We start from the raw sequence: 144,179 nt of genomic DNA, 5'->3' as shown, positions 1-144,179 counted from the left end.
AGGCTAAGACCCCCCTTCATAATTTTTGCATTATCATTTAAAAGGGATAGGCATTTTATGTTTTTTCATTGCCTGCATAAATCAAAGACAAAGAACTCCAAGGTCTACATCGATATGAAGATCAATGAAGAAGAAGAAGCTGATAAAGACCAAGTGAAGACGGCCTTTTATGAGGCCAACTTTACTGGTCTCTCTAAAGAACCATAAAATCTTGATCCTCATCTTTGACTACCCCATAGCATGGGCTTTACATATGCCTTTGTTTATAAGTTGGAGGTAACATACTACTTTCGAACCCGTAGTGTGGTACCTAAGTAACTGACCACCACTAGGTAACGGGATATTTATTGAGGGGGGAACTTAATACATATTCAAAATTATCCTTAATACAACTTGAGGTTAATTAGCTCACTAATCACTATTTATTAATCATGATTATGATTAAGCTCTTGTCCTTGCTACTTAATCCTCCATAGTTTAATTCATTCTTGCTCACATTTATGCTTTACACCATGATCTCCAACAATCATGGGGTTCATCATGGGCATCAAATGTAAGGCCTCAAAATGTTATAAAAAAAAGCCCCAAACTGCCTTTGCAATAGGGTGCAATATCATGGCCTACTCAGAGGCCAGTTGGGGCTTTTTGTCCATTTCGAGAATTTTTAATTCGGTGTCTAAACTCTCATTTTGACACAACCACCATGAATTTCATTTTGATTATGTCATTGTACCTCAAAATCACCATAAATTTCATGTCATTGGACCTCACAAAGTGCAAAGAAAATGGTCATTAGACCTCACTAACAAGCCGCAATATCGCAACCTATTTGTGAGGTCCAATGACCTTTCTTTGCAATTCTTGCCTTTAAAAAAGCATTCAAATTTTGCTTTAAAAAATCATTCTGATCATCCAGATGGAAAAATAAATAATTCAAACAAATTCTTCAAATTATTAGAAATTTGTATCATCTCAAAATGATTTAAAAAAAGGCCCAAATTGGCCCTTCCAACAAGCTACATATCCAGATGGCAAAACAAATCATTCAAACAAAGTTTTTAAATTATTAAAAATTGTTATCTCAAAACAATAAAAAAGGCCCGACTAGCCCTTTGAATAGGCTATGATATTGCAACCTATTGGAGAGGCCAGTTGGGCCTTTTTTGTGTGCTGAAAAGCCCCATCCCTATCAAAGGCCATTGCCTAAGAGTATGTATACTTTAGCATACGCCACAAAGGGACAACCCATTAGAATTCTCTTAACATGATCAAAGAGATGTCCATGGAGGCAATGATATCCATGAATGTTTATGAATGAGGGCAATACACTCATCAAAATTATGGGAGATCACCACATCGTAATGATCAAAGTGACAAACCCATTAGAATTCTCTCAACATGATCAAAGATATGTCCTTAGAGGCGATGATATCCATGAAGGTTTATAAATGAGGGTAGCACATGCATCAAAATTATAGGAGATCACCACATCGTAATCGTGTTTTGTATGGTGCCTTTTATAATAGAGAAATATAAAAATTCTACATGGCCAATTTTTGAGTGCCACCTCTCATTCAACGTTATCTTGTTAAATCTCTGTGAGATGTGCTTGTTGTAGTTGCCTACTACTGTAGTACACTATTCATACTATAGATAGATAAGAAACATGGAACAAAGATGAGTCTTTCATAAGTAGGCATCCTAGCCAATGAAGAGAAAGATGAGTTTTAGGGAGCCAAGGATAAGGTGGTGTTTACCAAATTCAAGTGAGAGAAAACTTCTAATGAAGACTTTGAAGAATGGGTCAACAAATAAATTTGTACTTTGAGATCAACCCAAGAAGCAAGCGAGCCAAAGTGTACTTCGCCACCTTGCACTTGGAAGGGTATGCTCACATCTGGTGGAGACATCTCCTTGTAAGAGGTTATGCTATTACCTCTTGGAAAGCATTCAAGAGAGATGGGAGACACTTTCATATCCCAATAGCATACCGATAACTTGGTGAGTGAATGGGATGCTATTACCTCGGAAAGCTTTCAAGAATGAGATGGAAATGCTTCATATCCCAATTACATACTAATAACTTGGTGAGTGAATGGGATGACTTGGAGTAAACCACGAGTGTCAAGGAGTATGTCCACAAGTTCTTGGAGCTCATGTTGCATGTGGAAGGCCATGCTTTTGGCGGAGATTTATGAGAGAAATATAAGTTCAAAGACTATGGAAATACTTCTTCAATGAGAAGATATTCACATTAAGCGCCATGGAATCCTACCATTCCAAAACACCCTATGGTGTATGGAAGGCGTAAAAGATCACATTTCATATTTGGAACCAATCCACAAAAGAGTGTGTCATTTGGTGACATCAAGACCACAAAAAAAAAAAAGAGCATGGTTATGAGGGCAGATAGAATTAATGATGTAGAACAAGGGTCTATGCTTCAAATATGGGGAGAATCACTTTAAAGTTTGCAAAGAAAAGAAGATGTCTTTGAGCATGATTCTGACCGAATCAAAGTTTGCAAAGCAAAGAAGATGTCTTTGAGCATGCTTATAACCGAATCAAACCATGAGAATGTGGTTAAAGAATCTAAATTTTATGATGATTACTATAAAATGATGGAAGAGGAAGAAGATCATGAGCCTAAGGGTGAGTTCCCCTTTTATCCGAGTGGTTCATGCAGGAACCAAGCTATGATGATGGTCTTTCTATTATGCATGGATTTAGTTGAAAATGATGTCACATTTTGTGCCTTGTTATATGATGCATTTTCCTTATTATATCAATGGAAGGGTGGCACATGTGCTTGTGGATAGTGGGAGTACACATAGCTTTGTGCCTTGTTATATATGATGCATTTTATGGATGCAAAGATGCAAGAACATTACATCTAAAAGAAGTATCAATGGAAGGGTGGCACATGTGATTGTGGATAGCGAGAGTACACATAGCTTTGTGAATATAAAGTCATTTCAAAAGCTGAAAATGTATCCCATTGGTCTTTCTCACGTGACCCAAGTTCATGTGGCTAATAGTGATCAAATGAAGTGTACTATGGTGTGTCCGAACGCAAAGCTCACGCTTTCAAAAGATTACACTTGCATGGCTAATTTGTTGGCACACTTGAGTTGGGATCGGTTGATATTGTATTTTTATAGCAAGGCCTTATGAGCTTTATGCACTTGGATATTGAAAACAAATGGTGTGCAAAAGGTTACCTTGATCAATGCCACCACCAACTCAAGAAGGAGCTCAAGAAAGAGGTGCGTTTGTATGCATTACAGCTTTGTGTTGATGTTGAAATTGAGGGCGAAATAGTAGAGCATGAAGGCATGAAGGCATGAAGGCATGAAGGAGGGTCTCCTTGAAGGTTATAAAGATGTGGATCATCTTTATAACCTTCAAGGAGTAGAGCATGAAGGCATGAAGGAGGGTCTCCTTGAAGGTTATAAAGATGTGTTTAATATGCCTAAATGGTAAATTATAAAGATGTGTTTAATATGCCTAAATGTTTACCAGTAGAGATGTGGATCATGTGATAGAGCTTGAATCGAAATCAAAATAAACCTCCATCCTGATGACTTTCAAAGGTGGAGAGAGATGAGGTGGCAGAGAGATGAGGTGGCAAAGAAAGTGAAGGAGCTTATGGACATTGGATGGGTTAAACTAAGTCAATCACCATTTGCTTCACCCGTTCTATTGGTGTGAAGAAGAAAGATGGATCACTTAGAATGTGCATTGACTATAGAGATCTTAACAAAGTCACTATATCAAGAATCGATATCCATAATACCTCGCATAGATTCTCAAAGATACAAGTGTGTTCATAAAGATTGATTTGAGATCGGGGTATCATCAAATGTGCATGAAAGATAGGGATAGGATCACTTTTAGGACGGAAAGGTGTCTCTACCATTTCTTGGTGATGCCATTTGGATTTTGTAATGCATCCATAACATTCCAAGTGTGGATGAACATGATGATACCATTTGGATTGTGCAATGCACAAGTGTTAATGAACAAGATACTGTATGTGGAACCTGAAGATTATAGCTGCCTATCGATACTTAGTGCAGTTACAGCTACATTGGTGAAAAAAAAGGAGGAGCCCCTCCGTGACAAGATGAAGAATACAGGAGCCCTTAAAAGCACTTAGGTTTAGAACTCTCTTAGGCCAGCTTGCATGTATTTATGTCATGTTGTTTTTAGGAAACAACCTATAATGCTGATATAATAACTTTTTTTGAATAAATTTATCTTTTAATTATATTAATTATAAATGTTATTCACCTTGTTAATTTTACATGGTTTATTGTTTTAGAAAAATAGTATATAAGGCTGATGTAATATTTTTTCTAGAATCACATGTAATGCTATGCAAAGATGAGGTAAGAGAAACAAAGAGGGAGGGGGAGAGAGAGAAAAAGTAAGGCGAGGTGAGAGAGAGACAGAGGGAGAAAGGGAGGGAGGGAGCTCGGAGGCAAGGTTGAAGATGAGGTGAGAGCGAGAAAGGGATATATACACACACACACACACACACACACACACACACACACACACACACATATGTATGTATGTATGTATGTATGTATGTATGCATAAATACATATATATAATGGCATGCTAGCACATGCAAAGGAATAATAAAAGTAAACATAGAGAGAGAGAGAGAGAGAGAGAGAGAGAGAGAGAGAGAGAGAGAGAGAGAGAGAGAGAGAGCTGGGAGGCAAGGTTGAAGATGAGGTGAGAGCGAGAAAGGGATTTATATATATATATATATATACACACACACACACACACACACACACACACACACACACACACACAGACACACACATGTATGTATGTATGTATGCATAAATACATATATATAATGGCATGCTAGCGCATGCAAAGGAATAATAAAAGCAAACATAGAGAGAGAGAGAGAGAGAGAGAGAGAGAGAGAGAGAGAGAGAGAGAGAGAGAGAGAGAGAGTGGGAGAGGAAGAGGCAGAAAGAGGCAAAGAGAGGGATGGAGAGAGAGTGAGAGGGAGGGTGGGAGAGGGAAGGAAGGAGAGAGAGTGAGAGGAAGGGTGGGACAGAGGGAAAGGGAGGAGAGAGGGAAGAGGGTGGGAGAGAGGGAGAGGGAGAAGGGGGGGGAGAGAGAGAGAGAGAGAGGAAAGGGAGGAGCTAAGCTAGGCTGGAGGGAAGAACGTGGACTTGGCTGTGAGAGGTGGTGGTGGAGGTAGTGGGAGGAGATGGGAGGAGGTAGTGGTGGAGGGACTAGAAAGAGAGAATGTCCACATTTTTAAGAAAGAAGGGTTTCCAGCAAAAAGCTCCCTCCCAAGCTTCCCAAAAAAACACACTCATTTGATCGAAAGGGATATAAATGCAAGTATTATTAAGAGAGAATGTCCACATTTTTAAGAGAGAAGGATTGCCAGCACAAGCTCCCCCAAAAAATACACTCATTTGATTGAACCTTGAGGAAAGGGATATTATTGCATGATAAATTTAGTGGGTGGAGGGATCATTAAATTTTCTCGCAAAGCATCTTCATCTAAAAAGCTAGATAAGGCTAAAGACAAATTACAAGATTATTCAGACACTTTAGATGATGCCTATCATTATCATGAAGAGGGTAGACACAAATTCTATTCTAGCCCGCAAGAGGATAGTTTTATTAAAAGAAGCCATAGAGGAACTAAAGGAGACCTATGAGATTGACTCAATTAAATAGGCTCAATTGATTGGTTGTAGTCACTTAATTAAGTAGCAATTGGTGTTATTGGCTTAGTTGAGTCCTTTGTAAGTCACATCAGGTGAGCAAGTGCAAGGCAAAAAACTAGTAGAAATATGCAAAAATGGTAAAATTTACTCTCTGAAATGTTGAATTGTGATCATAGTGTTGATATGCAACATAGCACTTAAGAAGATCTAACATGGCTAAATTCTAGTACCCGTGTTGTCAAAGAACGACAAGCCCTCCAAAATAGGCTCGTAGTTATGGCATCTCTATCTCCTACAATGAATAATGCTTGAATGCTTTTGCAAGAAGGAGCTTCACCATATGCTCAAGCTTAATGGTTTTCCTAATTGGAAAGAAATGAGCTTGCTTGCTAAACCTATCCACAATCATACATATAGTATTATTCCCTTAGTGTTGTACGAAGCAAATCTATAATGAAGTCCATTGCAATACTTTCCCATAACTGTGGGAATAGGAAAGGATTGAAGCAAGTTGGGAGCCTTTTGCCTATTAAACTTCACTTTTTGGCAAGTGAAACATGCAAATACATAGGCTTCAATATCCTTGTGCGTGCCTAGTCAAAAGAAGTACCACTAGATAATGCATGTGCAATAGGCAAAATGTCTCTATATCATGCATAAGGAGGAGGATGGCACTCTTCTATTACCTTTTTCTACATGTTAGACACACCACATGCAGATATCTTTCATAAGATAACCCTCTTTGATCACATAAGAGACATGTGCATGGACCAACACCATCAAATCAATTGATATTTGCCTAAAATCAACATCATGCATGGCAAATAAGTCCCCATGGAGCCTTCCTAGATAATGCATCTGCCACCACATTCTTCGTTCCTAGTGGAGTGTGCACAATCTGAAAATGGAACATAGAGAGGAAGTTTGTGATGCCCAATGAAAGGTTGTCATCATGCAAATGACAACTCTCAGGCCATGGCATGTCCCTCTTGATCGAGGACAACCCCAATTCAACCCCATGGCATGTGCAATGGTGCCAGGGTAGCCTCGAACTGATCTCAAGAGTAAGATGCCGAAAGGGCAATCCACCGGGAGTCATATGAGGCGAGAGGGACCACCTAAGTAGCGTCGGCCATCACTGGTGCACCCCTCTCTCTTCGGTCGAGAGGACGCTGATGGTCTGGAAGGTGAAGAGCTGCATCCCCAGTAGTCGAGGCAGGATCCTTCATTGCGTGTGGGTGATATGCAGGAGGAACAGGCTAGATGGCCCATCTAATAGCACATCCGAAGCCCAGACCGTAACCGGGGGAGCCATCAAGGCGAGGCGATTCAAGAAGGCTCTTTGTGGAGCACTCGGACTCCTATCGTCAGGAACTCAATGACCTATATAAAAAAAAGGGGACGGTACCCTTGAGGGGGAAGGCTCGAAAACTAGAATATGACTGGGAATCTAGCGGTCCCTAGTTAACTACTTGTTATCATAGAGTTGAGAAACGATGCATACACAAACGAAAAATCAACAAAAACATCTATGCATGGCAATTTTTTTAAGATAAAAAACATGAGGCATTGAAAAATGGCCACCACTTGAAATATGTGCTTCTTCTCCTACAATGCATGTGTAGGAACTCAATCAGACACCACGATGCAATCTCCATGCACAAAAAACCCTTTCTACACCTTCTACAGTCAAGAAAGCATGAAGATCAAAGAATTTGGGAAATGAAGGATCTACAATTCTACGTGGAGAGAAAATGATTAAATTTCAAGATTGAAGTCGTAGCTTCAACAAGCAGTCTTCACTAGGAAATATAACCTGTCTAGAGCATGAAAGCACATTGAACGTAGGAATGGAAGCCTCAAGAGGTGTCATACCCTCAAGCTCTACTAATCCAATGCTTAGACCTCTGTAATCCAATCACTTGTGAGGGAGAAGGTAACAAGCTTCCTCTCTTCTCACTCATTCTCTCTCTCTCTCAAATCACATCTCATATCTAACTATTCACAAGCAAGAATCGAGCAAGCTTCCTCTCTTCTCACTCATTCTCTCTCTCTCTCAAAACATACCTCATATCTAGCTATTTAGAAGCAAGAATCAAGCAAGCTTGCGTCAAGCACACATATACTCTCAAGCACTACTCCACAAGACTTCTAGCTCATGAGTGACTGGCAACATGTACGAATTAACAAGAGATTAAGACAAACAAGGAGATTGGAGCTCTCAAGATTAAACCAAATGTAGATTGTCTTCCAAGAAAAAGTGTCTTTGTACACTTCCATAAATCTCTTATATACGAGTGGGATTTTCTCAACCACCTACACTTATGGGGTGCCTATATCTAGTGTCCTTTCCTGGTGTTCATCTAAAAAGAATCTCATCACTTGGCACAACATCCACGCTCCCCTCTTGGTGGCTCTTAAGTGCTCGGGGTTTTGTCCACTAATCTTTCCGTTTGCCCTCAAGGTATGCCTTTAACAGTGGGCGTGTCCATCCCCGGAAGATCTGAGACGTTGCCTCCACTAGCCTGTGCTCTATAGACTACAATGGAGTAGAGAGTCAATTGGTTGTACAGGAGAAGTTTTGCAAAGGCAAAGTTTACTAACGTGGTCAGGGGGCAGATCGTAGTAGTCCTCCTCCTCACAAACCTTTTCATCATTAGTTTGGTTCCTTTCTGTCTGAGGGAGTTTTCAATGTGGCATGCTGGGCCGAAGATTGTGAGATGTAGAGCGTGAGGATCAGCACAGGAGAGTAGACCGAGTAATTGAGCATTAGATTACTAGTAATTTTTAGTAAGATGTGATTTTGTTATGACTTTACCTCGGTAAGGATTGGTTCTTGCAAGGATACCAAACCTTGGAAGATGAGAATGACAATGTAACTGTCCATTAAGGTCCGCACCTGCTTGTTGTTGCTCATCATCTCAACCCCTGATAACGATAGAGGGAATTCAATAGATACATCTTGGTAAAAGGCCATGAGTGTTGTGGGCAGTTGACATGAACCCAATGAATTGATTGTAAAATATTAAATACCAAGAATTAAATAAAATAAACAATTGCTCTACACAAGATTAAGTCCAATATTTCCTTACACAAGAGTGAGGCCACTCTTTCTTTTGGTGTATTTAAATATATTGCTTGAAAATAACTAGTGGGGCTCAAAATAGTGTCTTTTTACAAATTTATCGACTTTTCCAAAAATAACTTATTTTATTGAACATGTAAGTTAATCTACTTCAAAAATAGATGTAAATCTAAAACCATATAAATATGTACATGTCTTGAAAAATCAAATATAATGTACAAAGGAACTTTCACATGTCCCAAATAACATATACATCATCAATAAATATGGATGGCACCCAGAATGAATTAATAGCCCTTGATAAAACTAAGGGGTATTTAAATGCCGCAGCACGTGAACCTCCAAGGTCTTCACACACAAAACGAGATTCTTCATTGTCATTATTCACATTGAGTGCAATATTAGGCAATCTATTTTGATTGTGTTTCTAGGAGAGGCCAAAGTGGGCAATAATGAGCACATACAAAAGTGGAGGATGAGATTAACACTTTCCAAATTCAAAAACTATAAAATCAAAAAATATCTTGATTTGGGAGAGTGATTTTGAGTACTAAACCAAGGAAAATTTTGGTTTTGATGCACAAGTGTTAAGCAACACCCCAATGGTAGAGTAGAACTCTCAATGGATCTAGAGTAGAACTCTCAATGGATCTATAAATTGATCGTAGTCAGCACTAATTACCCTATCATAATAGATGTGATTTTTTACTAATAGAGTAGAGAATGATTTGACAATTAAAGATTCAATGATTGTTGTTTGTGCTCAATAAATCAATGTACACATCCTCTATAACATATGTATTAAACCCATAAGCTAAGAACTAGCAAGAATAATGCAGCAAAATTATAAGATTTATACCCTTCTAGGCTAGAATTTTACTCCCAATAAGTGTTGCTCTCTTTTAATGCCTTTGATTTGATCAATAATTCCCTCCTTTGATGTGTTGCAGTTCTTTGAGTTGATGTACCAACTCTAAAGTGGGCCTTCTTAAAGAGAATGAACCAAAAACCTTTGATTCTTGATGATTTTGGAGCTTGGTAAAGGAGGGGAAAAAATATTTGAAAGCTAATTAAGAAAAATTACTTATTTTGTAATCTAAGCTATCCTAGGGTGCATAACTACTTAAGGAATGATGGGTGGCTCTGATACTACCAACTTGAGATTTGAATCTAGAGTTGATAAGGGTGTGAGAAAATGAATTAGAATCAACATCTTAGCATGCTAGAAAGCAAGAAAGAGATTACCACTAATGATAATAATAACAAAAATGAAGCATAATGACAGGCAAGAGATCTAGCTCAAAAGCTCATATATTTGATCCATTTGATAGAGTGCCTTTTTATAGGCTTGAGTATCCCTTCGTAGCCATTAAACATGTCCCACAAGCTTAGTTAAGCATCCCTAATCTTTTTTAGATGTGAGCACCGTCTCTCTTGAAGGGAGCACCCATTTCATATGTAGATTCTTCTTCTGATTTATCCTCACCCTGGTTCAATGGATTGGTTTTGGAACACAATGTCTCCTCCTCTTAAAAAGGGAATCAATACTTATATTTTTGTTGGTTATGGAAAATCCTTTAGGGTTTAACAAGATGTAGGTCAATCAATGTCAACTAGAAACCCAATCAATGTCAACTAGAAACCCAATCTACACTTCAAGAATTTGGAGCATGGTCTTCTAAGTGTGTTGTTTACTAAGCCTCTTGTTTTTAACCTAATGTGATGGGCCCACTCTCAGTGCCTTGATTTGACTTTCACTCACACTAGTAGATGAGGTGCCAGACCCTACGTCTTCATCTTTGATAAATCTTGGCCACTAGTAGGTTCCCATAGTTCTTTCCAATCATGTGATGAGAGAAAATTTTCTTTTTAGAACACTCATAAATAAGAAGTAGGATCTCACATAGCATAAAACTTTAAAACTCAAATTACACAATTACAAAGATAGAAAATAATATTGTATTATTGAAGTGATACTGTAAGATTCCTCCCTCCGGCTTTTGAGGTGTGCAGGTATAAAAACCTCCCCTTCTGATCTTATAATTATTCCCCTCTCTGAAATAAAAGAAAGATCCTGTTTTGGCCTAGAGAGAGAAAATATCTAGAGAGAGGTAATTCAAAATTGAGATTTTTTTTGATATAAAAATCCTCCTAGTGTCTAAAATGGTTTCCCCTGGAACAGATATTCAAAAAGAAAGTTCCAATGTGCAATTGGAATAAATTGAAATCAGGTAAAAAGGACCTTCTTAGCCTAAGGGTCTAGATTTTTTGAAATTTTTGAATTAAGGTTCCTATGGACCAATTAGATTAATCCAAATGTAGGGAGGAGATAAATTGAATAATAAAAGGAAATCCCCCAAAAATGAGTAAATACTCAGATAAGATGAAGAGTTGACTAAGGACAAGGTTATTAGTTAAAAAAGAAGAGATATAAGAAATGATGCATTTTTGACACCTCAGTGTGGGGCCTCATGAAGGAGGCGCCTATTTCACATGTGTGGTTGAGTTATAAACTCACAAATAATGAGATATTTTCATCTCTCCTCTCTCCTGTTCAACTAGATCCAAAAAGTAAGCTAAACTGACCTAAAAATGGTCAAAAATTGACCAAATTGATATGGAAAATTCTAGAATCAGTTTGCTTGGTTAGAGGCTCACTTTTTCCTATAAATAAAGCCTCCCCCTTTGTAAATGGTTCATAGTGTTTTATGCACTATTACTTTACTCCTCCTCCCCCCAGAGCAAAAAATAGTGAATTTATTGATAATTCATTAGTTTTTGACCATTTCCTCTTCAAAAGAATTGGTGGCCACTCTTGTTGCAAACAAGAGTAGATCCCTCAAACCATCAAGCCAAAGGAAAGCTCACAAAAATTCATGTAAGCTAGAAATCCTACTTTTTCTTTATTCCATTTAATGGTTTTCTAATTTTTGTTTTCTTTAAAATGAAAAATGATGCTATGCCTTGTTGGAAAGGCTTTCCCCCTCTCGTCATTCTTGAATTCAGTCTTTCTTTATCCTAGATGTGTAATCAAATTGTTAGAATTAAACTTTTCATATTGTTTCTCTTTAAAAAGTAGAATTTGATTAGTTTAGAATGCTTTAAACCATTTGGGATAATTTCTAAGTAACTTGAGAATGAAAAAAAATGAAAAATGATCAGCCATACAAAGGAGGCTATGGCAAAATTTTCTAAAACTTTGTGAAATAAGTTTTATCTTTTATTATTCAAAAAGAGTAATCCCCACCGCTTGTGTATTCTAAAAGTGTTATTTTTATTCTATGCATAGAAAAATGCATATTATAAATATTGATTTTCATTAGAATTAATTTCTATGCATAGAAGGATGCATATTGGGAATATTTTGATTATAAAAGTGTTACTTTCATCAAAATAGATTTTTATGCATAAATAGATGCATAAAAGAACTTTTTTAATTATAAAAGTGTTACATTCATTAAAATTAAATTTATGCATAAATAGATGCATAAAAGAATTTTTTTATTATAAAAGCGTTACTTTCATCAAATTTTGATTTTATGCATAGAAAGATGCATAAAGAAATTTATTTTTATTTCAAAAGAGTTATTCTCATCAATTTTGATTTTATGCATAGAAAGATGCATAAAGAAATTAATTTTTATTTCAAAAGAGTTATTCTCATCAATTTTGATTTTATGCATAGAAAGATGCATAAAGAAATTTATTTTTATTTCGAAAGTGTTATTCTCCTTAAAATTGAATTTATGCATAAATAGATGTATAAACGGATTTTTATAAAAGTGTTATTTTCCACTGAAGTTGTTCTTACGCATAAATAGATGCGTAAAGAATCTTTATATCAAAAATAAGAATTCTCTTACATTCTATAAATAGATGTGATAAGATGTGATATGAATCAAATAGATGAGAATGAATAGAGGATGGATGTGATGAGAATAGAAGTGATAAGAATGAGAGGTAAATAGATGTGATGAGAATAGAAGTGATGAGAATGAGAGGTAAATAGATGTGATATGAATCAAATAGATGAGAATGAATAGAGGATGGATGTGATGAGAATAGAAGTGATGAGAATGAGAGGTAAATAGATGTGATGAGATGGGATGCAAATCAGATAGATGGGAAAGAATGGATGGATGGATGTGATGGATGGGAAAGAATGGATGGATGGATGGATGTGATGAGAATAGAAGTGATGAGAATAGAAGTGATGAGAATAAGAGGTAAATAGTTGTGATGATATGTGATGAGAATCAGATAGAGGGGAATGAATGGATGGATGGATGCGATGAGAATAGGAGTGACGAGAATGTGATGTGAATAGATGTAATGCGAACCAAATAGATAGGAAAGAATGGATGGATGTGATGTGAATAGATGTGATGAGATGTAATGCGAATCAAATAGATGGGAAAGAATGGATGGATGTGATGAGAATAGAAGTGATGAGAATGAAAGGTAAATAGATGTGATGATATGTGATGCGAATCAGATAAATGTGAATGAATAAATGAGATGTGATGTCATGTGAATCAGGATGTAAATGAATGATATAGGATGTGAATGAATGTGATAACATGTGAATCGGGATGTGAATGAACGATAAGGGACGTGAATGAATGTGTTAGCATGTGAATCGGGATGTGAATGCATGAGATGTGATGTGAAATGAATGTGATAAGATGCGATGTAAACTGGATAGATGTTAATGTAAGTGAAGTGATGAGATGTATGGGTAGATGCAAGTAGATAAATGAGGAAATAAGTGATGAGTTAGAAAAAGATGTGATTAGATGAGAATGGGAATACTTATGAAATGAATGTGGATTGATGTGATTAGATGAGATTAAATGAGTTAGAAAAAGATGTGATTAGATGAGAATGGGAATACTTATGAAATGAATGTGGATTGATGTGTGGGTAATGTGGATTGATGTGGATGGATGAGTGGATAATGTGGATTGATGTGGATGGATGTATGGATGATATGGATTGATGTGTGGATAATGTGGATTGATGTGGATGGATGTATGGATGATGTGGATTGACGTGTGGATTGATGTGGATGGATGTATGGAAGATGTGGATGGATGTGTGGATGATGTGGATTGATGTGGATGATGTGGATGGATGTATGGATGATATGGATTGGTGTGTGGGTAATGTGGATTGACGTGAATGGATGTATGGATTATGTGGATTGATGTGTGGATAATGTGGATTGATGTGGATGGATGTATGGATGATGTGGATTGACGTGTGGATTGATGTGGATGGATGTATGGAAGATGTGGATAGATGTGTGGATAATGTGGATTGATGTGGATGGATGTATGGATGATGTGCATTAACATGTGGATTGCTGTGGATGGATGTATGGAAGATGTGGATGGATGTGTGGATAATGTGGATTGATGTGGATGCTATGGATGGATGTATGGATGATATGGATTGATGTGTGGGTAATGTGGATTGACGTGAATGGATGTATGGATGATGTGGATTGATGTGTGGATAATGTGGATTGATGTGGATAGATGTATGGATGATGTAGATTGATGTGTGGATGATGTGAATTGACGTGTGGATTGATGTGGATGGATTTATGGAAGATGTGGATGGATGTGTGGATAATGTGGATTGATGTGGATGGATGTATGGATGATGTGGATTGATGTATAGATGATGTGGATGGATGTATGGATGATGTGGATTGATGTGTGGATGATGCGATTGGATGTGATTTAATGTGGGAATGATATGATGTGATAGGGATCGATGAAAAAAAAATGTGGGAAGATGAGAAAAGATGGGGACTAATGTGAAAGGATGCGGAGTGATGAGAAAAAATGAAAATATTGTTGGAACTGTATTTGTATGTGAAATCTATTTTTAAATGACTGTTTTATGTCAAGAATGCTGGGGAAGCATTTTGACCGTCTTGTGAATGAGGTCGTGGAGACCTATCTGTTAAAGTTGCAACTGCTGATGGAGAGTCAACGGAGGACGTCTCGCGTAGTAAGGTCGACGAGGTCTTGACCAGCCTCGGTTTGATTTAAATGGTGAGCTTCCGGTACAGTGGATGAGGGACCAAGGAAGCGGCCTATGAGTGAAGTGCTAGGTGACCTGCGAACGAAGGATCCTAGAGGGTGCTGACCATACGGTGCTCGGGCTCTGGGTCGGGCTTTGGGTCGCCGAAGATACCCACACGTACGTCGGGTCAGATATTGGAACAAGGAGTAAGAGTTGTTTTCTGAATTCGGGCATGGATCTGGTTGGTTGACCTTGCTGGTCCTCAACGAATGAGTTCATGGCTCTTTTATATGGATCCGTTGGTTGATCTTGCTGATCTTCAATGGAGATTCCATTTTGATATGTGAATATATTGCCGGTTACTATGAGCTAGGAACTATCGAAAAGACCCCTGAGTGAACAGGTGGTGAGCGTTCTAGTTGCCAATGATGCCATAGGTACACCGATGAAGGAATGATTGGAAATAAGGATTCAATCGGAGATTTTGAGGACTGTGATCAGTGACACAATGGTTTCATTAAATGATTGTTTTAAAGATAGCTGATGTTGAGAAAAAGGCAATTTCATATTGGGTGTGTAAGTGGTGTGACTAGTTTTAAGTTTGCATGAATAACTGGCTAGGGGTCCTGGGAACTCTTTTCCCTGGTACCCGGGGGACAAAATCTAACCAAATTCTTATTTGGATCCCATCACTACAATGGTTAAGCGACCACAATGATCTGGTTGGTTGACCTTGCTGGTCCTCAACGGATGAGTTCATGGCTCTTTTATATGGATCCGTTGGTCGATCTTGCTGATCTTCAATGGAGATTCCATTTTGATATGTGAATATATTGCCGGTTACTATGAGCTAGGAACTATCGAAAAGACCCCTGAGTGAACAGGTGGTGAGCGTTCTAGTTGCCAATGATGCCATAGGTACACCGATGAAGGAATGATTGGAAATAAGGATTCAACCAGAGATTTTGAGGACTGTGATCAGTGACACAATGGTTTCATTAAATGATTGTTTTAAAGATAGCTGATGCTGAGAAAAAGGCAATTTCATATTGGGTGTGTAAGTGGTGTGACTAGTTTTAAGTTTGCATGAATAACCGGCTAGGGGTCCTGGGAACTCTTTTCCCTGGTACCCGGGGGACAAAACCTAACCAAATTCTTATTTGGATCCCATCACTACAATGGTTAGGTGGTTGGCTAACCCACGGGACTGGATGGGGTTAGGCTGGACTAATGGATCCCTAAAATGAGACTCAATTCTGTTATGGTACGATAGATGAAGTAAATCCCGGATAAAAATTGTTCTATGGAAAAGAATCAACGGTTACAGTGTCTCTCGATGAGGAAAAAAGCATTGGTCTCTATGATCCAAGTGCAGTCTTTTCCTTGATCTGACTTTGATACTACGGGTTCAGTCAGATCAGTTCAGTTAGTTAAGGCTTTTGACTACGTTAGAGAAAAACTTATCCTGGAGGAATCGCCCTTGCTTTTTGGGCAAGGGAAGTTTTTTCAAGTTCGGTTTTGGAAGAACCGATGGATTAGTCTCTTGTCCGGATATCCATGGGGGCGAGGCCCCGAGTGTGAGACCCTACCGCACGTAAGAAGTGCTACTTCCGCTAGAATCCCTGAATTCATTGCGTGGTGGGGATAGGGACCTCACAGCTGGTATCAGAGCGAATTTGGCTAATGAGGATCAACCGAGAAGCTAAAAATGTCAAAATTTTATCAAGAAGCAGTAAAAGGCTATAATTGTTTGAAAAAATTTATACGAATTGATATTCAAACTGAAATTTGTAAATTGGTAATTGGATCTTCAGATGGAAGTACCGCAATTGTATGGGTTCCCTGACTTGCTTGAGGCCTAGACATGATGGTATTTACCTTTTAGTTCCAAGGATCGTGACTACCCGTATATACCGAGGATATAACTGCAGCTCTTTATTTTGCTGGCAGTATATAATACGAGTAAATCTAAGACTTAATATTATAAGCATTAATACTATCCAGATGATGAATTCGAATGTGGTTGATATGATTTTAAATTCTGGTTGAGAACTGATAAGTTGATTTGGATTCTGATTGAAAAATGAAGATTCCTGAATTTTGGTTGAAATGTAATAAACAAAGCAAAACCACAATGAGGATGAATGGGACGAGTCCCTGTGATGATGTTCATAACTCGAATGATGTTAATGACATCAGCAAATCAATATAAGATTAGTGGATTGTACTGTGGTGACAGATTTGCTACTGTTGATACTTAAGGGATGTCAAATAAAAAATCTGTATAATTGAAAATTTTCATGAAGGACTGTTCAGATAGAAAATTCGGTCTAATGGACCATTATTGTGATAAGGACACTTGACCCAGTGGATCAAGTTAAGGGATGTCAAATTAAAAATCTGTATAATTGAAAATTTCCATGAAAATTTCCAATGAAGGACTGTTCAGATAGAAAATTCGGTCTAATGGACCATTATTGTGATAAGGACACTTGACCCAGTGGATCAAGTTAAGGGATGTCAAATTAAAAATCTGTATAATTGAAAATTTCCATGAAGGACTGTGCAGATAGAAAATTCGGTCTAATGGACCATTATTGTGATAAGGATTTGAATGATACAATCTGAGTGAATTATTATCTGATGATGAGTTTTATATAAGGGATCTTTATCCCAAGATTCTGTTAGGTTCACCAGACTATAAGGAACCCCAGAATTAGTTGGATCTTAAGGAAAAAAGTTCTCCTCTAATTTTACGAGATGAGGACATCTCACGTTTTTTAAGTGGGGTAGGATGTAAGATTCCTCCCTCCAGCTTTTGAGGTGTGCAGGTGTAAAAACCTCTCCTTCTGATCTTATAATCATTCCCCTCTCTGAAATAAAAGAAGGATCCTGTTTTACCCTGTTTGGGTCTAGAGAGAGAAAATATCTAGAGAGAGGTAATTCAAAATTGAGATATTTTTGGATATAAAAATCCTCCTAGTATCTAAAATGGTTTCCCCCTAAACAAATATTCAAAAAGAAATTTCCAATGTGCAATTGGAATAAATTGAAATTAGCTAAAAAGGACCTTCTTAGCCTAAGGGTCCAGATTTTTTGAAATTTTTGAATTAAGGTTCCTATGGATCAATTAGATTAATCCAAATATAGGGAGGAGATAAATTGAAGAATAAAAGGAAATCTCCCAAAAATGAGTAAATACTCACATAAGATGAAGAGTTGACTAAGGACAAGACTATTAGTTAAAAAAGAGGATATTTAGAAGAAATGATGCATTTTTGACATCTCAGTGTGAGGGAATTCCCCTCATGAAGGAGGCACCTATTTCACATGTGTGGTTGAGTTTTAAACTCACAAATAATGAGATATTTTTATCTCTCCTCTCTCCTGCTTCAACTAGATCCAAAAAGTAAGCTAAACTGACCTAAAAATGGTCAAAAATTGACCAAACTGATCTGAAAAATTCTAGAATCAGTTTGCTTGGTTAGAGGCTCACTTTTTCCTATAAATGAAGCCCTTCCCCTTTGTAAATGGTTAATAGTGTTTTATGCACTATTACTCTACTTCTCCCCAAAGCCAAAAACAATGAATTTATTGATAATTCATTAGTTTTTGACCATTTTCTCTTTAAAAAAATTGGTGCCCACTCTTGTTACAAACAAGAGTAGATCCCTCAGACCATCAAGCCAAAGGAAAGCTCACAAAAATTCATGTAAGCTAGAAATCCTACTTTTTCTTTATTCCATTTAATGGTTTTCTAATTTTTGTTTTCTTTAAAATGAAAAATGATGCTATTCCTTGTTGAAAAGGCTTTCCCCCTCTTTTCATTCTTGAATTCAGCCTTTCTTTATCTTAGATGTGTAATCAAATTGTTAGAATTAAACTTTTCATATTGTTTCTCTTTAAAAAGTGGAATTTGATTAGTTTAGAATGCTTTAAACCATTTGGGATAATTTCTAAGTAACTTGAGAATGAAAAAAAATGAAAAATGATCAGCCATACAAAGGAGGTTATGACAAAATTTTCTTAAACTTTGTGAAATAAGTTTTATCTTTTATTATTCAAAAAGAGTAATCCCCACCGCTTGTGTATTCTAAAAGTGTTATTTTTATTCTATGCATAGAAAAATACATATTATAAATATTGATTTTTATTAGAATTAATTTCTATGTATAGAAGGATGCATATTGGGAATATTTTGATTATAAAAGTGTTACTTTCATCAAAATAGATTTTTATGCATAAATAGATGCATAAAAGAATTTTTTTATTATAAAAGTGTTACTTTCATTAAAATTAAATTTATGCATAAAAGAATTTTTTATTATAAAAGCCTTACTTTCATCAGATTTTGATTTTATGCATAGAAAGATGCATAAAGAAATTTATTTTTATTTCAAAAGAGTTATTCTCATCAATTTTGATTTTATGCATAGAAAGATGCATAAAGAAATTTATTTTTATTTCAAAAGAGTTATTCTCATCAATTTTGATTTTATGCATAGAAAGATGCATAAAGAAATTTATTTTTATTTCAAAAGAGTTATTCTCATCAATTTTGATTTTAGAAAAAATGCATAAAAGATTTATTTTTATTTCAAAAGTGTTATTCTCCTTAAAATTTAATTTATGCATAAACGGATTTTTATAAAAGTGTTATTTCCCACTGAAGTTGTTCTTATGCATAAATAGATGCGTAAAGAATCTTTATATCAAAAATAAGAATTCTCTTACGTTCTATAAATAGATGTGATAAGATGTGATATGAATCGGATAGATGAGAATGAACAGAGGATGGTTGTGATGAGAATGGAAATGAGAATGAGAGGTAAATAGATGTGATGAGATGGGATGCGAATCAGATAGATGGGAAAGAATGGATGGATGGATGTGATGAGAATAGAAGTGATGAGAATGAGAGGTAAATAGATGTGATGATATGTGATGCAAATCAGATAAATGGGAATGAATGGATGGATGGATGTGATGAGAATAGAAGTGATAAGAATGAGAGGTAAATAGATGTGATGATATGTGATGCAAATCAGATAAATGGGAATGAATGGATGGATGGATGGATGTGATGAGAATAGAAGTGATAAGAATGAGAGGTAAATAGATGTGATGATATGTGATGCAAATCAGATAAATGGGAATGAATGGATGGATGCGATGAGAATAGGAGTGACGAGAATGTGATGTGAATAGATGTGATGAGATGTAATGCGAATCAAATAGATGGGAAAGAATGGATGGATGGATGTGATGAGAATGAAAGGTAAATAGATGTGATGATATATGATGCGAATCAGATAAATGTGAATGAATAAATGAGATGTGATATCATGTGAATCAGGATGTAAATGAATGATATAGGATGTGAATGAATGTCATAACATGTGAATCGGGATGTGAATGAACGATAAGGGACGTGAATGAATGTGTTAGCATGTGAATCAGGATGTGAATGCATGAGATGTGATGTGAAATGGATGTGATAAGATGCGATGTAAACTGGATAGATGTAAACAGCAAAACAGGCTTGGGATATTCTAGCTAGTTTGTATGCAGGTCATAACGAGGCAAAAATCTCTTACCTGCATAAAGAGTTAGAATTGAAGATTATGCAGGAAGATGATGACATGAATGTTTTTCTTGCTGAGATTAAAGATCTCAAGGAACAATTGATTTCTGCAGGTGAGATTATTCCTGATCATTCTCTTGTGCAAACTGTTCTTTATGCTTTACCTAAGTCATATCAGACTTTTGCTTCCACGTGGAGACTTGTTACTGAGAGGACAGACCTGATGTCAAATATGATACTTTAGTCAACAAGCTCTTGCAACAAGAAGCGCAGTCCATGCAAAATAGGGCTAGGCAGCGTGCAGTTGATCAGGCATTTGTTGCTGCCCCAGCAGAGAAGAAGTGGCAAGGCAGTCCCTTCCACTGTTTCTTCTCCTATTAGTAGGTCTGCAACTTCTTCTCCTTCCACAATTAGCAACAATAGGTCTGAGAAGGCTCTTGATAAAGGCAAGAAAAAGATCAGGTGTAACTATTGTAAGATAATTGATCATGTCATTTAGAATTGCCCTAAGCTAAAGGCTAAGGAGGCAAAGAAGAAAGAGTCAAATGTAGCCACAATAGCGGATGCTTCTACAAATGCAGATTCTGCAAATGTTGTGTAGGATACAGAATGGGCGTTTAGCGTATTGCCAGCATGACCCATCTGTACATGATGCATGTTTGGCAGTTTCTGTTGACTCTGATGTATGGTATTTTGATAGTGGTGCTACAAAGCACATTACCTTGCATCGTGATATGTTCACTTGTCTTGAGGTTGTCTCTAATGGGAATACTGTCACATGTGCCAATAATGCTTCTTACCCAGTGAAGGGCATTGGTAAAATTATGCGTACTGCTGCAAATGGTAGCACTTTCACACTTTCAGATGCTTTGTATGTGCCAGGGATAAAGAAGAATTTATTGTCTGTCTCTGTGCTTGCTAGACTTGGACTTGTAGTCAAATTTGTGGATGACAGATGTACTGTTCATGATTTGACTTCTGGTGATACGATTATTGCATCTGGCACCTTGTTTCGTGGGTTGTATAGGCTCAATTGTTATGATAAGTGTGTGCAAGATTCAGCAAATGCAGTTCCTGGGATGAAAAGGCAGTTTCAGATGCAAAACTATGGCATGCTCGTTTTGGTCATCTCAACTTTGCTAGTTTGCTGCGTTTGCAAAAATTTGATATGGTTGCTTCATTGTCCCCTCTTGAGGCACTATTAAAACATGTTTGTGAAGGCTATATTTTGGGCAAAATGCAGCGTTCTACGTTTCCAAAGGATGGTTCTGTGCAGGCCACTCGCAAATTGCAACTTGTACATAGTGATGTATGTGGGCCTATGTAAACTCCGGCATTTGGTAAACACTTATACTTCGTGACTTTCATTGATGATTACTCAAGGCATGCATGGGTATATCCACTGAAGGCAAAGTCCGAAGTGTTTGTGCTTCAAACAGTTTTTGTTTATGGTTGAAAATGTATCCAATTGTATTGTGGGCACCCTCCATTCTGATCGAGGGGGGGGGAGTACATGTCTAAAGAGTTTGATGCATTTCTGGCTAGTCGTGGGATAAAACACCAATGTGCAGTGCATGTGGGGAGGAGGACATAACCCCAAAAGAGCCAAAAGCTATACATGATGCAGAAGCATCCACCTCAAAGGCCACCACTCAAACCACAACACCCACATGTACAACACAGGATACAAAAATCCAAATTCAATCTCGTCACATATGCAAACATAATGAAAACTTGTCGATCCAAAGTAAGTTAGAAGATGAAACAAGTTCTAGTACGTCGCTAAGTGAGGATGAACCAAGTTCAGACTCTTCACTAATCCATCACCAACTCTGCTGCTATCACCAGCCCTCTGCCGGTTTCAGCTCCTCTTACTTCGAGCTAATAAGCATTGTTGAAGTGGTTGGGAAAAGTGTAGCAGAATAACTATGTGTCCTCTAGCAAAAATAATGAGGATAATGAGAGGTTGTTTGTTATGCAACATGTTGTTAATGCTGTGTCTGGAAATGATGTAGCAGCATGTAAGGACAATCAATGTATGGTATGTTGATTTAGGTGCTTCGAACCACATGACAAGTCATGGTGAGTGGTTCAAGGAAATGAAGAGTCTTAAAAGACTAGGTTTTGTTGAAACAGGGGATGACATTGCTCATCCGATTACCCATGTTGGAGATGTGCCATTGTCTATGTGCAGGATGGTAAGGTGAAGTACCTTGCAGATGTACATGTTTCAAACATTATAAAGAATTTGGTTTCAGTTAGTCAGATGATTGAGTAGGGTTTGCAGGTCTGGTTTAACCCTGATGGTTGTTATGTAGAAGACTTTGAAGATAAGTGTAGGTTGGTTGCAAAAGGCAACAAAGTGGGTAGAATGTTTACATTAAATGTAAATATACTTGAAGTGAGTGCTGCAATGTTTGCAAATGGTTTAAGAGTTGTCGCAGATACAGACATTTGGCATAAGAGAATTGGGCATGTAAATGTGCAAAGAATAAAGTCTATATGCAGGCTAAAGAAATTGGATAAGGCTACCTAAGTTTAAGGTTAAAGGTATGTAGAAAGTATATGAAGCATGTCAATTTGGAAAGCAAACAAAGCATGTATTTCCACATGACAAAAATGTGAGCAAGAATGTACTAGATGTTGTGCATTCAGATGTATGGGGTACTACAAAGACTATGTCTATGGGTGGCTATAGGTACTACGTAACATTCATTGATGACCACACGAGGAAAGTGTGGGTGTATTTCATGAAGGAGAAGAGTGAAGTGCACTCATTTTTAGAATTTTAGAGTGATGGGGTTGAAAAACAGACAGGAAAGCATGTGAAGTGCCTAAGGTTAGATGGAGGGGAAGAATACTTCTCCAATGAGTTCTCTAAATTCTTACGAAAGAATGGCATTCAGAGACAATTTACATGTAGATACACTTTGCATCAAAATGGAGTTGCTGAGCAGAAAGATAGGCACATTGCAGAGATAGCATGAGCATTGATATAGTAGAGAAGAATATGCCGCATAGCTATTGGGCTAAGGCTATGTCTACAAGAGTTTATATCATGAACATGACTCCTACTGCAACCATACATGATGTAACGCCAGAGGAGAAGTTTACTGGCTAGAAACCTAATTTGTCTCACTTGAAAGTTTTTGGATGTATTGCATATGTGCATGTGCCAGATGAGTTGCGTAACTAAGCTAAATCCAAAGGTAGAAAAATGTGTGTTTATTAGGTATTCCCTTGAGCAAAAGGGATATAGATGCTATAATCCTGCTACATGTGAATTGAGGGTAAGAAGAGATGTTATATTTGATAAGATAAGTAGCTGGTATGTTGCTGAAAAAGATGATGTTGGGGTTGATATAAGTGAAAATGTGGTTGCATAGAATGCAAGTCAGCAATCACAATCATTGAGTGAACCAGGAGATTCCTCATCCAACGGTTCTATTGATAGACCATGGAGTGGAAGGCGTATCATAATACCAGTCCTGGAAATGTAGTTGGTACATCACATAAAGGCAAAGAGAAAGTGGTTGAACCCCTTGGTATGCCTGATATTTCTGCATGGCATTCTCTTGTTGAGAGTCTAGTGGCTCAGAGATGAGCCTTGATGAGGAGCTTGGGATTCTAACAATGAGGACACCTGGTGTGAAGAAGGCTATGGAAGCCATGAATGCAAAGTTACAAAGATCTGGAAGAGTCAAAAACCCTGTGCAAAGGTTGACTTATGATGGTTATGTGGCACATCATTATGCTTATATGGCAAAAGTTGTGCACGTTGTAGCACCCGCATGTTTTGATGATGCTATTGGAAATGTGTGTTGGGAGAAAGCTATGGATGAGAAGATGGATGCATTGTATGAAAATGAGACTTGGGATTTGGTGCCATTGCCTAATGCTAAAGGCAAGAAAGCTATTGGTTGTAAGTAGGTGTATAAGGTGAAACATAATAGTGATGGTAGCATAAGCAGGTACAGGGCTAGATTGGTAGCCAAAGGATATGTGCAGACACATGGGATTGATTATGAGGAGACATTTACCCCAGTTGTTTGCAAAGATGGTAACTGTGATAATTGTGATTATGGTGGCTGCAGAGCTAAAGGCTGGTTTTTACATCAGATGGATGTTAAAAATGCGTTCTTGCATGACTTGCAAGAAGAAGTGTATATGGATCAGCAACCTAGTTTTGAGGATACGTGTTACCTGGAGTATGTATGTAAGCTTTGTAGGCTTTGTATGGGCTGAAGCAAGCTCCATAAGCATGGCATGACAAGATTGTTGAGTATCTTGTCACTATTGGTTTTCATATGGTAGATGTAGATCACTCTTTGTATGTGCGCAAGAGTGATAAGGGTATTTTGATCATCATCACTATCTATGTAGATGATCTTATTGTTGGAAGTGACAACTTGGATGAGATTGAGCATGTGAAAAGTCTTCTCAAAAGGAAGTTAGAGATGAAGGATTTTGGATATCTACGCTACTTTTTGGGAATTGAGGTCATTTGCACACCTAAGGGTATTTGGCTGTCATAGAGATAGTATGTATTATACAGACATGCTGTCCAAGTATGGGATGACTGATTGTAAGTCAATCTCGATGCCATTAGACTAAAATGGCAAGCTTAGTGCTGCAGATGCAGGTTATGTGTTGGAGGATCTCACTATGTACAGGAAGATTGTGGAGAGTTTGATCTATGTCACGATCAGCAAGCCACAGATTTGAGTTACACTGTTGGCTTAGAGAGCAAGTTTATGCAAGTTTCGAGCAAACCACATCTTGATAGTGTGCGACACACAATTCAGTATTTGAGGGCCACTATTGATTATGCATTGTTTTATGTAGCAGGTGTACCATTGGAGCTATATGGGTACACAATGCAGATTGGGCAGGTAGCATCTCAGATAGGAGATCTACTAGTGGATTTATGTTTTCATTGGGGAGTGCTGCTATGACATGGAGTAGCAAGAAGCAACCCATAGTTGCCTTACTGAGCATAGAGGAGTTGCCATGGCAGTGTGTGAGATAGCTTGGTTACGCAAGCTACTTTGCTGATTTGGGGTTGCATGTGGAGAGAAAGGTTGTCATATGTTGTGACAATCTTAGCAGTATTATACAGTTGGCCAGGAATCCAGTTTTCCATGTGCGGATGAAAAACATTGAGGTACATTGCCACTTTATCAGGGAGAGTCTTGGCAGGCGACATCGACTTGGCCTACGTCAACACACAGGATCAGGTTGCTGACATCTTCACACGAAGGACTTAGGAGTTGAGAAGCTCTACAAATTTCGAGATATGCTTGGAGTTCATGAGTTGGAGTTGAGCTTTGAGGGGGAGTGTTGAGATGTCAAGCTCAACATGAGCTGACACTCATGAGGCGCCTGCATGACCGTTTGACATTTACATCACTGGTGGCGGGTTTGGTAGTTGGCACGGAAATATCTTCGTGAGAGATTCTACAGCTAGACTACACCGACTAGTCCACACCTACCTTCTACAGCTGGACTACACCGACTAGTCCACACCTACCCACCCACACCTACCCACTCCACTTAGTGTGTTCACATTATGGACCGTGTATATATACTCTATTATGTGTGTTAATCATTTTATCTTCTTTGTAGACCTCTTTTGTTGTGTGAAGAAGAAGAAGAATTTTTAGCCTCTCACCTTGTGTGTTCTCTTCTAGGGTTTGTGTGAGTGTGAGTGTGTGCTTGAAAGACCTTAAGATCTCTTCTCCTCTGCATCTTTTCATTTACCCACTTGATCCCTTGACCCAACAACCACCTAAATTTTCAGGTCTAACTTCTTTGATCAAATATGTTTATGAGGGCAATCTTAGCAATGATCTACAGAAAAATGGATGTAGGTTTTAATTCTATGTTGCAAAACAAAAGGGTAACTCCACTGACGTGCCCTTATAGTGTTAGAAAAGCAAGGCAACAATTGAATAATAATGTCCTTGGACTCATTGGTGAGCCTAAACACATAGTTCACTCACATGTATTCAAACATTGTGCTAAAGAGGTGACCTTTGATCTGAATTCAAACAACAATTTTATCTTGGATGTGTGCAAATTGCAAGTTGCAATGGTGAAGTTATATGATATGCCTGTTCAAGAATGTGGTGGCACATTGAAATTTGTACTAAAACTTGATGAGAGTGAAATTGTAAAGAATCCGTATGACGTGATGGGGCCCATGGGGTTGCTACCCCCCCACTCACAAAGTTTCACCCCTATTAGACACTAATTGGGCATGTTGGTGTTGCCACCCGTTCTTTTTTACATAGTGTCTGAGGGACCCCCTATGCAAAAAAGAGCAAGTTTAGGTAAGTCATCACACCCATCCCCAAGGTCCGATGGGGGTGAAACTTTGCGAGTGGCTCCATGGGTCTGTTCCCCCCTTCCACTTGCAAAGTTTCACCCCTAATCCCCACTCGCAAAGTTTCACCCCCAACCCGCCACCAAGAGGAAGATACAAAATATATAGGGAAAATTGGAAAGCTAACTCATAATATATATTGGTAGAAGATACAAACTCAGAGAGAAGGATACAAACTAAGAGAAAGATACAAAATGAAGGGCCCTAGATACAAACTCAGAGAGAAGGATACAAACTAAGAGAAAGATACAAAATGAAGGGCCCTAGATACAACAAAAGAGAGGGAGGAGGCTCTAATATCAATTTGTAAACTCTTTAGCTCTGAGCGTCTCCAAGATGCTCACATGCTCGTATTGGGCCAGGGTCTACCGTGGGGGCCTCCCTTCTTGCAATCACCTTCTTTCTCCACTCATAAGTTACACAAACTCAATGTGGCCCTTGCGCATCTAACCCTGCGCATAGTAATGGCCTACACAACTACCATGCTATGGGCATTAAAGGAGAATCCATAATCAGCAATCACATTGCACATAAGGTGTAATTTATTGCACCATAGAATTTAGTAGTCCACCTCCTCCTCATTGCCCTCCTCAAAAATGACTGTAGAAACATCACCCAATCTCAAAATATTTGGCAAAGAATCATGATTTTCCCCATCACGTAGTGTGATGATCAAAAGGGGTGGGGGGTAATGCTCCTCGCTCTGGTCTCAACACCTACTCCAACCAAGGATTGGCCTACTCTCGCATCTTGCCCAGTGAGTAGTCACATTTGTTATTGCTTACATTAGTTATCCCCCTTGTCAACATGGGGCTTCTCACCTAAGAATTAGCGAAGCCTTTCCCCCAAAATGGGGGACTCTATTCACATCCACCACATAAGCCGCAGATTGGGGCCCTCACCACCTTTTTAGCCGGAGCATCCCCCTCAACTAATAGAGGGCTGAGGTCTATGATTTTGCTACATCAAACAACAACCCTATTTCCTATTATTGCATGCATACCCTTACACCTAGGCCCTCTCATTCTACCCATCTGGGTGGATCCGTATCTTCCAACATCCAAAACCCTGCCTATATCAGCCCATCACTTTGCAACAAGCCCATAGAGGCACACATGTCTGCCTCTGCTTCATGACGAGCGCCTACCATGCCCATCTCTCTAGTTGCATCATCAACCGCTGCCCGAGCCCATTACCCCATGCCCATAGCTGCACATTTTGTGGCATTTTTCAACACGAACACACAACACATGCCCCTTGGTTTTGGGTCATCCTTTATAATGATCCCCTCCATGGGGATCTGCTAACCCCACAAGCCCACAATCCACCAATGGGTCCTCTCTCCTCTAAACAAATGGCGCTATCTGCAAACTGAACCAACCTTGTTGCTCCTTTACATTATGTTATACCATTTTTTAATTCTACATTTACAACCAATGGTTTTGCTACATTATGTTAAACCAATGGTTTTTGTATTTGTCCTGACAATCCTAATATCTCTAAGGGAAGGAAGAGGCAGCACTAGAGGTCAAATGTGCATTGCACCAATCCACTACCTATTGTGCATCTCGAAAGTGCTCACTTCACACAATAGAGTTGGTGACGTTTGAGGGTGTGTTTGACACATTCACCTGTACAATCATGCTCCCCCTTTCCATGTCATGAATTGAAGAAGCCCCAAATCACTTGGTAACATATCATGTAATGCCAAGAATATAGCCAATAAAACTGACAAGCACTCTTGAACTGTGCCCCACATCCATTTGAACATATCCACCACCCTATCCATGAGACCCCATGCTCACTCAAAAAATTATCATGATGATGAAAGCAATGCTGCACAAAGTGGGCGCTATGAGAGTAAACATCACTAATGTAAAAGAGATACTCTCTAATAATTACTCGCTCCTCGGGGGTTCTCGTCGCTATGCCATCCACCACTACTGCCGATAACTAATATGCACTATGATGGCCACCTAATGAAGCACACAAGAATGGGAAATGTTAGATTCATAGAGAACAACAATATAAAATAACTAGAACTTAAATTAAAAATGAGGTAATGTCTCAAACAATACTTGCTTAGAAAAGTAGTAATCTGACTGAATCTCCTGCGGTGGTGTAAACATATAGTTCTCTGTGAAGTTAACCACAGAGACAAATACACCAACAATAGGAAACTATTGTAGACTGGCACAAAACTGACAGTCTTGCCACTTAGAATAGTGAGCATGATGTACATAGTAGATGAAAAATATATATGTGCTCATGAACGCACCGCGTGCAGAATGGTGCTCCACTAGCTATAATCTCCTTGATTGCCCATGTTTCACATACTCAAACTATCATCATGCACCACCTAAGCAACACCGAGGAATTCTCCTCACACAAGTGAAGCATGGCCAAGCTACCACACAAGGTACATGTCCCCCTGACACAAGCCATCCCATGGTAGATGGCACCCTCTACCATGGGCATAGTATTGAGTGAATAAAATCCCTTGGGCCATAAGGTACCACCTCTCAATGCCCAGACAAGCCACGAAAGACATTATACAAAATCTAAAATCCAACATGGTACCTACAAAGACATGTGTCATGTTACCTCTAGCAGTGCACAAACTAAGGCTTACAAGCCTTAAATGAATGCTGGCTTTGATGGGGGTGATCTCAAGGTGTGAAGATCTGAACTCAAAGTATAACTCTGTCCATGTTGTCATCTCAAGAAAGTAATCCCCATGCACTATATGTACTCCCCCACGACAAACCCTACGTCACAATGCCTTCTTGTACTTTGGTGATGCATGACAATACTCCTCCCAAAATCTCTCTATCATCATCCCCCCTCGTCTCAGGGTCTCATAAACAATTGCATCTAGGTGCATGACCACTACTAGTCCATAGAGCACCCTCATCCCACTCTCCATGCTTTTTCTCCTCATCACAAATCCTACATGAAGTGCCTGACGAACGAATTTGAAGTATGCAAGAAGTGGTGCAATGTATACCTCGTAGTACACTACTAGAAAAAATTGTTGTAAGCACCCGTCTAGTAGCCAATCCATCTGAATACATCTTACGCTTCAGTGTGCTATAAGACAGTCAGAGGCTTAGAAGCACCAACCCTCCTCGAATGTGGGCTGCAAATTGTGGAAGCGGTACACTGTGCCATGTGCAAGTGCCATAGTAGCGCATCTAGCACTCTAGACTGTGATGCCACACATTGAGGTCAACAAAGTACTTGTTTGAAGATAGCATTGGCATGGTTTCGTGCACCAGACCTAGAAAGGGATTTCCCATGAGAAGAAGCCTCATTAGTGACACGGGAGTTGAAGTGGCTAGCACATGGTCAACAATATCATCACCATCGCCGAAGTGAGGAGTAGCTGCACACAGGAAGCCCATGTGCACCACTTCGAGGAGGAGTGCCATCAAGCTCATAGGCCGCACTAGATGGAGGAGTGTCAAGCTCATGACTATCACCCAAGAGAGGTGAGGTAAACTCAAGGGCTGTGCCGCCCAAGGGTGGAGAGGCACTGGGTAGAGAAGTGACAAGCTCATGGGAGGTACCCGAGAAAGGAGTTGCAAGCTTGAAGGGTGCACCCAGAGACCCAATGGAGGAGTGGCTAGCTCATGGTGGGCGATACCAAAGAGAGAAGTCCCAAACTTGAAGGGTGTGCCAAAAGGTGGAGAGACACTGAAGATAGGAGTGTCCACCTCATGGGGACGCCTAAGGGTGGAGTGGAAACCACATGGATAGCATGTAAGGGAGGAGTGGCAAAGGGCTCAAAATAGTGTAGAGAAAGAATTGTGGGAGAATGAGAAGGAGAGGGACGTGGAGAGGGGTAAATGGGAAAGAGATGGAGAATGGGTGGGGGGAGGAGATGATGCCTCATCAATCGAGCTTGTCATGCGTTGCAATGCTCGAGCCCTTGCTTTGCGCTCACAATCTCTTCTCCTCTGATCCTCCATGAGAACCCTTGCTTGCTCCTCATGAATAAGATGGATCAGGGCGATCCCTTTGCCTATTACTTTTTCTACTCCGATGACTTTGTGAACCCATACTAAGAGGTAGGCAAAAAAAGATAAAGCATAAAATTAAAGATAATTAAGATTAAATTAATACTGGAACAGGATAAACATATGCTTGGAATGGAGCCAACTCCAAACTTGGTGAAGCTCCAAAAAATGGGGGTGACTCAAAAAAATAGGCTATATATACATACTAAGCCACGTAGCATTTCATTGGTTAAATTAGATTCTGGATAAAATCTAGATTTTCACCACTTTATCTAATCTTTTTAAAGATAATGATAAATTTTTTTTAAAAAATAATAAAAATATATTAAAAGATAATGATAAAAGTTAGAAATGATAAATTAATTAGGTATTTTAAATAAAAAATATTTATTTATTTAATAAATAAAATTTATTTAGTTAATAAATAATTTATTAAACTTTTTAGACCTAATATATATATTTCAAGTTTTCTCAAAAAATTAAAAATATTTATGTATTTATTTAATAATAAGTATTTAATTAATTATATCATAATATTTACTTAATTAAAAATAAATCATAAGTTATTTTTAAGTAATATTATTTATTTAGTAAATAATATTTATTTATTAAATAAATTTTATATATATTTATTTTAAATTTTTTTATTAAAAATAAAATTTAATAATGAATATTTTTTTAGAAACAAAAAACCAAGAAAATGATGATGATTTGGGGGACACTTTGCCACGTGGTAAATATTTGCTAACACGAGACTTTCATGCGGGCATTCCTCATGCTCAAAGGTGAGGTGGCAATGCACGTGTTAGTGACATGTATACATGTGATATGGCATGCTATGTAAGCTTTAGGGAGTCAACCTTGTTGACCAAGTTGAGGTGGCATGATTGTTGAAATTAGAGCAATGTGATGAGCTACAGTGGATCAAATACTAGAATCAACATCATTAACAAAGTGATTAGCAAATAATTAAGATGTAATTAATGAGTAATTAGCAAATAACTTAATGTAGGCATGGATAATCAAAAACCAGCAAATTCTCATTAGGCCAATGTCTCAATTTATAGAGTTTACATCCAAACATCTAATCCCACTGATTTGTCCTTGATTCACTCCACCTCTTTTGCTTGATTCTCTCCACCTCTCCCAGAATATCTCCACACTTCCTAAGTCTTCTCATGCTACCCTTTATTCTCTCCCAGTAGATTCTTCTCACCTTTTCACAGGTTCTCTCACATTTACACATTCTCTTTTACAGCCTCTAACAAAGGGCTTGTTCCCACACACACCCTATTCACTTGTATATTTCAACAATGATGAGATGGCAAGATGCTTATGTGGCCTCTCCTCCATATGATGTGGCATGTACATGTAGGACTAAGACTATATTACCATAGCTTAATTGCTTAACAAACAGCATACTCTTTGGGTTTGGTGAAATACCAAACTTAATAGGCATTCTTTTGCTAAAAAAGACTTTAGCTAGACAATGAGGAAAATTTTGATTAAGATGGCTGAAAAATGGGCTTCTCTTAATCAAATTCACTCAATTTGTTTTGTTAAATTCATCATGATGACAACTACTTTGATCGTCAAAAAATTAGAGTATAATGAGGGTCGTATTAAATTTATATAATTAATTAATTAAACTGTGGCAGGTCCTCGAATAGACTGAGTGAATTTTCTACAAAAGATCGAAAGAAATTCAACCGTTAAAATTGTAAATTGACCATATAGCCAAATTCTAGACATATTTGTCTAGCTTCTCACCATTGGATCTTTAATGAACGAGCTTCATATTTGCCAAGATCTTGAATATAAAATCACATGTTGCTTTAGAGTATTAAGCAAAGAAAAAACAATTTTAAAAATTAGTTAGACACCTAATTTTTTTCCATTAAATCAAGTTAAGCTCCATGCAATGTGTTCTTTTCATGTACTAACATGGATGATCATTGGACTTTGGATGCGTAAGTACTAAGCATTTTATGTATGATATATACTGTAGTAAAGAAAGTTGGACAATGCAAATACCAAAACTTCCATGCAATGAAATATTTCCTAAAAAAACTTGGATTTTTTTATCAAAAGGTGCCATTTGAATACCGTATACGTATAATGTGCCCCAAGACCATGCCACCAAATTCTAAACTTAACCACCATGAGAGATTGGACCTTTAAGTTATGGAGATGCCTGTTTTCAGGCTACCTTTGGGAAGTCCAACTGTCAAAAGTGGCACCCCTTATCTTGCAACCACCCCACCACATCTCTGGTACTTAAAATGCACTCTCTTGTAGCTGAACGGTGAGAATGCAAATATATACTGTAGTAAAGAAAGTTGGACAATGTAAATATCAAAACTTCCATGAACTGAAACATTCCCTTAAAAAACTTGTATTTTCGATCAGGGGTGCCATTTGAATATGCCCTATGTGTATAGTGTGCCCCAAACACCATGCCACTAAATTCCAAACGTAACCATGAGAGATTGGATCTTAAGTTATGGAGATGCATGTTTTCAGGCTACCTTTAGGGCACCCAACTGTCAAAAGTGGTGCCCCTTATCTTGCAAAGCCACCTCTCCACATCCCTGGTACTTAAAATGTGTTCTCTTGTAGAGCTGAACGGTGAAAATCCTTGATTACATCTAATTGTACCCTTCTACTTCTAATTAAATTGTCTATTACATTCCTTTCTCTAGAAATATCTCGTCGCACATTGCATTCTTGGTCATTATGTCTTTGTGTCTTATATTGGTCCCTTGAATAATCAATTTTTATGCTAATAAATTTCACCGTAGCTTCTATATTTCTAATTGGCTATTTTTTAAAATATTATTCTTTATCTAGAAATAGTACATCATGCTTTGCATGTTAAATTTAACAGTCTTCTCTCTGATTAAGGTGTGCTAAATGTGAAACATTGCTCGATACCAATTGTCTATTTTTCTCCATTCAACCATCTCTTGTTTATAAACACAACTAAGTCTGAAAGTCTTTAAGCTCATTAGATCTCTCTCTCTATCTCTCTCTCTCTCTCTCTCACACACACACACACACACACACACACAAGCACACACATAACAAACATCCATTAGTGCTAATATGATAATATACTACTTATCTATTCATAAATTTGGAATACACATATACACACTTAGATAAAAGGTTACCACCCACAAATTAATGTCAATATTAAAACCTATAAAGGTTAATATATTCTTGTCTCAAACAAAAAAGGTTTTATAAAACTCTTGTATATGAAACTAAGTCAGTCTATCCTACTACTTAATGTAATGATGGGTCAAGTACATAAACTCTTACAAGTATATGAAACTGAGAAAGTCTATCCTACTACTTAACGTAATGATGGGCCAAGAACATAAACTCTTGTATATGAAACTGATGGGTCAAGTACATAAACTCTTACAAGTATATGAAACTGAGAAAGTCTATCCTACTACTTAATGTAATGATGGGTCAAGTACATAAACTCTTACAAGTATATGAAACTGAGAAAGTCTATCCTACTACTTAACGTAATGATGGGCCAAGAACCTAAACTCTTGTATATGAAACTGAGAAAGTTTATCCTACTACTTAAAGTATGAAACTAAGAAAGTCTATCCTACTACTTAACGTAATGATGAGCCAAGTATATAAATTTGACTAAAGAAGTTTGCATCCTAATACAAAGTGCAAAAAGCCAAAATAGAGAAGTATGTATAGCATCTCACGTATTAATGATGTAGCTTGTGACTCGAATCTGGTTATTATAGCTTTAGCGTGATTCAATTGCCTTTAAGATTTAACATCGTGATGCATAACAGGGCATCTTGATCCTTTAACACTAGTTTGCTAACATGACATAAACATGTCTTTGGATATTTTTGTCCTGCTAAATGGCCACGTTTGAATATTTTTTCCAAACAATCAATAAATACTTTTCATATGCTATCTACATCAAGGCATTTTTTATGCCCCAAATTTCATCAGAAAAATGCTCCATGGAAAAATTATGGATTTTGGAATGACTAGTACAAAATTTATTGACAATCTAAATTATTGAAGTTAAAAACAACACTAAAAAGCTACAAATTTAGATTTTTAAAAAAGCACATTTTACAAGGTCTTAATTCATGTGATTCATGAACTATGAATATAAATCATTTGCACATAATCAAAACACTCTATATAAGCTAATTTTTTATAAAAATTATGGACATATCTAGTTTTAAAAGGTTTATTTCTCTCTTTTCTTATTGTCAAACATGCAAAATTGACTTGCATTCCATGAATTTTATCTTGTGATTGATATCTTCATTTTGAGGCTTCTATATATGCATAAGTTTCTATTTGAATATTAATCATAACTTTAATTTTTTTGGCTCTTAGATAGGAAGAATATGAATGTTTTGCTACCCATTGTGAGATACATTTAAATGTGCATTACCGTAATCCTAATTAGGAGAGGTATAATTTCATAGTAGTAGAAATCTTGTTCCAAATACCCCTTTTTTGGGTTATGCATGTCCGTTAATGATTATACATAACATTTTCAATCTATAATTACACATATGAAACAAGATTAGTGTCACTTTTATGTGATATTAGCATTTTCCACTACCCACAATCATTCCTCAATCTTTTTGAACTATATTAGGGATGTTCTATATGCCTATTTATATGTAAGAGTTCACTAACATCATTTAAAACAAGATTCCAAGGTTCAATGTTGATTTTAGTGTAAAGAATGTAGGTTTTACAAGTGTTTGCCTTTGGTTGGAGCTTACACAATTAAATTTTCAATTTTAAATAACCATCAAAGGCTTTTAGTGTTCCAAATTCACCCCATATTTATCTCCTATGATATATGCCCACCCAAAATAAATATTATCAATGATGGAATATTTTTTTGACAAAGATTTATGATGGAATTATGTTACAAGCAAAAACTGCAGGTGTGAAAACTGCGACGACCACTCCAATTATTTAGACAAATTGGACATCTTTTCATGTCCTCTTGTGTTCACATATATTTTTCCCATGTCCTTTGACACATGTATAGTACATATCTTCAAGGGTGTGTAGTCTGGATGGAGGCTTGAAATATCAAATTATGTTTCTATAACCCTCAAAAAAGACATTTTTATTTCCTATTGAGCTACCAAACTAGTGTTAAGACATTAACTTGTACCCTACACCCTTTGTTGCACATGATCGAGCCTTCATCCCTTTCCCACAAAAGATACTGCATGAACTCATACTACATGTCCCTTAGATCTATCCGAGCATTGCTAGCAATGAAAGTTTTGGAGAATGTTTCCATGTTCTCTCTCAACGTCCTTGTACCATCCGAACTCATTCCACGGATCTGGCTCCATAGGTAGTTTGAATATCTTATTTATATAGCCTGGTTGCACACATTAGGAATTTTTTGGACCCAAAGAGGGCCTCTTGGATTAACTTTTGATTAGGAATGAACCAATAGGAAGAGGGCTGGGTGCACATTTTTGACTTCTTTGACCCTAGGGGGCCTAGGCTTTGGTTTGCTAATGGGGCCCAATTACTACTCTTGTCCCCCTACCTCTTGGGCCTAAACTTAGAGGTCCCCCCCACCTAGAATCGCGCACATGAAAAACCCTAAAAAGTGAAAATTTTTAATTTTTTTCCCAAAAGTGTGTTTTCCCTCTCAAACTCCCCCAACATACTCTAGGTTTGGAAAGCTCATTTTGAACCTCTTTCTTCCTCTTCTAAGCTCTCCATTGTTGCAGAAAGTCCATACCTCTCAAGCTCTCCCTCCTTGTCAAGCTCCCTCAGTCTCAAGCTCCCTCTCCCTCTTTCTTCCTTTTCTAAGCTCTCCATTGCTGCAAAAACTCCATCCCTCTCAAGCTCCCTCCCTCTCAATCTCCCTCTCTCTCTCTCTCTCTCTCTCTCTCTCAAGCTCCCTCCCTCCCTCCCTCTCTCTCTCTCTCTCTCAAGCTCCCTCCCTCTCCATTGCTGCAGAAACTCTATCCCTCTTTAGTCTACTCTAGGTTGAGGAAGCCTATTCTCAAACTCTAACCCTCTTTTAAGCTTTCCATTGCTGCACTGAAAACCCTGAACTTTCTCTCCTCTCCACTCTTTTGTTGTAAAACAAGTTTTTCTTTTCCCTTCTTCTCTTTTCTTACCACCATGGCCTCTTCCAGTAATGTGAGAAGACCTAGGGAGAAGGTGGAAGAGCTTATGCTGCATAACACAAGAGATGAGAATGGAGTTTGGGCTCCAACAAGATTCAGGGTTGGGGCCTGGGTCTACATGCAGCCAAGCTCTAAGGGACCACATCGAGTGCATCAACTGGGAAATATGCTACATCATTGGAAGGGGTGGCTACAAGGCTTCAAGCATACTAAGAAGGAAGGACTGGTTGCCATAGTGCAACATGTGTATACCCTTGGAGACCTGTACATTCAAGGCCAACAACCAAGGTTTCCTTCAAATTGTCAGTGTAACAACATGCTAATATTGGATTTTTTGTTTCAAATTTTCTTAAGATTCTCCATTTTCTTATGTCTCTCTGTAGATATTTTTCCCTCTAATTATGTTGAGGAACAACCACTCCAAAGCCTCACTGGAGTTTTCTATGCTATGCATGCATCCATTGGAGAGGCAATGTTTGTATCTCAAAGCCCAAGTGATCTTGTACAGAACAATATCTTTTTCTTTTCTCACTCATATTTTGTAGATAAAAAACTAGGTTTATTTGGCAAGCTAGAAGAGATCCCTAACCCCCCTCTTAACAATCCCGAATGGCCTAAACCTGATGCTTGGACCATCTTATGCTTAAAGTTTAAGATGGTAAGTGATATCAAGACATCACTCAAGTTTTCAAAGGCATCTAGGTCAGTAGGGCTAAATTGGTTTTGTCCTTTACATGTTTTTGTGCACATGTTCAATTCCATGCCAATGCACCAAACAAAAATAATGTATATTTGTAAGGAGGTATGGTCTGACCTCATTCAAGGATTACTAGGAGAGGGTTGGGAGGTTAATGAGGGATCACATCAAGGTGATGTGTACAAGTGCAATGTAGTAGATTCTACAGTGTCTTTCAGGTTCTTGAAGGCACGCTCTATTTTGTACATGCGTCTACACTACGAAAGATGGATGCAAAAGCACGGGACATAGATCCCACTTCAAGCCTCAGAAGAAGAAATTATGCCTATTGAGGTAGCTGTGATGATGCAAAATGGATGGATTGAGCGAGTGGCAGCAAGCAAGCATTGGAACAGCCTAATAGACCTGCGTCAACACTTTAGCATCATGGGCTTTGATAATGTGGAAGATTCAAGTTTCAATTTGATGAGAAGAAAGGTATATTTGATTCCACTGCATGTTTAGAGTTAACCCTTACACTTTCTGGTTATTGTGCCACTTTCTATATTTTTACAGATTGGGAAGCGTAAGGAGGGGACAACCATGGTCTCAGAATCATGGGAAATGGGGGACCTTGAATTTTCAGCAGCAGCAAGGTGCATAGCCCTACCAACACATAGTAGGCATGTGGAAGCGCTTGAAGATGAACTGAGTATATGGAAAAATAGCCTCTGTTTTGATGCACGTGAGGGGAAAGAGTTTCAGGAGATCGAGGTGAAGGCAATGACAAGCTTTCAAGTCAACAAGGAGATGGAGATCAACATGAAGTAAATGTCACAAGAGGGGCAAAAAACGAAGACATTATAACAATTTTAGATTAGATGACATGCTTGTAATTTTGTAGCAGGCTCTTTTTTAACCAATCTTTATTTAATTGAAGTCTTAATATTTTTTGCAAACTGTAATTTTTTTGTCTAGCCGTCTAGTGTGAAAAGGCCAAACTTTAAATTTTAACTATAAATAGCGAAAAGTGCTACCTTCTTTCTCATTTTCACGTGATAGAAACCAAGCACGAGCTCACACTATCTCTTTGCATTCACATGGCTACCCACTTTAACAACTTCTGTGAGTTCCTCTCCACCACCCCGTGGGCGGCCCGAGCGAGCTCTTTGTCATGTTCTCTCGTGAAGTCGACTTTGAAAAGTCGCTCGCCCTTGCGTCCCAACATTATGAGATGCAGATTGCATACATGGAGCAATACTTGGCTCCCCACTCCATCTCCTTTCCCCATTGCCCCAATGATCGATGGGTGCCCGTTGAGCTGCTTAAGTACATTCAACAATATGCCCATCCCTACATCCAGCGCCTTGAACGCTTCATCGACAGCTGCATCCCCGCAAGAGCTTACTGTACCTTCAATAATTGATGGGTGCCCGTTGAGCTGCTTAAGTACATTCAACAATATGCCCGCCCCTACATCCAGTGCCTTGAACACTTCATCGACATCTGCATCCCCGCAGGAGCTTACTGTACCTTCAATAAGCAGGAGGTGAAGAGGTTGGGGAAGGGTAATTTAGGAACTAGGTTCCTCTCGTGGCTCGCCACTTTTTCATTCCTCATCAGCAATGAGGATTTATATGAGGAGGTAGAGATGCATTGAAGTTGGCAGGGTATTTGAGGGATGACAAGGAAGTGAAGGCAGTAGAAATGAGTGCTGGTGTAGAAGAGCAGCTTGTATCAGAGCACTTTCCAGAGGGTGCACAATCTGTAGCTGAATAGCCCACTGTAGTAGAAGATGCAGGGCCATCTTCCACACACGAGGAGAGCAAGGTGCTGCCAGAGCTTGAGATCAATCTCTTGAGAACCATTGTGGTGGAAGGTGAAGAATACTTATTTTTATCATCAGATAACAATTCATTCAGAATGTATCATTCATATCTTTAACACAATAATGGTCCTTTAGACCGAAAAATTTCTTTCTGAACATTCCTCCACGGGAATTTAAGTCAAGCAAGTCCTCAATTTGTCATCCAATTAACTTGATCCACCGGGTCAAGTGTTAACAGTAGCAATCTGACAGCACAATCCACTAATCTCATAGTGATTTGCTGAAGTCATTATCATTTTTCCAGTTTTACGAACATTATCACAGGGACTTGTCCTATTCATTCTCATTGTGGTTTTTGCTCAGCTTAACGCTTTTTAACCAAAATTCAGGAATCATTCTTTTCCAATCAGAATCCAAATCAACTCATCAATTCTCAACCAGAATTTTAAAATCATATCAACCACATTCCAATTCATCATCTGGATACTATTTTAGCTTATAATTTCTAGGTCTTAGATTTACTCGTATATACTGATAGTAAAGAGCTGCAGTTATACCCTCGGTATATACGGGTAGTCACGGTCCTTGGAACTATAAAGTAAATACCATCCAATCTAGGCCTCAAGCAAGTCAAGGATTCCCTGCAATTGCGGTACTTCCATCTGAAGACCCAATTATTAACTTATGAATTTCAGTCTGAATACCAATTTGTAAGAATTTCATCACACAATTCCAACCTTTTACTCTGTTACTTCATAAATTTTTGACATTTTTGGCTTCTCAGTTGATCCTCATTAGCCAATTTGCTCTGATACTAGCTGAAAGATCCCTGCCCCCTCATGGATTCGGGGGTGCTAGCAGCGGAAGTAGCACTCCTTGTGCGGTGCAAGGTTCTCTCACTCGGGGCCTCACCCACGCATATCCGGACAAGAGACTATTCCCTCGGTTCTTCTAAAATCGAACCCAGAAAAAACTTCCCTTGCCCGGAAAGCACGGGCGATTCCTCCAGGATATTTTTACTCTAACGTAGTCAAGGTCATTACTAACCAAACCGATCCGACCGAACCTATAAAGACGCTCGGTCATATCAAGGAAGAAACTTGCACTTGGATCATAGAGATCAACGCTTTTTTCCCCATCGAGAGGCACAGCCGTTGATTCTTATCCATAGAACAATTACTATCCGGGATTTACTTCATCTATCGTATTATAACAGAATTGAGTCTCATTTTACGGATCCATAGTCCAGCCTAACCCCATCCAGCAGTCCCATGGGTTAGCCAACCACCCAACCACTGTAGTGATGGGATCCAATTTAAAATTTGGTTAGGTTTTGTCCCAAGTACTAGAGAAAAGAGTTCCCAGGTCCCCTAGCCGGATATTCATGCAAATTTAACACCAGTCATGCCACTTACATACCCAATTATGAAATTGCCTTTTTCACGGATTTAGCCATCTTTAAAACAATCATTTAATGAAACCATAGTATCACTGATCACAATTCTCCAAAATATCCGGTTGAATCCTAATTTCCAATCATTCCTTCATCGGTGTACCTATAGCATCAATGGGAACCATAACGCTCACCACCTGTCTACTCAGGGCCTTTTCAATAGTTCCTAGCTCATAGTACCCGGCAATATATTCACTTATAAAAATCAAGATGGAATCTCTGTTGAAGATCAGGAAGATCAACCAACAGATCCATATAAAAAAAAGCCATGGACTCATCCGTTGAGGACCAGCAAGGTCAATCAACCAGATCCATGCCCGGTTTCAGAAAATAACTCTTACTCCTTGTTCCAATATCTTCCACGACGCACGTGTGGGTATCTTCGACGACCCAGAGCCCGAGCACCGTATGGTCAGCACCCTGTAGGATCCTTCGCAGGTTACCTAGCGCTTCACTCATAGGCCGCTTTCTTGGTTCCTCATCCACCATACCGAAAGCTCACCATTTAAATCGAACCGAGGCTGGTCAAGACCTCGGTCGACCTTGCTATGCGAGATGTCCTCCGTTGACTCGCCGCCAGCTGTTACAACTTTATCAGTTAGGTCTCCACGACCTTATTCACAAGACGGTCAAAATGCTTCCCTAGCATTCTTCACATAAAACAATCATTTACAAACAGGTCACAAATACAGTTTCTATAATGAACTCTCGTCTTTTCACATTATCCCTCATCATCAGTCCCCACATTACTTATTCCACATTCAATTCATATGTATACCCATTCTCATCCAATCACATCAGATTCATTCACATCACATATCATTCACATAACGTCGTGATTCACATGTCACACATCTCATCCATTCACTCATATCGACGTCACATACACATTCGCATTCATTATTCCACCTCCACATTCGTATATCCACATCCATAACCACATCTATACATCCACATCCACATCTGCATTCATACATCCACATCCATATCCACATCCATACATCCACATCTACATTCATACATCCACATCCATACATCCATTTCCACATCCACATTCATACATCCACATCCATATCTACATCCATTTTCATATCCACATTCATACATCCATATCCACATCCACATCCACATCCATACATCCACATCCACATCTACATCCATATATCCACATCCATACATCCACATCCACATCCATACATCCACATCCATACATCCACATCCACATTCATACATCCACATCCACATCCACATCCACATCTACATCTATACATCCATTTTCACATCCACATTCATACATCCACATCCACATCCACATCCACATCCATACATCCATATCCACATCCACATTCATACATCCACATCCACATCCACATCCACATTCATACATCCACATCCATACATCCATTTTCACATCTACATCCACATCCACATCCCCATCCATACATTCATACATCCATACATTCATATCCACATCCACATTCATACATCCACAACCACATCCATACATCCATATCCACATCCACATCCACATCCACATCCACATCCATACATCCACATCCACATCTACATCCATACATCCACTTCCACATCCACATTCATACATCCACATCCACATCCATGTCTACATCCACATCCATACATCCACATCCACATTCATACATCCACATCCACATCCACATCCACATCCATATCCACATCCACATTCATACATCAGATTGATACCGATAATAGGACTTTTTCTAAATTTCAGCCAATTGCTTGGCCTAATTAAAGATTCTTTTTCTGACAACTAGTTCAGTATTCCTTCTCAATTCCTCAATTGAATTATATTCAATATTCTTCTTTTGAATAAAAGAATTCAGGTGATTTGTAGAAATCAATTCTACCCATATTTCCTCTTATGGTAAAATAATCATAAATCGAATTTATACTAAAAAATTCCTCTTCTTCCCATTTAATTTATAGGATCCCAATTACCATGGGAATTCCTCTTTTCCCATCAAATATTTCTTATAAAATAAATTCATTTAAAATATCCATTATTTTAATATTTCTAGGATCCCAATTACCATGGGAATTCCTCTTTTCCCATCAAATATTTCTTATAAAATAAATTCATTTAAAATATCCATTATTTCAATATGCTAGAAATTTCTCTTTGTCCATCTCAATGATGGAATTCCAAATGCAATAGGAATTCCTCTTTTAACATTTAATTATTTCTCATCGATAAATAAATTTATCTAAAAATTTATTTTTGAAATTAAATGAATTATCCCATAATTCCAATATGATAGGAAATTTTCTTTTCCCATCCAATCATGGAATTCCAATTGTAATGGGAATTTCTCTTTTAACATTTAATTATTTCTCATAGATAAATAAATTTATCTAAAAATTTATTTTTGAAATTAAATAAATTATCGCATAATTCTAATATGATAGGAAATTCTCTTTTCCCATCCAATCATGGAATTCAAAATGCAATGGGAATTCCTCTTTTAACATTTAATTATTTCTCATAGATAAATAAATTTATCTAAAAATTTATTTTTAAAATTAAATAAATTATCCCATAATTACAATATGATAGGAAATTCTCTTTTCCCATCCAATCATGGAATTCCAAATGTAATGGGAATTCCTCTTTTAACATTTAATTATTTCTCATAGATAAATAAATTTATCTAAAAATTTATTTTTAAAATTTAATGAATTATCCCATAATTCCAATATGATAGGAAATTCTCTTTTCCCATCCAATCATGGAATTCCAAATGTAATGGGAATTCCTCTTTTAACATTTAATTATTTCTCATAGATAAATAAATTTCTCTAAAAATTTATTTTTGAAATTAAATGAATTATCCCATAATTCCAATATGATAGAAAATTCTCTTTTCCCATCCAATCATGGAATTCCAAATGTAATGGGAATTCCTCTTTTAACATTTAATTATTTCACATAGATAAATAAATTTATCTAAAAATTCATTAATTATGCATAAACCTAAAAATCAATATTTCTATGATTACAATGAGAATCAATCAGTTTATCTGTAATTTTTACAAAAATTTCGCCATAGCTCCGCTGCTGCTATTACTGATAAATCTCAAATTATTCTAAAAGAATGAACTTTAACATTATGGATATGATTAGAATGATTCCTAATTGGATTATTAACCCGTTATGGATTGAATCATAAATTTTCATGAAATAACTAACTTAAAAGCATAAAAAAGCCATTAATTTGGCCTCCAATTAAATAAGCATAGAATTTATTCTTGGATTAGGGAAAAGCTTCATGAGAAGCTTCATTTGGATTGAGAATAGGTCATGGGAATGACCATTCTTTGAGTGAGAGAGAGAAATTACATAAAACCCTTTAAAATTAAGCATAAATAAAAATTTATGTATTTTCTTACTTCCATTCGTCAATTAAATTCAATAGCATTTAAAAGCCATTCCAATTAAGCTTCTCAAGCTTGAGAGGGGTTGAGAAGAGAGAAACATTGAGAAATTATAGAAAAAGATCAAAATTCACCCTTTACCTTACAAACTACTTGATTCTTTGATCACGGTAGAGGCTCCCAACCAATCAATTGGTTTGGTATGTTGATGGAGCCACCAATGGAGATTGAAGAAAGAGGGAAGCTCCAATTTCTTCAATTTGGAGAGAATTTTAGAGAATAGTAAAAATTATCATTATTTCAGCATAATACTGGCATAGTATAGTTCTCATATTTTTTTACAAAGGGCTAAGGATATATTTATAGGAGAGGGAGGCCTCTAACCAAGTCCAACTAGTTTCTAGAATTTTCCAGGTTCAGTTTGGTTGAATTTGGACAAGATTTGGATCTAGTTTGGTTCCCTTTTGATTTGGTTTGATCCAAGAAGAGAGAGGAGAAATAAAAATATCCCATTATTTTTTAGTTTAAAACTCATTCAAGCATGTGAAGTAGGCGCCTCCTTGAAGGGACTCCCCTTCCTTACACATGTGTCAAAATGGAATCATTATATCCAAAATATCTCATTTTTTTAGTAATACTCATAGTTTTTTACTAATAAACCTTGTACATAGTCAACTCTTCATCTTATGTGGGTATTTACTCATTTTTGGGTATTTTTCTTTTACAAATTGGATTTATCTCCTTCCCACACATGGATTGATCTTATTGGTCCATAGGAACCTTAATTGGACCATAATCCAAAAATTTCTGAAAATCTAGACCCTTAGGCTAAGGTCCTTTATACCCATTTCCAATTAATTCCGATTACACATTGGAAAGTTCTTTTTGAATTTCTGTTTCAGGGGAATTCATTTTAGACACTAGGAGGATTTTTATATCCAAAAATATCTCAATTTTGGACTACCTCCCGCTAGACATTTTCTCTCTCTAGGTCAAAACAGGGTAAAACAGAATCTTTCTTTTATTTCAGAGAGGGGAATAATTATAAGATCAGAAGGGGAGGTTCTTACACTTGCACACCTCAAAAAGCTGGAGGGAGGAATCTTACATCCTACCCCACTTAAAAAACGCGAGATGTCCTCATCTCGCAAACTAGAGGACAACTCTTTCCCTTAAGATCTAATTGATTCTAGGGTTCCTTATATTCTCGTCAACCCAACAGAATCCTAGGATAAAGATCCCTTATATAGAACTCATCATCAGATAACAATTCATTCAGAATGTATCATTCAGAACGTATCATTCAGATCTTTAACGCAATAATGGTCCTTTAGACCGAAAATTTTCTCTCTGAACATTCCTCCAACGGGAATTTAAGTCAAGCAAGTCGTCAATTTGTCATCTAATTAACTTGATCCACCGGGTCAAGTGTTAACAGTAGCAATCCGACAGCACAATCCACTAATCTCATAGTTATTTGCTGAAGTCATTATCATCATTCCAGTTACAAACATTATCACAAGGACTTGTCATATTCATCCTCATTGTGGTTTCTGCTCAGCTTAACGCTTTTTAACCAAAATTCAAGAATCATCTTTTTCCAATTAGAATCCAAATCAACTCATCAATTCTTAACCAGAATTTTAAAATCATATCAACCACATTCGAATTCATCATACATCCATATCCACATCCACATTCATACATCTACATCCACATCCACATTCACATCCATACATCCACATCCACATCTACATCCATACATCCATTTTCACATCCATATTCATACATCCACATCCACATCCACATCCATACATCCATATATCCATATCCACATCCACATTCATACATCCACATCCACATCCATACATCCACATCCATACATCCACATCCACATTCATACATCCACATCCACATTCATACATCCACATCCACATCCACATCTACATCCATACATCCACATCCACATCTACATCCATACATCCATTTTCACATCCACATTCATACATCCACATCCACATCCATACATCCATATCCACATCCACATCCACATCCATACATCCATATCCACATCCACATTCATACATCCACATCCACATCCACATCCACATCTATACATCCACATCCACATCCACATCCACATCCATACATCCACATCCACATCCACATCCACATTTATGCATCCACATCCACATCCACATGCATACATCCACATCCACATCCACATTTATACATCCACATCCACATCCACATCCACATCCACATCCATACATCCACATCCACATCTACATACATACATCCACTTTCACATCCACATTCATACATCCATATCCACATCCAATCATGGAATTCCAATTGTAATGGGAATTCCTCTTTCAACATTTAATTATTTCTCATAGATAAATAAATTTATCTGAAAATTTATTTTTGAAATTAAATGAATTATCGCATAATTTCAATATGATAGGAAATTCTCTTTTCCCATCCAATCATGGAATTCCAAATGTAATGGGAATTCCTCTTTTAACATTTAATTATTTCTCATAGATAATAAATTTATCTAAAAATTTATTTTTGAAATTAAATGAATTATTCCATAATTACAATATGATAGGAAATTCTCTTTTCCCATCCAATCATGGAATTCCAAATGTAATGGGAATTCCTCTTTCAACATTTAATTATTTCTCATAGATAAATAAATTTATCTAAAAATCCATTTTTAAAATTTAATGAATTATCCCATAATTCCAATATGATAGGAAATTCTCTTTTTCCATCCAATCATGGAATTCCAAATGTAATGGGAATTTCTCTTTTAACATTTAATTATTTCTCATAGATAAATAAATTTATGTAAAAATTTATTTTTAAAATTAAATGAATTATCCCCCATGATTCCAATATGATAGGAAATTCTCTTTTCCCATCCAATCATGGAATTCCAAATGTAATGGGAATTCCTCTTTTAAAATTTAATTATTTCTCATAGATAAATAAATTTATTTAAAAATTCATTAATTTTGCATAAACCTAAAAATTAATATTTCTATGATTACAATGAGAATCAATCAGTTTATCTAGGATGATAATTCCTAGAATATGGTAGGAAGTCCTCTTTTCATACTTTGAATGAAAATATTTTATGTGTAATTTTTATAAAAATTTCACCATAGCTCCGCTTGCTGCTATTACTCATAAATCTCAATTTATTATAAAGAATGAACTTTAACATTATGGATATGATAAGAATGATCCCTAATTGGATTATTAACCCATTTTGGATTGAATCATAAATTTTCATGAAATAACTAACTTAAAAGCATAAAAAAGCCATTAATTTGGCCTCCAATTAAACAAACATAGAATTTATTCTTGGATTAGGGAAAAGCTTCATGAGAAGCTTCATTTGGATTGAGAATAGGTCATGGGAATGACCATTCTTTGAGTGAGAGAGAGAAATTACATAAAACCCATTAAAATTAAGCATAAATAAAAATTTATGTATTTTCTTACTACCATTCATCAATTAACTTCAATAGCATTAAAAAGCCATTCCAATTAAGCTTCTTAAGCTTGAGAGGGGTTGAGAAGAGAGAAACATTGAGAAATTATAGAAAAAGATCAAAATTCACCCTTTACCTTACAAACTACTTGATTCTTTGATCACTGTAGAGGCCCCCAACCAATCAATTGGTTTGGTATGTTGATGGAGCCACCAATGGAGATTGAAGAAAGAGGGAAGCTCCAATTTCTTCAATTTGGAGAGAATTTTAGAGAATAGTAAAAATTATCATTATTTCAGTATAATACTGGCATAGTATAGTTCTCATATTTTTTTACAAAGGGCTAAGGATATATTTATAGGAGAGGAAGGCCTCTAACCACGTCCAACTAATTTCTAGAATTTTCCAGGTTTAGTTTGGTTGAATTTGGACAAGATTTGGATCTAGTTTGGTTCCCTTTTGATTTGGTTTGATCCAAGAGAGAGGAGAGATAAAAATATCACATTATCTTTTAGTTTAAAACTCATTCAAGCATGTGAAGTAGGTGCCTCCTTGAAGGGACTCCCCTTCACACATGTGTCAATCCCATAACTAATGAGGCTGTGCAACACCATTAGGTGCATACAGGCCCATAAGCCATAATGTTTCATCCATAAACTCCACTTCCACAACAATGAATCACCCTCTGATATCCTGCATAACCAATGATGGCTTAAATTGAGATTTCACTGCAATCATGACCCCTGATTGTGTAGTGGGGTGCCCACTATAAAACACATGGAATTGATTGTAATCATATACTTGTCCACCCATAGAATGCTGTTTATGCTCCACTGTACAAAACATATCCCATTGACCTTGAAACATAGAATGCCACATGGGATAGTTGTTGGACGGTGAACACACAATATTACATAGGATCCTCAAGCCTTCTCTCTCCATCTATACCCATACTCTTTGTAGCAAAACATCCACATGTTCCTTCTCATCTAAAGTACAGGCATCACTAGGTGATGTATCCTGTCTCCACTTGAAATCTGGATACTTCTTGTCCTAGGCAAGACCATAGCCCCTTTTTTATCAAATAGAAGAGGAAAATTTACCTGATTTTCTTTCGTAACTCGAGGTCTCAGATTATACTACTGAGAGTGTGATACCCTGCCTTGGTTATCTTTCTCTCAAGTCCATCTTGATGTTATGGCCCACCCTAACCCCCCTTGAAACACATCCAACCAAGAGATTACCTGGTGAACCACAACTCGTCCCTCCTCTCACCTTACATCACTCAAACACACTCACTAGCATGCATTAGAGAGAGAGATTAGCAAGAGGATTAGTAAGAGCAAGACTCTATTGCACAATGGAAGAGTCTCCTTGTATTATGAGAGAAATTCACTTATATACATGGCCATAAGTGTTCACACTCACTTAAACTATGGCCGGTCGAGAACTTTAGGCTCATAAGAAGCCTAATGTTATTACAATGACTACTCTCATAATATATCCATGAAGTACATCACTTAGGACTTCATCCTACATGCTACCACACACTCTTGAAGAGCGGGAATAGCCATAAATACTTTGTCACACCATTACGCGGGCCCATCCAAGTTGTAGATACCATTGCTTGATGTAAGATAATGATGGTAGCTCTTATTAACCCTAGGAATGGGTTAACATTCCTCCCCCCTTCTTAATGCCAATCGTGTCCTCGTGATCACGTTGAAGACCTTTGGGTGGGGAGAATTGACAACGTTGTAGATGGCTTTGATGTTGATTGGACGTTCAATGGTTGTTGTTTCTCCATAAGTAATAAGAAAAGCTATTTAGTGAATTAAAATTTTTTTAGTGGGAATTCCTAACGAGCTGGGTGGGTGGGGTTTTTTGCGAGTGGTTGCATGTTTATATCTTTGTGAGCATGTTTTTTTTTAAGTTTTTTGCTCACTTTGTTTTTGGCAATCATAAGCAAGGTTACATGTGATTTGTGTTAGTGGGGATGCTAAGAGATGTTAATAATGGGAGAGAAGAGAGGGAAGAATCTGAAGGAACGTAGACATAATCATCAGAACGAGATGGTGATTCTCAATTCCTCATTTGATTCATTGAAGTAACATTCATCATTTGAATAAATAGGCCTTCGATGATGTGCCTTTGTGTGGCAGGATTCTTGTCAAATGTTGTTTATTAGGACTTGTTCCTGCATGCTTCTTCCCATGTGATTTTTATGTTTTTATGTATATTTAAGTGCTCTTAGGAAGCAAACATACATGAAGTACAAGAAATTGAACTGCTCTGTGTTGAAGTAACCACTTGTTGGCAAGGATTGAAAGAATTACGTCGACTTGCGAGGCTAATATATAGATATCTTTATATATATATATTTAAGTGCTCTTAGGAAGCAAACATACATGAAGTACAAGAAATTGAACTGCTCTGTGTTGAAGTAACCACTTGTTGGCAAGGATTGAAAGAATTACGTCGACTTGCGAGGCTAATATATAGATATCTTCACTAAGGATTGAAGATCATTAATTTGTGAAGATGGTAGTGTCATTTGGAGAGGTTTGTAATTTGAAGGAAAATTCCAGGTACCATTGACTAGGCTTTCACCTATGTAAGTGTTGAATGCAGGAGAGTGGTTAAGTGACTTGCTTGGTGTTTCTAGGGTTTCCATACTTGTCAAACTTTAGGTGAAGCTGTTGGGGTTGAAGTCGGTGGTGAGGCTTTCTTCATGTTGTTCAATTTTGGCAACCATATGATGGTATTACCTTCATAATATCCTTGTTGTTGAAGCATGTGCACAGGCACCCATCTTTGATGAACATTATAAATTGGTGGCTGATGCTTTTGGTGCTGAGGCTTCCTTCTTTGTGCAAGCTTAGTGGACTTTATAATGCGCTTCGAAATCCAAGCGTTGGTATTTAGTACCCTTGTGATTGTAGTAATCTTTTGGGTACCCACACTTGCTAAGATGTTATAGTTTGCTAAGGAACTCGCATAGGCTTTTGTGAACAGTGTTGTGGAGTACTTTTCTTTTTCCTTAGCCTCTCAGTGCTGTGTTGAGAAAAAGGCTTTGATCGTCGAGGCACCCAAATTTGATTGGCACCTTTGTAGTAGCCTTGAGCAATAAGTAGCTGCTTCTCCATCCACATTTTCATACCATTAAGATACCTTGATTTTTGTTGTCTTGCTGGATTTTTCTTTTTGGTTGAAGTGGAAGGTTGTGATCCCTCCTTCACATTAGTTGGCGGCGCTGACGCTGAAGGTTTAAGACTCTTGGGAATTTTTTATGATGATAAGGCTAGAGTCTCTTATGGAGTGGCTGTCGATGATGAGGCTTTCGAGCATGCAGTTGTCTCCTTTGGTAAGGTTTGTCCATGAAGAGGCATAGGCTCTAGGGATTTTCCTTTGAATTTCTTGTTAGAGATAGATGGTTGCATGAGGGAAACTTCTTCACATGAATAGCTGTTTATTGCAAGGTTTTGGCATTGAACTTCGTTTAGTGAGGATGGGGTTGAAGAAGTAGATGCTTTATTGGAGTCGGTCGTTGACGCAGATGGTAGGTCATTGTGTAGAGGGCTTTCGTGAAAGAGGATTGTAACTTTTTGCGTTCCATATCATAGAATTCTATTAGGATTGGATCATCTTCCTTGTAGTATGGTACTGTCAACTTTGTGTCATTGACCATCATGATGACCTTATCGCTGGCAAAGCACAGTGGTGTTTGGGTAGCAATAGTCCATTTATGCCCCAAGATCAAATATACTTCCAATGCATACTCAACCACAAAAAACTTGCAAGTAAGGGGGTTAGTTTCAATATACATTTTATATTCAAAATACCCCAAACATGGCATGTTCAAGTCTTGTGTAAAGGGAATTCTTTCAAGATGAGCCATAAGTGTTGGTTGACTTAACAAATCCCATAACTCGAGAGTCATGAGTTTGTGTTCACGTGTTGGATAAAGCTATGCTTAAGCTATGGTGATTTTATTGGAAAGTTCCAATCTAGCTAGAATCCTATGGATCTTTTCAGTAAGATATGTTGGAAGTTCCAGCTCCTCCAAGGTCTCTTCCTCCCGTAATAGCAATTTCACAATGCCTGCACGAGTGTTCAAGGTGATTGTTTGCATGGATTCACAAGTGAATACAATGAGTCACATATCTAAGTTCTACCAAAGGAAGACATCATACTCAAAGGGATCTGTGGTAACATGGAATCTAAATTCCACATCTCCACCGATTGTTTGAGTTTTATAGCTAAAGTAACTTGGAACTTCAATTTTTCTCCATTGGCACCTCTTGCAAGACCATTGTCTTTAAGGGTGATTTTAGGTTATCCCACCCAAGTGTCTATTGTCAAGATGTTATGACTAGCTCGAGGGCTAGCTCAAGGGCTAACCAACGCGTGCTTGCAATTAACATCATTGCTTGTAGGGAAGTCTGCGACCATATCATGATAGAATCTTCAAGAGAAACCATGGATGTTTCAGTTTTTATTTCAGCTTCAGAGATCCCATTTCGATACTTTCATCCTCTTTTTGGCTCTCAGCTTTTCTAAGAGTACCCAACGTGTATAATGGTACACTCGGTCCTCTGAAAATTCTAATTGAGGTCTGTTTGGAAACTTGTGAATCCATATAGTCCCGTTCTATGAAGCTCTTTATATCTTGGTGTAGCTTATGTTTAGCTCTTAAAGGTGCAAGTGTTGATGTTGTGTTGGCTTCACCATGAGAGAAGAGCATTCCTCCAAATGAGGTTTTGAGAGTCTGCTTTAATTTCATAAGGATTCATCGAATTTAATTTTGTAAGGGATTCATCAAATTCCTCACGTGCTTTCTCAACCGCATAATTCGTGCAATCTGTCTCTAATGACTCTTCTGTAGAGAGTATGTCTTCCTCTTGAAAGGGGAAGTGGTACCCCTCTCGGTTTTGTATTTTGGTTGCTTTTTTAGGATTGGCATTATTAGGCTCAATCACAACTGGTGATCCTGTAAGACACTCAACCATGCTAAGCATGCTCTCTTGAGCTTGCTTTTTGTGTTTCGCATATGTCATGTGATCATGATTTTCAATTTGGGGTGGTTGGGCGGGTTTTAGTTTCTGGATTCAAAAGCGAGCATGCCATAGCTCTACATCACATGTGGTAGTGACTGAAAAACCATTATGTGCCAATCTATTATACCTATCCAACATGTCAAGACAGATCAGTGAAGATGATGGAAACCTACAACGTGTATGAAAACTTATAGAGTGTAGAGTATAAAAATGATACTACTTAGCACGAATGTAAAAATTCATAATAATGTTGTGACGATATTGTTGAAATTGTTGAAGATGAACTTAAAGATACAATGTCAAAGATGACGAGGGCCCTGTCTACACACCAAATGCTACCACTATTGTGTAGAAAATACAAAATCGAACAAAAACAGTTCAAACTGACACTCCCTTAGGATTCCTATGAAAACCTTACTACTATTGTGCAAAAAAATTAAAATCAAATAAAAACATTTTGAACTCACACTCCCCCCAAGACACCTACGAAAAACTTATACTAATGTAAACGAGCCCCGAAACACGTCCGAAATGTGCAAAAATTTTGTTAACATAGTTAACAACCTTGTTAACGTAGTAAACAACACATTATATAGTATATCTTCTCCACCTAAGAGGACAGATCAATTTGAAACAATCAAAAGAGAAACTCGAGGAGAAGATGACAAGGGGGTGAAAGCCAAGAGAACCTACTCTCTAATATCTATTGTGGGAGTGGAGATCAATGTAGCAGCACATACATAGATGTAGCATACAAGGAGAGATAGATAGAAAGCACAACACCTAGAGTAGATTGATGAGAATGAGTGAAATATAAGTGAAGTGACATGATACTCATAAGAGTGCATACATATGCTTGGGGAAAAAAACCTCCTAAAGAGAGAAAAAGTACCCCATCCTATTGTTATCCTACATCCACACATCACTATCATATAAATGGCTACATTTTTCATTGTGGCCTTAAGTATAAATCCAAGAAGCATAAATCATAATTAAATTATAAAAGTCATGTTTTCTCAAACACAATAGTGTGTTTTATTCACTAGGGGATTGCTAATCCTATTTTCTAAAACATAACAATGTGTTGTATTCAATTGTGGGGCTAATCATGTAAATTGTATTTGAGTTATAGTTTGCAAAAAGTGGGGCTTAGTAGGAGTGTATGCTCAGTAGTTTGCAAAGAGTGGGGCTTAGTAAGAGTGTATGCTTGGGTTTGTTTAAGATATAAAAGGAATTACAACCAAGCACTATGAGATAGATTCTGCACTTAAAATGAAAACAAAATCGGATTCTCCTTATGGGAAACTAGGAGATTACTCTATGTCAAGACATATACTTATGACCTCTCTCTCTCTCTCTCTCTCTCTCTCTCTCTATCCACACTAATTCCTTCAAGAACCACAGGTGTAGCTCGGAGTACCCTCATCCAATATATAGCCATGTCATTCTCCACCAGATGAGCTAACCGCCGCAAGGAACAGACTTGCCACAATAGTAGTCCTTTTATACAACCTATGTAAGCTATAATACCAACTTTTACATCAAATATGAAGGCATTCCTAGTTAATTAGATATGCCATAAACATATCCACCTGAAAAAATGAAAGAAAATTGAATGTTCTAGGTTATCTGGCCCATTCAGAATCTTGCCAAAAATCCAATCTTTAACCTTTACGAGCCTATCTATCAACGGATTCCATATGTGAGAAAGGTAATCCCACACCTTCTTTGCCACCGGACATGAAATGAAAAGATGCGGGCATGTTTCCAAGCATGTAGTAAAAAACACACAATTACTAGAAGCAATCCGCTACTTTTGCAACTGGTCCCCCAATGGTAGGCCTCCAACTAGCATGCGCCATGGGAACACCTTCCCTTGATATAGAATCTTAGACCACCATCCCTGTAAGATTACTTCCTTCCACCAGGACCTACTCTTCCTGATGTTCTATACCCTATTAGCCTTCTCAGTAATCCAGCACTTATCTTCTACCATCATATGGTACACTTGATTTGTTGTACGCTGGACAATGTCCTGAGGCTTTCTAAATTCCTAATCCAACCAAGGTTTATGATCCTCCAACTGAGGAATATCACCAAACGGTGTAAGTGTTGCCCTCACCTTCTCCCATAATTGTACATATCCACATGGAACTCAAAAATATTGACAATTTTTTGGAAAAGACAATAAGCGGCCTCTACATGGCAACAAAGCATCTAGAATTCTCACTAGTCCCAACACCAAAAACTTGGCCACTCAACAAGTTTGTTAAGCAACTCCAGAAACGTGAAGTAGCCAACACCCCACACCTGCCATAGAATTCAACTGCAACCACTAATCTAGTGGCTTCCATTTAGTGTGTGCAACACCTCCTTCCATGAGATCATCAAATGAGAAAGGAGAGGTGAAGACACCACTCGAAACTATTGGGAACCATTCACTACATCCCATCATGTACCATCAATCCTGGTATTACCATGCACAAGTGTGACCTCCTCTATGAGGGCCTTAGTCATTACCAGCCATGGCTCTTTGAGATACACACATATCTTGCAATAAATGTCATCTCCTAAGCGAACATATGTAATCTAACATCTAATAGGGCTGCCCCTCCACTCCTCTTCAGAGTAGTAACATGTTCCCAAGAAATCCACGTCTGTCGTGGCTTTTTTCCTACTCTTTTCCATAGCATAAATCAAATTGGTTGTTGTATCTGATGCAAAGATTTTCCCATCCATGGCAATAAAGGCAAGAAAAAAGATATCATGCTAATTATAACGAATGTGCCACTTTGAGCCAAACATGCATAGGCCAACCTTGAGATTTTCAATACGAAAACTTATCACTTATCCTTGTATAAATCCATGCCAACAAAACCTGTGAATCAACATCAACTCCAATCGGATAACCTAAGTGGCATGTTATGCATCCCCTTTGTATGACTTGCCCATTCCATCCCAAACCAAGCAAATTACTCTCGGTACAACTTATTAGAGTAGATTTCTGCATATTAATGCATAGCCCTGAAGAAAGACCAAAAAGTATGCCAAAAAGTCATAGCCTTCTGAACATTATCTCTTTGAGCCTTAAGGAACATGAAAAAATCATCTGTCAACACTTGGTTGACCATCTGCCCTCCGCTTGGAAGTGTAAGCCTTACAACTTCACCGTCCTCCACTCGCTTATCCACCGCTTATCCACTCAAGATTGGATGAGTAACAATTGAAAAAAAGAAAGGGCCAAGCTGGCATCCCTTCCTGATCGATCTCATCAAATGAATGGACTCAGTCTCCCCACCATTAATCATAAGCCTAGCCACTGCATGTTGGCTAATAGTATAAATCAAAGAAGACATGCAAGGGCCAAATCCAATAGCCTACATAAGCTATGAAAGAAAAGACCAACTACTAACATGATCATAAGACTTTTCAATTTTTAGTTGAATCATAACCACCTCTTGCCTCAAAGCCCTTGCATAATCAATTCCAATACATTCATTATATTATGTAAAATATTCTGACCTTTAATAAATCCATATTGCCTTGGATGAATCAAAGTCGAAAGAAAACACTGCAACTTGTTGGCTAAGACCTTTGCAAATATCTTATACATGGACCCCATCAATGTGATTGGTCTCCAACGACGTAGATTAACTTGGGATGGAACTTTAGGCAGTAAACATACAAGCCCAATCTTCTAACTCATAGGCATAATCCCTGTATTCCACACCTCCTAAAAAATAGAAGCGAGAGGGGTCTTCAACTCATCAACATACTTCGTGAAAATCTTAATGGGGAGCCCATCCCATCCTCGACTTTTTCCTTTAGGAAAATTATTCAACACAGCTTCCACCTCATCCTTAGAAATATCTCTTTCCGATTCATTTGAAAAAACAGTTGATACCTGGTGAAGAACCAAGTAAAAAAAAAACTCTAGCTGTAAATGACATCAAGAGATATGACCTCTGCAGACCCAACAAATTGTGATAAAAGTCCATACACACATCTAGAACACAAGCAGGATCAGTAATCAATACTCCTTGCATATCTTGCATCCTGATAATATTCTCACGTGTATGCTTTTTCTATAAACGAGCAAAGAACGTATGTGACTAAAAATTAGAATCCATTAGAGCATCCATTCGAGCCATAAGCTTATATCTCACATAATGATTCTCATGCAATGCTTTAACCTGATAGGACAACCAATCAATAGCTATCTCAATGTCAGGGCAAGAACTATCCTCTTGAACCACCTGGTTCAAATCAACCAATAACGATTCTAGGTTCTACATCTTCTCCCTAAAATATGATGCATTATGAATCCCATAATGGCAAACAAGCTTTTGAATATTGAACATACAACACTCCCAAGCTAACACCCCAATAGAGATTACATGCTCTCGAAAGTTTTGTAACACCTACAACATAAACTGATGGAAAACAGTATGCTCCAAGAAAATCTCGTTGACTTTAAGAGGAGCCTTTCCCAATAATGCCCTATACACATCCACAAAATGGCTATGCATCTCCAATACCAAAGGGAAATGATCTGACAAAATATGTTTATATTCCATCTGCATGGACAATATCTCTAGTAGAAACAAATCATCCTTGAAAGGTCCTTGCCACCTCTGCGCAACGGATTCGGGGGTGCTAGCATAGGAATTAGCACTCCTTGTGCGGTGTAGGGTCCTCTCACTCGGGGCCTCGCCCACGGATATCTAGACAGGAGACTATTCCCTTGGTTCTTCCAAAACCGAACCCGAAAAAAACTTCCCTTGCCTAGAAAGCATGCGCGATTCCTCTAGGATATTTTTACTCTAATGTAGTCAAGGTCATTACTAACCAAACTGATCCGACCGAACCTATAAAGACACTCAGTCAAATCAAGGAAGAAACTTGCACTTGGATCATAGAGATCAACGCTTTTTTCCCCATCAAGAGAGGCACAGCCGTTGATTCTTATCCATAGAATAATTACTATCCGGGATTTACTTCATCTATCGTATTATAACAGAATTGAGTCTCATTTTACGGATCCATCAGTCCAGCCTTACCCCATCCAGTCCCATGGGTAAGCCAACCGACCAACCACTGTAGTGATGGGATCCAATTTAGAATTTGGTTAGGTTTTGTCTCGGGTACCAGGGAAAAGAGTTCCCAGGCTCCCTAGCCGGATATTTATGCAAATTTAATACCAGTCATGCCACTTACACACCCAATATGAAATTGCCTTTTTCACGGATTCAGTCCTATCTTTAAAACAATCATTTAATGAAACCATAGTATCACTGATCACAATCCTCCAAAATATCCGGTTGAATCCTAATTTCCAATCATTCCTTCATCGATGTACCTATGGCATCATTGGCAACCAGAACGCTCACCACCTGTTTTCAATAGTTCCTAGCTCATAGTACCTGGCAATATATTCACTTATAAAAAGCAAGATGGAGTCTCCGTTGAAGATCAGGAAGATCAACCAACAGATCCATATAAAAAAAAGCCATGGACTCATCCGTTGAGGACCAGCAAGGTCAGTCAACCAGATCCATGCTCGGTTTCAGAAAACAACTCTTACTTCTTGTTCCAATATCTTCCACGACGCACGTGTGGGTATCTTCGACGACCCAGAGCCCGAGCACCGTATTGTCAGCACTCTCTAGGATCCTTCGCAGGTCACCTAGCGCTGCACTCATAGGCCCCTTCCTTGGTCCCTCATCCACCGTACCGGAAGCTCACCATTAAAATCGAACCGGGGCTGGTCAAGACCACGACCAACCTTGCTATACGAGACGTCCTCCATTGACTCTCCGTCTCAGCTGTTGCAACTTTATCAGTTAGGTCTCCACGACCTTATTCACAAAACGATCAAAATGCTTCCCCAGCATTCTTGACATAAAACAGTCATTTACAAACAGTTCACAAATACAGTTTCTATAATGAACTCTCGTCTTTCCACATTATACCTCTTCAGTTTACATTACTTATTCCACATTCAGTTCATATGTGTACCCATTCTCATCCAATCACATCATTTTTCATCTCATCACATCAGATTCATTCACATCCCATATCATTCATTCACGTCCTGATTCACATGTCATTACATCTCATCCATTCACTCAGATCGACGTCACATCCTTTCACATACACATTCGCATTCATTATTCCACCTACACCTCCACATTCGTACATCCACATCCATATCCACATCTATACATCCACATCCACATCTGCATTCATACATCCACATCTATACATCCACAAACATCCACATCCACATCTACATCCATACATCCATTTTCACATCCACATTCATACATCTATTTCCACATCCACATTCACATCCACATTCATACATCTATTTCCACATCCACATTCATACATCCACATTCATATCTACATCTATACATCCACATACACATGCATATCCCTTCTTTCATATATACATCCGTATTCACATCCGTGTACTTCCCATCTCACCCTTTCACATATCCTCTCAACTCTTTTCTCATCTCATTATTCACATTTACATTTATTTCCATTACATCACATCTTATCACATCCTATTTTCATCTTATCACATTCATTCGCATCCCATACACACATCCTATCACATTCATTCGCATCCTATCGCATCCCATACACACATCCATTCTCATCCTATCACAGCCCATACACATCTTATCACATCCTATTTTCTTCTTATCACATCCAGTCACATGCTATTACCATTTAATAGCTTTTTCTAGATTGATACCGATAATAGGACTTTTTCTTAATTTCAGCCGATTGCTTGGCCTAATTAAAGATTCTTTTTCTCACAACTAGTTCCGTATTCCTTCTCAATTCCTCAATTGAATTATATTCAATATTCTTCTTTTAAATAAAAGAATTCATGAGATTTGTAGAAATCAATTCTACCCATATTTTCTCTTATGGTAAAATAATCATAAATCGAATTTATACTAAAAAATTCCTCTTCTTTCCATTTAATTTCTAGGATCCCAATTACCATGGGAATTCCTCTTTTTCCATCAAATATTTCTTATAAAATAAATTCATTCAAAATATCCATTATTTCAATATACTAGAAATTTCTCTTTGTCCATCTAAATGATGGATTTCCAAATGCAATAGGAATTCCTCTTTTAACATTTAATTATTTCTCATAGATAAATAAATTTATCTAAAAATTTATTTTTAAAATTAAATGAATTATCTCATAATTCCAATATGATAGAAAAATCTCTTTTTCCATCCAATCATGGAATTCCAATTGTAATGGAAATTTCTCTTTTAACATTTAATTATTTCTCATAGATAAAATAATTTATCTAAAAATTTATTTTTAAAATTAAATGAATTATCGCATAATTCCAATATGATAGGAAATTCTCTTTTCCCATCCAATCATGGAATTCCAAATGTAATGGGAATTCCTCTTTTAACATACACACATAAGCTACATTTCACTAAAATACCATATGCAAAAATTATAGAGGGTACGCCTAATATACATGAAGAATTATAGAGAGTAGGTCCGATATACATGAAGCATTTTGCAAGAAATATAGATTATAGGTCCAATGGGTAGGGCCAATATCCATAAAGCAATTCAACCAAAGGCTATGACTCTTCCAAAAACATAGGTGTAAAGGTAACTTAATGCTTTGGTTTTTTAACATTGGGTATATAATTTTTAAGGTGCCCATGCACCCACTCTTTGCATTTCACCCTTATTTTTTCTAAGATGGCACTGTCGATTATAAAACAACCAATATAATTTTTAAGTTGCGCAAGATAATTTATAAGGTGCCCATGCACCTACTCTTTGCATTGCACCCTTATTTTTTGTAAGATGGCACTATAGATTATAGAGCAGCCAATATACGTGCCTCATTACCAAACGGGAAGTCCTAACCAATGACTTTGATTGTAACATGTACGGAGCTAGTCAAGAGAGACAAAGACTAGTTTTAGATCTTGGCTCGGCATAGTGTGAAAACAACTTCATATATATAAGTCAACTTGTAAACCTTATGAAGTAATCACATACTCCAAGCGAGTGAGCTCTCTACCAAATTTTTATTTTTCTTGTTCTCTTACTTCTATGATTCAATGCATGCATCTCTTGGATGAAAGGTTGTGTACAAGAGATAAATAAATTTATCTAAAAATTTATTTTTAAAATTAAATGAATTATCCCATAATTACAACATGATAGGAAATTCTCTTTTCCCATCCAATCATGGATTTCCAACTGTAATGGGAATTCCTCTTTTAACATTTAATTATTTCTCATAGATAAATAAATTTATCTATTTTTTTTGAAATTAAATGAATTATCCCATAATTCCAATATGATAGAAAATTCTCTTTTCCCATCCAATCATGGAATTCCAAATGTAATGGGAATTCCTCTTTTAATATTTAATTATTTCTCATAGATAAATAAATTTATCTAAAAATTTATTTTTAAAATTAAATGAATTATCCCATAATTACAATATGATAGAAAATTCTCTTTTCCCATCCAATCATGGAATTCCAAGTGTAATGGGAATTTCTCTTTTAACATTTAATTATTTCTCATAGATAAATAAATTTATCTAAAAATTTATTAATTATGCATAAACCTAAAAATCAATATTTCTATGATTATAATGAGAACCAATCAGTTTATCTAGGATGATAATTCCTAGAATATGGTAGGAAGTCCTCTTTTCATACTTTGAATGAAAATATTTTATGTGTAATTTTTACAGAAATTTCGCCATAGCTCCGCTGCTATTACTGATAAATCTCAATTTATTCTAAAAGAATGAACTTTAACATAATGGATATGATTAGAATGATCCCTAATTGGATTATTAACCCATTATGGATTGAATCATAAATTTTCATGAAATAACTAACTTAAAAGCATAAAAAAAGCCATTAACTTGGCCTCCAATTAAACAAGCATAGAATTTATTCTTGGATTAGGGAAAATCTTCATGAGAAGCTTCATTTGGATTGAGAATAGGTCATGGAAATGACCATTCTTTGAGTGAGAGAGAGAAATCACATAAAAACCATTAAAATTAAGCATAAATAAAAATTTATGTATTTTCTTACTACCATTCGTTAATTAACTTCAATAGCATTAAAAAGCCATTCCAATTAAGCTTCTCAAGCTTGAGAGGGGTTGAGAAGAGAGAAACATTGAGAAATTATAGAAAAAGATCAAAATTCACCCTTTACCTTACTACAAACTGCTTGATTCTTTGATCACGGTAGAGGCCCCCAACCAATCAATTGGTTTGGTATGTTGATGGAGCCACCAATGGAGATTGAAGAAAGAGGGAAGCTCCAATTTCTTCAATTTGGAGAGAATTTTAGAGAATAGTAAAAATTATCATTATTTCAGCATAATATTGGCATAGTATAGTTCTCATATTTTTTTACAAAGGGCTAAGGATATATTTATAGGAGAGGGAGGCCTCTAACCAAGTCCAACTAATTTCTAGAATTTGGTTCAGTTTGGTTGAATTTGGACAAGATTTGGATCTAGTTTGGTTCCCTTTTGATTTGGTTTGATCCAAGAGAGAGGAGAGATAAAAATATCACATTATTTTTTAGTTTAAAACTCATTCACGCATGTAAAGTAGGCGCCTCCTTGAAGGGACTCCCCTTCCTTATTACACATGTGTCAAAATGGAATCATTATATCCAAAATATCTCATTTTTTTAGTAATACTTATAGTTTTTTACTAATAAACCTTGTACATAGTCAACTCTTCATCTTATGTGGGCATTTACTCATTTTTGGATATTTTTCTTTTACAAATTGGATTTATCTCCTCCCCACACATGGATTGATCTTATTGGCCCATAGGAACCTTAATTGGACCATAATCTAATTTTTTTTGAAAATCTAGACCCTTAGACTAAGGTCCTTTATACCCATTTCCAATTAATTCCGATTGCACATTGGAAAGTTTTTTTTGAATTTTTGTTTCAGGGGAATTCATTTTAGACACTAGGAGGATTTTTATATCCAAAAATATCTCAATTTTGGACTACCTCCCGCTAGACATTTTCTCTCTCTAGGTCAAAACAGGGTAAAACAGAATCTTTCTTTTATTTCAAAGAGGGGAATAATTATAAGATCAGAAGGGGAGGTTCTTATACCTGCACACCTCAAAAAGCTGGAGGGAGGAATCTTACATCCTACCCCACTTAAAAAATGTGAGATGTCCTCATCTCGCAAACTAGAGGACAACTCTTTCCCTTAAGATCCAATTGATTCTAGGGTCCCTTATATTCTAGTCAACCCAACAGAATCCTGGGATAAAAATCCCTTATATAGAACTCATCATCAGATAACAATTCATTCAGAACGTATCATTCATATCTTTAACACAATAATGGTCCTTTAGACCGAAAAATTTCTTTCTAAACATTCCTCCATGGGAATTTAAGTCAAGCAAGTCCTTAATTTGTCATCCAATTAACTTGATCCATCAGGTCAAGTGTTAACAGTAGCAATCTGACAGCACAATCCACTAATCTCATAGTGATTTGCTGAAGTCGTTATCATCATTCCAGTTACGAACATTATCACAGGGACTTGTCCTATTCATTCTCATTGTGGTTTTTGCTCAGCTTAATACTTTTTAACCAAAATTTAGGAATCATCTTTTTTCAATCAGAATCCAAATCAACTCATCAATCCAAAGGTTGTGCGATAAAACCAATTGAACATCTCTTGTAGATAGTTTGTACGTGTTCCTCCTACAAAAGCGCCACCTCCATGTCTTCTATTTTTGAAATAAACCCATCTTGCTTTATAATGTGATTTCTCCATCCCTTGGGTACTCCACATGTCGAGCGATCCATACTTGTTCATGAAATACGCACCATGCGCATAAACTATGTACTGTATACATGACAATAGAATTTAATTAGAAAAAATCAAGGTTAAAACACCAATTTATTTTTTTACTATACAACTTATCATATAGTGTGTTACTTTACTCTCTCCCCAAGCACCTAGCACACTTTTGGTGAATTCTATGATATGTTGTTGGAATGATGCTCGTTCTTGGGTAGTTGTGCTATTTTGACTCATAATGTAAACCATGTTATTGAAATTTATCCAAAGCTATTTGCGCATATTTACAAGAGTTGGCATTGGACAATCTACATTTGTGGTGATTGCACAGAGGTCTCTCCAGAGTCCCCAAGTCTTCTTTGAATTCTCTATGTTTGCTGGCTTCTCCAAAAATCTCCTTGTCTTTGATCCAGTCATGGAGACCTTTTGAGCAACCTCGTATGACATACCAGAGGCCTGCTTATTCACTCCAATTTTCACGTTTCCACCATGGTAGCCCAGAGAATTCAAAAGATGCTCTAATTTACCAAGGGTTGCAACTTTTCTCTCTTGTGTAGACATTTGTGTAGGCATTGTGAATGCATAATCGATATGGCACTTAAGCAATCGATCAAAGATTCTCATGAATGCATGAAGTGTGCAAAAGTGAATATTCTTTAGTGAAAAATTAATGATGGGGCTCCAATTTGAATTCCTGTTTGGTTCTCCTAGCATATCACGAGACATGACACCTTCCACCCATCTTGCATTTGGTTGTTCCTCATCTTCAATTGAGATTGGAGAATATGGGTTTGCCAAGCTCCACTTGTAGTCAATCTTCTATAGTATCCTAAATAAGCCAAGCTCTCCTTCACCAACAAATTGCATAAAAGATGATAAATTGTGGAAAGGAGGGTTTGCTCTTAAATGAAGGGTCAACTGGATAGAGATGCCCATCAACCCAAAGATCTACATTTTTCTCCTTAGCTATCTTACGTGCTTGGACAGATTGTGCATCAGTAGGATGGGTTTTTTTAGAGCTGCCATACTCTTCAGGGATACGAATGTGTAAATCAACCTTCTGTTTTCTAGCTTCACAAGGGGCTATACACACAGCTTGCAAAGGCTCTATAGCTAAGCAGAGGAAGAAGCTAAAGCAGACAGAGAGAAAGAAAGAGAGAGAGAGAGAGAGAGAGAGAGAGAGAGAGAGAGAGAGTGAGTGAGAGAGACTAAAACTTTGCTGTTTGTTGCAGGTTTAACACAAATCCATTTTTCTAAGTAGAAAATGATATTTTTGATATACAAATATACTAACATGGAGTTTTTCTCAATAAATTACATTTATGAGAAAAATTAAAAAACAATAATTTTTGGGGTCCCCACAATTTCGGGATCTGACAGTTAGTTATGTTTATGGGGTTGTGGGGACCTGACAGTTAGTTATAGATGTACTGGCTCCTGACAGGCTTCTGACATGACCCTTGAATTACAAGCTTTTTGGAGGAAAAAAATTATTTTCATCATACATATTGGTTGGGTGGTGTTTTTTCCACCTCAAAATGTAAAAAAATAAAAAATAAAAAACTTTTACTTTTTGGGGTCCACCTAAATACGAGAATGTTTTGCTGATGTGTGGAAGGGAGATATGGTGGGAGTTAATGAGAAAGGAGATTTCAAACTGACAAGAAAGATTCAATTTATAGAGAGTGAAGATAAAAAATTCAAAAAGTAAGAAAGTATGAGAAAAGTCAAAAAGTAAGAGAGAGTATGAGAATATTCCCTTTAAAAAGTGAAACTAGGAGGGTATGGCTAATGTGACAAGGCAAAAAATAGTGGTCATCATAGCCTTTGTCTCCCTTAAGCCTAGCTTTTTAAGCTCTAATCCCTTAAAATTAGGAATCCTTAGGAGGTCCTTTTTGGGTCAAAAAAATTCCTAATGATTCAGTGCACTTGCATATCTCTTGAATGGACTTTAAATGCTTTGGAGCATGGTTTTCTTTAGTGCACTTGCACATCTCTTGAATGGACTTTAAATGCTTTGAAATGTTACTAGTGTTTTGTTTAGAGGCTCGAGAGGAACTTCAATGATTAACTTGGTTCACATGTCTTATTAACCATTCCCCTTGCAAACTATTTAACTACGTGGAGACTACAACGTTCTCGTTGGGATGAGAACACGATATTAGGAATGATATCTTCTTCATTCGGACGATGACTTTATTGTCATTAGAAGTCATCTCCTTAACTTGTCACACATAAAGTATATGAATCATATCATGTAATCTTTTTTTTCATAATTTCTCATATTTTTAAATCTTCTATTTTTTCACTTTTCTCTATTTTTGCATAATTTACTATTTACAAATACACATATACACATAGATATACACCAATTTACATATTATTCAAGTCATCAAAATATAAATTTACATAAATTTGAATAGTTTAAATATATTTTTATATTTTAAATTATCTTTCTATTTCTTATTTAACCATTCATAACATACAAATTCTTACATACATACACTCTTTCTCCTGTCGAGAATAGCACTTAGCTTAGGGTCCTTCACAATCTCTTTCTTCTAAGCTAGAGTCTTGTCTTACATGGATGGAATGCAAAACCATCGGTTTTGTAGAAGTTTGGTATGAGTTTCTCGTTCGATTTGTGTTATTTTTGTTTTTCTTGGTACAATGGAGCTGCAAAATAGTGCAGGGTTGTTGCAAGATCTGGGTGTCCAGTTTTATCTAGTTTATGCTGGACTGGGACAATTCTTGGAGAGAAAATTTGGGAGGATAAGATACTTCAAATAAGGTCAAGCAACTAATAGAAAGTACACATACACTTAAATTAACTCAATAAAACTTAAATTAATAAAAATTAGTCTAATTAATCAAAATTAAATAAAAATATGATGAAATGATAAAAATTTGATCTTTTCATACTTAGAGTGATCCAATGTTTTTTTTCATAGATGCACCATTACAGGTACACTAGTCCTTATAGATTTTAGATAATTTACATCAAAAATATAATTTTACTAATTAGATTATTAATATTTACAGGCCTTATGATAGCCTGTAATTTTTTTGAAAAAGAGATCATTAAAAATTCAACCATTGGATTTGTAATTTTTACTAACCACCACATTCTAACAATGTCTCACTATATCTGCCACTCTTTTGATTTACAAGATTGAGCATTTTAAGTGGTAGTTATTATGGGTACAAAAAATGGCATATATTATAACACTTTAAAGACCTTGAAATATTTAAAGAAAACAGACATATATTATAACACTTTAAAGACCTTGAAATATTATAACACTTTAAAGACCTTGAAATATTTAAAGAAAATAGACAAATAGCTTAAAATTTTCTCAAAAAATCAAGTTAAGCTCTATATTATGTGAACATCTAAGGTACAAAGTGGGAATCACATATGAGTTTATATGTAAAAGATATTAGCATTTTATGAAATCAGTCCAAATTTGGGATAGCATGTATACATTGACTTTGTACCTAAGGAAATGAGGACTTTTGACTATCTAATGCTTAATCAGATTTTGAAACTATATTCCCAACTTTGAATATGATGTTCCAACAAAAGAACTTGAAAGGAAATTCCTTCATTTTAGGAGAGATTAGCCACTAAAGGTAAACAAAGGCTTGTTTTTTTACTGTTTACAGGGTGCTGAGTGGACAAAACTGGGCACCCTGATCCTACAACCACCCTGCAATGGAAGTAATAGGAGCTTCAAAGGCTACACCAAAAGCGGAAGCTACAAGTAAATGCCCTATTTTTGCTCTTGATTCCATTAACTTTTGGTTTTTTCTTCAAGTAGTTAGAAAAACTACGTGATTAGCCTAATCACACCATTAATCCTAGACTATTACATTAAACTAGGCATTCCTTGTATCATTAGGTAGCTTAGGACTAACCTAAGCTATACATAAAAAAAACCCTAAAAAATCATCTCACTAAGCGAGAGAAATTAGGAAAAAACCAAAAAAAAACTCGACGCAACTCATTCTTGGGTTGCATCTATAAGAAGTGAACGGCCGTTCACTTCACAGAGGTACGGTCGTACGTTCTTTAGCCACACCCATTCACTTCCAGTCACTTCACAGAGGTACGACTGTACCTTCTTTAGCCATGCCCATTCACTTCCAGTTGGAGAATCTCTCTAAACCTCTCTCATAAATGAGAGTAACATTAAAAGAGCACAAATGTGGTATAGGTGACTCTGTCAGAGAATATTTTGAGGCGACTATCAAAAGATATGCCATTTTGGCGCAGTTAAGATACCTGCCTATCAGTCTATAAGTGAATGTTCGTACCTTCACAGACGAACGTCCGTTTCTCCATAGACTAGAATTGACAAGTGGGAAGAATTTATAACCAAGCAATGAGATAGAACAAGTAAAGGTTTCTTTGAGAAGGAAAGGAAAGGGTCCAAGCTCATCCAAGTGAATGAAAACCATTTGGAGGCTATCCTCTTTGAAGGCCCTTGCTTAACGCTCATCCAAGTGTCATCGAATAATCTAGAAGGTGGAAGTTAGCCTTCTGTCCATTATAAGAACATAAAAATACAACCGAAGCAACCATAACCTTATTCCTCAAGAACCATGATCTCTTTCTACCTCAACACAATGATAATGCCGCACACTCTTGTCCTTGTGTAGAGTTAGTTAATCTTCGTAAGTTGAGAACCTATCAAACCAAGATATATATAATTGTAGTTGATCTTGAGAACATATCAGTTCTGAAGGCTCAGCCGAAGGATCTGCCTCAGCAATCACACCCCCCGATGCCCACCAACTCGGCTCCCCCACCTCATATCCCCTACGCCCACACAAAAATGTGGGGGGATGAAGAAAAGGGAGGAGATCTTCAGGTTATGAACCCTTTAACAACCAACCCCTTTGAGCATATATGGGAGGGATATAGGATAGGCCCCCAACCATGTGGTAGTTGGTGGCATGTCCTTTTCTCCAATACCCTCCCTCAACACCAATGGCGGCTAGCACACACACATAGCTACTTGGCACCCAACCCCTTCAACAAGGCCCGCCAGCCAATCACGTCCGGCATGTCGGCCCCATCAACAACCCTGCTAGCAAATCGCTTATCTAGCCTACCAACCCCCACCAAGCTAGCTAACTAGTAGAGATTAGCACATGCTGCACATGAGTCAAGAGAGCACACAGAGATGCCAACGCCATCACCCAACCCACGCAAGCAAGAGAACCACATGGTTGTAAAGCTCAACCAAAGGATCCGCCTTAGCAATCACCCCCTGATGCCCACCAACTAGGCTCCCCCCACCTCTTATCCCCTGCACCCACATAAAAGTGTGGAGGGATGAAGACAAGGGAGGATATCTTCAACTTATGAACAACCCTTTAGCGACCAACCCCTTTGAGCATATATGGGATATATGAGAGCCCCCTGCCACATGGTAGCTGGTGGCGTGTCCTTTTTTCCAATAAGTTTGAATGGTTATTTCATACATAAGAATTTTGGAGGCTGCCCTCTTTTGAGGCTCTTGTTTAAGGATCGCCATTGTGGCTTATTTTTTTTCTCTTTGTGGTTATTGAGTCATGCAAAGATTTTTGACTAAAATTTGAGATAAAACAAGTAGAGCTTTCTTACTCTTGAGCTACTCTTATAATCCTTGCCTAGGAAAGTGATAAAAATAAGCACCACTATTTTTGGGAAAGCTCACTCTCCATGAGTCTCGAGAAGCTCTAGGTATAGTAGCGAAATGCCTTTCACAAGGCAGGCCAAATAATTCAAACATGAGAACTTTGGCCTTGTTCATGGCTCTGACTCTTTCAAATCGTCTCCTCTTCGTGGTTTCCTTTGTTTTGACACCTTTCGATGTGAGTCAAGTAAAAAACATGATAATCCAAGTAGTATATACAACTCAAAGCTTTAAAAATAAGGTTCACAAAGAATGAGAAGGTAGAATTTGAAGATCCCTTGATAAAAGTACGATCTTTAAAAGAAAAAATAATAATTGAGGCATACCAAAGTGTAAGTGGATACTAGACGAAGACGATATCATAGATGGTATGATGCTCAGTAGCACTTTGTTAGATAATGTGTAACCTCACCCCATCTTTGAAGGGTAAGAACCTATCTTTCCTCGAACCTCCAAACTGCATCCCAAACCTACAAATTCTTGCCACTTACCAGTTTTGTGAAACTCTTCCTTTATATAATACAAGTAAGATCTCACCCGTCTCTGATGAGGTCGACACCTCTCTCTCTCTTCGACCCTCCCCCCTCTCTCTCTCCCCCGCTCTATGTCCACCCTTGCACTTTGCATTCTTTAATGACAAGTGTCAAAAAGAGACTTCAGTCTTTTTTGTATATAATATAGTATAGATAGAGAAGAGAATTGGTAGAGAAGCTTCCTGCTAGTTGTTAGAATATACAATTTCTTGAGCTTGAGTATCTACTACGCTTATACAATCAAGTCGACGACTTGTTCACAGTAAACGCTACACTGCCTTGGATGTATGTATATCCTTCTTGTGGGTTCGAACACACACCAAGTATCGTAGCTGGCATCGTTTCGCATCCTTGTATTAATTACGATTACAGAGAGATTGCCGTAAGCTGTCATCGTTTGATATCCTTGTTAAGATTATATAGGAAGAATCAGCATTCTCGTGGCTCCTCAATGCGTGCGTGCATGCATTGTCACCACCAACTACGTGATTCTAGAAGGAGCAGCAATGAAGTCCACCACGGCTTCACGATACAGCAGTCGGCAAAGAAACGCAATTAAACTAAGAGAAATGTGCTCACCCTATGACCTAATTATCAGAAGTAGAGCAAGGATTGATCAAAATAAGACCCCAACAATATAGCTATACCTAAACAGTAGACACACTCTTTGTACCTTGTGCAGAAGTATTACTGATGGAAAGGTTTGGTTCAACCTTGCATTTCTCTTGGTTATCTCTCTCTCATATGTCTCAGTGCATTCCCTTTGCTTCTTCCACCTTTCTATGAAGCTTTTCATTAGAGCACTATAGATTTTTGAGATGGCTTCGATGGAAAACCTTGTCACAAACCCCTCTCTTGCTTCGAGTGACCTTACAACCCTAGCAAAGGCACAAAAAACTTAAGCCCACCAATAGTTCCTCTAACTAGTCCAACATACGCTTTCTTTCATTGATCTTTCCAAGTTCACTTTCTATTTCTTTGTCTTATGTGCACTATAATCCTATTAAGTTGTGATTTCACCCAATTTTTCTTGGTTATTTCTCCAAATTATGATTCACTAAGTTTTTCCTCTACTTCTTTGAACCATTTTTACTCATTTGTATTGGATTATGTAATCTTGATTCTCATTAGTACCATGAAATGTGATAATATACCATTTGGATTCCTTAATTCTAGGTCCTTTTTGAATGAGCTCTAGTTTCCATTATATGCAACTATTACACACAAAAAAGACCGTCCTCCATTAGAAAAAAATTACACTAAAAAAGAACCCTCTAAGGAGAGTCATAGCATCACTTTTCTACAAAAAATGGGACCGTGTGGTGAACCTTATGTATCTTACATCGAGACCCCACATGTGATATACCGTTTGGACATCCCTTGAAAAGTAGATTCTAAATCTATCACCTCTGAAAAATTTGGACTTGATATATTCAAGTTATAACTCCCACTAAAAGGTATATTCCAATGAATGTCACAATCATTGAAATAAGGCACATGTGGAGGTTTTAATGGAAGATATACATAAGCTTCTCCACAGCTCCCTTTTTTCTAAAAAAGTGATACCATGGCTCTTCTTAGAGAGCCTATCTTTAGTCCAAATTTTCCCAACTCTCTCTCTCTCTCTCTCTCTCTCTCTCTCTCTCTCTCTCCACTTCTTTTATATTAGTAGCTCTCTCCACTTCTTTTATATTGGTAGCTTTCTCAAACTTTAAAAAGGCTTCATGTGAATGAAAATTAATGTCAATATAGTATCACTTGCTACCTTTGATCTTTAATTTACGTCTCTTACATTTGCAGTGTGCTACTTGCACGTGAAATGTAATGAAAAAGTGTTAATGATAGTGCCACGTGCATCAATTGATAGCAAATTCTACTTTTTATGTGGACTCATACACAAAAAGAAAAAAAAATTGTGCTCTTAGTTTGATTTGATGAAGTTATTCCTTAAACTTCATTAAAATATGGTTCGTGCCATACATATACATCTATCATGCACACATGGGACCCTCATGTACCCAACTATACGACATCGGACACTTGTCAGTTACAAACACAAGCTAATCTTGAGCAACTCCCATCCTTATATATTAAGGCGTTTCTTGTGTTGAATACATATCTCGTACATACAATACAATCTTGGTATTTTAAAACCACATGTTTCTTGGTGTTCGTGCAATTCATCTTGTTTAGCTTCCATCGTCTTTGTTCTCTATTCCGCACAACAGATATGGCTGCCCCAAGGTGCAACCCTATTCCTTAGATGGAATAACAGATGGGTAAGAAGCCCTATTACCATGGAACCAAAGATTTCACTAGGCTACCTTAGGTGCCCTCCTGCTTCCACTCCATCTCCTCACTCCGATGACCTCCCTTTGCACATGAATCTTGCCTCTGCGCCCTCCTTGATGACACGTGTCGTCTATAGCACCACGGTTGGTACTCGCCTTGTCACCGCGGTCCTGTCTTCTTCTAGCTGCTTAGCTGATGGGGGACTTCTTCATTTCTTTACTACTTCAATCCCCTTACCCAAAGAGGGGATGAAATCTTTGTTATTGCTTACATCAGTTACCCCCCCTGTCAACATGGGGCTTCTCACCCAAGAATTAGCGAAGCCTTTCCCCCAAAAGGGGGGACTCTGTTCACATCCACCACATAAGCCCCAAATTGGGGCCCTCACCACTTTGTGGGATGGATCATCCCCCTCAACTAATAGAGGGCTGAGGTCTATGATTTTGCTACCAACCCTATTTCCTATTATTACATGCATACCCTAGGCCCTCTCCATTCAACCCATCTGGGTGGATCACTATCTTCCACCATCCAAAACCCTGCCCAAATCAGCCCGTCACTTCGCAACAAGCCCATAGAGGCGCACATGTCGACTGTAGGTATATTTCGGGGTGCCTGTGTACGGGGCACCCCGTGGGCCCGATCACCCAGTCAATGGCCGGTGTGACGGGCATTTGTAGACATATGTCCATAAGGTGTTATGGACATGTGTTTATGTCACAAATGTGCGTGCGATGTAGTGGATAGGAGCTTCGCCTCCCTTGGCAGGCACTTGGGTTCAAATCACAGCAAACGCATCGACATGTGTTCATAACTCTTTTGCATGGCTGTCTGTACCACTGTCTGTACTGAGGCGGTCACCGGCTAGGTGACCGCTCATGCTGGGGCCCGCGGGGTGCCACGTACACAGGCAACCCGAAATCTACCTAGAACCGCACACGTCTGCCTATGCTTCATGACAGGCACCTACCATGCCCATCTCTCTAGCTGCATCATCAACCGCCCAAGCCCATTATGCCATGCCCATAGCTGCACATTTGTGGCGTTTTTCCACACGGGCACACAACACATGCCCGTTGGTGCTGAGTCGCCCTTTATAATGATCCCCTCTCCATGGGGATCTACTAACCCCACAAACCCACAATCCACCAATGGGTCCTCTCGCCTGTCCAAACAAATGGTGCTATCTGCAAACTGAATCAACCTTGTTGCTCCTTTACATTATGTTATGCCATTTTTTAATTCTGCATTTACAACCAATGGTTCTGCTTCATTAATCTATTCTTGGGCTCTTGAAGGGTACCCAAACCCCTCTTTATATGATAAAATCAAAGGACCATGCCTCCTTTGTTCATCCCTTTCACAAGGTTCTACTTAAATTCCATAAGTTGCATGGGTCATCAACATGTGCAAAGGTAGATTCCTCTATTCAACTTTGTAATGGGGCACCTTCCCAGTATCACCTCGCATTTGTAGTGCCCAAATTCCTATTAATGTGATAAAACCATAGGACCATGCCTCCTCTATTCAGCCCTTTCATAGTTATATCCCTAAGGTTACGTGGGTCATCAACATGTCCAAAGATAGATTCCTCTATTCAACTCTCTAGTGGGTTACCTTCTAGGTGTATCACCCTACATTTGCAGTGTCATTCTATTGCACCTCCCATATGCTACCTTTTATGCACTCCAATTCCACTATTATTGTTGCTACTGCTATAGATTAATTCCACTATACTCCTGCAAACAAGGTATACCTATGGTTCATATCAACTACCTTCATTACTCGGGTGATGTACTTTGTCATGTTATGCTGGTTCTTTGGTCTCTAGTGAGGGGGTCCCTCAAACATCCAACCAACCCATTTTAACACTAGGACTTCTAGATTCAAAAGAGCGGGGGGAATTAACCATATTTGGTAAGATCATCCATAGCTTTTACCTATACATTTAATCTTTTTGGTTTTGTTCTAGAGCTAGTCTTGCTATTGGGTTTCCTTGTTCCTTGTGTTGTAGATCATCCTACCCCAACTCCTAGATCCCCACCTATTCCTTGTGTTTGTTGCTCCGCTTACAACAAGCAAAGGGAATCTCTGGAGTGCTCTACTCCGTGTCGACTTCACGGCACGTCCACCAACACACCGAAGGGGTGCCCACAAACACGTGTGAACATGAAGACATTGATGGCAACTTCTTCAACACCCATTCCACTCATTTTCCACAAATTACATGCCCTTTTTGATACGGGCAAGCATTCTAACACTATACAATATCATGCATATTTATAAGCAATAGGACTCCAACATGTTTTGCATTTCCATTCAATATAAGGTTTCATGTATGTAATGATTAATGCTTGACATGGTGACCCTCCTTGCCCTTTTTATTTGCATGCACTTCACCCCTATCCTTTCTATTTAATGTCTCACAATTATGTATAAAAGGCCTCATTCTACGAGTAGAGGGAGGGAGGGAGAGCAGGAGGAGAGGGGGAACTAATGTACTAAGGTTGTATTAATTAAATGACACATCAGTGGCATTTAATTAATACACCTACAAAAAGTTGTGATATACACCTACAAAAAGTTTTTAATTTTAGCATATTCATACACATTGCATACTCCCTTGGACTTTTTGTATATTCAAACTTTTTATAGATGTATGTTCAGACTTTGTAAGTGTATTAATTAAATGTCCTCTTTCTCTGTCCATGCACGGAATGTTCGGGATCAAACCTCGCAACAATGACCTTACCATTGCTTTCGCGAAGATCACGTTGCACAGATGGAGACCGCTCCCTACTTGTGATATGCCTCAAGGGATGTCTACGAGCCATCTGCAAGAGACAATGACCAAGCACAACATCGGACAACTAGCAAACTTAAATAACCAAAACACAGATAAAAAGAAAGAAACCAATGTCGTCTACCTTTGCAAAGATTGGGTGGAAAACAATGTTGTCCTACTACCAAGGAATAGACAAATAACACGAGCCCATGTGAGTTGCCAAAGAGAAAGGAAGATCCTTCACATGGTGCTCACAAGTGCCTCCAGAAGGTAGATGAGCAAGATCCTTCACATGGCACAGAGACCCCCTTCAAAAGCTCCCCCAATTCCACTCACACACAGAACAAGACATGTGTCCTCTTCTGCGCTTTCATCGCAAACAACCATACAAGTGTCTTACTATAATGTATAACTAAGTAATGCGTTATTAGATAATTTTGGTACCTTATCTTCTACAACTAAAGCCCGCATTAATTATTTAAATAAAAAAACATTTTGGTGTCTTATTCATACACATTGCATACTCCCTCACAAAACCAATGTTTGGTTGTAGATGGCGGGAGTGTTAAGACCTAACTACAAGCCACCCAGCACTTGTCTCAACTCTCAACCTTCTATATTAAGGCGATTCTTATAACATCATCATCATCAGTGCAACATGGCACTCAGATCAGTGCATTCTCAATAGATGGATTTATCGCATTTAGGATACATTTTAGTAGTGGGCTTATTTTGTCCTATTCACATGTAAGGGTTAAAAGTTTGCCCCTACGATGGGCTTGGTCTCACCCAAATATCGCCCCCTTCAGTTTCACCCACACAGAGATCAGAAGTGGGCACTAGTGCAAGATAAGCTACCCAACCCACACAGATCAGGAGTCGCCACTAGTGCAAGATAAACTATATCCAGGGTGTCTAGACTGACTTTTTTCATCCTGCCTTTGAAGTGCAGCAAGTCTAGTAGTCATGAATTAACAAAACATAGATTGCTTTCTCTAATTTCTCTATCAATTAACAAAAGAATTGTGTCATACTCCTCAGATCCTTTTCTTCTAGAAAAGCCTGTGTCATTTCTACATGAAAGGTTGTGATGCCCATGATAATGCTAAAACTTACCATGATTGCTACTAGACAAGCATAATTAAACCTAGCTTATAGGATAGAAGGACCAAAAGAGGTAGCAAGGATGCAGCTTTCGTACCCCATCAAAGCTTATAATCCAGCAGTAGTACATGCAGAGCTTTGGTAACATTGCTTCTCACAACCTGCCTCTAATTCAATCGTGTGCAGCCACATTTAATGCTCAGAGTCCGTTTGCAGCGCGTTGCAATAGAGCACCTTTCTAGACAATCATAAGCTCATTTAATCCTTCCGATAACACCACTAAACCAGCTGCAAGAAGCGGAGATTCTTAGAGCCTCACATATCATATCATATATGAGATTTGGTGGCAAAACAGGCATATTAACATCTGCATCCATACTGGCACTCAGCTCCCGAATTCAGCTAGCTAGCTGTGCAGCTTTGTTTACAGAGCAAAGAGGTTGCTACTGCCAGTAGCGTACTCTGCACAGCTTCATGCATGTTCTTCAAGATTTGATGATTGCTCGCAATCTGAGTCATAAGGGCAAGATGTTTGGGCGTTAACAGTTTGCTTGTGCATGGGATGGTGCAGCAGCTGATGAGGGTTGAGATTTCCATGAGGATGAGCAAACTGCAACCAAGAAGAAGTGTGACTGTCCAGACCAGCTGCACAACTGTTTGATACATGGATTAGCCCTAATTCAGTACATAAACAGCCACAACATCCAATCGGATAAGCAATTTGTGTGTGTGTGTACATCGGCCCCAATTTTCCAGCCAGCACGGAAGAAGTGCCACGTGCAAATCGATCTGGAAGGGCAAGAAAGCCGCGCCATAGTCCGGACCTCTTTCAGAATTTGGAGGGAGAGCATATGCATTCGCATCCTTGCTGTTGCAGCTTCAAACTTCATGACAACCAGTTGCAGCATACAATATTGAACGAATGAGAATACCTTTGTTCTTGTCGCAGAGTAAGACGATCAGATTTTCCTGTAATCCAAGTGTATGCCCGCAACGCATTATAACCTTGCGAAAATTATCCATTAATTAATTCAACACATACACATCAGAGCATTGTTTTGATAATGTCCCGCCGGGATGAAAACAAGAAATCCTTGAAGGTTAATTAATTTGAGAATGCAAAAGACTGAAATGGAGAACAGATCCCAATGCCATGTGAAGATCATATTGCCATTTCATAGGGTAGGGTTAGACGTTTCATTGTAAATGAAGATGGTGGCAAGGTCGCAGTGTGAGCAAAACAGTTGGGTGAAAACACACCAGAATGGGCAATGGCACATCTGCAATTTATGTGGTGCCATGCTCTTTATGTCATTGATAGCTAGCATGAAGGAGGGTAATGATCGGTTTCTTAGGGTGATCAAGCTTAATGAAATGAATCTTACTTACTATCAAGAATACTGGAGCTTTTCTTACAAAGTATCCATGAATCTAGTTCATTTTTCTCAAAGGAGAAAAAGACCACATTTGCAAAGTAACTGTTCAAGAATCTTTTCAAAGTAGATCTTTCGTTTACATTTATCTTGTCAATACCTTTTTTTAAAATAGCACACATATTGGATTTATTACCTTTGCCGCATAGCCCACTTGTTGGGTTTATTGTGTTTTCAAATATAGTAACAAAACATTTCCTTTGAATGAAGGGAATCATCTGACAATGATGCTTAGAGCTTGCAACAATGCATAATACATTGAGAGAATACGATAACTGTGTTTAAAATTTTAGATACTTACCACCTTAAACTGATACTCTCGTTTCACTAGTGATTTCTTTGAAAAGAAGAAAATCTGGCTTGAACAACATGGTATTTATAAAATCATGTTTGATTCGACTTGTAATTCATGAGCTTTGCACCATCTATATTCTCAAGAAGTTTTCTAAAAATTTTAGAAAAAGTACTATTTTTAGAAATTATTGTTTAATGAATACCTATTTAGGGGTAGGAAAAAGAGAAGGTATATACTCTCTAAAATAGGCTACATTAGGGGTTAAAAAACCAAAAGTCATATACTCTCTAAAATAGGCTCCATTTCTAGCAGATAATGAGAATCTTAACAACTAGTAAAGTGTTCTAGTTTCTAACCCAATATACGTATCTTTTTGATGGATTAATCATGGAGGGAAACATTTCCCAAGTCTAATCTATTTTCAAGAGATTTCTTTGGATTGACTTGACTCAATCTCAAACTTTTCGGACAAGATCACAGTTCCCCTGTCCGTCCATGGATTAAAGTTTACTTACATTTTTTAAATAAAAAATATCGTCACTACTCCACAAAGCTAGAAACAAATCCCTCATTTCGTAAGGACATGAATTCAAGTTTGATAATAATCTTTTTAGAATCAAAAGAGAATTGAAATGTGGATAGACTGATGATCATGTTACAACTTAGAAGAAATAGATTAAACTGTTGTGAATGCATGATCAAGAGTTTTCAATTCACTTTGTTTCGATAAATTGGGTGATATGACAATTGAAATACAAGAATAAATGAGATGACTTCATTTGGAGCCCACATAAAAATTCTCCAAGACTTTGAAATACCTACTACATCACCCAATAAGCAAGGACATCTCTTCTAATTAACACAATAGCTTAATACATATAACACAGAGTGGTCTCAAACGTTTAGTATATTCACTCTATAGAAAGTCTATTCTCCCACCGACATCTTTATTTGAATCTCTTCCATAATGTGAATACAAAGGCAATGTGCAAGATGAAAGGGTATATATAATTCAAAGAGATCCCTCCTATCTTCAACTCCCCCAAGTTTATCTTTTGTGGAAGATTGGAGGGCTAGTTAAGCAGAGTGGGGACCTGCCTTAGCATACTAAAGCCTCTGTAGGCCCATGAGGATGTGTGCCTCCTAGGGCTCTAGAAAGCATAAGGGGCACATATGTTAGCCAGCCATCTATGTCATATATGATGTGGTATCATGACACATCATGGAGTGTGGCGACCCTTGGTTTGCAAGAATTCAAGAATCCTGTTTCAATAGATTCAATGTGGGAATCCAACAATAGACAAAGTTACTACAAATTCTAGCGAGATTAAAGAGCCCATCAATTTTCTTATTCTTTAATAATACAGCCTCAACAAACCTCTTTTTTCTCTCAATAGTTCTTTTGAGGGAAGATATATATTCATTATCTATCAGAAATTCTTAGAGAAAAACCATGTTAAGAATCATTTTAGAAGAAATAAAACATTGAGAAGTTAAAGAGGATACTTAGTGTTATCATTATTGATGCACCATAAATCCATTAGCCAAGTCATTTTTTATTTCTACAAATACTCTCCCCCAAAGGAGAAAAGAATGAACCTTTGGTTGTATCAAGCCACCTTTGAACAAGTGAATGAGCAGTTCTACACTCTTTTCTTTTGCATCAAAGGAGACTTCTATTAAGTATAAACATTCATATACTCACTGAATAAAAATGGATAATCATTCTATGCTATTTTTAATTCCACTAACCTGTAATTTCTTACATTTATTTTTACATCGATGGATTTCTTGCTCCTCTTGAGCTATCCAATTGATATTTTTTAGATTTACAAAAATTAATCACTAGTTATATACAAGAAGTTATATACATCGATGGATTTCTTGCTCCTCTTGAGCTATCCAATTGATATTTTTTAGATTTACAAAAATTAATCACTAGTTATATACAAAAATTAATCACTAGTTATATACAAGAAGTGGTTATGTTAAGTAGAGAGGTATCCATACAATCTTACTGTAAAAAATATTGAATAAATATGTTATCTTTTCCATTAAAATATTTTAGAAGTAGAAATTTTACTTATATTAGCTCCTAATATGTTTAAAATTTATTGATATCAAAGTACACGAAAAACCCTAGTTTCATTTTAAAAAAACCACACCTTCTATTAATAAATAGAACAAATAGATATTGGTACAGCATTCTAGTTTCTTCACAATAGTAAATGATAAAAACTTTTTTTATTTTCAATAAAAAATCATTTCTCTAATTTCACAAGTATTCTCTTTGTTCAAGTGTGAATATTATTAATCTTATATTCTTTTCACTTCCCCATCCTTTTCAACATGTAAATATATTTTTAAATAAAAAATGAAGTAGAAGTCATTCAAATTTATTGCTTGTTCTTTTCTTACTACACTATATCCATTAATCAATTTCACTAGAACTTCTTTTGATCAATATTTAATCACTCAAGCAATACCTAGAAATCGATATTATTAGTAGCAATAAGATTTTCAAAATGTTATTTTCATTGGAATGCTCTTGATTGAATGGGGTATGCATAGTCGAGTGATTTGAATGGGGTATGCTAAGCATTAGATGGGGTATGCATAGAATAGTTTAACTTATAAATTGTGAGTTGGAATGCTCTTGATTTGAATGGGGTATGCTAAGCATTAGATGGGGCATTAACTCATAAAAAGAGTGAACTCACTAATAACCTTGGAATCAAATAGAGAATATAGACTTCCTACTTATTTTCACATGTCTACCTTATTTTCTTTTTTCATCTTATTCCTATGTGATAGATAATATTTATCTCTCACATTTATTATAGATAAATTCTTAAAAGATTCAAGATATGATGAAGAATGTAATTCAAATAAATATTTTAATTTTTTGACATATTAGTAAATTAGGATTGGAGTATGTACAAATAAATATACTGATTTTTGAACATATTCATACAATTAAAATTAGATTTAGAATTTCAAATATTTATTGTTAAGGAGACTTATGCATATCATATCCTTCTTATTTCCAAAACATTTATTTGATTCACATAACGCTTGTAATTTTCTTATCATCTTGAATAGATTGGAAGTACATGTTTAATTTCATAGTTTTCTCTCATTATATACACTGCTAATATGTATGCATATCAATGAAAGGATCTTAATTGATAGATCATGATCTTTCACATTCAAGGGGCTAAGCATTAGATGGGGTATGCATAGTCGAGTGGATCAAGGTAATGGACCGTGGATTCAAATAGCTCGGGATAACGAGTTTTTTAATTTCCATAGTTGCAAGAGTATTTTGTTTTCATTTAGTTTTTTGCATTCTCAAAACATTGCATAATTTTTCATTTTCATTATGTCGGTACATTTTCAAAACAATGTTTTGAGGGTATGTGTAATGAATTGATGGATAATTTTCACATGATTATAGATTATCGATAAGAGAGTCATGAATATGATGTTAGGCTTTGAGGTGATGAGGTGGAGATTTTCATATTTAGTAGGAGGTTGAAGCTTTCAACCTTGCCCCTGATTTTCATATTTAGCTTCTTAACATGTAGTAGGCATCTGGTTCACCACTTTAGCTTTACCATGATGGGATTTAACTTCAATTAATTCTTGGTTGATAGCCAAGGTTGTATTATTAACACTTGGTCTATATCATAAACTATACTAACCTAGGTATGGAAGTTACGCGTGAAATGACATCCCTCTAAATTTAGCTTTCATTGAAGATCCTTCTATAGAATAAATATTATCTATCTAATTATGTAGTATATCTAGACATCGAACCTTTTAAAAGGTTTAATATCTTATTAAGGTTTGTTTAACATAACAAATCAAAATAATAAAAATGCTTTTTTATAATCTTACAATCATCATTTTTTTCAAAACTTGAATTCAAATTTGTGAATAAACTTCAAACAGATCCTAATGCCATTGATCATGCCATGTCGAAGGGTTAATTTTATTCTATATGAATATGAACAAGATGAATTGATGAAAACAAGATCAGTGTGAGAAAGAGTTGGTTGAAAACACACTAGACTGGGCAATGCTCACAATCGTCATTAAAAGCTAGGGGAGTAATGAGTTTATTAGGGTAAAACTTAATGCAATGTTGTGTTCTAATCAATGTCCTCCTAACTTCCCCAATGCTTTGTCAACAGCCTTGGAGAGAGTTGGCTCATAAATTAAGATGAAAATGTCTCAACAAGATTTGCACCGACTACTCCCGTGAAAAATGGGATTGGGACCTTGCTAATGCCAACTTTTAATAACTATGCCTCATAGATCGAAGCTATAACAATGTTGTTGCAAATGCGAGGATTTCTACTATAGTTACCAATACTGGGCAAAATAAGATTCTTGGGTGAACTAGTCTATGATGAATAACTTGAATCCATACTTAATCCATATTGTACAGCCAGAGCTGAGACACATCTCTTGATAAATATTCCATGTATGCTCTATTGTATAGTAGCTTTCTTAGTGGTAGCCATTAGAATGATATATCCCTACTAACAACAGAAAGTCTATGGGCTCTCCAAATTCCTCCAGATGGTATTAATATTAATTAAAGTGAGATAGGTATATGACATGGCATATTTAGTATGCTTCTCAATGTTGTCATTGTTGAAAATATAATATTTTCCTCAAGGATGAAAAGAGCCCATTTCTTTACGAGATTCAAATTGGGGAGCTTGCAACTTAATAGATCATGATAACAGAAATGAAGTATACCAAAACAATAGAATTTTCTTGTGAGAAAACCTTATGATGGATGTCTTGGCTTAATAAAGCATCATAATTGAAATTCAATTAAGACTCGTATTTAGAAATAATCTTACTAATTACTACATATTGAGACATTTGTTCTTTCTTACTATCAAGGATATTGGCGCTTTCCTTATAAAGTATCCATGAGTCTAGCATAATTTTCACTAGAGAGAAAAAGACTTCATCATTTATAAGGTTCAATAATCTTTTCAAAGAATAGATTAATAGCCTATGTATTGGATATATACCATATTAAAATAAAGTGATGAACATTTCTAGGAATGAAGAGAATCGGGACAAATGATACTTAGAGATTTCAAGAATAAATAATACAGTAAGAGAAGATAACTTATTCGAAAATTAAGATATTTACCATCTGGAACTAGTACTGATTTCAAATAAAATAACGAAACATTTCCATGAATAAAGAGAATAAGGATAAATAGTGCTTAGAGATTGCAACAATGAAAAATACTTAGAGAATATGATAAGCGAAGGTAGATTTGCTAGAATATTAAGATGCTTATTATCTTAAGGTGATATCTTTGTTTCACTAGTGACTTTTAAAAAAAGAAGAAAATCTATCTTAAATAACACATGGTATTGATAGAATCATCTTTGAATCTCAATCCTAAGACTTGTAATAAATAAGCCTTGCACTACCTATATTATCAACTAAGTTTCTTAAAAATTTAGAGAGAAAAAGTGCTAATTTTGAATATGTTTCATTGTACAACGGGGTTTTAAAAAACAAAGGTTTATACTCTCTAAAATAGGCTCCATTTCTCATAAATAATGAGAATCTTAGCGACCACTAAATTGTTTCTGATTCTTTTTGTTTCCAACACAATCGATTTATGTATTTGATAGAGTTGACTCCTATTGAAACCGTTGCCCAAGTCAAATCTATCTTCAAGAGATTTCTTCGAATTGACTTGATTCAATCTCAAATTCTCAAGACAACATTATGGTCCCCTATTCGCCCATGCATTAAAGTTTACTAACATTTTTTTCCAAAAACAACTCCATCACTATTGCACAATGATAGAAACAAATCCCTCATTTCATAAGGGAATGAATTCAACTTTGATAATAATCTTTTTAGAATCAAAAGGTAATTGAAAAGTCTATCTAGATGGGTTAATAATTGTTACAAGTATATATTCTATCATATTTTGGATGTATTAATAATCGTACAAAAATATGTTTTATTTAATTTGTGTAGGATTCAGCTTAATACTTACACAAGATTAATATATGTGCAAATGTGCACAAAGTTATTTTATGTAACAAGGTCCATTACCAATTATATTTGGCCAAAGGTTTTTATATGTACAAACCTTAGAGATTTTGATATGATTAAAAATATGTAAAGCTATACCCCAAAAGTGAAAAAAGCAAGTCCAATTTGTATGCTCATCTATTCATAGTTCCTCCGGCTATTTTTATGAATAAAATTCTCTAAATACTCGAGTCGTGGAAGTAGAGCTACACACTTCAAGGGAGAGATTATACCCAATCTGGTTTACTGTGTGGTATTCTCTATCCTTTACTTTTGATAGTAATGTTATTCTAATTCTTTTGTCTTGTGTTATGCTAAATTATTTAATTATCAATTTCAATGCAAGTCTTTGTTTCAATTATGTAATTTGTGAGATTTTTAATGAATTCTGCAAGAATGTACAACCATGCTCTGATACCACTGTCACGGACCCTTTTATACATTCTTGAAGAACTAATTAAAAATCTCACAAATTATATCATAATTGAAACAAAGACTTGAATTGAAATTTATTATTAAATAATTTAGCATAACACAAAACAAAAGAATTATAATAACATCACCATCAAAAGTGAAGGATAGAGAATACTACACAGTAAACCAGATTGGATGCAATCTCCTCCCTCGAGTGTTAGCTCCACTTTTACGATTTGAGTATTTAGAGAATTTTATTCATAAAAATAGCCCAAGGAGCTAAGAATAGATGAGCGTACAAATTGGGTTTGCTTTTCCCACTTTTGGGATATAGCTTTACATATTTTTAATAATATCAAAATCCCTAAGGTTTGTACATATAAAAACCTTTGCCCAAATATAATTGCTAATGGACCTTATTACATAAAATAACTTTGTGCACATTTGCACATATATTAATCTTGTGCTCACTTGCACACTCCATTAAGCTGAATCCTACACAAATTAAACTAGGCATATTTTTGTACGATTATTAATACATAAAAAATATGATAAAATACATACCTGTAACAATAATCCTATTGCAAATAAGACAAAATAGATTAAATTATTTGACTACATGATCAATAGTTTTCACTTCTCTTTGTTTTGATAAATTGGGTGATAATGAACTCCACGATAGAAATTAAATAGATGAGATGATGTTAGGCAAGATGACTTTATTATCTAAGCCCACAAAGAAGTTCTCCAAGATGTTCAAATACCTAAGTACTGCACCTCCTAATATTTCAGAACATCTCTTCTAATTCTTGCAAACGTTTAGTCCATGTAACCTAGAGTGGTCTAAAATGATTAGTATATTCAAGTAAAAAGGGTGAAAAAAAAGGTAGGAAGTCCATATTCTCTATTTAATGCTCCAAGGTTATAAGTAATCAGTAGATTAGACTACTTCTTTGATCATTGAAAAACTAACCTCTCAAAGAAATTCTCACTCCAACTAAAGTAAGCCTTGGATACTCAATTTATTATACAGAGTATCTTCTTTTGCTTCTCAATGTTTATTTCTTACAAAATGATTCTTCCCAAGGGTATTTGATAGATATTGACATTGACAACTATATATCTTCCCTCAAAAGAATATCGAAAGAAAAAAAGAGTTTATATATTGAGTCTGGTTTATTAACGAGGAAAAAAAATATAGGCTCTTCAATCTCACTACAATCCACTATAAATTCATCTCTTGTTGAATTATCCCGCATTGAATCTAGCAAAATGGAGTTCTCAAAATGAGTATGTTTCTAGATACTTCAAGTCATGGGAGAGATTCAAACAAAGATAAAACAAGGATATTGGTGATAGCACTTCAAAATATAATTTCGATAGTGCTATTTTCTCTTTTCATTATTTATTTCTACAAATCCTTGAAAGATTCAGTATATAGAATGGACAATTTACTTCAAATGAATATTGTGAGAACTCCAAATCACTTTGTTAAGGAGACTTATGCATACCCTATCCACCTTATTTTTAGAACCTTTTCTACTCTAAGTAATAAGAACAAGCTATTTAATTCGATACAAACATAGCACCGAACCCATCCTTCATGGATGCACAATACCATGGCATTGAACCCATCCTTGATGTAACCTCTCTGGTACTCAACCCTTTGAACGTGAAAGAGCATGATTTATCAATTAAGATCCTTTGATAGACATACAGACACATTGATTCTGTATAGAATGAGAGAGATCTATGAAATAAAACATGTACTTCCAATGTATTGAAATGATTGAAAAATTACAAGCATTATGTGCTTCAAGAGAGCAAGTTTTTAATCTTTATAGTTGCAAAATAGTATTTTAAAGTTTTTTCACAAGTCCAAGTTTGAAAAGTAATGATTGTAAGAGTATATTAAACCATTACCATTCTTTTTATTTGTTATGTAGAACAAACCTTAATAAGATATCAAACCTTCTAAAAGATTCGGTAACCACCTATACTACTTAACCAGAAATATAATATTCATTTATAGAAGGATCTTCAACAAAAGCTAAATCTAGAGGGATGATTTGAGCATTACATTAATGCATAACTTTCATACCTAGGTTACCATGATTTATGAAAACCTTGGCTCTTAATCAAGAATTGATTGAAGTTAACCATTCACGTTGAATGCCATGATGTTGAAGCTGAAGTTGTGAACCAAATGTCTTCTACATGCCAAGTCTGAGAAGAAATATAGTGAATAATAGTTGCTAATAAAGATAGCATATTGAAAGATCAGACAGCCAAATTTTTTATTGGTAGCTATGACGACGTAGGGTTTTTTCTCTTGACCAAAATTATAACCTATATCTGCACTCATTCCTTGTAGTTTCTTTGATCAAATTAGAAATTTTCAAAGAGTCATGCATAGACTGAATAGAGAGTCCCCGAATACACCAACTATATCTAGCATGTGAAAAGAATGCATAAGGATGCTATACTCACCCTCCAAAACTACAAAATTGAAAATACTAGAAATGCCATGAGACACATTCTCATAAACACTTCCTTACCCAACTATGAGCAGATTAAGATAGCAAAGGAAAATAGTGCGATGGGAGAAAACTACAGAATAACAGTTCAAGGACATATCCAAAAAAAAGACAACTCCCACTCATTGTCAAAGGGGAATATATTACCTTTTTCAAAAGGTTGATGTATTAGGTTTATTACATATTCAAAATAAAGTAACGAAACATTTCCATGAATGGAGGGAATCAAGATAAATGATGCTTAGAGATTGCAAATGATGCTTAGAGATTGCAACAATGAATAATACGGTTAGAGAAGATAGACTTATTAAAACGTCTTTGAACTGATATCTTTGTTTCACTAGTGATTTCAAATAAAGTAACAAAATATTTCCATATAGAATGAAGGGAATCAGGACAAATGATTCTTAAAAATTGCAATAATGAAAAATATTTAGAGAATATGGTAAGAGAATATGGTAAGAGAAGGCAAATTATTAAAAAATTAAGATACTCATCATCTTGAATCGAATATGGTATTGGTAGAATCATGTTTAAATCTAGATCTAAGACTTGTAAGCTTTGCATTATATATATTCTCAATATTTTTTCTTAAAAAATGAGGGAGATAAGTACTACTTTTGGATATATTTTTAATTATACAAGTATCTATATCCATGTGGGGTAAAAAAACAAAGGTCTATACTCTCTAAAATAGGCTCCATTTTCTCACAATTAATGAGAATCTTAACGACTAATAAGGCATTTTTGATTCTTCTGGTTTCAAACACAATAGATGTATTTATTTAATAGATTTGATTCTTGATGGAATGGTTTCCCAAGTCTAATCTTCCTTCAAGAGATGTTTTTGATTTAACTTAATTCGATCTCAAATTCTTAGAACAACATCATGGTCCCCTATCCACCCATGGATTAAAGTTTACTAACATTTTTTTCCCAAAAACAAATTCATCACTATTGCACGACGATAGAAACGAATATCATTTCATAAGGAGATGAATTCAATTTTGACAATAATGCTTTGAGAATCAAAAGAGAACTGAGAAGTGTATGTGAATGGGTTCATGTTTATGTTGTTTGCAAATTATACAAAATAGATTATTTCCAAAAATAAACATCTGTTAAGTATGCAAATATATACAAGAGGGAGATTTCAAACCAAACAAGGCGGAAATCTCAGCCAATTTAGTACCTTGTGCTACCAACAAGATCCCATATGAGGGGGAGTGAGAAAGATGCCATAATCTCACTCTCATAAATTGGTCGTTCTTTCTCTCCGTAGTCCTCAAACATCCCTAGATTCTTGCCCAAGTGGCTATGAGGGTGTGGATGATATCACTTTAAATCTTGCAAATGCATTGTGACTCATAAACCAAATTACCCTCAATGGCCTTAGTGCATCTAGCCTTCCAAAAGTGTAATGTTGTTGTACTAGCAAAAATCTCACCACATCTATGATGTTCCCCTTTTGCCTGAGTAGTGGACTTGAATGTGTCAGCCAAATGATGGCACCAAAAGAAATGTAAGCATCCTTCCTCATCCTTCCAAGGAGATGTACTATCACAATACCAATCCTCTTTGCTTCCTTGCACTCCCATAAGCAATCGTAAACCGTCTCTGAAGCTCTTGCATATCTCAAGTATGCTGGGCTAACACCAACAATTGAGCTACATTGGTTCAAGGCCAAAGAAAGCCAAATAAAGGAGGATATATATATCCTCCTTTTTTTAAAATTGGGGACCACTTCCCGAGAGGTCACCCATCCCAGTAGTGTTCACACCACTATGTACTTAACCTCCACCACTTTATTCCCTTCCAAGCCACGAAAATTGGTGGAGGGATGATAATGGCCATAGTCTTCTATTTATATATGATCTCATTATCCATGGCACTATGCATGTGGTATGTAGACGGCCAGGCCATGACCTTCCAACACCCTCCCTCAATGGTGGAGTACTGGTGATTAAATAACCAGCTAGTCTGATGGGCTCTTATCAGTTTGCTTTTTTGGATGTGCCTAGTAGTACTCTTTATTTTTTTTGTTTTTTTTTATAATCGCCTTTGTGGGCGAAACATCCTCATTATAGGAGTCAGAGTACTTGAATTAATAGACTAGCATGGAATACTTAATGACCAGTATCCCAGTGGTAGAGGTGGTATGATTAAAGAGATGTTAGTAAAACAATGGGGTTAGTAAGCAAGTGGCGAGGGGGGGATTCCAGAGAGGGACAAGGAGGCAACACGCATGAAGACTAATTGCACTCCGAGATGTTCTATATCAATGGAAATGTTCATAAAGCTCTAGCATCTTTGTCAAGACATCGTGATGGGTATCTTGGCTTCCATGGAGGTATAGGTGTTCTCTCTTTTTCTTTTGGGGTGTCATCTTCTTCTATCATAGAAGTGCTAGTTGCGTTGGTGCCATGTCATGCTCTTTAACTTCTTTTCATCTGAGATAGGAGAACCAACCAAGTGTGACACTTTCTCGCGTGCCTCGACGGCCCCTGATCGATCACAAGGATGTGATTGACTTTAGGAAGGGGAGTATGTTAACCACTACGTAGGATACCTAGAGGCTCTATGGACACTTGGCTGAGAGGTCTACCTGCTCTCACCCGACTATTCCAGCATATGCTCGTCTGCTAGTGATTACTTCAGGCATGCCACCACAACATAGCCTTCTTAGTCGTACACATATTCAGCCTTCGTCAAGCTCCACCAAGAGGAATTGGCAAGTTGACCAACTCCACTAACAACATCCCAACATGCCCTACCTAGCTCTCATACCAATGTTGGAAATTGGGGGCCACTTCCCAAGAGTTCACCCATCCTAGTAGTGTTCACACCATTGCACGCTTAACCTCCACCACTCTATTCCCTTCCAAGCCACGAAAATTACTGGAGGGATGATAATGGCCCTAGTCTTCTATTATCTATGTATGATCTCATTATCCTTAGCACTATGATGTGGTATGTAGACGGCCAAGCCATGACCTTCCAACACTCCTATAAGAGTGCCACAACCTCCTCCGAAAAGTCCTCTAACTGTCAAATGTGATAACCATAAGCCTCCCATAAGTAGGAACTCTGTGAATGTCTCCTAGAACAAGATGCGTGGTGTTTGTATAGGATAACTGAAGAAAGGCATTCTTTTCACCGGGTCGGTAGCATCCCTCGACACCCACTCACAAGGTCCCAATGCAAGTGCCTAATACGAAAACCACCATACAACCAAAGACTCCAAGCGTCTGTGATTATCCCTGGGGAACGATCAATATAAAAGAGCTTCCCTGCTCTCCCAAAAACTCTCCTCGGATGCACCACCGGACCCTCGGTGATATCCTGCACATCATATGTCTCCGAATAACATCCACCATCTTGTACGATGAAAAACACCGGTGTATCATACTCCCCCAGAGTGGAGATGCCCATAACCTGAAAAGGTACACCTTCTCATAGAAAAATCCAAACCATTAGTGATGAAGCCCTTCCAAGAAGGTCCCTGTGATCTAGTGGTTTGGTATGGCAATATCAATCTACACAATCCTTTGACTAGTGCCCCTCAAATGATATGCAAGCATCCTCTCCGATCCTACCTGGGGCTTTTAATCCTCTTCCAATCCAACACTATAGATAAGAGAGTCTCCCAACCAGCCCATCGAATATGCATGTAGCTTCCCCAAGAGGCCTACCATACTCATCATGGTCTAAGGTCTTGGGAAAACAAACCCCAGCCATCAAATCAGCAAGCTTTGTTTTAAAGAATGCACCATAAGATATTGACACATCAATAGTGGGAATTTTACTCAAATGAGTTAATGACACATAAGCAAGGAGAAAGTTAAAAAATATAAGGCCATAAAGACCTTGACACATCAACACATGGAATGTTAAAAAATAGAGAGCTGATAAAAATTTGCCACATCAACAAGGAGAATTTAAAAATTTTGTTCCACTCCCCAAGACCATGATGGTTGGGAAAGACCATGGGTTGGCCTTTCCCTAGGAAAATGAGTCACTGGCTAGTGCCAGCTCCCCATTTTCCTCTAGGGAAAGACCTCCCCATGGCCTTTCCCTACACCATCCAAGATCAAGTCATTCCACTTAATGGTTGTCGGTTAGCCTCTTCAACTGACCACAAAGGTATTTGAACCAAGAACCTCCTCACTCATACAACCTCACTCATGCAATCCCAAGCCCGAAGAAGGGATCTAACCAAGGGGGAGGATGGGCAGCGATGATTTCCCTCCGAGAAGATAAAACATGGTCTATATATCTAGTCACCTCCCCTAACTAGAGTACACGTCATAACCTATTGCATGAAAAATTCTTTCCATGGCTCAGTGCAAGGACGAAATCCTCAACAACCATCTTGCAAAGTGACACCTTACATTGCACCTTTGGGTCTATGATGTTCAATCCCCCCTCTTGCTTGGGTAAAATAATGGTTTCCCAAGAAAATTTAGCCTTGGTGTGCACTATTCCATCTAAGCTTCACCAATGAAAATTCTGAATGAGGCGATGAAAAGACTAGCCAATGCATCCATCCCCTATGAAGAACCCAACAAGTACTGATAAACAAGCAGTGGCCAACAACACTTGGTTACCCAACCAAGGCTCTAGATGCCACATCAAGCTTCTTGCTACTCCAATGCTGAAATTTTCTTTTAATGCTCATGAGCACCAACAAGCCGATGTGTTGGGGAGATGTCAATGGCAACTTGGCAGCCAAGGTATCTCGCAATGCATCCTCTCTCGATCCGAATGAACCCCACATCCAAACCCCAATCTCCCCTGTGGATTCCACATACTTGTGCTAATCATAGTTGCAAACATTCTCGAATGCAAGGCTTTGCAAACGTTTGCAAACGTTTGCAAACATTTGCAGTTTGCATCCCTTTGCAAACTTTGCCTATAATTTCTTTAACACTTACAAATTCGGCCAATTTAGGGCAGTTTTAACATAGCGACTCTTCTGGCGTACACTTCCGCTCCCTGCGCGCTGTCGACCAGCACTACACGCCTACGCTCTCGGCTCCCTTGCGCGTCTCTACTTACCCACGGCGAGGCCCAGCCGCCCAAGGGGCTTCCGACCCGCGAGCTTCCGACTCCCGAGCTTCTCTCTACTACCGAGTGAAGGACTTCCTGCCTTCAAGCCTTCGAGATCAACAAGGAGAAAGATGATGAGAGACTTGTTTGGCTCGTGAGTCTATGGAGGATGAGGAAGAAAAGGACATGCATGCAGTTGGTACTGAGCAGGCTGAAGCTGATATTGTTGAGACAGATGAGGATGCTACTTCATCTTCTTCCTCTGAAGAGGAAGATGATGAATGATCACGATTCACCATGTACATGACCTCTCACACACGGGCACTTTTTACCTTGGCTGGACAAGGGTTTTTTCCCCGTGTGAGCACACTTCACTTTTAGTGTGTTGGGCTCTTTGCCTTGGGACTACAGTCTAGTACTCTGACTTATGTACTTTACTCTTTATGCGATAATATGAGTATTGAGTACATTTCCAGCACTCTTGAGTCTTGAGTCTTAAGTTCTAAATTCTAACATCTTTTAAGTTTCAAGCTTTCAAGTTTTTCATTGTGTTTTCAAGCATTGACTTTGAACATTCTATTTATGCCCAAAAAAATAAATTTTTTACCCGCCACGAATGCGAATGCATCCACCCTCGATGCATTCTTTTGCAAACTCGGCATTCTCGAATGCGAATGCACGAATGCAAAGAATGCTTGCAACTATGGTGCTAATTAGTGGTGTCTCTTGCTGCCAAAGAAAACACCTCCAAGGCTATCGCGAAGACATAAAGACATGCACGTGTGGCCTCCAAGAACATTGTGGTATCATCTCCTAGCTCTGAATCTAATAACTCTTCCTCTGTGTGTAGAGACAAATTGAGGTTGAGACTCTTGGGGTAGCCCGAATGAACCTACTCATAGCCTTTGCTACTATGAGGTATAGTAGGGGAGCTACGGGGCATCCCTCCTGCACCAAGCCAGAAATCTAAAGTGCTCACCACGTCCCTCACAAGACAAAACTATACTATGGGCCTCCCTATGTAGGCATGAAACCCCCTAATCTAGTCCTAGCAAAACCCCATACATGCTATTATGCCTTCCACAGAATCCCAATCCACTCTATCATATGCTTTTTCAAAGTCCAACAAGAGGATGGTAAGGGGTTGTTAGCTAGATTTTGCCCACTCCACAACTTCCCTCAATGAGAAGATGTTATCAAATACACTTCTTCCTTGTAGAAACCCATTTTGTGTGTCATGAATAACCCTTTGAAGAATAGGTTATAACCTCACGCTCAATGCCTTAGCTAACATTTTATATGCAAATCCAAGTAAAGTGATGGTATTGCTCCACGGGTATGCCTACCCCCTTTGATACTCAGCCCCTTGAACGTGAAAAGGCCTACATAATCTATCATTTAAAATGCTTTGATTGATACATACACATTAGTTGTGTATATAATGAGATAAATCTATAAAATAGAACATGTACTTCTAATCTATTCAAATGATTGGAAAATTATAAGCATTATGTGAATTAGGATAGCAAGTTTTTTAATCTATAGTTGCAAAAGAGTATTTTGAAGTTTCTTCTCAACTCAAGTTTGAAAACTAATGATTGTAAGATCATACAAACCATTACCATTTTTTTTATTTGTTATGTCTAATAAAGATATCAAACCTTCTAAAAGGTTTGGTATATCCAGCTATACAACATAACCAGACAACTAGTATTCAAAAATAGAAGGATCTTCAATAAAAGCTAAAACTAGAGGGATGTTATGAGCATTATATTAATGCATAACTTCTATACCTAGGTTAACATGATTTATGATATAGCCCAAGTGTTAATAACACAACCTTAGCTCTCAACCAAGAATTGATTGAAGTCAGCATTCACATTGAATGCGATTGTGTTGAAGCTAAAATTGTGAACCAAATGCTTACTGCGTCCCAAGACTAAGAAGAAATATTGAGAATGAAAGTTGCTAAATCTAGAATATTGAAAGATCTTCATTAGCATCTATGACGATGTAGGTTTCTTTCTCTTGACCAAATTTATAACCTATGTCATTCTCCGTAGTTTATATGATGAAATTAGAAATTTTCAAAGTCATGCATAGCACTAAATAGAGAACTGCCGAATATGCCAACTACATCTATCATGTATAGCATTGAATAGCACTAAATAGAGAGCCGTCGAATACGGCAACCACATCTATACTACATAGCACTGAATAGCTCTGAGAGAGTCGCTGAATATGCCAACTACATCAATCATGTGAAAAGGATGCATAATAAGTATTTTATACTCACCCTCAAAGAGAGCCATATATTAAAAATATGAGAAATACCATGAGGCATTTCTTTCTCAGATAAAAGGATTGATATGTGTTTGGATCTGAAAAACTCTTTATTTTTTCATATGAAAGGTTTACTACACCTAACTAAAGAAGAAGATGTGCTCCACTACTATCCTATCTTTGGAGGGCTAGAAAACCGTTGATATTCTGAAGGAAGAATAGGAACTCAGTAAGTGCAAGGAGTCAATTGAAAGTACTGATGCCTCACGGATTACCGAAGAAAAAGAAGCTATCGATGAGATGAGCTCCCAAGGTGAGGAGCTAGCAACATATATCTGTTAACTAACCAAGGCTAAAGAATTCGTTGATTAAAAATGAAATTTTTTTGTCTCCATTGTTAAATTCTTTTTTATTTTCTAATATAGTTCCAATCATTTTCATATATATATATATATATATATATATATATATATATATATATATATATATATATATGTATGTATGTATGTATGTATGTATGTATGTATGTATGTATGTATATGTATGTATATGTATGTATGTATGTATGTGAGAAATGCCAAGAGGCACATTTTCCTTGCCCAATTGTGGGTAGATTAAGATGGATACATCGAGATGACAACAATAGTAGCTGCGATGGGAGGAAACTAGATAACTACATTTCAAGGGCATAGCCAAACAAGGACTTAGCTCCCACTCACAACAAGTATAGTAAGCTACACCAAGTAGGAAGTAGAGAACGATCGATTCATGAGGACCATCAATGTGTTGCCATTTATCAAATAGAAGCTACTTCCCAAATTGAGTAGAAGTGTAACTTAATAGCTGCAAAAGTAGGAATGATAGCACCTCACATAATGTATAGCAAAGAGCCGAAAATGGAAGTCTCACAAAAAAATGTGAATAAGAGTTGCAACAAAAGCAATAACAAATACAAAGATTGTGGTTAGATAAAAGGGCTTGGGAGACCACTATCAGCATCAAACAAAAAGCACCACCTCTTAGCAGCATTCGGGTGCTACGGTCTAGAATAAATCTTTTAAAAGAGATGGTATTGTTTGTACAAAGTTTCTTTCTTTAGAGAGTGAAGCTGCTAATAGCCTTGTAAGTTCTATTTAGGGAATGGTGTGGAATAATATAAAACCATTGAAGTAGTTTCCAATAGTGTGTTCTCTTATGTCACTCGCATATCAAAAGGGAATCCCCAAAGTATAGTACCTAGCTAGATAAATATATTTGTGATTAGACTATCAACAAGAAATTCAAAAATTTCCTTCTTCTTTATCAATAAATTATATCCAGTACAACATAGGTAGAATCCAAAAAAGAGGCCCACAATGCCATAAAAACACATTAAAATACCTTATAGGATGAAAACAATCTGCTCAAATGGGAGTTCGGGAATTAAATCTTTGCCGGTGTAACTAGAATTTCAACTAGTTAGAAATCTATTACGTCACAAAACGGTAACGACACAAGCCCAAAACAAACTTGCAAATATACACAACCTTTCACAAGATATATTTAGACTCATTTGGAGTGATGAGGCATTGACATTTCCTCAAATCTTGTATGATGAATTGATTACCCATTCCATCATCAACTTCACTTCCCCTATCTCTTTTTTCAACTGTTCATACAATTTATTATGAAAAGACTCTCTTTCTAATACATTTGCATGTGATAAGTTGTCAAGGTCTAAAAAATACCAATTATTTTCATGTATCCTAGTGATGAAGAAACAATATGTGTCATTATGTGTGAGATGAAAATGAGGCATAGATTAAAGTGGCATTGATAAAGTCTTCGAGTACAAAAGCCAGAATGGGTAGCCGTTTATGAAGCTTTGTGCGAGGACTCTATCTGATCCAATGAAGCTTAAGACTAGCGATTGAAATTGATCCATATCCCAGCATCACTAAGTAGTTTCTTTTGCTTAAAGGCAATGGAACTTAAAAGATTAAGAAATCTCATTGCATCCAATATATCTCCATTGTGATTATTGAAAACAACAAACTGATAGAGGTACAAAAGATAGAGAGGATACATGATATGGTAATGATGACATTACCTCCAATAAAAAAGAAAGAATACACAAGATATTGTCATGATGACATTGACATTACAAGATATTATCATGATGATATTACATGATATTGTCATGATAACATTACTTCGTCGATGACATTACCTCCAATAAATAAACAAATATATTACCCTTAAGGCTAGCTCTACGACCGCTAACCTAAATGGTTGAATAGATTCTCTGCTAACTTGACCATGCTCATGTTCTTGAATAGAACTCTAGTTGGTGCTTCTTGGGTACCCTTGGCCAATCATGAGGCTTTGGATGATTTGTCTCCTATCTCTAGGTTTGGGAGGATGACTTCTACATCCTTGTCTTGGAAATTATCAGCGAGGTCTATTGCCTCTCGACACAACACTCATCGCAGATATAGTGTTTCCATACCTAAACGTCTTTGACTCACATTCCTATCATGTGGAAACATGCATACATAGACTGTTTTTGTAATTGGTATGCTTCACGTACTTTGTGCATTACATCCGCTTTGAACATTGGCAAACCCATGATAATGCTTTAGGCCTACATATTTTTCAACAAATGAATATTGACATGACTAATACGTTTATGCGAAATGTCAATGCCTACAATCGAGTGAAAGGGAGAGGGATAGATGGATAAGTATTAATACTAAAAAGGGATTATAGGTTCAATGTGATAACTCTGGTAACATGCTTTTTGCGAGATTTCAAACGAGAATGAGATTGTTTTATCACCTTTCAATGAATAGTATGGGAAGGATTAAACTTCCAATTGATCACGACACTTGGATTCCCATGGGTGAAAATACAATTTCAAAAGTTGTTTTAGGTTATTTTGATGAGAATCCTCATCAAAATCGTATAACTACTACTATAAAAAAAAAGACTTTAATCGGCGTGTAAATAAGCATGGAACATCTAAATGGAACACATAATGAACTTGGTGTTATCGACTTCCATTCCATGGTGTTATCAACTTCCATTCCATGGGATACTGCATGGGTTGTGTAGTAAGTGAGAAGAATACTAGATCAACTGAATATGCTACACAAGTCTTTTCTACTAATTATAATATGTGCCTCTAAGGGAACATATACACAGGAGGTAACATAAAACTTAATGAAAATAACTAAAATTTCGTCCATTCTACACATTCATGAAGTTTAAGAGATTGTTATATATATGGTACTTATTTATTCAATGATTGGTAGTGTCACTACTACTTGTATGTTAGGGAACAAGTAGATTCCAAAGCATATACACCATCAATTGATAAAAGGTTAACTCAATAAACATCATGTCGAAAGATACTTGATGCCTTTCAAATTGAATCTTTTATGTAATATCGAACCACTTGATCTCATTGTTTCATGTAACCTAATGAATAGTCTTTCGGTATTTAAGCCTTATTTATTAGCTCCCTATAAAAAGAACAAAATTCCTTCCTGATTCAAGTCTTGTTTTTATTTGTAAAGCTAGAACTCAAACATATTTCTTTTCTCTCTTTAGATATACTTACCAAATATTAAATTATTTTCACTTCATTTGTTTGCTTCTATTCTTTATGATATGAAAAACATAGTGCTACCATGAAAATGTATCCAAGTCATGAATTTGTTAGCTACCAATAAAATTTGAGAGTCGATAAGAGAACAATATTAATATACATAAATTAATCAAAATAGTAATCATATACTTTTCTACGAAGAGTTCCATAAGAGAATAGGAATCCTTAACAACTCTATGGAATTCAAAAACCTCTTTTCTTATGGAGTAGAAAGATGTGATGATACTGTGGAAATATGTGAAAGATATGCAAAAATAGGTGATGGTACTGTGTGCGTTATCGTTCGTGTCGGTAAGGTGTCATTATCTATGCAAGATGGAAAAATGAAGCTCCTAGATGATGTACTTCAAGTGCCAAACATTACAAAGAACATGATTTCTATTGGAGAAATGGTTGAGCACGGTCTCCCTATGAAGTTTAATCCTCATGTAGATATTACATAAAGACTTTAACAAACAATGCCGCATGGCTGCAAAGGCCAATAAAATTAACAAGTTGTTTATATTGAATGTATACATGCTTAAAGTAAAGGCTACAATGTTTGCACATGGTACACGTGTGAAACATAGTCTTTGGTAGCTTGCTCAAGAAAATCTTCAATCAATCCAATAAGCTTGCCTTTATTTTCAAACCAATTTATTAGACATTAAAAACCCCATCTATTTTTTCCCTTCAATCCTTGGAATTAAAAACAAAAAAGATTTGAGTTGTTCGAATTTACTTCATCAACAACAAAATAGACATAAAACTATTGAAATATTTATTTAAACATTGAAATGATTGTCTAGTTGCAATAGATACTGAATTGGGACTGATCAAAACTTCAATAGCCCAATAATTACTCAGTAATTAAAAAGTTATCTATCCGATCATTCATATGTTAGAATCTTGAAATCAATAATCCAGCATTATGTTGTCAAACGATATGTTCTATAACTCCTACTGGTAAATTGTTGATTTGATTTCACATCACTAGTCCACATCATGTAGTTATTCAATAAGGAACTCAAACCCTCATATTCACCACTCAAAACCATATGCTCTCATTCATTCACCAACTAACCCTAATCTGAGACATTTGAGGAGCATGGAAAAGAATATACTTCTCATCCATTCCAAGAGTTGCATGGAACTAATGATATTATCAAATAGTTATGAAAATGATGATAAATATATTGTATCAAAATCAAATTTAATTTATTCCCAAACATTGGGAAGTAGATAATTCAAGTATCTACTTACTAGCTTCAGAAAAACTTAATAACCTTCAGAAGCAAGGTTATAACCCTCATTAAGGGCTTGTATACAAGCCTCTAACATGACTTTATTAACTACACCACAGAGCCCATTTCCCTAACAATATCTAAAGGCTTCTTCATCAAATTATAAGATAGAATCGCCTTCAAAGTTAGAGTAGGTATATGGAAACCATGAATACCCCTACTAAAGCTACGAGATGTATAACCTGAGTATATGTTAACTCAAGGTTAACACAGTTCATCAACCTGCAACAATAATGCACACACCTGCATCTACAACAATCTTACACTCTTATTATGAAAGGGTCTACAATGAGCTAAGAGTATGCATAAGTAGTGTAGAGTTACTAAAGTATGTACACACATAATAGACAACCCCTTACTTATGTGTTGTCCGCCCAAGCGAGAATTAATAGCTTGTTCCAATCATTGTATTTCCCACATAATTGTGCTTCATGATGTACTCAAGGGATGATCGAGCCAAGTGAAAGAGCCGACATCCACCTAATGTGTACTTAGACTAGCCTAGATAAGGTTAGACAATAAGTGGGTGCCTAATTAGTTATTAGGTATGGATGCCCAAACTTATAACTCCCTTGATATATAAGTGAATTTCTGTGATGAGAAAGGGACATTCTCTTGAGTGTTGATTGAGAGTGTGCTCTTGCTCCTTGTGCTCTAGCTCTACACCCTATCCTCGTGCCCTTTTGGAAGTGCTTGTGTGCTAGTTAGAGTATGTGAATGAGAGAAAAATTCACTCATAGCTCCCTTTCTCATCAGAGAAATTCACTTATAACTCCCTTGTTTATAAGTGAATTTCTCATATAAGAAAGGGGCATTCCCTTGAGTGTTGATTGAGAGTGTGCTCTTACTCCTTGTGCTCTAGCTCTCTACCCTATCCTCTTGTCCTTTTGGTAGTGCTTGTGTGTTAGCCTAATCAACACTACTAAAATGTCAACAATGGTCAAGGGTTACATTAGTGACCCTAGAAACACTTTCAAAAACATACTTGAAATGTCATATATCAAAAGTGAACTAAGATGAATCACCGTTAGAAAGTAGGATAAATTATCACACGTGATGTTCACGAATGTGATTTCATATTCAATTTAGGACTTTGATTTGTAGGTGGTTTGAACATGGGATGAAATAAGACAAATCACGCACGTAAAATAATATTTCATGATGTAAAATGATACGATTTTTAAAATACTGTCAAGCACAAATTTGACAGTGTGGGACTATGATTATTAATGGGTGACTAGCTCTTTTAATTATTGCAATTTTTAATAAATGAATATATGTGAAATCAGACATTTCATGTATGTGAATTGAGTTATTTCAATACGAGCTTTCCATAACTGAGAATATTCATATGTGGCTTGGTTTTTTAGAGTTTTTTGGTGTGTTTTTAGACTAAGTGATATGCCTTTAATTAAACTATAAAATTAGAAAAAACATTAGTTAATCTACTAATTTGTATTAATTTATTATGATTTTTTGTGATTGAAAGAAAATGATCATGGACGAGCAATATTGATGCTCACTCATGGTCCAAGTACTGACCACAATAAAATAGTGTACATTGTTGGACCAATTCAACCCCAGCTCCCTACCCGTTATATAGATAGATCCTATAGCTATATATAGCCATAACTCTTGGGGCTATTATTTATGAGCCTTAATCTATAGAATCAACATCCCTAATCCAAAGTCCACTAACCCCCAAAGTCCACTAACCCAAGGTTAGCATCAAGTATGTAACATACTTTCCTTCCTCGGACATTTATATCCTCGTAAATAAACATGGAGAATCTACTAGCTAAGTTGAGCCCTCCTCATCCCTAATCTGATATTGAAGAATCAACTTATTGCTAAGCTTCCTCTCCCTAAAGTCAACAATGAGCTCTTGTTTATATGGAACAAATGACAAGTCAAGATCACAAGTTCTTAAGGTGACAACACAATGTTGTCCTCGCCACCCACTTTCTCCTTGAGTCTACTCACATGGAAAGGAAACAGACAGAACTCATATATTAGAAGGCAATTCTAGTTTATAAGAACCTCACCCAATCTTTTTCAAGGTCCACATTACCTAAGGGATAATTTTGTAACCGTCCTCACCTGCACAATGTCAAAACTCTTGGGTGCTCTCAAATACACAAGCAATTCGGCAAGCAACTCCCTCAATGAATGCTTACTAATAGTATAAGATCATACCCTATCCTAAGCACTCCTAATAGCATCTCCAAAACAAACTAGCATCCCCTGCATGTCAGCCAAGAACTTTCAAACCGCATCAATCTAAATATCCTTAAGTCCTAAGGTCACCGGGGATCTAGACTGATATCCATATATAAGCATAAAGGGTTGTAACCAATAACTAAATGCTTAGCTACATTGCATTACATGATTTCTAAACAAATAATACATGATCATTTACGTATATTATAAGTTATAACGAATAATGTTTAAAATTTATTCTTTTCGATTGAAATCTTTTCGATCAAAAGGATTTTGATAGGAAAAAAAACCTATATATATGGTGTCGAAAGCCTTTCGCTCGAATTGCTTTCCACTCTTGCAGTGATACAGAGAGAGAGAGATAGAGAGTGCTATAGCATTTATAGAGTTCCACTGTGCGTAAGAGAGACAGGTAATATTTTCACGTGTGTACATGTCCATATGCATGTACATGTGTGGTTCTCTTTGACCACCCTAATAACATGTGGACCAGGTGTGTGCACTAAGTACCTTATTTGTGTCTTGTAGTTCTCTATGACCACCGTGGTCAAGAATGTGGACTAGGTGTATGCACCAAGACCTTGTATGTGTGTGTGTTGTGGTTCTTGGTCACTTATGTGAACCAGGGGTGCGCTCTTTGAACCTTGTGTATATATATATCGTGGTTCTCTGTAATCACCATGGACACGTACGTGGGTCATGTGTGTGCACTTTGAACCTTGTGTATATGTATGTGTTATTTATTGAATTGTTTTATCATTTTTCACAGTATGTTTTTTTTTTGAAATTTTAGTTATTTATAATAATGTCATGAAAATTTGTTAATGTGTTTTTATTTTTTATGTATTTATATTTTAAATATCATGTTTCGATTTATGTTTAGAGAATTTATCTTTAAATTTAAAATTCATTTTGATGTAAGATATTCATTTTTTAAATATACATGCAAATAAGTTGGTTGTGCGCTCACTGACACCCTTGTAATGCATTTGATTGTTATTATGTGTTTAAGCTAGTTGTGTGCACACTGGTCACATATGTGGATCAATTTTGACCACTCTAGCTACGTTTAATATGTTTTCTTTGTATTAGTTGTGTGCACTCTAATCTCATGTGTGGACCATTTGTGAACACTCTAATTCTATCAATTTGTTTTACTTTGGATAGACGTGTGCACTCTGATCTTTCTCATTTGTTTTATTAAGACTAGTGATGAGTACCCCAGTTATGTATGTGAGCTAGTTTGTGAACACTATAGTCTTAAACCGTTTGCTATTAGAGCTAGTTGTGCACACTCTAGTCATGTACATGGGCTAAATGTTAATACTCTAACTCTTACGCCATATGCTTGATGCCATGAACGCTACACTGGGAGACCTTTGGTATTGCATTACCCATCCAGGTTCTGTTTTGGAACAATCGGGAGATCCAACCGAGAGAGACACATATCCATGTTCTGGTTCCTCAAGCACTGTAGACTCCTCCCCTCCCAACCTTCCCTCACATTCAAGCTTGAAGCTCCATAGGTTGTAAGTGTAAAAAATAAAAACCCTATTTTATCGTACGGTATCTGAAAATTTCATATCGTACCAAAAATTCTCGTACGGTATCGTATTTTCGTACTGTGACAACCATGGACATAAAAGAAGGGAAGTGAAAGGCTTAAAAATTATAGAGAGGCTAAAACATAGAAAAAATCACAACTTTTTGTTCCACATGAAACGAAATGGTTTCAATGATGCACATTAAACGTTTCAACACCGAAACGTGAAACGAGTTTCAAGGCCACTGAAACAAGTTTCATGGTGACCATGTATGTAAAGGTTGAGGACACAAGTGACGTACATTTCGTAATATGTAATATTATGAAATCTTGTAATAACAATATTGCCCAAAATCCTACTGAACAACCCTAGGCCTATCAACTCTCAACATCCCTAGCTGGTACTCGACATTTTGGTGTTCAAGTATGTGCTTCATCCTCGTGATGAATAAGCAAATCCTATTTTATATTTATTACCCTTTGATGATACAATTTTGAAAAACTAGAGTATTTCTTTGAATCAATGTGCGTTATGAATATGTTATCTCTTATTATGAATTTTTAATTTTGAATATTCATAGAATGTCATTGAAATCTCTCAATGTAAATATGTAAATCTCTTTGTGTAAATATTCATAGTTTGACCCTTGATGCTATGATATAAGGACGTCTTATCGATTGTTCGTGACATGTCATTGAAATCTTGAAGTCGTTCATTTTCAATTACTCTAATACTAATATGCAGTGTTAATATATAAACCATGCAGTGTTGATTATCAACTTCTTTTTAAAACTCATGGGCATATCTTTAAGTTCTTGATTTTTTGGTGGTATGTTTGTAGTGAATATGGCGCAAGAAGAAAATGACATACCTCAACCTCCTCAACTACCACTACCACCTCTTCCATCATTACCTATTGTTGCCGACAAGATTGATCATCGTCAACCTCAATGAATACTAAAGGATGATTACTTGGAGTTTGGTCGTCAAGACTTGTGATGATTTTTTGGACAATTATCAGATGATCGTACCTTGGAGTGTCCACTACTTTCTCCCAAACAAGTGAAGAGACTATGTCCGGATGATTTTGTTCGTGACACATTATTTTGGATTTCTAGCCATACAAAGCCTAATTCACCATTGAAGCTGTCAGATCTTCACAGGCTATCATGCAACAATTTATAGGGGACCTTAACCAATACTAACAAGTTCCTATCTACTTCGTATAGGAGGTCTTTGTGTAAGAAATCCTCCATCGACATGTGGATTGGACTTCTCGCTGTGCAATGTTGGCCATGATAAAAGTCACCCTCAGGCGAGAGCCACTGCACAAAGAGACAACACTACAATCAAAGGAAGCAGCCATAAATAAAACCCGTGTTATAACATATTGTAACTCAAAATGTTTCACTCCCATATTCTTTTCACCATATTAGAGCTATTTCTTTTTTAATTGTATCTAAATGACAAGGATCACCAAAAGCACACATTCCATTTGTAAATTTTACTCATTGATGGAAAGCTTCTCTTCTCTCATGTCCCGTTGATGGAAAGCTTCTCTTCCCTCATGTCCCAACTATAATTGACTGCAGACTGACTGCCTTGAAATTTGTATTGACTTCATTATTTTGTGACTGAGCATTAATTTTAAAAATTGGATCTAGTGCAAGGGCTTCCCCATGCAAAGAAGTATGCATTTAAATCCATCGAGTATTAGCTCGAGCAATGATATGTTGACGTTCTCTAGAAGAAAACTTATCATGTTCTTTAACTTGGTGAATTACCTCTGACACTAACCAATATACTTTTCCTAAAACTTCTTTACATCTACAAGACACAATAACATAACAAACGGCTTTACAATACTAATTATCATCTCTACATTTTGCCAAAATGTAGATGAGTAAATCAAATTCACACACTTTGCAGCAATGATTGCATGCTTCGGATTTTTGGCCACCCATGCATCCAATCACCTATCAGCTACTGTATCTTGGAATGTAGCTCGATCCACTCTTAATCTCTCCATAACATAATATGCAGTGATAAACCTTGTCGCACAAAAAATTTGCAAGCATTTATTCGATTGCGTACGAAACAAGACATATATGAATTAATGCTCTCTAATGAACTTTACCAAGATATTTGCATCTACTAAAGTAGGTTCTATAAAAAAAGACATCTTTTCAATATCTTTTAATAATAGATTCAAAATCTATACAACACAAGATACCCATGTTATATCTGGATATTTGCATTGAATGGCAAGACCGGCACCTTTGTAATTTGAAGCATATCTATCACTATTGTTGTCACGTTTTTCAAGCCACCAACTATTGCAATTGCTCTCTCATACATTTTCGCAATGTATGATGATGCCTTTCCCTTAAAGGTGTATCTATTGCTTCAAGAAAAATAGTGCCTCTAGAACAAATGCACATTACATTTATCAAGGGTTTTTGTTGACAGCTCGTCCATCTGTCTAGTACAATGGTACCACCAAAGCTCGAAACAAAATCAAACCTTGTGCGTTTCAAGGCAATCTTGATTGTTTGCTTTACTTTCTCTAAGTATTCCATGCGCATTTTATTATAATCTGATAATATAAATCCTACCTTTGATGTACTCATAAATACATCCTGAAAGATTGGATTACGTATAGCATTACAAGAAATGCCACAAGCTATAAAAGCATGCGTTCATTTTAAATGTAATTCAAGCATATTTAGTATTTTAAAAGACAATGATGAATCTTGCTCTTTACAATGCTTCTTAGTAGGTTTTGAAGAAAGAGACACATCAGTCAATGCATGTTCTCCTACTAAAATATTGTTTGGAGTGTAAAGTAATTCTATAGTCTCCTCACTCCATTGTAAAGGCGATGCCATATGCGTCTGCAGATGAAATAAAAAGACCTATTTTTTCCTTGGATCGTAATTTGGTATAATACTTATGTATAGTGACATACAGATTGGAAAGAGACATTCAACAATGCTCTACATCAATTGCAACTCTGCTTGAGTTCTCTTTGATGCGTGTGATACTACCATGAAAAGTGTAATCACAACTTTTACATCGAGCATGTGTAGTTCTCTTGTCTTGCTTCAATTCCTTGACATATAACCACTCTAGACCTCGGACCATACTATAATACTATATCACAAAAAAATTAATGAGTGTTTTATCCATACAATGATTAAATGATACGAATAAATCTTGTAAATTATAATATAAGTTAATTTTCAATACATCATGAGTAATTACACAACTGGGCAATAACTTTCAAACACACGTCCATTGCATGAAAAGTGTAATCACAACTTTTACATCGAACATGTGTAGTTCTCTTGTCTTGCTTCAATTCCTTGACATATAACCACTCTAGACCTCGGACCACACTATAATACTATATCACAAAAAAATTAATGAGTGTTTTATCCATACAATGATTAAATGATACTAATAAATTTTGTAAATTATAATATAAGTTAATTTTCAATACATCATGAGTAATTACACAACTGGGCAATAAGTTTCAAATACACATGTCCATTGCCATTTACATATACTAAATCTTAAGTAATTCGATAATTATAAAGTAAATTTTTGATCTAGGTCACTTAAACTATGAAGAAATCCAAGTATATTTCTAACATACAAGATAAAAAATACACATATAGACACAAATGATCTACAAGCTATGAAATGAAATGAAAAAAATTTAATAATTAATATTCAACTTTTTTTGTTGTAATAAAAGACAATGCTTCAAAATCATGCAAAATTACATTTTATGTAATCTTAAGCAACTTGACAAGCATGAAGCAAGCTTCCAACATATGTCAAATCACGTCTCACTGCTAAATGATCATAAGCACCTTGACTAGTGTAAAATAAGATTCCAACATATACCAGGATATTTTAAATTTATTCTAAGTAAGTTGCAAGTGTGAAGTAGGCTTCCAATGCATGCCACGTTACTAATACTCTATCCTAAGTAACTTGCAAGTGGAAGCAAAAACTTCCAACACATGCCAAGTTCCTTCTACTCTATCCTAAGCAACTTCCAAGTGTGAAGCAAAAGCTTCCAACACATTTTAAGCTACTTTTATTCTTTTCTAAGTAACTTGAAAGTGTGAAGCAAGGTTCTAAGATATGGCAAGTTACTTGTACTTTATCCTTAACAACTTAAGGATGAAAAGCTAACTTTCAACACAAATTTTAATATATTTTTTTTTTACCAACACAAAAATAATATGTACTAGAATTAAATCAACACTAAAGATTTTTGATAATAGTATGTTTTTTTTAATTAAAAAAAACACAAGACTACTCAATATATATATATATATTAATATTACATATATAATACACTAGTTAAATTAAAAATTCAATCTCAATTTATTATCTTTTAAAGGTGTATAATTTGTTTTTTGTTCTCAAAATATGAAGTGTACAAACCGAGAACAAAGTACAAAACAATGATAAAATAAGCTCTTTTATAGTAAAAGCTTTTCGATCGAAATGCAATTGCTAAAACATATAATCCATTATACGCGATGTGTCACCCGTTCATATAAATATGCCAAACGTATTAAATGAACATTGTTCACATATAAACGAATACTCGAATAATGTATAATGCAACGTAGATGCTTAGCACTATTGTAGGCAAAATTAACCATAGGAACGTACGGATGTCCCCATCAGATGGCCACCTAAGAGTATACACGAAGCATATACTCCAATGTCTAATTCACTCTCTCCGTTTTCTTATCTGACTAAGGATGAATTGTGAGTGTAGTTTGAGGAAAAAGAACAAGAGGTAAGATACCTTTGACGATAACAAATTCCTTTCAACATATGGTTAACTCATGTGGATATGAGAATATGATACACTAGATAAGCGATTTGGAATTGACTGGATCCATGTATTAACATGTTATGCTTCATAGAAATTGTTTAGCCACGACAGCGTACCAGCTACACACAAGAATGCACCAAATGCTGGAAAAAGAGTTCTCAGATAATGAAATCTTCAGCCAAGGATGTCAAGTTCATTTACAAGCACATGCTAAGGCCCCTAGGGCAGATATATCCATATACTTTTGCAACAGCTAGAACTCAAGGACCTTTCAACAAGACGTTGCCATAGCCTCTTTAGGTGATACCTATCTAACTAAATAAAAAGCGAATCTGAGCAATACGGACGTACGACCCTGAACATTCTTTTCATTCGTTAGCTTTTAAGATTCTCAACAAGCTTATGTATGTGCTGTTATGTGAGCTGTGGCAGATAGTAGGAGCTTCAAGAATTACTGTAGAGTACCCCAGGGATGACAAAGTCTTTCTTACGTTGATGCATGTACGAGTAATTAAACCCCTTTTAGGGGATTCCTCCCCTGCCAAGTTCAAGCAGGGATACAAATAAGTTCCCAAAATAGCTGCCCTTTCTTTGGAGACACTTCTTCTCTGGGATGATTCCATTCATGCATAGGATGGTTGTTTCTCTCATGGTTTTCTCACTTAGTAACGGAATGGTTTCTCAAAATTTCCTCGAGTGTGATAGACCTATAAAAGAAGAGATCAACTGAATGTGTTGAGGGGGAGATGAAGAGATCAAGCTGCACTAAATAAGTAAGGCTGCATTCTAGCCCTTTAAAGATTATCTTCTAGCCTGGTCTTCTTAGAAAAAGACATCCTCCTACTTTTAACTCATAGGCGTTTATGAAGAAGAAGACCTCGCTATGTGTTAAGAGAAGTACAGATATGCCACTACTTTTACCTCATCATAAGTGTTTATGAAGAAGAAGAGCTCGGGCCCTCATACATAGGGAGACTAAAGCAGGTCAGAAGGCTAACCACAACCTTCCCAAAGGAGAGACATTGGGATGAGATGTAAAGCTCAAATGGATCCTGAAGGACAAATGGTTGGCTGGTGCTACCAATCTTTATTGGCTCGTTTATTGGTTGCACTTTGCTTGTTGGCTGGTCCTTTGATGTAATGAATCTTCTAGTAAGTCTCTTTTATTCATCAATTACTTATTAAGAAAGTCTAGGACAGAGAACTCAAGATGTACTGTGTGTGAAAAAAAAGTAAAAAATCCTCTCAAAATGCCAAATTCTACTTCTGCTTGACAGACTGGTCTGACTTATACTGGTGCAAGTTGCCTACACGTGATGAGTTCAAGAAAAAAAAATGCCCAAGGGAGAGACCAGTTGGCTCTTTTCAGATAATGTACATTGGGTTTGTATAGCATCTGTATTTGCACCACTTGCATCTGTTCGAATTCTTTGATTTATTTACTTACGGATTAATATGTATGTCCTAGTAAATCCAAGTTATGATAAGATCTTGTGAGGCACCTGCTTCTACACTACTATCAGAGCTTTGGTCACTCACTTGAAATAGACAGCAATCTATATCTGAAAGATCTATTCTATTTGCTAAGATCAAGAAGAGTCCTATCTTTGCTAAATTTTTGTGTGCTTTTTGCTTGCTTTCAATCAAGTGATTCAAAATATGGTGGCTTCAGTATAATTTGTTGCCAATGTGTCTCCTCTGCTCATAACTCCGATCCAACTGTTTTGACTAGGACATGATTATGAAGATGAGGATTCCCATTGGCACACATACACGGCAGATTATGGAAAATTGAATGCTCTAATGAGAGCAAAGAAAGTCATACATCTCCTGTGAACTATGCCTTTAGAAATATGAGAACTATGGTTGATGTTTCTCTTATCATAAGGAAGATATAAATTGGATTTTACGCAAAAGTGCAAAAGTGAAATTGTAAAGATCTTACTGCCAAGAAACATGTGATGGGTCAAGGATATATGGATGCATATGATGCTTCAAAGGTTATTATGATGACAAAAGTGGTATGTGATGGGTCAAGGATATATGGATGCATATGACGCTTATTATGATGACAAAAGTGGTATGTAATGGGTCAAGGATATATGGATGCATATGACGCTTCAAAGGTATATGATGACAAAAGTGGAATGCGTGAGCCTTTGAGATGATGACGCAAGTTGCATGCATATTCTCTTGAGAATCAGAAGAGAGCACCAAGTTACACTCTAATAGAATTATGCACTTTGGCTCAACCAGTATGGTGTTTCCATAGAAAGAAGCAGCTTCCATGCATCAGAACATGTGATCTACATTGATTGCATGTAGAAGAATAGCATACATGAATGCATGTATACTTGCAATCACTTTGATTACAAAAGAAATTTATTGAGAGTGAAATTTTGAAGAGAGTTGGAAGAAGGCCAGCTAAGGCTTCTTCAAGAAAGAGAGCCTACATTGTGTTTGTCGATGAGGGTTACAACTTTGGCACTGGATGAGAAAGAGAACTCTGCAGCAGTGAAAGGACCACACAGATGATGATGATATATTCCAAGAAGGTATTGATATCATGTTTGACTCCCTATGTTTAATGGCTAAGGTCAAGTGTTTATAATATATATGTCATTTGGATGTCACCAGCCATGCTTCTGAGACATGACTTTTGTTGTGCATGCTAAGTGATGTATATTGACAGTGCATAGGCTTAATGAAACGGGCAAGTGACTCCAGATAACTTAGAAGTCAGAAAAAGTATGAAAAGAAAAGGCTGCAGCTTTATTCAGTGGAAAACAATATAAGACATGCAAGAGTCACTTTTGTAAGCCTTAAGATCTGGAGCTTTACAAGAAGATTGTGCCCTGGCTATGACTACTCTTGATCAGATTCGCTCGTTTTAACTGTTCTAACCAGCCCTGAGCAGCTTTGATGAGAGTTGACCAGTCTGATTACTGTCAAGTGTACTTGAACAATGCAAAATTATGAACGATGGAAGTTATATAATTTAAGGTTGAGGCCAATAATGGAAAAAGCAGATGTTTTTATGTTACTGAAAGTGGACGAATTAAATTTTGTCTATTTAATCAAGGGGAAGTTCACTTGATATGCAACTCCACTTGTGCCCTTTCTGCAATCACCCATGTATACGGGTTGAGCCGAGTCCATATATTCTGTGATGGGGGCAAAAGCCTTTGTTCTTGCTCCAAGCCCAACAGCTGTGGTAGGGCTCCTTGGAGTTGGAAGGGTATGAATACACATCCTCCTATTGCAACAAAAGCAAAGAACTTTTGCTTGCATCCAGTTCAAGAGAGTGGACACTTAATGCCAATTCTCTTTTGTGAGCTTGGAACCTTGGTATGGAGTACTATGGACACCACAGATGTGATCTTTGAGCGAAAAACAATATGTCTAACTCTTGTGGGCTTACCACCTTGAAGCTTTTTTGTGGAGGAACCTTAGGACACTTGGGTGGTTCTCTTGGCTTTGAGCCACAGTTGCACAGTTCTAGCACAGCCCAGACACTTAAGAGCCGGCATCGGTGGTATAGGACACCATTGCTTTTGGGCAATGCGTGGATTTGCATACAGTTCTAGAAAAATCCACAGGATTATCGGTGGCATGGGATGCCTAAGATGCTTGCACAAATGCAAGCATCAAGAGAAGACCACGTGGCATCGAGAGAGGACTCGTCTTAGGCTACCCAAGCTTTAAGAGAAGCATCGAGAGAAGACCCATCTTAGGCTACCCAAGCTTTAAATAGAAAAGCATGCTACCCAAGCGGGAGAAATAAAAACTTCTTTCTAATTGTAAACCCAACGTCACACATAGGCGCAATATATTGGTTAGGCCTGCATACATACAACCATGTGGGATGACCTCTCTTTTGAATAGCATTATTCTTTATGTCGTTTCTATGGCCCACCAAGTCCTTAAGGTCCAATGAAAGCATGCCACTCCATAGGGCTCAAACAACGGGAAAGCCAAGCTGAGATCTGTCAAAGTCCGCAGCAACAACATGCACACCACCCTAGGGCACTGAGCAATGTCGGTGGTTGGGCTCCCATCTCCTAGCCGTAGCCCCCGCCAACCCTCCCCCCCTCCCCCCCAGCCGGAGGAGATATCTATGACAAGGTGCCACCACACCCTATATATGGCTCTTCGACTTCCCATGCTCTTGCATATGGGATAATCCACCACAACTTCTAGTTCGCATGACCCGAGAGTAGCTACGAGAATTGCCACCTTCAACACCCTCCTTCAATTCAAGCACCTCGATTAAAGGAGGTTAGGACCGCCGCCCAGGACCACACAAGCCGAGCTCTGATACCATGTCAGTGTCACGTAGCAGCAGCATGCACACCACCCTAGGGCACTGAGCAACGTCGGTGGCTGGGCTCCCATCTCCCAGCCATTGCTCCCCCCCAAAAACCCATGACAAGGTGCCACCACACCCTATATATGGCTCTTCGACTTCCCATGCTCTTGCATATGGGATAATGCACCACAACTTCTAGTCATGTGATAACCCAAGAGTAGCTATGAGAATTGACAAGATCAACACTAGTGCCGGAGTTTTCGAGGCAAAACTGGATGCACTTTCACAATGGGGCCACACTTTGTATGGTGATAGGGAGCTGATCAAAATTTGAAAATGGAATAGCTGCACTCATGAGAGTTTCCGAATTACCTAGTCTCTTAGTTAATTCATTCACATGTTATCCTCTCTTACTTGTATGCGCCATGTTATGCTAGCTGTAGGCTTTATGACCGCCTAAAAAGACTTCAAAAGCCAACTTGTATGCGCCATGTTATGCTAGCTGTAGGCTTTATGACAGCCTAAAAAGACTTCAAAAGCCAAGGCTAAACTTTAGACCAGACTCGATTTTTTTTTTTTTTTTGCAAAAGTGAGTTGAAGAAACTTCAATCACATGTATTCTCTATAGAAATGGAAGGCAAGACATTGCATAGGCATACAGTCACTTTGCTTTTCTCTTGTATGAAAAGTGAAATAAAGCAGGGATCCTTGATTTGTGTAGAACCAGAAATTTTTTTTCCCTTTGATCTATTCTTGTGATAGTGGTAAGCTATACACACCGTGTGGGTTCACATAGTTATGTCATGTATGACTGAAAAGAATGTGGCATGAACCAGTGCATGTGATGATTCTTGTGATTGGATAGTCACTTGTAGGCCGCAGATTTTTTTTATAAGATAAAACAATTCATAAAGCCAAAAGCTATGTTTTCCCAAACCATGAATGTGGCCTAATCGATTGGGGATCCATGAATGGATTGAGCAGGTTTTGTATCCAAAGGTCACTCTTCTATCGCCACCATGGATTCAGCATTTTAAAAAACATGGAAGCCAGTTGCACAAGATACTATATGGACCTCCTTGATACATTTACATCTTAGCAATCATAGTATCTAGTCATGTAGATTTGGATTAATTGGCCAACCAGCCAATATGCATGAAAAATCCTAGTTTAGATATGAGAACTCATTGTATATATTATGTTTTAGCAATATACAGTAGTTCAGGTTTCACTCTCCTTCCACGGAAGGCTCATTCTATAGAAAACCCTCATAGTACGTGCGTATGAAGGGTAGTAAAGAATAAGTTTTTATACACTGTTTTTGGGAATATATATATCACTTCGTATTCTTTTCAAATAAATATTTTACACCCTTACTAAAATTTTAAAACGTTGACACCTCCCATAAATGTAAAATTGTACATGGACCTAATTTAGAAAAGGTCTCCTCGACGTGATATTATACAATTTTTTTCAGAATTTTCATTGTTTTATTTGCATCTGAATTAGGATATGCATTTTTGCATTTGTAGCCAAAATTAGGGTCTGGTTTTTTGCATTTGCAACCAAAATCAGGGTCTGGTTTTTTGCATTTGCAACCAATTTTGTGCGTATATGTTAGGGTTCCCACGGCCAGGATAACTCTAGATCTTGTCGTTAATGCACGACATGCATTGCATACCTAGAGGTCAGCACGAAAAGCATTCAATGGTGGGTATGCACAACATATCTTAGTGTAGATATGGGAACTCATTGTATATATTCATGTTTTGCAATATACAATAGTTTAGGTCTAATTGTATGCTCGTAGCGTTAAATTCAATTTTGCTTAGCATTAATAAGACCATGCTATTAAAACCATCGTGAATCAAGTGTGCTAATGATCAATTCTTGAAGGTAGAGACGTGGGAAAGGTCAATGAATGTAACTTAGTAAAGATCAATCTTCTATATGTTTAATAAATAGAGCCGGGGAGAAGGTTAGATTTGTAAATTTTGAGGGTTACAATGTATAAAGGAATATTGATGAATTTAAGCTACTTAGAAACTATTCATAGGAAGGCATTTGAGCCTATAAATGGGAAAGAGAGAAAAGAGATATAGGAGAGAGGATAGAGGTGGGGGGCAGGGAGGGTGTTTGGGGGGGAGAGGGGTATAGGGGACTATAGATAAAGACCAAAGAGATGAGAAAACATGTGTACTAGTTGTTAAAACATGAGAATTAGTGGCGTCCTAATGGGTAGGTATTAGTCGCCATAGTCTTTGGTAGCACGATATAGAAGTCATAGGTAATTGACACCATAAGACAATTAGAAATAGCGTGCATGTCAAATGATACAAAGCAAGAAGGTTGCTACGTAAATGGGTTAAGATTTGTATTTTTTAAAGGTTTCCATTCCTTGGCCATACACTTACTGGGCGAGAATATCCAAAATAAGATCCATAATCTCCAAAACTATAATAAAAATGTATGTCAATCATTAAGGCATCATCGCTGCTACTATACACTGGATATGAGAAGCTATGGGAAATGGAAGACTCCCATGGTTTGTACGTAGAGAGAGAGAGAGAGAGAGATGTAACAAACTCAAAAACAAGAAATAGTGATGATTGCAAGACCCAATGATGATTTGATTGGTTGATTAAAGCTTATACCAAGTACATGCTTTTATAGGCATAAAAGCCTTATCTTTGACACATCATATTTACTAGGGCAATGACACATGGCTAGGCCTATGGCGTCATTACTAATCACATTCACACATAAAATGGCTATAAGAGGTTGTTCAAACACACTTACATAAGTGATTGTTCACACACGCATACAAGGGATGTTCACACTCAAACACAAGTGGGTACACGCACGTGAAGACTCTGGAACCCAACAAACCCCCCCTCAAAGCGAAGGTGGAGATGTCCTAAGATAGACCTTTAATAGGCCCAGTTATTTGAGCTCAATACTACACCCTAATGCTCCATCTAAGACATGTTCTCTGCTACAGTCTCAAAGGCTAGTAAGCGTGATTCAGAGGCTAGTAAGTGTGGATCAAAGGGAAAGTGAGCTTGGCACAAAGGACTCAAAGGCTCAACAGGCATGACTCACAGGCTTAACAAGCATGGACGTGCAAAGACTCAAAGGTCTAGGGAATAAGTGCTAAAAGAGCTTGACCACTCATGACTTTCCCTTACATCAGTCTACTCAAAACAACCCCCCCTTGATCAAAACAAGGGTAATGAAAGAAGGGTTTACAATTATTACACACAAGATGGAGAACACATAGATGAACAAACATATAAATACAATCAAGTTTTGGGGAACAACCCGTGCAAAGAACCATCATAATCTTCCTCGCTGAGAGAAAGATTAGCCATCACCGGAAGAGCTTTTTCTTTGGTTGTTGAAGTTTCTCGTTCCTCTTTGAAATCTTCTTGGTCTTCTTCTACAACAAGATTGGCATGGTCCTTGAACTGCTCCTTGGTCATCTTCTTGAAGCATCTGTCCCCCTCGATGTGACCAAGCTTTTTGCAGTAGAACTTTAGGACTTTTCTGGTTATTCCCTTATCTCTGTCTTTCCCGTAGCTTTGAGAAGTTGAGTCTTGCTATTTGATCCTTATGACGCCGATCTTTGTCGATAAGGATGGCCACCATCTCATCATACTTCATCTCTCGGGCCACGCAAAGAACTCCTAGGGACCCCATAAATTTGTTACTCTTCAAGCCTAGTAAGCAGAACTACTTTCATGTCGTCGTCATCTGGCAGAGTCTTTAGAGCAATGAGTTGTTGGATGATTGAGCCTCATGTGCTTAAATGTTCTTGGAGAGATTCTGATTCTTTCATTTTTGTACCATAAAACTTATAATTTAAGAAAAAAGTAGGAATTATTGATCTTGTTTCCAAAAAAAAAATCTGACTTATCCCATACCGCTTTTGTCAGCTTATCTAGATCAAGATGATGGATGAGATTGTCGGTGAGACCGAGGCCGATGTGGGCCAATGCCCTATCATTTCGGTCATTCCAAGCTTGAACTTCTAGAGATGTCTTTGCATCTTCTAGCTTCTCATCGGTGCCTTTCACCATGTTCCACACTCTGTCACGCATCAAGAGCAACTTGATCTTTGTCTACTAGCTGGTGAAGTTGTTGCATAAAACCTTTTGAGGGTGATACCCAATCTCTGGGAGTCCATGGTGGCACAGAGGAGTCCTTTCAACAATAGATAGCAGCACAAGGTGATGGTGAAGGAGGGAAACCAACTTTGTTCACGATTTTACATTGTACGAGATGCTTGTGTCCATCGTTGAGAAAGATAGTCGCTCTTGGGTTGGAAGGAAATGGTTATCCTTCAATGATTGTGTGGTGAGCTAACATGCACAACCCTGATCTTGATTCACCTTGTGCTTGCCCTCTGCATTTTAGTGATCTTGGAAGAATTCTATTGCGAGAATCTCAGATTTTGTGTCACATGAATCCCTGCCACAAATTTATATACCTAGATGAATCCAAGAACATGCCCAAATTCACCTTTTAAGAACGTGCATGTTATATACTCATGGTAGTCAATCCACGAGACTATATAACTATCAACTCCATTATGCATAGTATGGACTAGATACTACGACATCCCCACTAACATCATCAATGCCCAATTGTGGGTATAGAACTCTGTATCAAGATATGCTCTCACACGCACTCTACACACACACACACACACACACACACACATAAGAGCATATATTCACACAAAGGCCTTCGTACTGAGTTTCTATCAAACCTCCGGAGATACAGGGCAGACTCAGCCATAATGAAGCCTAGCACTAAGAGATGTAGCAAATAGAAAGAATTAGTACAGCAAATAAGTAGTTAATAGGACAAATGCACCACCAAAGATAGAAAGAATAAGCATAATATCAACTGGCAGCAACTTGGATGAAAAATTCACAATATGAAATCTGCATGTCTGCTAATACGACTGAATTATATACCTAGATGAATCCTTGGCACAAATTTACATGAATCTTGCATCCACCATGTTATATGCTCATTATGTGTGCGTATACTAGGATGCTAACCCACATTAGGCTTGTGAGCATGGGAGCATGGAAACAAGCTCTAGTGGAGCAGGGTTAGAACTAACCTTAAGGGTTACGGTTAGGGTCAGGCATCCAAGGGTCACACATGGGAAATGGAGAGTCAAGAGTCACTTGAGGACCCTCTTATATAATAAGGACATGGGACACACTCAAGGGAAGGCTTGAGGCTAGGTTATGTTATGCTCTCTTGTGTAGAGGGTCATATCTGCTCACCTACCATTTCACACTATAGCTTCGTGCTATTGGATTGGAGTTATACCTCTTGATAGTATGGGACATCAAGGTAGAGATGATGTATTTCATTTATAATTCGTGTGTCCATATGGCCCTTAGGTTTGGGAGTGGTCGGGTGGATGAGTTTATGCCTGATTTATGCATGTTTATGCATAACAATTATCTAGAGAGATCTTAGGGTTTTAACAGTGGTATCAGAGCAATCTCTAGTTACTTGTTGTTGAAATTTTTTCAAGTAAATTTTAATATTTACTAATAAAAATATTATTTTGTTGATTTGTGTTGATAATTTGAAAGTGGATCGTCGATATGGTGATTGGAATGCGTGTTACTACAATTCAATGGACGAATCGACATTGCGGGAAAATTCCGTGAGTTTAATGCTATTTTTTCTTATTTTTTGTGATTTAAAATAAGCATTAATGAAAATTTTTACAAAAATACCATATATTTTATTGTAGATATTTTTGATAGAATGGATTCTCTAAATTTCTAGAATTTTTTAAGAATTTTTTTCTAATTTCTTTCCAAATTTTTAAGAATTTTTTCCTAATTTTTATAGTTAAAAATATATTTTTTATACATTTTTGTGGGTTTTTCCATGGCTATGCGATCAAATTTCAATCGATTTTTTGCTGAAATGCAGTAGGGGACAGCATGTTGATATATGAAATGCTCTCTTGTATGCACGGAACCCTCTCCGCCTCTCAATTCTGATTTTTCCCTATGAATTTCTCTTAAAAGGGATTCTTTTAAATTGAAAATTAATCATAATTAATATTATTATGATTAAGAGTTTAATTGAAAACTTTAATCCAAAGTTTAATGTTAGCCTCTCTCTTAATAGAGGAGAGAGGGGAGAAGAGAAAAGTGGGTGGAATAGAGAAGGAGAGGAGAGAGGGGAGAGAAGAGAGGACTCTCTCTTCATCTCTCCCATTTTTTGCGCACAAGCGAGGGGGAGGAGGGGAGGGGACAGGCGGCGCAGCAGCCGCCGGCGCAAAAAAAATGCCTCCCCCTTAAAAAATCAAAATCCCATAAGTTAATTAAAGCTTATTGAAAAAAAATTAATAAGTTTTTTATTATTTCAAAAAAAAGATTTTGAATTTTTTTCAAAAAAGCTTGAAAAAAAAAGCCTGAAAATAATGAGAAATTATGGGATTTGAGGAAAAAAACTCTGAAAATTTTTTATTTTTTTCTCTTAAATTTTTTTGGCTTTTCATCTTCCGAAAAACCTTTGGCTTTCCGTTTTTCCCGAAACCTTTTGGCTTTCCGAATTCCGGAAAAACTTTTGACCTTCCGTATTAGGAAAACTTTTGACCTTTCACATTATGATTTTTTTTGTCTTTTCATTTTCTTGAAACTTTTGGCTTTGCATATTCTGAGAAAACAATTGGAATTCTGAAATTTTTTGACTGTTCCTATTCTAAATGCGTTCGGGGTAATTTAAATTTTTCAAAAAAATTCTGAAAATTAGTGAAAAATTAGACAAAGGTTATTTTAAATTTCGAGAGAATGTAGGGTTGGTGTTTGGCATGTGATGTGTCCATTTGGACGCCCGTGACCATTCAAATTCCTTTAAAAATATATTTTTGATCCAAAAAATTAAAAAATATAGTAAAAGTAAAAAATTTCATTAGATTTGAGAATTATCGGACGGGATTAGAAATTTCGTGAACGATGGGATTCTCACAAAAAATTAGGAATATTCTAAAAATTATTTTTAAAAATCCTAAAGATTGATATTTTTAAAATATCAATGGTATTTTGACAAAATTAATTGCTAAAAATTATCTGGAAAAATATAAGTTTAGAATGCCATAAGATAGGTTTGGTGAAATTCAAAATTATCGTATTTTGAGGTCCTATAAAATTAAAAAAAATTAGAAAAAAATCATGATAATTCTTTTTCTCAAGAATTTAATATTTTCGAGAGTTATTTAATGTTGAAGTACGTTTTCTCGTGCTGACATTAGATAGATGCGGGTTATTCGCATCTATCTAATGTTAATAGTTATGACTGTTTGGATTAATTCTAAACAATGTTTTCATGATTTTTTACCATTGTTTATCTATTCTTTTTTGACATGTTCCATATTTTTTATGACTAGAATCTACGTTCAAAGTGTGTCTCACCTTTGACACCTTTTCATGATAATTTATTTAGCACTTGTTTAAGTATGGTCTATGCTTAATTTTCTAAGCCTAAGACAAATTCTATCATGGATCAGTTGATTGGTTTGTTTTGGTGGATTTTATTGGATGTTTTCCAAGTTTTATATGAACTCATCAGGTTCTACCTAGATCATTTGTTGTCAAGGGTTTTCTTATTGAGTGCTACACACATGTATTTCACTTGCTTACTTTGGAGTTTTGCTTGAACGACACCACGTTCATATACTCCGGGAATTGATGAGTTAGCCACCTATTTTAATGCTTCTTTTGATATGATTAATGTCCATTAGATGTATGCATTGATTTTTATGATCAACTATGGTTTTCATGGATTTGAGGAGCTTCTATGCTTTTATCCATGGTTTTATAAGGATCTTTTGATCTTTTGGATAATATCATGTGCTTTGAAGGTAGCATTTGCCTTCGTTTTTTGCACATAATTTTGGACTATGTTCTTTGTACTCTTGTACATATTCCAACTCGGATTCCTAGTTGCTTATGTATCTAGGTGAGTTATTTTTCTACCCTAACTTTCTTGTGTTTTGCGTAGTTATCATTAGAAAGGCGCCAATAATTCAAGTCTTTTCTAATGATGTACTCGATAAGGATTATTTCTTGATGTAGTCTCAGGAATATAGAGACAAGTTTTAGTATGTGAAAGTTTGGGATAAGGCCATTTTATTCCTTTTATATAGGATTTTATTCATATTTTTCTAGACGGCATACTAGGGAGTTTCAAATTGTTAAGGTATGTATGGGTGGTATCATGGTGGTATGGGACCCTAGTGATCCCTCATATATTATCTTATAGGAAAATTTGGACTCAAGATTGTTGCTTTGCATACATCACTTAGTATGTTGACCTCAACATTCAAAGACAATCTCATTTTCTAAATTCACTAGAAGTTATAGTGTGGGCATTCTCTAGATAAACTTCTTTTATCTATAGCCTGCATGTTTTGATGACGGTAATCTCGTCGACATTTTCACTTGTTGAAATCTTTTTCTTTAGAGTTCAAACAAGTTTATCTAGTTGTGTTTGGATAAGGAAATTTGGATTCTTTCTTTGTGGGCATTTCTTTCTCTAGTTCTGTAATTTAGGTGATTTATACAGTCAACCTGATGGTTTACGGATGGACATATGTGACTCATCGAGACGCTGATGACTCTCTATGTTGATATGGGTAACTCAGGATGTCGATTATTCCATATGCAGATGTGGGTATATTGGGACGTCGATGAATCCCTAGTTTTTACTGTTATAATGCCATGTTTTCCTACTTTATTCTGAATGGTTTACAACGAGGAAGTTACTTTGAATGTGAATTGCTCTGATCATCCGCAGTCTGATGGGCAAACAGAGTGTATGAATCAGATTGTAGAGTATACGCTTCGTGCATGTCTCTAGAAAATCATCATATTGGGAAAATATCTTCCAATGATGAAATTTTCCTATAACAGTTTTAAATATACGGCTATTGGTTTTAGTCCGTACATACTTATGTATGGGTATCAACCCAAGACACCTATTGATGTCCGTCTTAAGGACATCGAGCTTGATGCATCGAGGGATTTCTTGTGTGATATGCAAGAAATGCTGACTGAAGCTCGAGATTCTATCAGGAGTGCTCAAGATAGGGCACGGTTTTATACTGATAGGGAATGCTCATCTCGGTCTTTTGAACCATGAGCGTTGGCTTATTTTAATGTTCCTAAAGATTCTCAGACTTTGTCAATAGAAAAATGCTCGAATTTATCTCCTAGATATTGTGGTCCATTTTCGAGTTATACATCGGATTGGCACAGTTGCCTTTGAACTTAAAACTAGCTCCACATGTTAGAGTTCATCTAGTCTTTCATATCAATAGATTGAAAGGAAAACTGGGAGGTGAGGATAACACAGTTACTCCTCAAGAACTCGTTGAAGTCGAAGATTTATCCTATGTTCCACATGAACTTGATAAGGTACGTGAATTCAGGGAAAGGAGACTTTGTAGTTAACTAATCCCTGAGGTTAAATTTAGGTAGAAAGATAGGGAAATAGAGGATTCGACTTGGGAGTCGGTTGATATTGTTCAGTACAGTTCTTCTTCTTTTCATTGCAAGAGTGCAATGTTTTGAGAGAGGGGAAGTATGTTATATGCACATTATGTGTGCATATACTAGGAGGCTAATCCACATTAGGCTTGTGAGCATGGGAACATGGAAACAAGCCTTAGTGGAGTATGGGTTAGGACTAACCTTAAGGGTTAAGGTTAGGGGCAGGCATCCAATGGGTCACACATGGAAAATGGAGAGTCAAGAGTCACTTGAGAGCCCTCCTATATAATAGGGACATGGGGCACACTCAAGGGGAGGCTTGAGGCTTGAGGCTAGGTTATGGTATACTCTCTTGTGTAGAGAGTCATATCTACTCACCTACCATTTCACACTATAGCTTCATGCTATTGGATTGGAGTTATACCTCTTGATGGTATGGGACATCAAGATAGAGGTATGATGTATTTCATTTATAATTCCTGTGTGCATCCCTTGGGCTCAGGGGTGGTCGGGTGGATGAGTTTATGCCTGATTTATGCATGTTTATGCATAACAATTATCTAGAGAGATCTTAGGGTTTTAACACACCACTTAGGTAAGATTAGGGACTAAATATCGTCCAATTTGGGAAGATACAATAGACTGACTGGCCACTCTTCCAACATATTGAAGTAAAAACTTCAAACATATCATGAAAATATCATGTAGATAAGTAGAGTTGATTCACACTTGGAAAAACTCTTTGAGAACGATACAGTTATTGAGAGTATCGTTCCAAGCACTCGCATTCTTTAAAATAAGGCTTTGCATCAAATAACTGACAAATTGCACTCTCGTACAATGGGGATTCCGTCACAACGATGACTTCGAATTGCATTTTAGTTGCCTCTAATATGAGGTATCCTCACACTATTCTCTAACCTAGGCCCCCCAATTTGCAACCGAGCACATGGCATGTCATCTACTCACTAAAATGAGATTTGTCGAATGTAAGAACACCTCCTCACTTGCTAACTACTAACTCACTTGATAACCCCTAGCTTAAGCAAGTCGAATCAATTACACTTTTTGAACTACAAGAGGCATAACTTCTTTTGTTTGAGGAGAGCTTCGCTAAATTTTGAGACCATCTCAGTATCCTAATTCTTAATAGTTTCTCTACAGGTTTTTATGTGGATGCAAATGAGGATGGAACGTGAGCATTCGCACTGGATGCAAAGTGGTCTCTCAATGTTTGAAATCTTACCTACCTTGCATGAGCTTCACTTTGATCTTTTTCTTCTATGGACGCACACTTTATATGGACATTATGTAGTTGAGGATGACTACAATACAAGTGGAGAATGTGACACACCTCCATATACAACCTTATAGCCACATGTACAATAGGCATCAACCTATAGAAGGAATCGAGCAACAACAGGAGCCAATGTAGCTCACACGAGACAATCGTGTGGCAATCCGCTACGAATTACTGCAATTGACGGCCATCTAAAATGTGGCTATGGGGCTATCCTCTACAAGCCAAAAGAAGTCCTACTGGTACACATTCGTTCAATCTGTATAGTATCATATGTTTTGTACATGGTAGAAAAAATTTCAAAGTTTTGTTTTTCTCTCCAATTTTTTTTAAAAATGAAGAAAAAAAGTCCCTCGTGTTCTAGAAACCCATACACTACATCTATTGTCTACCCTCTCCAATTTTTTGATGTTCTTCCAAATTTTTTATCATTTCTCCTAATTTTTGAACTTTTCAGTTTCCCCAATTTCTCCAACCTCCTCCAATTTTCCCCAATCATCCCAATTTCTCTTCCGATTTGTCTCAATTTTTTCAAATTTCCCAAATTTCTCTCATTTTTCCAATGTCATGCACAACATGTGGACATGCTTAATCCCCAATTTTAGACTATGATTAAGAACCTTTTGGGCCAGTAAACACCACAATTTATAGATATTTTACCCAAGGTAGTCAGAAGGAGCTAGAGGAAAATTCCATTATATTACATTTTATGCTTGTCCTCAACTAGCCAACTATATATAGGGATATTTAGGAAGCCAATAAAAAGGCTAGTTCATTCCCATCTAATGGTTGCCATAGCTATAGGTTCATTTCCGCCTGATCCTTGGTGTAGGGGACGGGTCATAGGCACAAGTGTTACTTTTTTAGAAGCCATGTTGGCTAGGGTCTATGTACATATTGATGCATATATAGAAAAAACACTATTACAACAACATCTCTCTCTCTTCTCTCTGTTATCTCTGCGTTTTGCATAGTTCTTAATACAAGCAGTTCTTCTACATGTGACACCTAATTTCTCCAAAATTATCTAGAGTCGCCAATACTCCAAATTCTCCTAGTTCCCCTCATTTCCTTTGATTTCTCTCAGTTTATTCCAATTCCCTCAATTTTCCTTAAGTTTTCCAATTTTCCTTAAGTGTTCTAACTCCTCCCAATTTTCACAATCACCCTCGATTTCTCCAAGCTCGCTCAATCAATTTTTCCTCATTCCCTTCATAATACGGAGGTGATTCTTAGTTGAGAAGGCCCTTAATATGACAACCAAAACTCAACTTGGAGATGGTGATTTATGATTTACCCATCATTTACTAGATAAGCGCCACAAATGTGTATGGCCATACAATGACCACCATTAGTTGTATACAAATATAAAATGTTAAAGAACTTGGAAGAGCTAAATTTTTCTTGAAGAAAGGTCTCCATATTAACAAGGTGATGGTTTTAGTGACTAACTCCTGCCATGCGGAATTTATGAAAGATCACCTTAGAATGGATTCTACCCCTACCTTAATTACTATCATTATCGTGCTTTTCCACTTGTTTATAATGTCTCCTCGTTTTTGTCTTTTCTTTTTTATCATCCCTTTTGTTCTCTAGATCCACCAAGATGTCTCCCTCTTGCATCTATTTATCTCCATTATCGCAAAAATATACTAGAGTAACTTGTAGCTTGCAACTATGAATGGCTTACTCAAGCCTTTCTAAGCAATGATGAGACCTATGATAGCATGCACTCGGTCAACTCTAAAAGAGGATAAGACAAAAATAATGCGCTTTTTAAAGAAAGCTTGAAAAAAATCAAAAGTTTTTCCATAGACAAGGAAGAGGAAATTCAAAATACTATTCTCATTCAACTCATGGCTAAACATAAGGAACTTAACTACCCTAACCTGGTCAACCAAACTGGTATACCTCACTCATTTCATCAATTAGCTGACTAGTTGACTAACCAGGTCAAATTGTGTCAACTAGCCCATAGATTGGATGATTCAATCTCAATTGACACATTCCCAAGCCTTGCTCATTGCCTTGATGGTGCCATGTCTAGACTGTTGGAACTCGATTCTACACACCTAAACTAAGTATGTTAAACATACACATCAATGCATAACAAAAGCAAAGATCTAGATTGTATCTCAATGTTCATGGGTGTACCCATCATCGAGATCTAGTACAAAGTAAGGATAGTAAGACCTCAAATTTAATATTTAATGTTGGAATATCTAAATTGCATCTCAAAAAATTACGGGTTGACTACACAAAGTCAACTTGCTTTTTTATTCGCTTTTTCAATTTTATTTGTAAGCATAAATGTATTTTTTATCTTCTAGCTTGTTTTTGTTTTCTTTGAAACTGGAAGAGTGAGAACCATGGAGCTTTTTACTTGGTTTAATTGAGAGAAAGCAAGAAAGCTTTATAGATCGTTTAGTTGATTTTTGCACTAATGTGATTATGTTGTCTTTCACTTAATCAATTCTCTATCTGTACTAGCTCACAAGTGCCACCAGTCATGACATAAGCCATGTAGGTTTTGCATGCGAGCTTAAAGCCCCATGGATTTTGCGTACATTTTGGGAATGGGGGATTATCTAATACAAGTTATAACAAGAACCTCTCGTGTCCAAGAACAAGATTGGTGACAAAGGGGATTTTAAGATACACATGCACATGGGAGATGGGCCTAGGTACATGGGACTTAAGAGCATTTGCAATGTGGTGTTAGGGCAAGTGCACCTTGGGACTATAAAGCGCACTAGCCCTAGGACAATTATACCTTTTATCACCTTTATGACCTTGTGATACTTTTTATGACTATTATGTCATTTCTTAGAGCTCATCCTTTTATGGTTGATTCATGGAAGTCTTTCCATGTTTAGATAGCTACTCTCTATGATAAGCAGCACATGTGTGATCTCCATGTTATTGAGTACAATCCTAGATTCCCTTCATTGTCGTGGTATCAAAGCTCTTGGCTCTCATCTTGATATTTTAATTAGAGAGTGATTAAACCTTAATCAATCTTGGATTAAGCTTTACACAATTTTTTAAATTTTGATTTTCTTCATTTTAAGAGAACTAACATTGATATTAGTGTTAATCATTTTCAAATCTATACTAATTAGCATTTTCAAAAAACATATTCTTAGAGTTTAGCACATTGTTTCTTCATTAGTATTCTTTCTTGCTAAATCTATTCATAAACCTTAGTTTCATTCTATATTTGCCTAGTTTCTAGGAAATTTAGGACAGTTTGGAGAGTATTGAAGGTTATAGTTCAAGTCTTAGTATAGTTTTTCATCAAGAAGGTGTGTAGATTGAAGATTGCAGTTCTATTAAAGATTTTCTGCAGATTTCTGTGCAATTAACAGTTATGTTGCAGATTTACACAGATCTATGTGAAGATTGCACTTATATTGAAGATTTTAAAAAGATTTCTATACAATTAGCATTTCTGTTGGGCAGATTTAGACAAATTTATTGTGCAAAGTAAAATTTCAAGAATCTTGATGCAAATTTTTTAAGTTTACAAAGATTATTGTACATAATCAAATCTTGGTGACACCATGATTTACTTCTACTATCTTTCCTTGGACTGACATGTTACACACCACATCATCATTGACATCACTATATTACCATCTCAGATCTTGGTCTTAGAAGGGTCGCTCATGCGTTGACTTCATGGCTCTACAATCGATATTTTAACTTGCTATTTTGTATCATGATTCGTATATCTTTCGCCAATTTCACACATACTTTTGGTTCTTCAAGACTTAAACCTCTATACCCTCATTTATAGACCTCATGCTATGACGAGGCGACATACTTATGCCATTGTTGGATGTTCCAGCTTGTGAGTTTGTTGCTTAGTTACTTGAGGCGTTATGACAATGAGGATATATTGCCAGATGTTTCAAAAGGCCCGCACATAGCAACTTCATCAACTCGTTTACTTGGTTACCTCGAGATAGATGGTTCGCCATTGCTCGCGTGGAACGAGTCTTCTTTTGGTGACTTATACGAGTATCCTACACTCTTGAGCCACCATGATTATGTTCCTAACAGTGTAGATTACATCAACACAAATCTAGATGATGATGACGATGTATCTTATACTTATACACATGATGATGTATCGCATACACACATATATGATGATATCAATGTATCACACACACGTGCACATGATGATACACAAGCATATGATGATAGTGATATATGTGCACATGATGACATGGACACATGCACATGATGATGTATGTGATAGTGATGTATGTAAGCTAGATCATGTAGGCATAATCTCGAGAGCAGGGATGGCATCTAGCATTACAAGTGTTGATATACCTAAGCCTATCTACCTTCCTAAGGCTCATAGTTTAGCATTAGATGATCTCGTGGGTCAACATTCAATTAGTGATGCATCCATTAGCACACACGAGGTTAGTGTTATTTTGTATATGGAGTGTTGCATGTGCGAAAGCCTTGCTATACTGATCCACAATCCTAAGCCTGAGTGAGAACAAGATGCTGATTAAACATGATTAAGACAAAGGAGAGAGAAGAAGAGAGAGATAGTTGAAGTGTTACTTTGTATTTGGAGTGTTGCATGCGCGAAAGCCTTCAGTACAGCAAGGTTAGTGCTACTTTGTATATGGAGCCTTGCATGCGCGAGGTTAGTGTTACTTTGTATATGGAGTGTTGCATGCGCAAAAGCCTTGCGGTGCCGATCCACAATCCTAAGCTTGAGTAAGAACGGGATGCTGATTAAACATAATTAAGATAGAGCAAAGAGAAGAAGAGAGACATAGTTGGTATCAGATTTCCTTGTATTTAATATTGTACAAAAAGGAGACTGAATATATCTACATGGTTGAGGCCCTTGGTCAGCCTTGTAGGGGTGACCTCTAGCCCTACATGACTTCTACTCATAAATATGATGAATGAAATGACTTGGTGAACTGAATTATGGTTAGACGTTTTTATGTATGTATGGGGAGCTGGTTGGCCCAACAGGACTGCCGTCGGCCAGCTAGCTACTACTGGACCAAAAAAACATGATGTTTGCTTGTCTTAAATGATGTGCTCTTTGCCCCCCTTTTTGCTTGCCTTCACAAAGCTGCTGTCAACTAGCAACATAGGTCCCTATACTAGCTGCAGGGTCCCATGCCCTTCCCATGCTAATGATATGGCTACTAATGATGACGTTGTGGGTGCTGATGCTAAAGATAATGATGTTGATACTAATGATGATGAGGCTAATAGTGATGGTAATTATACTATTGCTAATGACTGACTTAATCAAGAATTAATGCTATTCATGCTAAGGATTAGCCATGGCACGTGCCTACACGTGACATCCCCTCTCGCTAAACTTGATGACGGGATGGACACTCCGTCATCCTTCCTCCCTGGACTATTGACTTTAACTTTGGCCTACTACTTCAACTTACTCGACTTTGACTGATATTTTTGTTTGAACACCTTTCACTTATGATCTCCACTTCCAAGTCTTACTGAAGAACTAAGCATATGTTCCCCATGCCTACTTTTCCCTTATGCTTAACAAAACGGGGAGTCAAACTGATCATGCCTCTTGCTAGGCCTTTGGAACTAATTTGAGAGCTTAACAAAACGGGGAGTCACCGACTGAAACTGATCATGCCTGTTGCTAGGCCTTTGGAACTAATTTGAGAGCTTAATGATGTATTGTTTCTGCATACATACCCTCAAGGAATGCTTTCTCTAGCTTCGCCTGTTGCAGACCATTCTATCTGCTACCTTACTGCACTCTTCTACTGAAGTTGTGCACCTTCCTTGGGACTTGCTTAGTGGCTGAGCCTGGATGCTCTAATACCAATAAGACCATACTAGGGAGTTTGGAAAAAGGCCCATTTTGCAAGATAAAAAAGATGGGAACACAATGAACCCTTTTAAGTTTTTTGTCAAAACCAGTTCATCTGACATATCATTAGAAAGCTCTTGAAGAGTAGGCTCTAAATCCATATTCTCTGACAACTTTGGATTTGGTATCAAAGATACACTAAAAAGTACATTGAAAAGTAAATTCTCAAAGTACTTAATGGGATTTTCTCAAACTCTCTAATATGGTTTTCAATGTTGCATATGTGGAAGCCTTGCTATATTGATCCACAACCCTAAGCCTGACTAAGAACAAGATGCTGATTAAACATGATTAATACAGTGAAGAGAGAAGAAGAGAGATACTTGGTGTCAGGTTTTCTTGTATTTAATATTGTACAAAAAGATGGTTGAATATATGTACATGGATGAGACCCTTGGTTAGCCCCATAGGGGTGACCTCTGGCCCAACTTCTACTTATGAATATGATGAATGAAATGACTTGGTGAACTGAATTATGGTTGGATGCTTATATATATGCGTGGGGAGCTAGTCAGCCAATAGTATCAGCCAGCTATTGGACAAAAAAACACGATATTTTCTTGACTTAAATGACGCACTTTTTGCCTCCCTTTCTACTGGCCTTCACAAGACTATTGTCAACTGGCTGCTGCTACCAGGTTCCCATGTTGATGCTGTCCCAGTTCCTACTCATGTTTGGAGTCCCCTTTTGGTCCTTTTTCATGGCCCTTGGTTGTGGGCTGGCCACCCTATTTTTCTATATTTTTATGGCATTTTTCCCAGGTCGGGTGCTTCATGCCCAGTAGGCCAGCACTAGGTGTCCAATCGGCCAGCCCTATTTACCTATAAATAGGTGGGCTTGCCTCTTTCATTTTTCATAGTCTAGTCTTCCTTTTGCTTCCTTCACTTATGAGACTATTTATGTCTCTTTCTTGGGACTGTTTTAGTGCAGTATATTCAACATAGTTGCTTCATATCTCTCTCTCTCTTGCACTCTCTCGGCACACTCTAGTGCTTATATGCTTCAGCTCCGTGCACTCTTTCAATATTAGGCTATTCTTCTAGGGCTTTCGCATGTGGAGACATTCACGATACCACTACTCGTAGGTCTCATAATTTACCTAGTAACGTTTATGTGGGTATAGTGCATATATTTGAGCAGTCAAGCATAGAGTGTGAGGATAGTGATGGTTTTATTGAGGTGAGATCTCATAGGAGACACATGATTATACATATGGATCTAGAGAGACATTTTCTATTGATGGAGATAGACCCTACTTATGAGGATTACTTCAGTGACCCTTGAGATTCCAAGGTTAGTGACTCAATGGATGATTCCGCTTGTCTTTCATGTGTGGATATGTTGCCAGTCTTCAATGACAATGATGCTTATAATAATCCTATTGATCATGCTTTTGCCTTGGAGGATCATGCACACAGAGAGAGATTTTCACATGAGGATTTGGTGCATACTTTAGATCATATCTATGCACACATGGATACAGTGGATCGTGCGTTGGATGTTTCGAGTTGTGCTACATGAGCGCGACAGCATCGATTCCCATCTGACTTTGCATAATGCTCGCTACGAGCTATGTGCGTTTGGTTCCAATGATTGTCAACACGACCCTATGTTTTTCAATACCGCAACATTTACCTTTGGGTGTATCATTTTTCATTTACAGTATATGGTTTTTGACTATGTGGCTCGACATTCAGATGCACCTGCAGCACATCCAATGTTATATGCATGACATGTACATGCTAATCCTCCAGCTAAACCCTAAAGGACAACAAATAAAGATCAAGTTTAGAACCAGATTCAGGAGCTACTGGAACTACTATTGGCAGGAAAGATATTATGGTGGGACAAGATGGCTGTCGGCGAACACTTGAATGACCAATCGAGAGGCTATCGGTAGCAAGATAATAATTCTTGTCCCTGTATCTTGTTGTCGACAACCTCTTCCTATATCTTGTGGCCAACATCCTCTTGATTGGTCCTTCAACTGCTCGCCGACAACCACCTAGTACCACCATAATATCTCCCCTGCCAATATTAGCTGCAGTAGCTCCTGAATCTGGTTCTAAATGTGATCTTTATCAATTGCCCTTCAGGGATTAGCTGTAGGATTAGCATGTACATGTCATGCACATGACATCCTGATCTTAGCCTACACGATGGTTTTTTTTGTGCCATGACAATTTGACATTCCAGCCAAGAGTTTCGAGCTCATTTTGTGAATATCTGTAATATCATATTCACATTAGGACTCTAAGGATGGGCTAATTATTAGTCTTCCCTTCGACCCAAGAGGATTTATGGCTATCCTCAGCATCGACATTGGTCTCCCATATTTATCATTTGACCCAGGTGGTTGGAGGACCATTCTTTTGGAGTTTACATGACTCAAATGGTACATTATTGGCCTCATCTTTGATAGCATACCACCTTCCTTTCCGTTCATCCCAGGAGGGGATCATGTGACTCTTGCATCGACATCGCGCGACTTATGTTTTTGGCACCTATTTGCTACGACATTGACATGTAGTCATGATTTTAGACTCTGTACATAGCCTTTTGTATGTATCTTTTGAACGCAACTACCCTTAGATTTCGAGGACAAAATCATTGTAGAAGGGGATGGTTTTAACAAAAGAGATTTTAGGATACACATGCACATGGGGCATGGACCTGGCCACATGGGACTCACGGGATGTGGTGTTAGGACATATCGGCTTTGGGACTTTAAAAGGCACCAGCCCTAAGACTATTGTACCTTTTATCACCTTTATGACCTTTTGATACCTTTTATGACTATTAACATGTGATTTTGTTGGGCATTCACACCTTTATAATGCGGATAGTCACCTTATAAAATAGGTTAGATATTTTATTATATGGGCATTCTGTATTTTAAAGATGTTCACATTCATTTAAAAGATAGGACAATTTTATAAAGTGGGTGCCCTGGGAATAATAGGCTTCACACTCGTTCTATTAAGCAAGGTGGACATGGGCAAGTTTGGACATTTAAATCATAGAGAAGACCATTCTACGGGTAGTTGGAACTTGAAGAGCCACTGCCACGAGGAGGATGCCATGGATGATAGATGCCTCCTTGTCACTTGATAGCTTGAGAGAGAGAGTGAGAGATAGAGAGAGAGAGAGTGAGTGAGGCTTGAGCCTTGAAAGTTGAGGGAGAACTTGAGTGTGAGGGTGGGTGGGGAGGGGGGGTGTGAAGCTTGAGAGAGTGTGTGTGAGGGAGAGAGAGTGTCTTGAGAGGCTACAGCTTGCTTGTGTGAGCTTGACACTTGAGACCTTGGCCCTTGAGGCTTGCCGCTTGAGGGAGAGAGAGTGTGTGTGTGTGTGTGTGTGTGTGAAGCTAAAGCTTGAAGTGTGAGAGGGAGTGTGTGTCTTCTTATAAGGAGGGAGGCAAGAGAGAGGCCAAGGCCCAAAGCCTCAAAGGCTCAAGGCCTATGGGCCAAGGCTAAAGGCCCGTGAAAAGCCCCTCCCAAACGGCCAAAAAAAAAGGTTAAAAATGTGACCATTGCCCAAACAGTAACTTGCGGCGTTCCCATGCAATCGTCCCCCACAACCGTCCCCTCCTGGATCCGTCCCCGGAACGCCATCCCTTGTGAGGGACACCCAGCTGGGGATGTCCGTCCATCCCCTTCCCACAGTGTTCCCGGGAGACGGCGTCCCCCCGTTCCAAGGGTCCATCTCCTATGACTATGGCTGTATGTGTTGCCAAGATTGGGAACCCCCAAACTTGTATTAGAATATATATGTACCTTTCAAGGGGGGGACCCTAGTGTAGCGTCCATTGTGCAAGTTTCAATTTTAAGCTTTCCTATGGGTGTGGATGTGGATGTGGTTTAATGGTCATGTTTAATGTTTAATATGCAATGATGGTATAAAAAGTGTCAAAGTCCCTAGTCCTTCGAGTGAAGTTCCCCACTAGCCAGTTATATTGATATATCAGAGCAAGGCTTCCTTCTCTCTATTAATTTTTTAAAAAATGATTATAAATGGGAAAAACACTTATCAACATTGCTATTTTAAGCATGGCCAAGCAATTCACAGTTGATGCTATAAGGGAAACAGTGACAGACCACCATGCAAAGGACATCTTATGGATGGAGTATTTCTTCATTGAATTATGATTAAGAAACATCTCCTAACAAGTCAAAATATTGAAGGGATTTTGAGGAATAAGGATTTCTATGTTCCTAAGTGTTCAAGGACAACACCTTGAACAAACTTTGCAGAGGAAAGCTAAACACTTTTCTAGTAAATATACATTTTCCTTTCACTTAGCTAAAAGTTTGTTGTGCTTATCATACATTTTGAAGAAAGACGGTGATAAGGCTTTAACCCTTGTATGCCCATACAACAAGGAGATTAGTGTCTGCCTAGGGAAACATTATTAATGACTGAAAAAGACTAGTTTAAATGATTTTTCATATGGAATTGTCTAAGTATTATGGACTATGTTTATGGAGCATTCTTCGCTTGAAGATTTATTTATGTGGTCATTATTAGCCAAGTGATTCTCATACTTCATTATTTTATAAATTACGTTTATAGCTCCCTTTGCTACGATGTATTGGATTTATGAAATGCATGGTATCACATGGATTGATGATTTTTCTATGGATTTCTATCAATGGTTGAAATACCTTAAAACTAACTTTAGCCTATGGGTGAGCCCCCTAATGTTGGACATGCCACCTAGTTGGTAGGGGACTTATATCTATGCTAGGCAAGGGACTCCGAGTGTCAGCAGACAAGAATCTAGTATGCTAGCGACTTCATGTCAGCACTTAGATCAAGTATCTCGTCGGTTAACTCATGTGGTATCATACATTTCTAAAGAGTGACCATCTAGGGAATCATCTTCAGTTAATACTTCAGAAGAATTGCAAGAGAGTCCTCGTGATGTGCAAAGACATGATGCGATTGAGGATGAGAACTTTGTATTCAATTCTAGTGGTTCAAGTCAAAAGCCGAGAATGGCTAAGATTATGAAATTTACTAACTCAATTCTAACCATCTCTAATCAATAATCAATCCTCCCACAACATCAAGTAAATATGATTTTTATGTTTTCAAAGACTCTCTAGATTGATGTAAACCTTACAGAGATGGAGGAAGTGATGACGTTGAAAATAAGAACTTACACAATCCGAATTGCATCAGATATCTCTTGAACCATTTAATGGTGCAAGTGGTGCAAGATTAAAGGGAAGATGATGGGCAAAGATGTCTACATTCCCCCTTTGCTTTTCCTATTTGATTAGTCAAGAAGAAAGATGGGACTTTTAGCATTGACTGTAGGGAATTGAACAAGATGACTATAATTCCTAGAGTGAATGATTTACTTGCTGAATTAAAGGAATCTAAGCATTTTACAAAGATTGACCTCAAGACATGCTGACGGAGGGTGATGAATTCAAGACGGCACTCAAAACAGAAAGCGAACAGTACGAATTCAAAGTGATGCCTTTTGGGCTCACAAACGCTCTTGCAACATTTAAGTACTTATTGAATCAGATCCTCAGCCCCTGATGAGTCTCTCTAATCCTTATAGGTGAAGGTATAATAGAGCCCTTTGTTCCATTAATTTTCAACTTTTATCCTAAGATCTTTATTCAAAGTCCTTGTCTATGCTGAGGATGTCCTTGTCTATGCTGAGGATGATGATGAATTTCATTTATTCCAACGAGCACGCATCTATATTGGCATGTCACCTTTTGAAGCCCTATATAGATACCCGGTAAAGTTGCCCTCGAAATAAAGAAACAACTTACGACAAAACAAAGTGCACAGGATGCGGTAGAAAGAATGCATAGGAAAATTTGGCGAAGGCCCGAACAACGATGAAGGAAAGTGCACATCATAGAAGAAGGCATAAGGAGTTCTAGAAAGAAGATAGGGTATATTTTCAAGTTGCATAAGCAATACGGTTGGTGCATGTACATAGAAAGAACACACTGCTCTGTGGATAAATACAAGGAAGGACAACACTTGCGCTCTTAGCTCGCTTACTCTGCTGATCTGAACACGTGACTTCTTACCAAGTAAGGCTGTAAGCGGAATCTTCCTTTTTTTCCTCTTTCTGTTATTTTAAATGTGCCTTAGGTTATTTCTGCTACTTTTAGTAATAGTTAGTAGAAATGTTCATGTTACGTGTTCTGAGTGTGCTGTACGGTATGCAAAATATATATATTGAGCCAAGATACTAAAATTAAAAAATTTAACATTAAGCACAAGAAAGGTGATACCTCATTATCAGCAAACTTGAACTTGACCCTCTTGAAAGAACCTCAGCCCTTGTCGCAGCTTTCTGGACGTGGAGCTTCCTTCAAGTGCGCTTCTGCTGTATGAAAGGTAAGGACGGTTGACGTGTGACTTTCTCCTCTAGCTCATGTTTCCCTTTCGAAGCCAGCCCACGCTGCATGGAAGTCCGAAGTTGTCTCCACGCTACACCACTCCTCCATCTTGGAGAGCAACAAACGTTATTTGTGGCTGTCTCATCATTCAATGCCCACTGTTGAGAGCCCAATTCCAAATCTTCCAGAGTCCGAGCAGGTGCAGCAGCATAAATGTCTTCCATGGAACGCATTTTCTTGAGCTTGATCCTCCTCTTGAACGGTCTTAGTCGGGTTTCATCACCTGCCAAACAATGATCTATGTGTGCATTCAATGCAGTGTTGGAAGTTGAAGAGAACTTTAGACATACAGGACAAACTTGTAGCATCGAAGCATCTGAATTTAGGCTTAGAAGACCAAGATCCTCAGTGTTCTTGCTTTTTTCAGCTTTACTGTGATGTCCCGAGGATTCAAACTCAATGGATAAGGCTGTAGGTTGATTTATACATCCAAGTCTCTTGTCATTGCCTTTACTCTCATCTTGATCGGCTGATGTGCAAAGCTTAGGAGGTTTAAGATTGTCCAAATCTCCTTGGCTTATAAATAAAGGCTGTATTGAACACCCATTAGAGAGCAAACTATGCTCCCTTGTGCCGTTTGTATGCACAATCCGATTATCTTGTACAACCTGAATAGAGCCACATCCCGCCTTCTCATCCTTTGATGAAGTGGTCACATAGTCACTTTGAGAGTGCATAGATTCTGATTCAGCGATAACATCCACTCCAACATCCCTGGATACATCTGTACATGGTAACCCATGAACCATTGTTTGTACACCTGATTTACCACTCATTTCTTTTTTCACTTCTATTACATCATCACCACAGAAACTTCTGGGTAATGTCTTTACTATTGTTTCTGTAACAGACTTCTGAACCAACTTGAAACTTTCCAAGCTATCCACACCTGATTGTTTTCCTGGCAGATGAGCTTCAGATTCACCAAACAACCCTTCTTCTGCAGCCGCCTTCCCAGAGACTCCAGTTGAAACTCTAATGTCGAAGTTTGTGATATCTTGTTGGCTGTTCTCTTGAAAGAGCCCGTGTGACATGACCTGCTCAGAACTTGCGTTTAGAGAAGATTGAATATTAATCTGGGGGCTGACGTATAGCTGGACATTAGGCGGGGGCTCAAAGGGTGGCAGCTCCACCTTCATGCCATGCATCAAGCACTTTTGTAAAATTCGCCGAGGGAAAGGCCAACACTTTGAGAAATCCTTGCCTCGAACGGTGGACACAAAATGCCTGCAATTTTCAGTACCCCATAAAAAGAAGCAGTTTGTAAGGAGCAATGACCTACAAGGGGGCTTCTTGCCATGACAAACCTTTTTCACAGAGCAAGCAACACGGAACTGGTAGTGAAAGGCAACCACAACCAAAGGTATTAGCGAAGGATAAGCACAGGCATGGTCATTTCGAAGGGTTTCCACGAGAGTAGCGGATCAAAAGGATGAATGCAGCAATGCCAAAAATATAAGGAAAAACAAGATTGTCTACCTGATTGTGAAAGGAGGAGAATGTGGGGAAGGTATCTGCTCCTCGCAGGGCTTCGTGACATCCTGCCTTTCTTCTTCTGTTTGAATGGGCTGCCCCATTAGTAGCTGCTCACTGCTGTGTTCTCCACCCTTAGTTATATGAGCACACGGTAGTCGAGCGTCCATCGTCTTGGTTTTTGACTTGGAGGGCGAAATGTCCTGAAATCCTCTAGAGGTCGAGATTGTTGCCATGGCGATATCATTCAGCACGGTCTTGCAGGCACTAGGGCTGCATATCATATAGCTTCAAATTTGCATCCTTGATGCTCCATGTCCCAAGAAAACATAGAGTCATGTAGAGGTCGACAGCTTGCACGTGTGGGTGGAAGCATGTAGATAAACGACCTGCTTAATTTGGACAGGGAGATAGATATATAAAGGATAAATATCTGAGCTTCGAGATAGCATAGCAAAGGAAAGGTTAGCAAATCAAATCACTGCGTGTTCAAGAGCTTGGTAGAATGTGCGATGGGAGCTTTTGATGAAGATCATGAAATGCTTGCAGTGTAGGTAGTGTTTTGCAGCAACTCTACCATGCTTTTAGTCCCCCGTGACAACAACGGCAGACATGAGACATGTTTGATATCTTGAGGATAATAACAAACAGATGAGTCATGCATATATAAAATAAAGATGAATCATGAGAGCATGGATTCACGAGAAGCAACAACAGCTCAACCTCTTCAGTAGTTACTGGCATTCAAAGCTTTTCTTGGATTGAGTGCTGCAGTGTGCCAGGGACTCCAGATGATGGACGAATAAAGACGAAGCAACTTGCAGCTCTTCTTCTTCACAGTCTTCACATGCCTTAAACCTTCCCAGCCACAGCTACTGCTGCCGCCCCTTGTTGAGATCAAAGCTCTAGTACAGAGACCTATTCAAGAGAAGAACTTTCCCCTCACCCCCCCTGCAGAGATCCACAGAGGGCAGGCAGAAGAACAATGGCCCTTTGAAAGAATCAAAAACCCTGGGGTCGGCGATTGGATGAGCTTTCCACAGCGGCTGCAAGAAGAAGAAAACTTCAAATCTGCACAAGTAGCTAGGTGCAGGAAACCCTCCCAAAGAATGAAAGGCGATATCTGCAGAGCAAGGGAGACGACAAACTCAGCGGTGCGAAAAGGAACGACCAACGTCAAACGGCAAAAGGAGAGCACGGAGGGAGAAGAATATAAAGAGGTGAGAACTGAGACTAGGAAGCAGACCATCACATTAACACCAACAGAGTCCTCGCTAGAAATCAGAACGAAAATGCGGGTACACAAGAGGCTGGAGGTAGGAAATGCGGGTACACAAGAGGCTAGGCATCTGGAGGTAGGAAATGCGGGTACACGAGCGTTAGCCTTGTTGGCATGGCGGACACAGCATACGAGCGTGGAGTAAGCTTGAAATGCTGGCGTTAAGAATCACGCCCATTCTTTTTAAGCTAAGTACATTACTGCATTAGATAATAGTGTGTGGCTCATAAGACCAAAGAAAAGTCATATATTGGCATTATACTATATTTTTATTGTGATGTATTAATTGATGCCCCTTCGTCACCTTATTAATAGGGTAACTTTATGACTTCTAAGGTTGAACCTTAGCATCATTTCCACAATCTCGGCCACCACCCCGTTTGGCGCCTCGTGTATCTCCGCCACCGCCTCCTTGGCACGGCAACCATCTCCGCCACCAACCCTTGGGCTTTCGCCGTGCCACCAGCCCCTTGGGCTTTTGCAACAAGTGTTGGGGAAACGGCCAGCATCACCTTTAGAAAAATGACCAACGTATGGAGAGCCAGCAGTCCAGAAGTGGAGCAACTAGTGGCGGTGGGAGGTGGCACGACACTCGACCCTTCCTTCGACTCGCTCATGCAGCCAACTTACCAGGCCCTCGACCAGAGCGAACCCCCCCATGCTGCGAAACACCCTCCCTCGAGACGAGAGCCTCCGCCTTAGCAGCAAGTTCCAACTCAAGAAGGCTCGTCTAATGGAGGGTTTGAAGGTGGGTTTGATGCCGGATTTGTTATCCAAAAATGCACAGAGAGGCATGGCTGCCACGTACACGTAGACGAAAACAAAATCAAATCTTCCTAATTATAGTTGCCACATATACCTTACAAAAAGAAACATTCTTCTATGGGTCACAAGCCCAAAAAGTAGTTAATCAATAGAAAAAAAAAGTTTTGGGTGCTTATTATACTACCATATTGGGGCTTAGTGATAATATATTACCGGCGTTAATTAATATATTATGACCCTAAGGTTAAAACGGAGCGCAACGCAGCTGAGATAAACGCGACCCCAAGAAAAAAAAAAGAAGCGGAACGCAGCTCGGCTAAACGCAACCCAACAAAAAAAAAAGAAGCGAAACATAGTGCATAAATTTTTCGGATCGCTCTCTCTCTCCTCGTGTTCATTCGGTCTCTTTGTCTCTCTCTCGCGCTGAGGCCACAGCCTCAAAATGGCCACCACAGCCCATTTGCTTTTATTCCCAACTGAGGCGGTTAAAGAAAGATCGAGAGAAAGCTTGAGAATTCTTATTTTTTAGACATCCTATCTCCTAAGGTTGTACCACCTAAGGTTATACCACCTCACTCCTAAGGTTATACCACCTCAACTAATTAATTAATAGCAAAGAATATTTTGGTTCCATATTGGCACACTTAGATTTGCAATCGCCAACTTCACATGGATCTATAATATCATTAATAATGAGACTCTAATGGCATTCTTTGGTTTCACCATCCACCTTCAGGTAGGCATTGCGATTCGTACAAAGAGTCATCCCTCTTGATGTACAAGTCTCATCTTACATGTTAACTTCCAAGTGTAACGGTGTAGATGGTTTTATCCTCTTTGTGGTCTCTTGATGACTCTTTGTATGAATCTGATCTCTTCGTGGCCACATTATATGGATCACACTTTAGCAAGATAGAGAAAGCCATGCATAAGCTAGGCCCGTACGAGTCTCAATGCACGAATAGTCACTTAATGTGGACTACTATGTACATAACAACGTGCCACTTCTTCCTTTAGGCCTTGTACAAGGACATAGAGGAATTATCTTGTAGCATTTAACATTCTAGGGGACAAGGACATAGAGGAAGTATCTTGTAGCATTTAACATTCTAGGGGACAAGGACATAAAGGAATTATCTTGTAGCATATAACATTCTAGGGGACAAGGCTATCAGAATTGCAAGCAAACATGTGAAACTTCCTAGAGGATGCATTGGTTTCCTACATCATGCCACATGAGGTAGATCTCAAGCTATACATACTTAGATTCATGTACTTTCAACCATTTATTTTAAAATTTCACAAACTTGACACATGATTGTGTTATATTTACAAAGCCTTATAATTGGGAATGGAGAGCAAATCTTATGAATAAGTACTCTAAACTTTAAAAATATTATTTTAATACAATCTTATGAGTATTTTAAATCAAAAAGAATATTGTGATTTCTTACAAAAATTATGAGTTCTAGCCATACAAAAGAACCCAAAAAAGTAAGTTTTAAAAAAAATATTTTGATCTAACCACATTAGTCCTACATTGGAGACATTGCATGCCTATATCAAACCCAACACAGAAATTTCTAGTTTAATATCTACAACTATGATTAATATCTACAACACAAATTTCTAGTTTAATATCTACAACTATGATTACTCTACCAATATGTGGCCTAAATTGGAAAGGTGCCATCTGAAACATGAAGCCTACTTCAAAATCCTTATTCTAAGCACCTCAAATAAAGTAATACCAACATTAAGAAAAGAGTGCAAGTTGTTTTGATGAAGTTTGATACTGCTCTATACAAGTGCTTTAAAAAGCTTCATTATACTTCTAAAAGCTTTTATGAGGGAAGACAATTGCATCCACATAGAGTTGATGGGAATAATGTTGTAGATTACCTCATTGGGTTGCCACTTTGATTGCCTCGTTGGGTTTCCACTTTGATCCCAAATGTATTGCATTTAATCCATGCCCTCTTGCTCATGTTAGCTAATCACTGCAATGTATCCTTTAGCCTTGACACGTGAAATATGCTTATGACTTCTACGCAATTTTTTTTATGACTAATACCACTTTTAACAAGGGAACATCCTACTCTATAGTCTCAAGTCTATCTAATTTACTCTCCCCCAAGTAATACTCTTTCCACATTACTATGCTACTTCACCCATGGAAATACACATACTCAAAAGACTTTACTTACATCGGAGTAAGGATCCTTATAAGATGCCTTCACTATAAAAGCATCGAAGGTGTATCAACTCATAGCTAACCACTCATATCATAAAAAAAGGTGGGCATGGTCCTACAATCTTAGTAACAAAACCACTTAAAATTTTCCATTTTTATAGGAGTTGCAAAGTTGTGTCAATAGATGTACTTAAAACGTCCTCGTAGAGAGTCAAAGTAGTGTGATGCATTCATTACACCAAAACAAGGGAAAGCTTATCTCATTCCCTATCATCTTGTCCTCTACATGATTACATTTTTCTTGTTCTCCTCATGATTGCTAATCTTTTTAAGTATATTTACTTGCTTGGAATTTCAGTTGTTTTATTTCCATAAATTATTTCCATAAAATCTCAAGAAGATGCTATGTTCATCATCTCTTGATTTCTCTATTTCTCTCTTCCTCATTGAAAAGCACACAAGTATGATAGTACCTTGAGTTGTAGAAGTCACCTTTTCATCCTCCTATTGGCTTTCTTGCTTTGACTAGTTGCCTTTTCATCCTCCCCTTGGATTTCTTGCTTTCTCTACCCCCATATATAAAAGTAGGTCAATTCCGCCACTTTTTGCAAGGCCTTCGGCTATTTCTAGATTAGAACATTCCTCTTTCTCTTTGTATTCGTCTTCTTATTTATTTACTTCATCCTATTCTTCTTCTTTTTATCTTTGATAAAAATAGTTTTGCTTTGTTATTCTTCTTCTTTTTATCTTTTGTAAAAGTATTTTGCTTTGTTATTGTTTTTAGTTATTTTGGTGGTTTTTATTACCTTTAGACTGTCATGTTCCTTTTAGAGAGAGAGAGAGAGAGAGAGAGAGAGAGAGAGAGAGAGAGAGAGAGAGAGAGAGAGAGAGAGAGAGAGAAGTTAGTTTATAATATAAGAACAATTCGGGTTATAGTAGAACCCCTACTTATCAATTACAAGCACCTTAATACCGAGTTGTATGATCAAGTAGCCTAGGAAAAGAATTACTCGTCTTAGCTTGCTTTCTTCTTCTTCTTACCCTCATATCCTCTAAATTGTGTTGCTAGCTAGAAAGATTGCTTCCTAAATTCCTATACCATCATCAAAATAGAGTGCCTTAACACCCTTCTTATATACTAGCTTATTAGCAAGGATTCTAAGTTTCTAGAAAGGAAACATGTTAGCTTAGAAGGAGGAGCATCCTTTGCTTGAAAAGCCTGAGAGGAGTCTTGCACCCTATACTTCTCCCTCAAGCAAAGGAGAAGCCTCCTTTGCTAAAGAAGCCTAGGGGAGTCTTACACCCAATTATGTTCATTTCATTAGGATTTGTCTCATGTGATGTAACTATCTCCCTTAAGCCTTTGCCAATGTTTCTTTTGACACATCCTCAATTAGCCAAGCCTCCAATGCATGACTAGCCACATTTGGTTAGGCCTTTGATACATTATATAAAGGTAATACCATACACTTGCCTCAACCAGAGAGTCGCTAGTAGCTAAAGCTAATGGTCAACATTACGCGTATGCCATGTTCTTCCTCAGAATATCCACCCATTACATTAATTTCCCCTCAACATCCCTATAAGCCACCATGCCATGCACCTTAACTTTTTTTTTTAGAGGTGCACTCTACTCTCTTGCCATTAAGCATTAAGGAAAGCTCAGGGAAAGAAGATTTTAAACACTAACCATGTGACCCATGTCGAGATCCACAAAGGGTGGAATAGGGTGATCCGTATGCCACAACACATAAACCTTTATATATAAGTCCACACTCAAAAAATGTTGTCTACATGAGGCAACATCTGGGGCTACATCAAATCTCTAATTTTTTAGAGACTCCGCACCCACCATGGAGGAAGAGGAGAACACAAACCTCACATCCTCATTTCTTAGGGGATGTATCATGTGAGTTTAAAAGAATATTTTTTTTCATTTCACTTTTTTGGGATAAATTTACAAAAATGTACTTACATAAGGGATTTTTTAAAGATTTTTCTCTACAACATACTTTGCCAAGACCTCTTGCTTTCATTCCTCTATCTCTTTGTCTCTCTCTCTCTCTCTCCATCCCTAAGACCATCATTAGAGCTAGCTTAACACTTTATTCAAGTGTTCTCGATTATAGCAAGTACGGATCTAACCACCACTTCCACGCGAGTACTATCACCCCAAAATTACTTGCTACACAATGAGGGATGAGATGATAATGGAGTATTCTTGATTGACAAGTGTCTTACCTCCATACATTTAGAAATAGATTTTAACTATAATTTTTAAATACCATCTTATAAAATGCCAAGAACATGCAGTTTGTGTGAAGCAATATAGGGCATATACTCATTACTTTGTGCCTAAATGTGTATTATACACAACGCCATCTATCCACAAAGGGAAATGTATGCACATGAAAGTTAAATGAGTGAGAAAATACAAACATTACATTTTAGTATATAAACTTGTATACTATTGTGTATAGGCACACAGAAGGAATCAATATAATTGTATATTTGATCTAAAAATTCCATTATGACTTCCTTCAAGTATCATGCTAAGATGTCAGCTAGAGGCCTAAAGTTGTTGACATAGTCTAGAATTATACAATCTTACTTTTTATGTAGAGATGTGTAGAGTGCTATATATAGAGAATAGAGTGCACGCCAATAGACATGGAAATTTGAGTAAATTATGGGTTTACTTTGATAATGTTCATTGTATATTGAGGGATGGGAAATAATGGCAAGCCATGTATAAGACCTCTTGGATGATTTGGATAATATAATTTCTTTTTTGATCTAGAGTTTGCTGAAAGTGAAAGTAACCCTTCATATATATAACATTTCTGTGGCCTTGGGGTGCTCAAGAACTAATAACAATCACCACTTTTGAGTTCACGAAGGACGAAGCCAAGCCTCAAGATTGATGATGAGGTGGAGGGACTATAAATTATTGGAGACCAATTGGAAGAATATATGGTGAAGCTCCTAAAGAAGATTTTTATTCGAGGGTGAAGCTACTTGACCCATTAGAAAAGGAGTCGCACTAAACATATAAACAAGTATGTAATTGGTATGACTTTGAGTTATGTGAGTAGATAACTACTACCATAA

General features: G+C 37.3%; 1 protein-coding gene across 4 annotated transcripts; it reads right to left on the bottom strand.

Moving 5' to 3' along the window:
- Positions 1 to 76,125: 76,125 nt before the first annotated feature.
- LOC147604409 (uncharacterized) lies at positions 76,126 to 138,192 on the bottom strand. 4 transcript variants are annotated; one of them, XR_015265421.1, is made up of 3 exons: positions 136,837 to 138,190; positions 135,190 to 136,584; positions 76,126 to 77,185 (listed from the first exon to the last, which is right to left on the bottom strand). XR_015265421.1 is itself a non-coding variant. In XM_086795400.1 (3 exons), the coding sequence occupies exons 1-3, from the start codon at positions 137,112 to 137,114 to the stop codon at positions 135,270 to 135,272; spliced, it is 1,428 nt and encodes a 475-aa protein (XP_086651526.1). In that variant the 5' UTR covers positions 137,115 to 138,192; the 3' UTR covers positions 134,333 to 135,269. The 4 variants fall into 4 exon arrangements, 3 of the variants coding, with proteins under 3 accessions (XP_086651526.1, XP_086651525.1, XP_086651524.1); XM_086795400.1 differs by lacking the exon at positions 76,126 to 77,185 and having other exon boundaries at positions 134,333 to 136,081; positions 136,247 to 136,584; positions 136,837 to 138,192; XM_086795399.1 differs by lacking the exon at positions 76,126 to 77,185 and having other exon boundaries at positions 134,334 to 136,394; positions 136,491 to 136,584; positions 136,837 to 138,191.
- Between the last annotated feature and the right edge of the window lie 5,987 nt (positions 138,193 to 144,179).

This window comes from Cibotium barometz, chromosome 62 (genome assembly GCF_041138505.1).
Source record: "Cibotium barometz isolate CiBa-2024 chromosome 62, ASM4113850v1, whole genome shotgun sequence".
In the NCBI taxonomy this organism is placed as follows: domain Eukaryota; kingdom Viridiplantae; phylum Streptophyta; class Polypodiopsida; order Cyatheales; family Cibotiaceae; genus Cibotium; species Cibotium barometz.
This window is presented reverse-complemented; position numbering and strand designations above follow the sequence as displayed.

What these genes read in the sequence shown, in the direction of transcription:
- LOC147604409 (XM_086795398.1), bottom strand. Translation starts at nt 137,114, where the DNA reads ATGATATGCAGCCCTAGTGCCTGCAAGACCGTGCTGAATGATATCGCC. An exon ending in TCTCCTCCTTTCACAATCAG is followed by an intron (nt 136,585 to 136,836) that starts GTAGACAATCTT and finishes TGAAAATTGCAG; the next exon opens with GCATTTTGTGTCCACCGTTC.